General features: G+C 38.8%; 1 protein-coding gene across 2 annotated transcripts; it reads left to right on the forward strand.

Moving 5' to 3' along the window:
* The first annotated feature begins 538 nt into the window (after positions 1-538).
* Positions 539-65,291, forward strand: C6 (complement C6). 2 transcript variants are annotated; one of them, XM_030330637.1, is made up of 18 exons: positions 539-664; positions 6,126-6,287; positions 7,720-7,876; positions 9,300-9,444; positions 13,736-13,874; positions 20,500-20,638; positions 26,679-26,879; positions 32,784-33,024; positions 37,591-37,713; positions 44,026-44,192; positions 45,604-45,829; positions 46,730-46,901; positions 47,098-47,209; positions 49,725-49,857; positions 50,785-50,973; positions 56,571-56,661; positions 59,488-59,729; positions 64,741-65,291. In XM_030330637.1, exons 2-18 carry the CDS (start codon positions 6,145-6,147, stop codon positions 64,920-64,922), a joined length of 2,802 nt encoding a protein of 933 aa, XP_030186497.1. In that variant the 5' UTR covers positions 539-664; positions 6,126-6,144; the 3' UTR covers positions 64,923-65,291. The 2 variants fall into 2 exon arrangements, with proteins under 2 accessions (XP_030186497.1, XP_030186488.1); XM_030330628.1 differs by lacking the exon at positions 539-664 and adding an exon at positions 967-1,106.
* The last annotated feature ends 42,560 nt before the right edge of the window (positions 65,292-107,851 follow it).

Below are 107,851 nucleotides of genomic sequence, written 5' to 3' on the forward strand. Positions count from 1 at the left end.
AAAAATATGTGATGTCACTTACAAAATTATAAAGTTATATATGTACACATATTCCTGTGCATGTGTATACTTACAAAGAGAGAGGCACACACACATATACATATAGTATGACTGGGAGTATTTACTCCAAGTATTGGAGTAAATACTGGTTATTAAAAATGATTTTGTCTGGTTATTAAAAATGATTTTAATTTTCCTCTTCACATTTTTCCATATTTTCTAAATCTTCCTCAATAAATATTCTATAATCAGAAAAAAATAAGAATCAATACGTATTTTAATTATCTGGACACATTCCTAAAGGGAAGACAATTTTAAGCAATGTATTCTAAAGGGGTTTTCAAAAATGGAGTCAGAGATTTTTTTTCTGTTACAATATCCCTTGAGTGGGAAAATCACTGAAAATTCAGGACCCTGTGTAATATCTCACACAGAGTTTCAGTATTACTGCTGAAGTAATCATTTGCAAAGTCCAGAGTTTCCACAGTGTGTTTATTTTGACAACACGTTAGATCTCCGGGTTAGGACCTTATATTAGCTAGCAATAGGAGGGAGGAAGCTTGTTTGGATTATCATATAACCCCTTTTTGTTTTGAGAAAGTCCCTATTATTTTTTCAGCCATTTGCAGATAAGCTCTCTGGACACCACAGACTCTGTTTACAGGTGAGTGATATAATGATTTCATTTGTAATCTTAATATTTCAGAGTTATGGATCATGTTTCCAACAAACGTACCCTTTCATGCGTGAAAATACATAACTCAGATTATAGCCACTTATTTGCCTTTCTACCTAGCTTAAATCTCAAAAGAACTAAAAGATCATGTCTCTTAAAGAACTTCCAGAGAACTACCTTGTTGAGATCAAGTTTTTTCTATGAGTTACACTAGAGTTAAAAGTAAAGCAAACATACCCTTTAGTCAAAAGATGAGTCATACTCCTGGACACCCCAGCCTATCCTAGCAATGGTACATATCATTTTTTGAGCCTCTGGGGAATGCACAGAAGAACAAAATATGAAATAAAGAGATTCAAGAAATTTACAAGGAGATGGAAAGGAAGAACCTGCAGCTGGGGGCAAACTAGAACATCCTTTGAACTGTCGGGTAAGATATGCTGAACTGCCTTACAGATAGATCGTTCATGTGAGGCGTGTACATCAGAAGGTGGCAGGTCAGAATAAGATGGACTTCACTCTACACTAGAATTCTCTAAATGCTCACAAAGCTGTCTTCAATGGTTCAGTGGGATCACTGACTTTTAGAGTACAAGGGAGGTGGCAATTATAAGAAACTAGAGAATTGGTACTCTCCCACCATGGCACCACAGAAGATTTTTTTGTATTTTCCTCTATTCACTGAACACTCTTTTGTTCCATGTCTCTATGAAAATGGTATGGTAATGGGTAAAATGCCCACATATAATTTTAGATGTTTCAAAATGCCCAGAGATGTTGGAAATTCATAAATAAGGAAACATTTGATATTTTATGCTGGGCCATGGTAATAACAAAATTAGAGAAATAATAATCTTTATTTGAATGAAAATTAATCCTTTTAACATGAAACAATTTTTCCTCATAACAATAAAATGTTATCAAATGAGAATATACCAGTTAGTTCTTTTATTAGCATCTCCTCAAATCAGAAGCTTTGACATTACTGTCTTAATTTATAGCATTTTCCAAATTGCCTCAGAACAGTTATACCCAGAGAAGAGATCAGAATAATTTTATAAGGATTCTGTTCTTGTGGTTTTTGATATTAGTTGGAATAAAGTCCATCTTTGCCTTTCAAGCTTTTGGAAGTTGAAACAGATACTTTCTGCTGAGAACTGAGAACTGGTAGTCTCTTGTAATTCAACTTCCCCCAATCATCTACAGGTTAATTCAACAAAATGCTTTAAAATTTTGTTTTCTCTGCAATTGAAGGAACTTTTCTGGAAGAAAACCATTTCTTCAAAATGTATGAGAGAAGTAAATAAATAAACAACAACAACAAAACCCTCTTCTGTTTAGGCTTCCTTGTTGATGCAGTTCCTATATGAGAAGATCCCAGTTTGGGTATGAGAGGGTAGAGTGGTGGTCAGTCTAGTGGTTGGTAACAGGGAAACTTCACATTCTTTAGGAGTCTAAGCTCTCAAGGACCCTGAAGCCAGTGAAAAAATACCCAATCTGGAGTTTGGGTCTGATGTTTAAGACTCATTCTATTCTGTCTAATCATAAGCTAAATTCTGTCTGGACACTCTTTGTCCCAATGTCCTATGGTTCCGGGCTGCCCAGGAAAACTAAGAAAGATAGGTTACTAACCAGGGAACCAAAATCAGCAGGCAAGTGTAGCAACCTTTAATTTTTGCGATTCAAATAGCCTAGGGCAGTAGTCGCTTATAGATAAGTAGCAGCTTATCTATGAGTTACATTTAAAAAGCTTGGATGAAAAGCATAGGAAGAATGTTCAGTTTCTGTCTACCTTCCCCAGACAGTGATAATGTATTCTGTTCTTTGTGTCTCACTCAATGCTGAGCAGTACACAATGGATACTCAAATGTATGTCAATTCCATTTTAAATTGAAGGACATTCTGTCACGTGTCAATAGTTTTGGTTGCTTTTATGGTAGCTTTTTTCTCTGAGCTTGTAGGGGAGTTCAAAAATCTCACTGGTTTATTAAGAAGAAGTGCTCTAATATTTGAGCATATTGAAGAAATAATTATTACATCTGATCCCAAACTCTTAGTTTGAATGAAGATTTACAAAATGATGAACCCATTTTTTTTGGCCGAAGTATCCTCTTATCACAACTAAGAAATGTAAGATATTAAAATATATTAAAAATACATAAAAGTACATAAAAAATACATTAAAATATAATCAGAAACTTACCCTCTGAAACATTTGAGGTGGCCATATTTCAGTAGGGCAATGTGGCAATACTTATTAATATTTTAAATTTCACATGATTTGACTAAGTCACCTACTGCTAGGAACACACCCATTGGTCCCATGCATATACTACAAAAGTATATATATTAAGATACAATATGAAGGTGTTTATGGCAGTGTAGGTGTAAACTAAATGCGTAAAATTAGGATAATAGTTAAATCCAATGTAATACACCCATATTGGTATAAAACTATGCAACCATTAAAAAGATGAAGTAGATATGCATCTATCAATATAGAAAGATAGTCAAAGTGTATTATGAAGTGAAAACAGCAAAGTACAGAGTAATATACATCACATGTCCTATTTATGTGCATATATTTAAAGAACATGCATATGTATATGTGTAAGGTAATGTACAGAAGAATTTTCCTTCCATTGGATACCTATAAAAAGATAAAACAGTGATTATGTGTGGGGACTGATTCTGGCTACAGGTAAAAGAGAAATCTGGCCTTGTATTTTTCTTTCTTGCCTGTTTAAAAATTTCAAATATAAGCACGTGTTGTTTTTATTTTTTGAAAGTCAGCAGAAATTTTCTGGTTGATTATATTATAAACCATCTTAATTTTCTTTTTCATACATTTTGATACAATTTAAAATTTTTTTAATGTTTCTTTATATCAGAGGCAGAGAGAGAGAGAGAGAGAGAGAGAGAGAGAGAAAGAACGGGGGAGGAGCAGAGAGAGGGAGACACAGAATCTGAAGCAGGCTTCAGGCTCTGAGCTGTCAGCATAGAGCCCGACATGGGGCTTGAACTCTCAAACTGAGAGCTCATGACCTGAGCTGAAGTCAGACGCTTAACCGACTGAGCCACCCAGGCGCTTCACATTTTGATACAATTCAGAACTTAATAAATGTTATCAGATAAATAAGAGGTGGACTAACCAAATAAATTACAAGTGCTTTAAAAGAAATCTGAATCTCAAAAGGTGTAATTTTTTATTTCAGTGAACTGTTATAACAAACTAGAGGTAAAGCAGTTATGCTACAAACCATCACTCGTGAAAACAATGGAAGACAATTAGACAAGCTCATTTCTAAAATCTATCAAATATCCTTAATTTGACAGAAAATTTAAGAACAGTTATTACAAAATGGCTGTAATTACGGACTCACATTATTACATTCCTGTTTCATAAGAACCAATTTCTAAACTGTTTCCCAGACTCCATTAAAAAATATTTACTCATTATATGCTATGCTTGCTCTCATTCTTCTTAATGCTGAAATGAATAAAACAGACAAAAGAGATCAACCACCATGCTGTTTGCATTCTAAGGAAGAAGGAAAGGGGCACCTGGGTGGCTCAGTTGGTTAAGCAGCCAGCTGTTGATTTTGCCTCAGGTCATGATCTCACAGTTCATGAGTTCGAGCCCTCCATCGGGCACAGACAGAACTGAGCCTGCTTGAGATTCTCTCTCTCTCTCTCTTTCAGCCCCTCCTCTATTCACTCACCCTCTTTTTCTCTCAAAATAAATAAATAAACATTTTAAAAAAGAAGAAGGAAAAGGGGAAGAGGAGATATTTATTTAAACCTCAGTAATTTATGTATCAGGAGGGGATGTATAACAAAGAAAAACAAAGCAGTGAAGGAGGGTGGGAAACACTGGTGGAAAATTGCAATTTCAAATAAAATGTTCAGAGATCTGGTTTTATTTGTAGGATGAAAAGTAACTAAAGTCATATTTTTAATTTTTTTTTGAATATGAATAGCCTTATTTAATATCAAAACATATTTTTGGTCTTCACATGATCCTCACTTCTACTTAAGAGCCCCTAATTTTGAAAAATGCATAAACAATAGCTATAATTAAATTTGTTGCACTCTTAAATGTTATTACTAACTTGAAAAGCTAATTTTTATTGAGTGATGATTCCATGCCAAGGATTGTCCTAAGCACTTTACATGAATTTTCTTACTGAACTCTAGCAAAAACCTTATGAACAAGGGAGAGTATTATTGCTGTTTTACAGATGACGAAACTGAGACACAGAGAAATTAGGTGAATGCCATTTTACCTCTTTAAATGAAAGTTACAGCAGCATTTTCTATATATACTTAATCATGTTGCATGTTTTGTGAGAGATACTAAGATCAACACAGCTAGGGGCGCCTAGGTGATTCAGTCAGTTGGACGTCCAACTTCAGCTCAGGTCATGATCTCCCAGTTCACGGGTTCGAGCCCCGCATCAGGCTCTGTGCCAAGAGCTCAGAGCCTGGAGCCTGCTTGGGATTCTGTGTCTCCCTCTCTCTGCCCCTTCCTCGCTCGTGCTCTCTCTCTCTCTCAAAAATAAATAAACATTTTTTTTTTTCAAAAGAAAAAAAGATCAAATAACAACACTGGGAGCAGAAGTGGTTTTGCAAATTCCTTTCAATAGCTCACAGATCGTCAAGGCTCCACAGCACACAGAGGCGAACCACTGGTCAAAGTTTTCTCTGGCATTCAGTTACATCTGGAAAAACCCTCTTGTGGCCCGGGTGGTAGAGTTCAAAGCAACTAGATGTTCCAGTTACACAATCATTAATGTGATTAGAAGTTCAGTGAAAGGGTGCACCTCATCCAAGAATGAGGAGTCTTCGGCTCTTAGTTGCCATGTAGTCTCAACATTATTGTACCTCCTTAAGCCCCAGTTCATTATCCAGAAAATGAGGGGGTTTAACCTGGAGATTTCAAAGATCCATTTCAGCTCTAACTTCTGTGACTCCATAGGTAGAGACAGTTAAACATTGAACTCTCTTTAGCAGGTTTCTAGGATACCAAGAAATTAGAGCTTCCAGAAAAATGCTCCAAACTCCTCCCCCAATCCAGAAAAGTATGAAAACTTGCCACGTAATTGAGGGTACTGCCCACACAAAATTCCATTTTGGAATGAAGTGTAATACAAATGTATATACTGCAACACTTTGTCTTATAGCCTGTCACTAACAGCTCAGAGAAACTTACTAGTACTGGGAGTTGTAACTATGGGAATATCCACTCTAAAAATATAAGTAGGATCTTAAAAAAGAAAGTAGGATTCGTAGTCATGAGCACGGGGATTTATAGGTGTAAACTTGCGTTAAGGGGGGGCGGGGAGACGCAAATAATTTCTAAGATCATAGCTGAGTCTGTAACTGAGAGTGACTTGTAAAGTTTTAACCCCAACAACTGTTTGATATGTATTTTATTATTCCCCTTCAGGGCTTAGAGGTTTCAAGGCATGGCCAGACACTCCATCTTATATTTCATCCTCCTGAGTGCTCTGATTGACAAGTGCCAACCCTGTTTCTGTGATCATTACCCATGGAGTCAGTGGTCCAGCTGCTCAAAAACCTGTAATTCTGGAACCCAGAGCAGACAGAGGTGGGTGCGAGCTATGAAGATTGACTTTGTGCCATGGGAAACCTCACAGACAGACTTAGCAATATCAAAAGTGCCACACCAAGCAATGAGGAAGAAAAAAGTATATCTCAAAGTAAGAAATCATGGGATTCGATTTGGATGGAATTTGAGGTCTTTTCCACATACGGTTGAAAGGAAGTCTGCATTTGTTCTCTCCATAAAATCAAGGAGCTTCGAAGAAATTTAATTAAGAATGTGTGCAATATTTTCTGTTGACTATTTAACTTGCTAAGAATCTCTACTCAAGCCTTTTTTCAATCAGTGTATAGCTCCACTTGCCTACAGTTAGTGAGTTAATTATGGAGAATTTTCTACTCATTAAACTGAGTCTAACAGGACCTCAATTGAGCAGCGCTATTAGCTATTAGCTTGATTGTCAGCAAGTAGAAGAAGTCAGGAAAACCGTGTTTAATTGAAAACATTTAATAATTCAGTGTTCTCACCGATTCAGACTACTTAGCCCCCACAGTTTCTTTAAAACTGTTCAATGTTTCTGTTCCATGAAGATGCTCACATGACTAGGGAAGAAAGGTATATATTTAATGTGCTTTAATCATTATAGGTTTTTAGAGACCTATTTTACAAAACTCTTTTTACATGCGCAGTGTGAGTCTCATTAAAATCACCAACTGACTCCCCCAATAAATCATCCACTAAGTAGGTTAAAGCTTTAATAGTCCTTCACTCAAGAGTCCCTCAGTAGCTCTCCACTGGCTACCAAATAAAGCACAACAATACACCCGGCTCTTCTCCACCAGCACCACCCGGGCCCATCCACTAGCTCCCCCATGGATGCTTCCTGTTCTTCCACCTGTAATCTTGGCATGTGCCTTTCCCCCCGCATACCCTGCCCTTTGATGCCTGGAGGTGTCACATGAATTTTTCAAGATTTATCTCTCCTATTATTTTTCTCTTTGGATCTTTGGCCTCACAGCACTCTGACTCTGTCTCAATCATTATACTTATTACACTGTGTTGTCATAATGTAAGGAATTTGCAGAAACTTTCTTCTTTCTTTTCTTTCCTATCCAGTCCCTTCAGAGACTTCCATGAGGGCCAGCTTCATGGATGTGTTTCCTATGCAGTCACATAGGACCACACTTAGAAGGGCTCCATGCTTGGCTTAATGCGCTGCCGTCGCTGTCTCAAAATTCCTAATAATGTTTTAACAAGAGGCCCCTCATTTTCATTTTGCACTGGGCCCCAAAAATTATGTATCCAGTCCTGAATGCTGTTAAGTGGTAAGAACTGCACAGATGCCAACCTGCCTGACTTTCCAAAACAATTTCTTTCTTTTTATTCATCGTGGTCAATGCTCAGTGGTATTTTTCTTATGGGGATGGAACCACAGTGAATATACTCATTCTAAGCAGATCTTTTCTCACTATTACAGAAAAATAGTAGTTGATCAGTACTATCTGGATAACTTTTGTGACCAGCTTTGCACTAAGCTGGAGACTAGAGAATGTAACCTGCAACGTTGTCCTATCAACTGCCTCCTGGGAGATTATGGACCATGGTCAGCCTGTGACCCTTGTGTCGAAAAACAGGTAGGTGACCCATGGGCATCTTCAGGAAATCTGAATCACAATAAAAGATTTGGATGACCTGACAGGATCAACAATCACAGAAATGCTCAATTTCCTCAGTTTCTGAAAATACACCATTCCAGCTTCCATTGAGGGAAAATTCCATTTAGCAATCTTTCAAAGGAAATTCTACCCCCAGTATTGATATTGTTCTTATTGAGCTCTGGATTCCACTGCCTGTTCCCTCTGAGAGCTCAGAAAGCAAAAGCAGGTGCTAGAAAATGGGGATTTCAGTCCAAAATTTAAAATCAGACAAATGAGGGACATTAGATACACCCACGTGGCTCCATCGGTTAAGCATCTGACTCTTGATTTCAGTTCAGGTCATGATCCCAGGGTCATGGGATCAAGCCCCAAGTCAGGCTCTATGCTGAGCATGGAGACTGGAGCCTACTTAAGATTCTCTCTCTCTTTCTCACTCTCTCTCTCTCTCTCCCTGTCTTGCACATGAATTCTCTCTCTCTCTCTTAAAAAAAAAAATGAGAGACATTAATCAAAAGACTGACTCCTGGCCCTGCTTCTAATTTCCCTCTCCCCATGGGAAAGTCCCTCAATTTGTTTATTCTTTCCAGCTGCAGTATTTACTCACTTCAGCTCATTCCTGTAAGGGCATTGGCCCTCAGAAACCCCAATTAGAGTGGGTGCTCAGCAGTCACACATTTGGGAAGAAAAAGGAACTCATTTGTGGAGCACCCACTGTCTGAGGGAAACTGTTCTAGGCCCTTATATCATCTTGTTCACACATGAGAGTGTGCTTTCCTACCCATTTTACAGATGAGGAAGTTAGAGCTCATTAGGAAATAAGTAATTTTCCCAAGAATATGCCTCTGATGAGTAGAGACACTATATTTTGAAGCTGAATTTTTCTGACTTCAAAGTCAGTACTTTTTGATCTTGTCATGTGTCTATCATTCCCTGACTCCCTGTTTTATTACTCACCATTTAAAATCCTTTAAAATGTGGAGAATATGTCAACCTTGTTTTCCATGTTGACTTCCTTATGCAAAAAACAAAAACAAAGACAAAAACCCCAAATCCCTTCACATTGATCACTTCACACTACCTTTGAGATATAAAAATGCTGTTGTTACTCCTTGGAAGATTTACTGCATGTGAGACACTCAGTAAATATCTGTGCATTTGATTTTGATATAATTTATTCTCATATGGTTTCAGAGTTAGAAGTCTTAGAAATCTTTGGTCCTGCTTTCCCATTTTACAGTTTGGAAAACTGAGGCCCAGAGAGGTGATGACTTTCCTCAGGGCATGCAATAATGGAACTGGAAAATTCATTACTTAATTTAGAAAACATCACTAGAGGAAGAATATATATAGGCTTTGACCCTGACTCAGAGTTCCTCACCTTTCTCTCCTTTCCTTTCAGTTTAGGGTTAGATCCATCTTGCGCCCCAGTCAGTTTGGAGGACAACCATGTACTGAGCCCCTGGTGACTTTCCAACCATGCATTCCATCTAAGCTCTGCAAAATTGAAGAGGTTGACTGCAAGAATAAATTCCGCTGTGACAGTGGTAATGTACTATAAAAAAGGTTCAGTCTCCACTAAAAATGACTTGACTAAATAGTTTTTCCAGTTGACTACCAGTAAAAGCCATGATAGAGAAGTCTAACCATATTTTAAGTATGGCAAGACAGGGGAGTTATGGTACCAATTGCCAAGCTATTCATGTATGAAATAGCTTTCAAGTTATAATCACTTTGACCATTTCCATGATCCATTTACTCTTCAAGTTCTGATGCCCAGGTCCCTACACTGTGATAAAGCAGGATGAAGAGAGGAGGAGGAAAAGGAAGAGAAAGTAGATACTTGTAAAACTCAGCTATTAATAAGCACAAATCCATAATCAGAATAAGCAGCTGAAAAGAATTATAGATATAAAAGATCTTCAATATAGTTTATTAAGATAAGAATATTAAGATATATCAGGGGGATGACTACAGATGATGTGACAGATTTTCTTGGGTGGTCCATTGAAAGGCTCCAAAGGTAATTCCAAAAGGAAGACTGAAAATGATTTAAATAGTGGCAACACTCCCATCAAGTCCATTACTCATTCAGATATTTCAGTTTCATTAGATTAGATTTCAAATCTTGAATATATTATTTAATCATATGTATCCTCAATAATTAACAGCTCTTTAACACCACCATTTTGAACACTTTAAATCTGATTTCTGCAAACTTTTTCAGTTAAGGTCCAGACAGTAAATATTTTAGGCTTTTTGGCCGTACATTTTTTGTTGCAACTACTCAACTCTGACATTGTAGCATAAAGCTGCCACAGACCATATATAAACAAATGGTCATGGCTGTGTTCCAATCAAATTTTATTTACAAAAACAGGCAGCAGGTGAGTTTTAGCCCATCAGCCATAGTTCACTCACCTCTTATCTAAATAGTCAATTTGACATAAAAATTGGAATTCAGATGAATAAAATCCATATAATTTTTGTGTACTCTGGTACACAATGACAAGTAAAGTATTTATAACTTAAAGAGCAGATTTCAAATTCCATAGAAAATTGACCCAGACCTTAGATCTAACATTTTCCTCCTCTTGATCCTTGCTTACTGCCTTCAGCTTTGCTGGCCTCTTCAAAAGTTGGACAAGAATGATGGCATCAGGATTTTTCTTCTGTGCCATCCCCCCCCCCACACCCGCCAAAACCTGGGATATGAGGATGGCACATGGGTAGGAAGACACACTTCACAGCTACATGCATAAGGTCATGTCACTAGTTGACAAAAGAGGGAATATGGAAAAAATCTTGATGGCAATGACTGAGCAGAATACAGACTTAGGTATTAAATCCAGAATATTAAGATAAAGATTTAGAACTGAGGTGCAACTATTCGAAGCTTGAAGGGTAGTTTTGGAACAAATTACCAGAAAGAACTCCTTTCTTCCATGGATGTTAAATCTATGAAATTTACTACAAAAGGGCTTTGTTTAGGTCAAAATATTCACAAGTTTGAGAAGGCTTTAGATACATCCATGAGCCACCTATTCATAATAAGTGATTTCAGGAAAGCTAGTGGGGTAAGGACAGGTGATCAACAGTACACCCACAGCAAATGATAAAAATGGACTATTAACATGCACGTGCCATGTTTGGTAAGCTGCTCCTACCTGGAACTCTCTTAGTAACCCCTGAGCTGCTGTCCAGATGCCTTCACCAGGAATCCCTAGATCTTCCCATGATCCAGCCACTAAGTGGCTAATCCCTGGCACAGATGTGGTTGGCATCCATTTTGATTGGGTGGTGCCATGGCTTATTGGTTGTTAAATATTCCACCGAAGATTATATACCACTTTGCTCTTCTAAAACCATACGTTAATGCCACTCTCAAAGAGAATAAAAGATTAGATGGACCATTATTTGACTCAATAAGATGTTTGGCCTTCAATTAACAAAGAACTGTTTATTCTAAAGAGAGTTTCCCCATAAGAGACTCCTAAAAACTGAGAACAAACTGAGGGTTTATGGGGGGAGGGAGGGAGAGGTGGGTGGGTGATGGATACTGAGGAGGGCACCTGTTGGGATGAACACTGGGTGTTGTATGGAAACCAATTTGACAATAAATTTCATAATTAAAAAATGAAAATAAAAAAATAGCTAAATTAAAAAAATAATAAAAAATAAAAAAATACTTTTAATAAAAATAAACATTTAAATAAAAATAAATTAATTAAAAAAAATAAAGAGAGTTTCCCTCTTCCCTTTCTTCGCTCATGATTGCTGTTCAGAGTTCTCCAAGACTAAATATATGATTTCAATGCATACATGGATCTTTGAGAATTACCCATGAGGCTAATAATCCCCATGCACTATGCCAACTCCTCTGTCAAAATCCTAATTTTAAGCATAAACACTAGAGAATTTATAGCTCATTATGCATATAACATACCACTGCAGTAACACAAATCAGTTCAAGTAAATAGGAAAAATATGTACGGTTTCTAAATGATGCACAGCCCTAGGTGCAAGTTTATGTACACATGCATTGGCTAAAGCACACTGACTTCTGCAAATCCTGCACTATATCAAACTGCCCTTCACCTTTCCCATTCCTTTCCTGGTATGAGATATATTTATGGCTCACAGTATCTCTCCCATTGTGCTTCCTATCCCATTGAGTCTCTGTGGCCTGGAACCATTCTCAGCTGTGTACTATCAGATCTATATCGCTCACACCACCCACCCCTAAATATCACTCAAAAGATGTCCTCTTGCTTTCATCCCTACCCTTGCTAATAGCTCCTCTTCAGTATCCCCAGAAGAACCAAATGGATAGGTTTTCTTATATTCAAACAGATCTAGTACCCTACTCACAAAGCTAGGCTAATGAGAACTATATCCTGCAGGTATATCCCTACCTCTACCTGATAAAATGGGATTTCCTTCTCCTTTTACTGTAACCAAATCGAAAATTAGCTTTTGCTCAATTTCACTCAATTGCAAGTGCGAAGCTCAAAACTTTTAAAAAATGTAATATTTGGGTTTTGTTTCCTTTGGACAAAGCATCTATATTTCAAACTAAATTATACATTCTGTTCTGCCCTGAAAAAAGCAAACAAACAAAACACCAGAGATGTGCTATTTTAAAAACAGAGTATCTTTCAGGTTATATCTTGGGATTCACAGAAATTCAATTTTCTCAAAGTATTCAGTCTTGTGTGACTATGGTGCTCATAACAATAATTGTTTCTAATCATAGTTCAGATACAATGTAAAATGTTGAATAATCAAAGAAAGAGACTTAATTACTTTCATTTTTCTCTACCTTCTTAGTGAAGATTATTTACCGAAAGAGTTGAAACTAAGTGCTTTCTGGGTAACTCTCTAGTAATAAAAAAAATTAAATTCAACAGAATATCCAATTTCCCCAAAGCATTTCAGTTAGTCAAAATAGTCATGCATAGCTGCAGGAAGATGCTCGTCACAACTTAAAGTAATTAACCAGATCATCTTGAGGAAAACATTTAATTTAACCTTGTCATCAGTGAGACCTGTACATAGTTGTACAGACGCCAGAATCCCCGATTCTACGCCAAAGGCTAAGGGACAGGAGAGGGGCTGTCATTGTACATAAGGCATTTCAATTTCTGTAATATATACATATACATGGAGTCCAAGGATCCTTATGATATTCGGCAAATTTTAAAAGGAAGATAACTATCTAAGTACATGGGGTTTGTACTATTTTGTAAATTCACTCACTTAATCTGCTACCTAACACTGTAGTACCTAGGCATTTAACTTATTCAAAAACTGAGATATAATAAATTTTATGTTCTTGAACATAAGATTTAAAAAAAATCATGTAGCATGACTCTAATGTGTCTGGCTTCTCTCACTCAACGTAAAAATGTAGAGGTACAGTGATATTATCGTGTGTATATATTAAATTATAGGGGTTTTTTAAAAATAAAAACAGTGACCTTGATTTTGTTCTGAATCAAAACAGAAGTCTGGACTTACTGTTGATTTTCTCCTACAGAACATGATCTCTGCAGCAAGTTCACTGTAATGAGAATGGGATCCAGCACTACCTCCCTTATTTAAGACAATTAGCCCAATGGTGACTAAGTAATTCTAGGGTGACCCTGTAACCCTAAAAAAAAAAGGGAAAATAGCAGCTTAGCATCTATTTCCATATTTCCTAAATCTGTATCAAAAATAATGAAAACTTTCCCTCACAACTCTCCCTTGAAACTTAAAGCACTCACTCATTTAAGATCAATGGATATTTTCTCAAATAATCGTTTGTTGTTAATGTTGTTTGCTTTTCCTGACTAGGCCGCTGCATTGCCAACAGGTTACAGTGCAATGGAGAAAATGACTGTGGAGACAATTCGGATGAAAGGGATTGTGGAAGAGTAAAAGCACGGTGCCCACACAAGCAACCCATCCCCAGTGTACAGTTGATGGGCACTGGGTATGTAATGTCTTTTTATCATTTAAGGGAGTAAAGTCATCTCTGAATGAATGCTCTGGAAGTAGCAATGAAAACAATGAGAAACGAGAAACATGATTGTCCACCTTCTTCATCAACGTCTCATGACTCCTACCAGCCCTGTCTCCAATGCTTGGCTTCTGGCTCAGGCAGTATGTGGACATGGTCCTCACTCCTAGGGAGCAAAAGAATTTAGCATTTTCACAATTAGTCTGTACCAGGCAATGCCACAGGCTCTTCATCAACATTGTTTCCATTCTCATATATCCTTCAGACAGGTCTGGAGTGAATCAGGCAAACTGGTAGGATGCCAGCCATTCTAGAAAATACTAAGGTAGATTCCTGGGTCTAGGTCTTGAATAGGTGAGTAACCAATCAAAAATGCACAGTTTCCTCATCTGTATGTTGGATGACTACAAGCCGATTTGAAGTTCTGTCCTAAGAAGTACTAATTAGATAGGACACCTGGGTGGCTTAGTCAAGTGTCCAACTTCGGCTCAGGTCATGATCTCTCACATGTGAGTTCAAGACCCAAATCAGGCTCTGTGCTAACAGCTCAGAGTCTGGAGCCCGCTCTAGATTCTGTGTCTCATTCTCTCTCTGCCCCTCCCCTACTTGTGCTCTGTCTCTCTTTGTCTCTCAAAAATAAATAAAAAAAAAAAAAAGAAGAAGTCCTAATTAGAGTTGATTTAAGTGAGAGTGTGTCAATACCATCTTATCGATGTGCAGAAATGGTTTTCTTCTTTTCTTATCCCTGGAAGAAAACCTTAGCCAAAAACTCCCACTGATAATGGAGAAAGAGGGTATCAGAAAAGTATGCTTGTGACTGTCTTGAAACTCAAAACACTCAGGAAGGAAAACCAGTCTGCAAACGTGAGAGGCAAGCCCTGAGTCAATAATGGGAGACAAAGTCAGAAGGAAAGGAGTGAGGTAAACATAAAAAAAGAAAGGTGATTTATAAAAACAAACAAACAAACAAACAAACAAACAATGGTAAGAAAAGAGGGTAAGAGGTGAACTGAACATGGCTAAGGCGCCCAAACTTCCTCTCACATGAACTATGTGATGCACTGATAGGTCAGGACAGTTTAAAGGCAGAATCAAACCTGCATAGTCACCTGTCCTACTTGCTCACCTTACAAACTAGGAAACTGAGACTCAGGAAGGTGAGATAAAATGCCCAAGTCTACCAGCTAGTAAATGCTGACACAAGAATTAAAATCCAGATTTCAAAACCCAGGTTATTCCCACCATTACATTCTGATTTAGGACAGTATCCACCTTAGAAATGAGAACATACTGGAAGAAATGTCAGTAGACCGGGCAAACCTCCTTCCAGTCTTTGAATAGTACTCAGCAATTCTAACATTCCTATTTTAGGTCATGAGGACATTGGAGGCTTGGCAAGGAATTCTAAATCCATTGGACCGAGCCAATGTCTCAGAATACTTTGGGAAATATAAGACAATGAAAACAGAACTAAACCTTAGGTGGAAGTATAAGGAAAATCAGTAAAGATAATCTGTACTCTCTTTTTCCCATCAATTTTGGGCCAGAAAGCAAATAGTTTGCTATAGGCTTTTATTGCTTTGTATTAGACTCTTAAGTCTTCAGTTATGCAGCCAGACTTGTATAATATGAAACCTGGAGGCACCAAAGACAAACAGCAGTAGTTGCAAATACAACCTTATTTGAGTAGAATGAAAACCAGAAGCTAGTGAGCCAAATTCAAGGATAGAAGTAAAATGGGGAGCAACTACTAGCCTGGAAGTAAAGGGATCCAGGTTCTAGAGCTAGTTCTGCATTAACTCATTACATTGTAATGAAGTTATTGAATGTTTCTGGGTTGTTGTGTACATTGGATGACTACAAACTGGTTTGAGGTTCTGTCCTTAGAATTCCTAATTAGAGTTAATTTCAGTGAGAGTGTTTCAATAGCATTTTCTTATCAATGTATAAAAATGGTTTCCTTCTTTTCCTTTCCCTGGAAGAAAGCCTCAGCCAAAAACTCCCACTGATAATCACATTTTTTAATGTTCTGATTGATGAGGGGTGACATTACAAATTCACCTCTTGCTCAGTTGGTCTAGACTCTAGAGTTACAGATGGGGAGGACCACATGCTATGTGTACTTTGGCAAAAGGACCATGCGGCCCTCTGCCAACCAGAGCTGTTGTCCCAAGGTTTCTCAGAAATGAGCAAAACCTGCTGCTCGGGGACAGCCAGTCCTCTCCTCGCCTCTCCAGGGACTGAGAATTTTGAGAGCTGTTTACTGGAATCTCTTTCTAATCTGCTGGCCTTAGAATCTCTGCCCCCTCTCTAACACATTCCCACCCCAAAACAGTAGCCTCCTAGGTAGCCATACCTCTTCTTTTTATGTTTGTTTGTTTGTTTGTTTATTTATTTATTTATTTGAGAGAGACAGACAGATAGAGTGTGAGTGGGGGAGGGGCAGAGAGAGAGGAGGACACAGAATTCAAGCTCTGAGCTGTCAACACAGAGCCTGATATGGGGCTCAAACCCATGAACCACAAGATCATGACCTGAACCAAAGTTGAACGCTTAACTGACTGAGCCACCCAGGCACCCCAGCCATACTTCTTTTGAAGTAGCATCTCCCCAAGAAAGAATTTAACAAGACATATCAACATTCCTACATTGCCAGCAGCAGTCACCAGGTATTAAACCTGAAGCAAGAATCAGGCAATAACAGCATACTATTTGTTTTTTCTTAGCCTCAGTCTAGGTACAAATGCATACATACACACACACACACACACACACACACACACGTACACACATGCATATTTACATTATGTGTGTATATATAATTTTTAATTAAATTTTAAAAGTTACAAAATATGACACATAACGCCAAACTAGACAAAAACACTTTAAAAACTTAAAATATGAAAGAGTATGGTGTATTTGAAACACCAAAATATTTAAAGCCAAGTTAAATACCGCAGAAGGAGGAGAATGAATGAAAGTGAAAATTGCTACATAGTTGAATTAACTCCTAAAAGATTCCTCAGGATGGCCCTCATAGAACCACCTTCATCAAACTATCTTTGGGCTCTCTGCTGCCTTTATAGATTCCTCATGACCTGGAGCCATTTTTCTCAAGCCCTTTCTTGTTTGTGACAAATTCTTAAGTACATTGTATGAAACAGTATAAGGTCTGATACCATCTGTCTAAAGATAGTGTCAAATCCCACAGGTTAATGGCTTGGTCCCACAAGACCACCCCCCTCAGATGCTAATCATAAGTTCTAATTGTCACCTATGATTCTGACACCTAGGAGGTTTTCGGGACTCCCTCCTCTTTGATTAATTTGCTTAGAATGGCTCATGGAACTCAGTAAAACAATTTACTTACTATTGTTAAAAAACAAAATTCAACTGAGTAAGTGAAGATCTAATTGGCTTCATTCAATGATTCATGAATCAGACAGCATCCCGTCTAGCAGATAGAAAGGAGCTCTGAGGAGCTATACAAAATGGAAGACTTTTATGGGCAGAAGGAGATGGAGCAAGGAAGTTTTTGCAAAGAGTGGATCATTTCAGGCAAGGTCACTTTCCTATGAGGGAAGGCAGGGGTCAATCAGGCAGATTAGTTCACTAGTGCTGACCAGGTAATTCCACATTGCTGGTTTAAGGCCACATTCCTAGGAAGGTAGTTGAGAACTGCAATAAGATTAGGCATTCAGTCTTGGTTTGCTGACATGAAGCTTAGCCCAAGTGACTCCATTTTGTTGTTTCTTTTTTTTTAACACTGTTTACAAGTTTATGATAAAAACGATATGAAAAGCAATACAGATGAACCTCCAGTTGGAAGAGATGAGTAAGGCAAGGTATATGGGAAGAGGCATGGAGCTTCCATGCCCCCACCAGGGAGGCCACTCTCACAGCACTTCCATGTGTACCAACTGAGAAGCAATCTGAACCCCATACTTGTGAGATTTTTTATGTAGGCATGATCCATCATTGACTCCATTTCCAGCCCCTCTCCCCTCTCAAGAGGTGGGAGATAAGGCTGGATATTCCAAGCTTCTAAAATGGCTTGGTTTTTCTGGTGACCAGCCCCTACTCAGGAGCCTACCAAAAGTCACCTCATTACAACAAAGACACTCTTATCACCCAGGAAATTCTAGGGGATTTAGGAGCCCTGTGTCAGAAACTAGGATCAAAGACCAAATATTAGGGGGTGCCGGGGTGGCTCAGTTGGTTAAGCGTCCGACTTTGGCTCAGGTCATGATCTCACGGTCTGTGAGTTCAAGCCCTGCACCGGCTCTGTGCTGACAGCCCAGAGCCCGGGGCCTGCTTCAGATTCTGCATCTCTCTCTCTCTCTCTGTCCTTCCTCTGCTTGCACTCTGTCTCTCTCTCAAAAATAAATAAACATTTAAAAAAAAACCCGAAAACCAAATATTAGAACAAAAGATGCTCTCAGTGCTCTTATCACTTAGGAAGCCCCAGGAGCTAGGGGCACAGATCATTACATATATTTTTCTATTATCTCATCATATGTAATCCAGCATTATCAAACTTTTTGACACAAAACTTATTTTCACAGAATACATATTAATATCTATACGAATTTATAAATATATTAGCATCTTCTTTTGGTAGTTCTATTTAATTTTTTTTTCAATTCAAGTTAATTAACATACAGTGTGGCATTGGTTTCAGGAGTAGAACCCAGTGATGCATCTATTACATATGACACCCAGTGCTCATCCCAACAGGTGCCCTAATTAATGCCCATCACCCATTCCCCCCACCCCATAAACCCTCAATTTATTATCTGTATTTAAGAGTCTCTTCCGGTTTGCCTCCTCTGTTTTTATCTTATTTTTCCTTCCCTTCTCCTATGTTCATCTGTTTTGTTTCTTAAATTCCACATATGAGTGAAATAATATATTTGTCTTTCTCTGATTGACTTATATTGATTAGCATAATACACTCTAGTTCCATCCACATTGTTGCAAATGGCAGGATTTCATTCTTTTTGATCTCCAACTAATACTCCATTGTATATATATACCACATCTGCTTTATCCATTCATCAGTCGATGGACATTTCGGCTCTTTCCATAATTTGGCCATTGTTGATAGTGCTGCTAGAAATATTAGAGTGCATGTGCCCCTTTGAATCAGCATTTTTGTATCCTTTGGGTAAACACCTAGTAGTGCAATTGCTGGGTTGTAGGGCAGTTCTATTTTTAGTGTTTTGAGGACACTCCTTACTGTTTTCCACAGTGCCTACATGCATTTGTATTCTCACTAACAGTGCAAAAGGGTTCTCCTTTCTCCCCATCCTCACCAACATCTGTTGTTTCCTGAGTTGTTAATTTTAGCCACTCTGACAGGTGTGAAGTGTTATCTCATTGTGGTTTTGATTTGTATTTCTCTGATAATAAGTGATGTTGAGCATCTTTTCATGTGTCTGTTAACCATCTGGATGTCTTCTTTGGCAAAGTGTCTATTCATGTCTTCTACCCATTTCTTCACCAAATTATTTGCTTTTTTAATGTTGAGTTTGAAAAGTTCTTTATAGATTTTGGATACTAACACTTTATCTGATATATCATTTGCAAATATCTTCTCCCATTCTGTCAGTTGCCTTCAGTTTTACTGATTGTTTCCTTCACTGTGCAGAACTTTTTTATCTTGATGAGGTCTGAATAGTTAATTTTTGTTTTTAGGAAATCCAGTGGCATCTTAGAGAAGTTTTTCATCTACCACAAAACAATTTCTTAAATTTCTATAATTTACTAAATACTTGATTTGTGCTAATATCCTTGAGTTCCCTCATTTGTAAAATAGGAGAAATAATTATATCTATATCTACATCACATGATTATCACAACTATTAAATAAATATAATAGTGACATTAAATATAGATCAAATAGTGCATGACATGTCTACTATATACATACAGATATACATACATACATATAATAAATATATATGTATATTTACATATACTATATATATTTACATATACTATATATATGTATATATATGTAAGTATACATATATAGTAAATACATGTGTAAAATATACATATAGTAAATACATACATGGGAATAAATAAATGTAAGCATTTGTTGAATAAATTTTAAATATTATTACAGGTATTAAAAAACAATATTACAATTTCATTAAAATATTGTCATTAATGTTTAATTACTAGCTCTCTATAAGAATTCCTTTACTGTATCATACTGAAGGAAGTGAACTGAGAATGACATTAATTATGTAATAATTTATTTTACAATCTGCTTCCAAAGTTTGCACCGGTTTTATAAGTCATAAAATAAAATAAACCTAATTTTTTTTCATGCTAAAAGCCCAGAATAATTAAGTGAGTGGAATAGGGAGGAATCTAACTGAGCCAGAGGGGCTGAGTTTTGGCTTCCAGCAATTTCTGGATGCCTCACCATAAATGAAAAAAAAAAAAAAAAGGCGGGGGGGGGGCTTTTCTTCAAGTCATTTGTCATGAGTCAAAAATGTCTAAGAAAGGAATTTCTTTCATATAAGCACAGTAAATTTTAAAGATTGCTCTATATGTATTGAATTCTTGAAAATTACTTTGTTTCCAGGTTTCATTTTCTAGCAGGAGAGCCCAGAGGAGAAGTCCTTGATAACTCTTTCACTGGAGGAATATGTAAAGCTGTCAAAAGCAGTAGAGCAAGTAATCCATACCGTGTTCCAGCTAATTTGGAAAATGTCAACTTTGAGGTATGACAGCCTATCATGGCGGCACCCTAGTGCCGATGGTGATGATAAGCAAAATTTCCAGTGAAAAATTACTGATGAATGAAGGGACAGAATACAAAGGTAATGAACATTTTATATCACCTATTACGGTTGATTTTTAATCCTTCCACAACTCAATGAGGTCAGTGTTATTGTCATCAATTTACAGATGAGAAAACTAATGTAACTAATTTGCCCATAGGCAAACAGCCGGTAAGTAGTGGATTAGAGATTCAAGCCCAGGCTTCCCAAACTGCAGAGTCCATGCTTTCTCCAGTAAACATTTAGATGCACCATATCCCACACAGATAAATGGTTTGCTTTATTCAGAATTTCCTCCCACCAAAGCTACTTCTCTCAGGTAACCACAACACTCAGACATGTAAGAGTGCCTGTCTTCTTAAAATATCAAGATGAAGCTAAGTGTAACAAGGGTAGTTCGTATCTTTCTTCCTATTTTACTAGTTGATTTGCTTTTCTGTTTTCCTAAGTGTAATGAGTGATATGCTACATACTCGCAGAATCTAGCCCAGTGCCTTATACATAGGCTGTCTACATTTGTTGAACTAAACAGTCTATTTCTTAAAAAAAAAAAAAAAAAAAAGTGTAGGGGTGCCTGGGTGGCTCAGTTGGTTAAGTGTCCGACTCTTGGTTTTGGCTCAGGTAATGATCTCATGGCTTCATGAGTTCCAGCCCCACATTGGACTCTGTGCTGGCAGTGTGGAGACTGCTTGGGATTCTCTCCCTCTCTCTCTCTCTCTGCCCCTCCCCTACTTGTGCTCTCTCTGTCTCTCTCAAAATAAATAAATAAACTTTTAAAAAAGGAGAAAATTTTTTTCAATTCATTTATTTTGAGAGAGAGAGAGAGAGAGCATGCACATACGTGTGAGAGCAGAAGTGGGGGAGAGAGAGAGGGAGATTGGGAGTCTCAAGCAGGCTCCACACTGTCAGTACAGAACCCGATCAGGGGCTTGATCTCACAAACCATGAGATTATGACCTGAGCCGAAATCAACAGCCAGATGCTTAACCAACTGAACCATCCAGATACCCCATCAATAACCTATTGCTTTTAATTTAAAATAAGAGCAGAGGAAATATGTGATTTTAATGGTAACATCCATGCATACAAATTTGACATGTTTGAGAGAATTTCAGGGAGTCTAATGATTTCTGAGACTACTTTATGGATAGTGTGATTTCAGCAAAAGTCATTCAATTCTTCCTTTAGAAAACCTTTTACATATAACAAATACCAGTAGTTTTCCAATTTGATCAGCTTAATTTAAAGCCATCTAATATATATTAGTGGGCATAGGAAATGTCCTTGGGGACTAACTGCCAAATTCAAATACCTTTTGGGAGACTGACCCCAAAAAGTCCAATCTCTGCCTGCAGATAGAAGTGACATGGGTAACAAGTGACATGTGACCAGGTAAAGAAACTCCCCATTATCTCCCCACAGATCCAGAAGATGCTAATTCCGGGGGTCCACCACCACCAAGGGAGGTGGAAAAGGTCTTGCTGGTATGATAAATAGGAAGTCAGAATAGATACCGTTCCAAAGAAATAGTAATTCGGTCAATAATAACATTACTCTTAAGATGTATTGTATTGAGGGATGCTTGGGTGGCTCAGTCGGTTAAGCATCCAACTCTTGGATTTGGCTCAGGTCATGATCTCACAGTTTTGTGAGTTCAAGCCCTGCATCAGCCTCTGTACCTCTGTCCCTCTCCTCTCTGCACCTACCCTACTTGCGCTGTCTCTATCTCTCCTCAAAATAAATAAATAAACTTTAAAAAAATGTATTGTATTGAATAGGCTTTAGAGACAGAGCTAAAACCCAAACGTTTACATATAATACTGTTACACTGAACCTAAACAATCAATCCATATGGTTACTTTTAAAATACAGTGATCCCTCCCACCCAATACTTAGGTATTCTCAGCAAGCATCTATTTCATGCACTTTTACAAGTAACATGTTAAACTCAGCTCATGAGATGAGGGCAAATTTGTTATCTAAACTTTGCATACTTGATAGTTTTGAAGGTGTTTGCTTGTACTGTCTTACTCAATTCCCGTAACAACCTTCCCAGAAAAGTAAAAGATTGTTTATATCCATCTTACTAATAGGAGATCAAAGTTAGATAACTTTCTCAGAGTTATGCAACAAGTAAATGGCACGGCTCTTAGTGCAGTGCTGCTGAAGCTAGATGAGCCCTTGACCGTAACAGCAAGAAAGACATTAACAACTGTGCAATGCATGCCAGGTTTGAGTACCTTTCAAAACTACCATTTAAAAGGTATCACCTGTGAGGTTCATGAATGATGTACCAGAGCCAGCTCTTCCAGCTTAAAAGAGCCAATCCTTAAATTGTTGGGAACTTGGGAAGCCAATTGGTAAACATAGCCATGACTGAATATTAGATATATAATCTTACAATTAAATAAAAATATTAAAAGCATAGGTGATAATTACCCAAAATTTATCAGTTCTCCATTATTTTGTTACATTTTACCATCGATGCTCTTGAGGTTACTTACATCTATTGAATCTATGTTACAAAAATGCTATATAATAATTTGCTGCTGTGCATCTCTTTCCGAGTTTGAGTTAAGGGGCATCACACAGGCAGCTGGGATCAGCTATGATAGGAAAACAAAAGGCAAGTGCTGTAGTAAATCACAGGTTTTCCCCTTGCCAGAGAGCTGGTTTTTTTTTTTTTAATTTTTTTTGATCAACGTTTATTTATTTTTGTGACAGAGAGAGACAGAGCATGAACGGGGGAGGGGCAGAGAGAGAGGGAGACACAGAATCGGAAACAGGCTCCAGGCTCTGAGCCATCAGCCCAGAGCCTGACGCGGGGCTCGAACTCCCGGACCGCGAGATCGTGACCTGGCTGAAGTCGGACGCTTAACCGACTGCGCCACCCAGGCGCCCCGAGAGCTGGTTTTTAAACATTCACCAGCAGACGACTGGATCCACCCACATAACTTGGTAACCCAAGTCTGGATGGCTAGTTACATCGGGTAATACAGCCTGAAAATCCTCATCCAGAATAAAATAGACTCATTTCATTGTCAATGTAGATCTAAAACTTGTCGAACTTCAAGAAGCTACCTGAGTTGATCTCTAACTATATGTTGTTGAGTCTTAGGTACTATTCAACTGCTGACGAAGGTCATGGTGATATTTCTTCAAACAAAAGTTTGGGAATAACCAGAGTCAAGGTCACAAGAGAGTGGTGGACTTTTCACTGGTCCCTGTATTACTTCGTTCATGCTGTCAGCAGATAGCTGTGCAAATGTAAGCTGTATCTTATTGAGAACAATAGAGGAGGAGAAATTCAGCAGGCATCTGACTTCCCTTCTCCCATAGTATTGGAGTTCATGAAGACAGGTGAAACAACAGGTTGGCTGGTACACAAAGAGGCTCGTGAAAGGAAGGGAAGGGAAAGCTTTGACTAGGAAGTCAGAATAGAAGTCCATAGGAAGAATTCTTCCCCTCAGGGATCTCCCAGCTGCCAAGTGCAGAGCTCTGTCACCATAACATCCCTGCATCAGTCCGCAGAGTTGCACCACTTACTCAGGAATCCTCCTCTCTTTTTCTAGGCGGTGCTGTGTGCTAAGCATTTGCTGTCAACAGCAAACTGCAGAGTATGGTTACTGCTAGACTTTGATTCTTAACAATACACTGGCCTACCTAGACAGGCCCCTTGCTGCATCCCAAAGCCTAAAAATTTTCATAGCTCTGCAGTCCCTCAAATCCTCCCCAAATCCCATGTGAAATTCACAACTTCAGGTTCTGTCTCTGACCCTCGTAGCACAGGAAGTCAGTTGCCACTGGTCTCCATTCCTCCAGTCCCTCTTATCTCTTTCTGCTCCTCCTTACAAACCCATCTCCTTTCTTCAAACACAAAAGTAAGTGTCAACACACATAAATTCATAGGTCATCAGCCTACTGGATCCACAGTGAGGATGGATGGGCTCAGCGATGTATGTAATTATATGTAAATGAGGGGGTACCTGGGTGGCTCAGTCGGTTAAGCATTCGACTTCAGCTCAGGTCACGACCTCACGGTTTGTGAGTTTGAGCCCCGCATCAGGCTTTCTGCTATCAGCACAGAGCTTTCGATCCTCTGTCTCCCTCTCTCTCTGCCCCTCCTTCACTTGTTCTCTCTCTCTCTCGAAAATAAATAAATAAACTTTAAAAAATATCTTTAAAAAATAATAATGTGTAAATGAAGATTAAAACCTTGTTCCCAGAGTTTGGTTAACATCTCTTCCTGGGAAAATCTATCCTTTCAAAAGCCGCCTTGGCTTTGCAAGTTCCCTTTCATGGAAGAGCATCGCCATCCTCTCTCCCTCTCTCCCCCTGTCACCCCCACACCTACTTGGTCAACAATTTCTGTGAACTTACTTCCTAAATATCTTTCAAATGCCCTACTTTCTCTCCACCCAACCGCCACCCCATGGACCTGGCCATTATCCTGTCTCACTTGACTTCCTCTAACAGTTTTTTACAACTGCTCTCCTCGCCTCCACTTTAGTTAACTATAGTTAACCTGATCTCTGCAAAAACACAGATGTCACAGTAACACTCCCAATTTTTCATTCATTCCATTAATAGTTTTAAAGAACCTATTATATGCAAAATCTTGCCTTTACAAGTCAATTCAAATACTTTCTCAGGGCATTCAAGGCCCAGCCCCAGGTTTCCAGTTCAGTCTAATTTTTCAGCCCTGCTCACCCATGGGTAGATTTTCTCTGAGCTGCTGCCCAGGATATCTGAGCCCCCTCCCTTACATGCAAATATCTTTTCCTTTAAGCAGATACATCTTTTTGTGTATAAGAGCTAATTCATTTGACAATAAATTTCATATTTAAAAAAAAAAAAGAGCTAATTCATAAAACAAAATATTTGTAGTCTGAGTTTTTTTAGAGAAATGGTAAAGAAATGTCAGCAGCTATATTTAAATAGAATTGTATCGCTTCATTGCTAACTGAAGAGCTTCATTTTGGGGCCCTTTAAAGGCTAACTTGCATGCCCTGTAGTATCTGAAAGTCACATTGAACTTTTGTGTGAATCTTACTATTGAGCAAGATTCTTTTGCAACTGGGTTATTTTGTCTTTCCTCCACTAATTGTACAAGCTCTTTGATTGTGACATGTGGTTTGCCTCACAGTGCATTTTAATTTTGAATATTTTAAAACAAGAAATTTTTCCATTGCAAACCAGACAAGCATCTTTAACATAAAGTACTCTTCAATCAATTTATTTTGCAACTTTTTTTTTAAATTCATCCATCGTCCCTTTTTGCCAGCATAATCATAACAGGGATTTAACTTGTACTGGGAAAATACCCCGCTCCACTCCTACTTCAAGTCAAGTCCCACTGGCTTTTTTTTTTTTTTCCTCCTCTTTCCAGACCCAGTCAGTGAAGGATTATAACCCTCCACCATGCAGAACCAATCAAGTATTTGTCCTCTGTCCCATAGACATAGCCAGTAGAGTGCTGATGCCCAACATCTAAATAAGTCTAAGTGGGTGGGGATGCAACCATAGCAAGGAAGGACAGGATCTGTGCTCCCATCTGCTAGGCCTCAATTTTCTGGAAGATACCTTCAGTTAGATTGCAAAGAGGCTCAAAGTCACAGGCAGACCAGAAATAGCCCTCATTTTTTTTTTTATCATGCTGTTAAATATCATTTTAGGAGTTGTTTCCTTGACGAAGACTTTCCTGGTGTGGCCCCTCTGGGTTCAATGATTATTTAGGACAACCTCTTTTGGAGCACATCACTTCCCACACTGGATTAAGTGTCTGTGCTTGTTTGTCTCTCTAACTAAACTATTGACTCATGGAGGGCAGGAACTAATTTTTCTTTTATTTCTAGCAAAATGGGTTCTCAACAAATATTTATTGAATGCATAAAGGAATGAAGCATCATTGCCTGAGATCTTAACAAGTAGTTCTAATATTTCCTAAGTTTCATCCCATTTCATATGGATTTTTCTCCAGGTGCAAACTGAAGAAGATGATTTAGAAACCGATTTCTACAAGGACTTAGTTCCTCTTACAAAAAATGAAAATAAACAAGCTGCATTCCAGGGCGAAGAGAAAAAAAGCTTTCGTGTACCAATTTTTTATTCCTCAAAGAAAACTCAAAGCACCACCCATAATTCTGCCTTCAAACAAGCCATTCAAGCCTCCCACAAAAAGGTAATAAAAATGGTTCCCAATCTTTTTATTCTTTTCTGAAAGCTAACACTAAGTCCAGCAATCATGCAATGAGAAGGGGAGAGTTTTTGATATCAAATTGGCAAGATTTCGAACACAAATTTAAATAGATTTAGTTTGTTGATAAATCCCATTTCAAAAGTTATAGAAGTGATATGTATAATGTTGCATACATTTGGCTGTGTTTATGGTTGTGTTCTGTTTAAGTTTTCTTTGTCTTACTGTTTTAGGTGTATTTTTTATAAGCTACATGTAACAGAACTTTACTTTTTTAACATAATCTGACAATTAGAACTTTGCTAGGGAAATTCTGCCTTCTTTGATTTAACAAACTCACTGAAATACTTGATCATGTTTCTTCCATCTTTAATTTTTCGTACTCATTTTACTTTGTTGCTGTTTCCTATTTCTCTACTATGGCTGTCTTTGTCACATTTCTGGTTACCCCTTTTGGTCATTTTGGAAGTTCTACTAGAACATTTGGAAGTTCTCTCTTTTTTAGAGAGAGTGCAAATGAGGGAGGGACATAGAGAGGGGAACAGAGGATCCAAGGTGGGTTCTCTGCTAACAGCAGAGAGCCCGATGCAGGGCTCAAACCCACGAACTGTGAGATCATGACCTGAACTGAAGTTGGATGCTTAACCAACTGAGCCGCCCAGGTGCCCCTAAACTTTTAAAATTCTGCTTGTGATGACCTTTCTCTAGTTAACAAGCATAATTAAGCCTATGTTTTTTCTTTTATCACATGAAGTAATATCTACAGCCCCCAAAAGGTATTTTACTTCCCCACACCCCATTCCCACTATCTCCTTGAGAATGGGTCTACGTTCTGCTCCCCTACCAATATCATTACAGGCCTCCAAAACCTCAATTTTACTGAGGTAGTTCAAAACCTTTGTGTTCCAAGCTATTCGCTAGGATTGTTTTGTGTTCAGTTTTATATTACATACGATCATTTGTATTTTATCCTGACTCTTGTGTAGTCTATTTTAAAGATTCCTCACATAACACTTATAAATTCCAAGTTCATAGTCTGTATTTTATATCTGTGTAATATTTTATATATGTACATGTGTGTGTGTGTGTGTGTGTGTGTGTGTCTATACATTTACTCCCTAAGTCCTTATATATATAACTGGTTGTCTTTCTTTTATTTTCTCTGTCTGGAAATTTATAATTTTTATTGTTGTTGTTTATAATTTAGGTTGTATCTGAGTATTAGACTTCTTCCATTAATCTTGCCAGGAACTAACAAAGTTCTTTCAGTATGTAACGATATATCTTCATCCAGTAATCTTTCTTCCTCCCTTCCTTTTTCTTTTATTATTTGTATATTAAAACTCCTGGACATGTTTTCCAGCTCTTAAGCGATTTAGGAGATAGATTTCTATCAGACATTTTTAAACATTTACAAAATTCTTTTAAAATAGTATCTGTTCCTGGGGTGCCTGGGGTGGCCAAGTTGGTTAAATGTCTGACTCTTGATTTCAGCTTAGGTTGTGATCTCACGGTTCTTGAGTTCAAGCCCTGTGTCTGACTCTGCACTGACAATGCTGAGCCTGTTTGGGATTCTCTCTGCCCCTCCCCAACATGCTTGCTCTCTCTCTCTCTCTCTCAAAATAAATAAATGAACTTTAAAAAAAAAAAAAAGTCTCTGTTCCTCCCAAAACCACCACTCTCAGTGGTATTTGCTCCTTCCAAAGAGATGAATGGGAAGACGGAGCCCTGAATCATAGAGTGTGAAGGGGCGGTGAAAAGAGAAACCACAACTGGAACAAAGGGGAACGGCAGCTGGAGGGCATCATTTTATGGCTCCTCCTGCCCTTACCATAGTGCCTCTCACACATTTATTTATTCATCCATATATATATATAATATATATATATATTATATATATATATAATATATATATATTATATATATATATTATATATATATATATAATATATATATATATAATAGCCCCATTTATAGATAATTTTCCTAGGCTAATTTCATTTATCTTGAAAAGAACCCTAAGGGGGAATCAGAGTAGATATTTTCAAGAACACTTTACAGACGAGTACATGAAGTCCATGTATTTATTCTGAAGTCAAGAAATATTTATCAAATATCTACCATGTGCCAAGTACTACACTAAAACTCAAGAAGCTGAGTGGCTCCTGTGATGTCACAGTGAGTAAATGCCAGAGTCGGGCATTGAAATCAGCTTGTCTGATTTTTGCCCACTGTTTATATCCACTACATTATACCTCAAGCTATCTGCTTGTTCATTCATTCTGTTATTCATAATTTCAACAAACTATGAAAAGAGTAGAGTTCTGGTGATATGAACACATAAAAGAAAAAAAGAGGGAATAAAATGATTCCTTTTATAACATATCGTTAGTTCACTTTAGAATGGGCTATAGGTAGCATAGTGTCTCTCAAACTTACCAAATTATATTCTTTTTTCTTTTAAATTTTTTTATTTTAATTCCAGTTAACACAGTGTTATATTAGTTTTAGGTGTACAATATAGAGATTGAACAATTCCATACAACACCCGGTGCTCATCAGACAAGTGCACTCCTTAATCCCCATCCCTTTTAACCCATCCCCCCACTCACTTCCCCTCTGGTACCATCAGTTTGTTCTGTATAACTAAACGTCTGGTTTTTTCATTTGTCTCTCTCTTTTTCCCCCCTAGTTCATTTGTTTCGTTTCTTAAATTCCACATATGAGTGAAATCATCTGGTATTTGTCTTTCTCTGACTTACTTCACTTAGCATAATACTCTGGCTGTATCCGTGTGATTGTAAATGGCAAGATTTCATTCTTTCTTATGGCTGACTAATGCAAATTATATTCTTAAGGCAAGTTAGTATTGGGGCACCTGGGTGGCTCAGTTGGTTGAGCGTCCGACTTCAGCTCAGGTCATGATCTCACGGTTCGTGAGTTCAGGCCCTGCATCGGGTTCTGTGCTGACAGCTAGGAGCCTGGAGCCTGCTTCCGATTCTGTGTCTCCCTCTCTCTCTGCCTCTCCCCCACTTGTGTTCTGTCTCTCTCTGTCTCTCTCTGCCTCTCAAAAATAAAGAAAACTAATTTAAAAAATTTACAAAAAAGACAAGTTAGTATCAGAATTATTAGGAAGTAAAAATATATATCCCATGGCCCTTCTCTTAATATACTGATTCAGAATATCTGGGGTTGGGCATGTGATTCTGGTTTTCTTTTTTTAAGCCCCCAGCTCATTCTGATATAGCCAAGATTGGAAACAACTGCTTAAAAATATAGTCCAAAATGAGAAGGAAAATGGACATGTAGAAAGAGACATAGATATATACATCAGTCTCAACATTAAGATTTGCTTCACAGAATTGGTTTATAAATGTTTCAGCCATGCTAGAGAAAACTTGTAAAACCCTTATCTGTGGATTAACAGATGTTATTTGATCCTCTAAGAGTCTGCCCCAAATTGGGAACATTTTAGGCTATTCACAGTAGCAGGTGGAACTTTTGAAACTGCTAATATTCACCCATTTTTGACCTACAAAATTGTCAACTTCATCGGGTTCTACCCAGTATCTTTGATTAGATCACAACAGAATAAGGAAATTCTGGGTTAAGTAGAAAACGCTACTGATGGGGTGCCTGGGTGGCTCAGTCGGTTAAGCGTCCGACTTCGGCTCAGGTCATGGTCTCACGGTCCATGAGTTCGAGCCCCGCGTCGGGCTCTGTGCTGACAGTGCAGAGCCTGGAGCCTGTTTCGGATTCTGTGTCTCCCTCTCTCTCTCTGACCCTCCCCCACTCATGCTCTGTCTCTCTCTGTCTCAAAAATAAATAAACGTTAAAAAAGAAAAAAAAAAAAGAAAGAAAATGCTACTGCAACATTTCTTAGTCTTCAAATAGTGAAAACAAGGTACCACAAACTTGAAAATCAATCCACTCCTTCCAGTGGAGCTTAATGCTTTATTTATTCATTTCATCAATCACAGATCTAACTAAACATTTGTTAGGCAGATAATCTGTTTCAAAGTCAAAATACCAGGTGTCTCAGTAAGATTCGGTGCTTTTCTGAATTACTTTATGAAGTTGAACCCACAAAAAGATGGTAAAAATAAAGCAAGATCTCACAGAATGTTGAGACAGATCATACATTTTTTATTTTTTAAATATTTTTTAAAGTTTATTTATTTATTTTGAGAGAGATAGAGAGGCAGAGAGAGAGGGAGAAAGAGAGAGAATCCTAAACAGGCTCCATGTTGTCAGCACAGAGCCCGACACAGGGCTCGAACCCACGATCTGTGAGATCATGACCTGAGCCAAAACCAAGGGTTGGGACACTTAATGACTGAGCCATCCAAGCATCCCGATCATACATAGTTAATAACCTACTGTCATGTAATGGGTTAGCCTAAAATAGCCCCATTTTAACCATGATGCATTTGATAAATGCTTGGCTTATGCTGAGTTGAGTTACCAAAGTTTCACTTGTATGTTTATAATTTAGTTGGTAGAGGAACCTGGAAATTTTGAACCACCCATTCCAATGTCCATGTCTGAATAGGTATTTCAGATACTCTGGAAGTGAGTGCGCTTCTTACTAAAAGCATAATGTCCCTCCAACTTTCTAAAGGCATGGTTCTGTGACAAAATTCAAGTATTAAACTTAAAAATAGAATTGATGGACAATGAAAATGTAAGCCCCTCAAAGGGATGAACTTTGTCTACCTTGCCCATTTCTGTGTCCACAGCATCTGAGGTAGCTGAGCAATAAATGTGTTAAAAGGCAAAAAGGGAGGGTGAGGGGTGGAAAGGGGTAGGAGAGAAGCAAAGGGAAAGACAGAGGGAGGGGAGTGAATGGTGACTCTTCTTCAATACTTGTGATTATTTCTTTTCTTTTGTGTTAGCAGACATTTTATGCCATAATTATAGCACACAGGAAAACAGCGATTTAATAATTTACAGCTACGATAAAGTTCTTTTGCTGAAATATGCTCCTCTCTCTGCTCCTATGACTCAAATACTACAATTTGCTAAAATTGAGAAATAGATAAAAATTATATAATTTTTTTAAGAACAGCATACAGGGATACACTCATAAAACTCAGTGGATATGTAGAACAATAATTTAATGGAATGAGATTTGGGTATAATACCAACCACCAAATCATAGATTAACCCAACATAAAAAGAAATGAATAAAAAAACTCTCAAACAAATATTTCTGTTGATGGGTGGAAGAGAGAGAATATAAATAATTTTGTTTAATCTTAACCCTGAGTAATTTTGAATCACAGTGTCTTAGAGTTGAAAGGGGTGTGGTATGTCATCTGGTGGATAACTGTCATTTATAGACCAGGTGACATTTCACAGACAACTGGGGCCTAGAAAATGCAAATGCCAGTTAGTGACAAAGTTGTGACTTGAATCTCAATTGCTTAACTTCCAATTAAAAATATATGCAATCCTTTTTCGACGTGTTGCATCAGCAAGTCTTTCTAAATAAAAACTCAGTAGGGACACAGCTACGATTGACAAGCAGGAGTGAAAGATTTACTTTTCTGATAATTGATTGATCTCTTTTTGGTATGCCTTTGGTATGCCTATTGATCTCTTTTGATAAGCCTACCAAACCTATGCCTCAGTCACAGTTTACATGAATGAGATCATCTTATCTGTTCAGCACTTTGGACATCGCAGGAAAAAGTTGTGGAAAATAAAATGAAAATTATGTTTTTGTGTGTGAGATCATGCCATAGAGAGTTAAAGTTATCATGTTATGGTTGGAAGGCAGCTAGTGATAAATAGATGACATTTAAAGGCTTGACACTTCAAGCTTTTATTACGTTTAATCATCTTGTTTTCTTTCTTTTTTTTCCTCTTTTCTCCTGTTCCATTTAGGATTCTAGTTTTACTAGGGTCCATAAGGTGATAAAAGTCTCAAACTTCACAATGAAAACTAAAGATCTGCAGCTTTCGGATGTCTTTTTGAAAGCACTTAACCACCTGCCTCTAGAATACAACTTTGCTTTGTATAGTCGGATATTTGATGACTTCGGGACTCACTATTTCACCTCTGGCTCCCTGGGTGGCGTGTATGACCTCCTCTATCAGTTTAGCATCGAGGAACTGAAGAACTCAGGTAGACCTTCTGCCGGCCTCCCTTTTTTCTTAAACCTGATTCGACTGCGTGCAATTCATTTTTCTCTTATTCTATTAATTCTTCTTTATTAACTTTTAGACTCCACTGTACTTCCAAAATGATAAGAAGAACAACCAAAAGGTACACACTCAAATAAATAAATGTATAAAATTAGGACCCCCCCCCAAAAAAGAAAAAATATACTTAACCTCTCTCATTGGGCATTAGATTTGTCTCTGAGTTTCCTGACAGGTGGGAACATCATAAGCTACACAGTAGTGGTAACCTAAAAGAGAGATACATGCTATTACCTCAAGAAAAATGAGATTTGTCCTGAAACTAAACTCCAAAAGATAATTTACTTACAGCAATTTTATAGGAGATAATAATTTTATAGAACAATAATTATCGCAAATTTTCTAACAGTCTTTTTCTTTTAATAATGTTTTAAGTAAAAGCCAAGGGCATTAAGATAAAAGAACAATTAAGAACTTGACAAGGGACTAAATTAATGTGGGCTAGATATGCACCTACCAGTGGAAAAATTGAAACCAGATGAGAAGCACTTATTTCGAAGAAAGTTGGCAAATTTTTATTTTGGGATATAATCAGGGATATTTTTCTGCTTATATGTAAAATAACAATAAAAACCTTGGTTTATAGATAAACCTTGGTTTCTTAAATGTTAGCTTAAATTGCCACTATTAATTATTATTATAGCTTAAACACCATTGGATAAATTCATTTTCAGACTCCCTTGTGAAATGACACAGGGCCTTTGTGATGATTCTATCATGTGTCTCTTGAGAACATGGTTAGGAAACTGTAACCAGAACTCAACTGACCAATTACCCCATATAAATAAGAATTCTTGATCATGTAACTTTAATATAGAAAAAATCAGGAATTTATTTAAAAAGACATCAGGCCAACTCTGGGGCCAACAGAGTGTTAATCCCTTTGTTCTTACATCTCATGATGGCAAATACTAATGTTTAATGTGGCTGCCCTGAGTTATCCCAAACTTTAAGTGACCAGATATCCCTCATGATCTCCTTCCTAAGAGAGAAGAGGGCATAAATGTCTTTGAGAAGGACTTTCAGTAAGAGGATCTAAAAAAATTACTATCTGACAGAGTTACTGAAATCCAAAAGATTTATGCTGTGATGGGCTTTTCACATTGCCTGACCCTTATGTTTCATTTCGGTTATCCTTTCCACAGGAATGATGTTTGTATGATGAATTTGATATCTTCTCCCATGAGAACACCAGCAACATTAATGCTGAGCAAAAGTGCTTGAGGAAAATCTCTGGCCCTTGATTGGTTTCATCTCACCCCTGGGATGAAATTATTCTGGTCCCTTGCTGCTATAGCCCAGAAAATAATTTCTCATTTGATCAGCTGTACTTATCATGCATTCAAAGCAAAGCCTCTAAAGGCTCAGAGATCAGGTCAGTTAAAGAACTATGTGAATCTTTAATCAACCATCCAGCATTTTAATAGTTGAAGACCCCTGACCAAAATGAAGTGATGAGCTACACTTTCCTACTGAAACATTCTCACCTTCTGTGTCTTTCTCTATAAATAGAGGTAGAGGCTAACAAACAGGAACACATAATAAGGGAAAGAAAGGGAGTTTGAGATGTAGTAGGAAACTGGAGATATATGACCGTAAATACCTATGTACTCATATATAAACTATATATATATATATATGTATATATATATATACACACACACACACATATATATGTATACACACACACACATACACACACACACACACACATATGTGACATATATAGTACTTAAAGGGTATATATATGTATATTTGATTAAACATATTTCTATATTCTTATATGTAATATATATTCTTATATTCAATGAGTATATATTTCTCTGAGTAACAAAAATAATACCGATGCACAGTTTTAATTATGGCTAAGATGAAGCATGCCCAGACAGAAACAAATCTCAATAAAATGGAATTCCTTGGTGGGTATGCTCACCTGTTTTTGCCTGCTCTCTAAATGAATATATATTCTGGCCTCCTCCTCTCTTTTTCCATTTCTTTTCCCTTTGCATAGCCATAACATGAAACTAGAGTATAGGCTTGGTTTTTATTTGCTTTCTTCAGTAAGAATTGTATCCCTTGTCATTAATTTCAAAAGTATGACCTGAATATTTCATAGTACCTTCTCTCCCTCAAGAGGAGTAAAGCAAAATTAAATTGCTTTTTATTTGCATCCTTCATATATTCCTCTATTGTTCAATGTCCCATAGTCAATTTAAAACCTGAAGAAAAGTTGACATTGCTTCAGTGTGCTAGGTGAAAAAAAATTCAGAAATACAGTAAGAACATTAAAGAATTAAAATATCATAATATGCAAGATGGTAATTTAAACTCCTTTTGTTGAGAAGTCATTTCCTACTCTGAACTGGGAGGAAAACAATTACTGGCCCCACCATTTACCCGTATGACATTTTCAAGTAACACTGTTGACCTTTGCCCAGAATAGCTGAGGACATTTCTGAAATGCTTGTCCCTACGCAACATCAGAGGGACGCTTGGGTTTGAGAGGTCAAGTGCTACAGCATCCGGCAATTGGATAGAGGTCAGGCAGCAAGCTACAGGTTATACAGGGAAAGACAGGCTTATCCAGAAATTCACTGATAAAGCCTTCATATTTTAATCGCCGCATGACCAACAAATGCCATGGCTCATAAGAAGGATTCACCATTCGAATCTTCAAAGATTCTCCATTAGCCCTCAGAAAATGAAATTAAGTAAGTTGATAGTTAATTAATTATGTTATAGTTAATGAATTGGACACAGAAAATTTAATTTTCATTTATAAATAATAAAAACTTAATGAAAAAATTCAAAAAGGATAGGAGCTCTACAACATAAATGCATTAAATTCCTAACATGGTCTAACGATTAGACTGATCTACTTGTTAGAACAATACTACCAGGAGAAAATGACTCATATTTATTCAGCTTGACCAAAAAAGAAAAACAGACTTTTGGTTGTTTGTTTGTTTATTAGAGTTAAAGATGCAAGGTAAACATCAAGACTTCAAACTAAGAATTTTTCACTGCCAACTTATAACGCATCCCTTCAAATGTGTCAAACTATTGAAGAAACTATGAAGTGGGCAGACCCCATCCCCTTCCACCCCATCCCCGTCTACCTGGCCTCATTTCTCAGTCATCTGTGCCTTTAGGATTCAATTTCAGCATCGCACCTAAACTGTGCCTCAAGCTCTAAAAATATTCCTCTGCCGATTATGATCTACAACCCTGAACATCAGTATTTGATGAACTACTTTGCTTTAAGGTGCTTAAGAGCTGATCCTAACAGTTGTCTCTCTTGTGTGTTCATGTTTTGTGAGGCAATTTTTAACTAAACATCAAAAACCTGAATTCTTGTGTCAGCTATACTTTAGTTGAAATAAATTATGTTAAAAACAAAAACCAAAATCTGGAATCTAATTTTGGTATTTCAGGTAGCAGGTCAGGAGGCTTAGGAAGCTCTTCAGAAAGAGGAGACGTTGATTCTTTTCAAATTACCCCAGATGGGCAGCACCAACTCAGTCTACAAATAGCCAGACCTATTTCCCTGCACTGTGTCCCACTTGATCCCTGACACAGCATAGATTTTGAAGCCATTGAGAACATAGACAGGGATTGTGGTGGGAAAGTGTGACTCAGATGCCAAAATCTTCAACAAATGATGCTTGCAGGTTTGGTAAAAGACAAGAACAAAGAGGACTGAAGGTATGAGAACTGAACAGCCTGAGCCTCCAGGCATCAGGGTTTTGACAAGACTTTTAAACCTGGAGACTCATCCTATGGAGGCGCTGGGAAGCTAGGAAGATATCAACCCCCACTTCCCAAGGCTGGGGATGAGGCAGCTTTCACCTCCCTTGGAGACATCAGGAGAAACGTTGAGTACAGGCTGGAATGGTGATGAGGAGAGAGAGAGAATAGTCAGTGAGGACAGAGAAGAATTCATAGGTCAGGAAGTCAGAATTTCTGAGTTTTGGAGGTACAGGTGGAGTGAGCAGCTGACCCAGGGAGACAGGCATGAGAACAAGTGTTCAGCGAAGGAGAGATGACAAAAAAGATTTCCATTTTAGGTGACAATGGGGCAAAAAAGTGAGGTGGACTCAGGCCTCACAGAAACAGTTGTGGCCCAGAAAGAAGGCCTGACCGGGGCACCGCACAGAACGTGTGTTCATCTCTTGATCTTCAGGACTATACAGTGGCCGTGGCCAGTGGGACAGGTGATCTTTGAGGCTCACTGTGTGTAGGCAACAGGGAGAAGCCAACATGATCCCCATGGGATGGGCCACAGTCACCTTATATGTGCTTCTTAGGGCCAGGGTTGAAGGGAGAGACAGCAGGGACTCATAAACACTTCCTCTGTTCAGGATCATCCCAGGGCCTAAAAAGGACTGAATCTGTAGGTGAAGGTGTGAATTATTCGAGTTTATAGGAACTGGGGAAGGATTCGCAGTGGTGCATCCTCGTGATGTTTTGTTTGCACTCCATTTCCTAGGTTTAACAGAGGAAGAAATCCGAAACTGTGTCCGGATTGAAACAAAGAAACGCAGGTTCGGTTTTAAGAAAAAAAAAGTGGAACATCGGTGCACCACGAACAAGATGTCAGAGAAATATGAAGGTAAGAGCTCTCTCTCTTAGCGGTTTACTCCATGTGTCCTGCAGCTGCACTGCTGGGAGTACCATGCTATACTTTGAGGGCGCTATGTTTTTAAGTCTATTTATTGAAAGGGAGAGAGAAAGAGAGAGAGAGAGAGAATGAAAAAGGGAGAGGCAGAGAGACAGAGAGAGAGAATCCCAAGCAGTCTCCACACTGTCAGTGCAGAGCCCAATGTAGGGCTCGATCCCAAAAACTGTGAGATCATGGCCTGAGCTGAGATCAAGAGTCCCACGCTTAACCGACTGAACCACCCAGGTGCCCCTTGCTTGTGCAAATGTTTTTAACTTTCATTTATTTCATATATCTACCTCAAAGCCCTCTGTGTGGTAGGGGGAGGGTGCAAATAAAATATCATTAGCACTACTTAAAAGGGAAATAAAGTTTTCTTGATCTTTTTTAAAAAATTTTTTAATGTTTATTTTTGACAGAGGGAGAGACAGACCATGAGTGGGGGAGGGGCAGAGATAGAGGGAGACACAGAATCTGAAGCAGGCTCCAGGCTCTAAGCTGTAAGCACAGAGCCTGACGCAGGGCTTGAACTCACGGACCATGAGATCGTGACCCGAGCCGAAGTCGTGACCTGAGCCGAAGTCAACGCTCAACCGACTGAGCCACCCAGGCACCCCAAGTGTTCTTGATCTTATACTTAGGTTGTTTACTTTAACATTTATTGGTTCTTCCCATGGGCTGAACTCAGTATTAGGCATTGTGACGTAGAAATAATTCAGCCATTCCTATAAAGGAGCTTATAAAGTAACTATACATATAAACAACCATTAAAAATACAGAATGATAAGAGTCTAAGAGAGGTATGTAAATAAGGCTCCAGAAACCAAGCCAGAAACCTGAGTGTTGCTTTAATTTCTCCCTCTTTCTGGCCTTCACATCCAATAAGTAATCACTCTACATCCTTAATATTTTTCCCATTCACACCCATCCGTTCATTATTTCCAACCTGGATTTCCACAGAAGCCTCCTAACTGGTCCCCCTGCCTCTACTGTGGCCTTTCGCCAATGTATTCTACACATTTCTTGTGACAAGAAATTCTTCCAAGGCAAATCTTATCATGAAACTCTCATGCCTTAATCATGGTTTCATATAGCCTTAAAGATAAATTCCAGTCTCTCTCTCTCTGCCTAGCTGAACTATATAGTCTCCTAAATAAGTCATGCTCTCTCTTGTGCCTTGCCGTTATTTAGAGCTCCTTCCTCTGCGTAAAGTTCTCTTGTTGCCTGACTTGGCCTAACTGATTGCTATTCATTCTGCTAAGAACAAAGGGAAGCAAAATCACAGAAACTCCCAAAATATGAAGCTTATATTCTCTTGCGGAGACAAAGAACAAATAAAAATAAAATATTTACTATAATAATAAATAGGCAACTTTGAATATCAGATTATATAGATGGTCTACATGTACATGCCCATGTTAAACATAAGCAAAATGAGAAGGATTTGTTTGACAACTAGGCATTCATATTATAGCAAAAAAAAAAGGGGGGGGGGGGGAGAGAGCATGCAAAACAGACAAATAACCTAGCAATATAAACCAAAGAATGGATATAGAGTCTATACCAGTTTTTCATGCAACAAAATAATTTAATGAGATTGTGAATTCAGTAAATCAAGTGCTCAGAGACAAAAAGATTATAAGAATTAATTGAAAAGGCAGATCTCAAAGCTAAGGTACAAAGACAAACAAACATTGAGAAACATTACCATGATAGTTATAAATAAATTAGATACTGCAAGGACAAAATATAATTGTCTGAAAATAAAATCAGGAAAGTTAATCACATGTAGGAAAGATTTAAAATAATTCATAATAAATACAAAGGAAAAATAGACATTAATAGTTATTAAGAAAAATCTAATGGAAATGGAAGGACAAATATAATTTAATCAGTGGGAATTCATGTTCCTGAAATAGAGATCCCAAGAAATTAAACAGGAAGGCTGTTAAAAATAAAAAAAAAAACAACTATAAACAAACATATCCCTGAAATAAAGGAAGAAATTTGTTTTCATTATATGAGTCAGAAATACTGTTTAAATACACAACTTCAAGACAAATTCTAGTTAATTTGCTAATTACCAAGATTTTAAAAATGAATTTTTCAAGTACCTTGGCCGAAAGAGCAAATCTCCCACAGATCAACAAAACAACACAATCTGTCTGGCCTCAGACTTCCCCATAACTAAATTCAATGCTGTAAGACAATAATGTCCACAAATTTCTGAGAGAGGAAAAAATAATAATTTCATATATAAGGGTAACAGGAAGACATCTCAAAACGTGAGAGAATTCTGAGAATATGCATTCTTGAGTACTTGCTAAAACAAACAAACAAAAACAAAAAGGGAAAAAAAAACGCTTAATTTAAAAATCCATCCAACAAAGAGATGAGAAAATGTCAAAGATGGACCCACGGTTTTCAGCTTGTAGGAATAAGGTGAGGACACTGCCAAATCAGAGACTATTACAATGGGCTCCAAACTGGCTTATCAATTATCCATCACTGTCCACATGACACATTGCTAATACTCCTGAATTGTGCAAACTCCCCACATCAAGATCCTCTGTTTTGCTGCTCTTCCCCTACCTGAACCTTCAACTTGAACTCAAGTGGATGTCCATATGAACTGTCTCCAGAACATGGCACATCCACCCCTCATTCCAGGTCTTTGCCCATGCTGGGAGCACATTGCCCCCTACCGTGTCTTAGCTTTGCCTCAAAGTCCTTTCACCATACCCCCCTTCCCTAATTGCCTAAGATCACAGAATTCTTTCACTTCCCTGAAAACAGGAATCATTCATTGTTGGACCACTCAGTGACACTTAGCAAAACTGTTTTATTGGTCTTTTTGTTTACCTTTCTTTCCCTTTCCTCCCCTCCCTTCTTAACTTCTTTCCTTCCTTCTTTCCTTCCTTCCATTTCTCCTTTTCTTCCTTCCTTTTTTAATTTCTCTATAGTTCTGCTAGTATTTTTATGTACCTATTTTGTCTCCTCATAGAGAGTCTAAGTCCTTCAAATACAAAAGGCATATTGTGCATTTCTCTCAGTCTTTAGTGCATGGCATATAGCAGATTCTCCACAAATACGTGTTGATCGTGATGACAATTTGCCAAAAATCAAAGCACATTTGAGAGTTACGTACACATAGTGCCTGGGTGGCTCAGATGTTAAGCATCTGACTTCAGCTCAGGTCATGATCGATCTCATGGTTTGCGAGCTCAAGCCCTGCCTGCTTCGGGTAAACACAAGCCCTGCTTTGGGTGAGTCCCACTTCTCTCTCTCTCTCTCTCTTTCTTTCTTTCTCTTTGACGCTCACTCACTTGTTCTCTCTCTCTCTCTCTCTCAAAAAAAAAAAAAAACAGAGTAAAGCACACACAAAAACATAATTTGTCTATTCCAAAACCTGAGCTCATCTGATTAAATCACTGGACTCCAAACTTTTTGAATCTGTAATCATCTCATTAATTTTTTTTACTATATATCCCTAATATACTTACTAAAAGAATACTAACAAATTTTATATATTTATCTAAAAATATATTATGCACACAAAATATATACAAATGTAGAAAAGAGAAAATGTTAAAAGATAGCCTATATGAAATAAACAGAATGTATTTCATTGTCTCACTCACATCGAGTGATGAATGAATGTAATGATGAATCAATGTTTCATTAAAAACTCTTTGAAATTTTTGATATGTTTTGGGCAGCTTTGGTGTCACTCTCATATTGTAGCTTATGAGAAGCTTGTATAAGAAATATCTGTTCTGGGGCGCCTGGGTGGCGCAGTCGGTTGGGCGTCCGACTTCAGCCAGGTCACGATCTCGCGGTCCGTGAGTTCGAGCCCCGCGTCAGGCTCTGGGCTGATGGCTCAGAGCCTGGAGCCTGTTTCCGATTCTGTGTCTCCCTCTCTCTCTGCCCCTCCCCCGTTCATGCTCTGTCTCTCTGTGTCCCCAAAAAATAAATAAACGTTGAAAAAAAAAATTAAAAAAAAAAAAAAAAAGAAAGAAATATCTGTTCTTCCATGGAGTGCCTGGGTGGCTCAGTCTGTTAAGCGTCTGACTTCAGCTCATGTCATGATTTCACAGTTTGTGAGTTTAAGCCCCGCATTGGGCTCTGTGCTGACAGCTCAGAGCCTGGAGCCTTCTTCAGATTCTGTGTCTGCCCCTCTCTCTGCCCCTCCTCCACTCATGCTCTGTCTCCATCTCTCAAAAATGAATAAATGTTAAAAAAAAAAAAAAGTTTTTTTAAAGAAATATCTGTTCTTCCTTCTACTAATTGTTTTGTTTATGTTTGCAAGATTGGTATCATCTTCAATCTGCATTTTCCTCCTGGAATCTTTTTAAGCATTTTTTAATGTTCATTTATTTTTGAAGGAGAGGAAGACAGAGTGTGAGCAGGGGAGGGACAGGGAGAGGGGGGAGGCACAGAATCCTAACCAGGCTCCAGGCTTTTAGTTGTCAGCACGGAGCACAACACGGGGCTCAAACTCACAAACCACGAGATCATGACCTGAGCCTAAGTCAGAGACTTAACCGACTGAGTCACCCAGGTGCCCCTCTTCCTGGAATCTGTTTAAATCACTTGTTCGCTTATAACAGTTAGTTCTATTCAGACTAGTAGTAAACGGACTTAATGCTCACTCCTTCTTCAGGATGCTATGTTTATCATATTTAACACTTAACTAATGTCAATCCATTCATGAAATACATAGTATCAATCCAAATGTGAACTAGCTTGTCAGAGCTACTGTCAATCCGTATATAATATATTGGCAGATGCTAATTTCTCTCTATATTTATATGAAAAATAAATACAAAAATCTCTAAAATGTTCTTCTCATGTCCCTGTGTTATCTTATGCAACCTTTGAAAAGGATCATATTATTTTCTTCACAGAAAGAGTATTTCACCCATTGTTCTGATCATTCTAGACTCTTTTTTTAATTTATTTATTTTGAGAAAGACAGAGACAGTGCAAGTGGGGGAGGGGCAGAGAGAGAGGAGAGAGAGAATCCCAAGTAGGCTCCTGATGTGGGGCTTGAAACTAAGAAGCCGAAAGATCATGACCTGAGCCAAAACCAAGAGTCAGACACTTAGCTGACTGCCCCACCCAGGCACCCCTAGAATTTCTCAACAGTGGAAGCATAGCTAATCCTTACTGGTACTTCACAATAAACACCAAATTAATGCCATTAACTGTCACCCATATCACCGGCCTCCTTTTCATTTGCTTTTATTTCTCCCTACACCTTCCTATTCCTCAGATCCTACCCTTATTAGTTAAAGACCCCATTAGTTCACAGGACTTGTTTTTGAAAATTTGTGTAAAAGATCTGTGTTGTGTACATTAAATATCATTGCTTCTAAAGAAACACTGTGCCAGCTCTTAATTTGAGGTTTAACTTTTTCTTTCTCGTTGGTTAGTTGTGCTTTTGCACCTGTCTCTAAGCTTAAAAGCATTCTATCAACTTTTAATGTAATTGGAAGTCTCCTGATTGGATATCAGAAACCATGTGACTTATGTTATTCTGAAGGCCCAAGACATATGCTAATATAAGTCAAACGTGGGAGGTTTGGCATCAAAGGGCAGGGAGCAAAGTAGTCTGCACCTGGGCAGGTTAGTACATCGGCTTCCCACCCCTACCCCACTCCCAGTAACTCTATGTGTGTTCCAGGCTAAATTACTTCTAGCTTCAATGTCTGTGTTTATAACAATACCTACTTCTCAACATTGTTGTGAGAATTACTTAAGACAATATGTGCACAGTGCCTGCAATATACAAGTTGCTTCATAAATGGTAACGGCTAACATTGTTATCCTTTCTATTATTAAACTGCCTGTAGGGCTGAGGAGTGTTCTCTTGCTTTTCACTAGCTTTTTTTTTTTAAGTTTATTTATTTATTTGGGGGGGGAACGAGAGAGAGAGAGAGAGAGAGAGAGAGAGACAGAGACAGAGACAGAGAGAGAACGAGCAGGGGAGGGGCAGAGTTCAGAAAGGGAGAGAGAGAATCCCAAGCAGACTCTGCCTGGAGCCCAACGCAGGGCTCAAACTCACGAACGTGAGACCATGACCTGAGCCCAAACCAAGAGTCAGATGCTTAACTGACTGAACCACCCAGGTGCCCTCTCACCAGCTTATTTAGTGGGGCCGCATGACTACCATCTACTTCTGCTCCTGTGCAAATAGACTTTTCTTTAAAGTTTGAATCTGCAGTAAAATTAAATGAGTAATTTTCTCGAAACACCTTGCAGGCTCGGTTTTGCAGGGAGCAGAGAAATGCATCTCCCTGATTCGAGGTGGGAGAAGTGAGTACGCAGCCAAGTTGGTGTGGGAGAGAGGGAACTCCAGTCCTGACGAGAAGGTATTTGCTGAGTGGTTAGAATCTGTGAAGGAAAATCCTGCTGTGATCGACTTTGAGGTAAGAGTAAAAAATATTATGGGTAAGAAAGCTAAAGTAGTCCTCTAGCAAATCGTGCACCACACAATTCCTTTTCGATTTTCCTCGCAGATGATAAAGGAAATGTCTTTCTTTAGTATACGTGCACAATGTACTTTTTAAAAAACGTTAGATTACACGTCGATTGCTTTTGCTTTTGAAACGAGCATCCTCCAGTACAGTATTTAGAATTCCTAGCACATATAAAATACCAGGAAGGGGAATTTGGTGAATACAATTGTTCAAACTTGCCTTAAGTAGTGCCTTCAGCTCCCCGAGTATACAATCAATCTGCTTTGTGTACTTTTCTTGCAGCTTTTTATTCAATGAGCACTCCTAAGTCTTCACTTATAGCTCTGTGGGATAAATGGGATCTTAGATCCACTTGGCTTTCTGTTTCTATCACCGTGGATTACAATGACCTGTCCTATATTTGCTGTGATTACATGAAAAGGTGACTTTTATTATGTAGGGAATACTTTGCCCACATATCAGTCATATGCCATTTGGAACCAGTTTTGACTAAAACACAAGCACAGTTTTTAAAGCCCTCAAAGAAGCTGTTCTGCTCATTTCATTTAAATGGGGATAAAGGAGTTCTATCGTTATGAAAGTAAAATAATTAACCCGCAACGTGAAGATACTTTGAGCTCTATAGGCTGTGGTGGGAAAGTGAGATCTGGCCGCCAGGCTGGGCAGCTGTGAGTTATCCACTGCACAAGATTGTCATTCCTTTGAGGTTTTAAAATGTTAATAAAATGAGCTCTGATTTTGTGTTAGCTCCATTATTTGTTACTGTAATTCTTCCATTCATCCCATGGCCGAGTTCATTTTTCCTGCTCCATATTTTGTCATGGGGTTCTGCCAAGCGCCAATCCTGCCACTGGCAAACAAGAACACAGACAGCCTCTCCTCACCCTCTCTGGATTTTTCTGCTTGAATCAAACCTAATGAGGTTTCAACAGAGCATTCATGAGCTGCCCAACTCGCGGTCACCTCTCTCAGAGCCTTGATGCATGCAATTGGTGCTTCCTAAATAATGTGACGTAATGTGACAACACTGCCTGTGAGGCTTCCTTCATAATAGGATTCCAGGGAAAGTGAGCTCCAGAGACATCATATCAGGGACAAGAGAACCCAGAGAGCTTCTGCCTTCTAACCCTGCAGAGAGCTGCTCTACCCACTAGAGAAGGGAAAGAAAAGGATCCCCAACCTCACAGAGAGGGTTTTTCTCCGCTGGTTCAACAGGCAGATGTGCTATATTCTACAATAATCCCTTGAAGTGTAGGATTTTCCAGACCTTTCCTCTCAGTCCGTGAGAACTGAGCAGGGATGGCAACATGTGCCACAGGGATGTGATGAACTGGACCTCCTCTCTACCTTCTGCCCTTAGCTTGCTCCCATCACCGACTTGGTGAGAAACATCCCCTGTGCGGTGACAAGACGGAACAACCTCAGGAAAGCTTTTCGAGAATACGCAGCCAAGTTTGACCCTTGCCGGTGTGCTCCATGCCCTAATAATGGCCGCCCCACACTCTCAGGGACCGAATGTCTGTGTGTGTGCCAGAGCGGCACGTACGGAGAGAACTGTGAGAGACGCTCCCCGGATTATAAATCCAGTAAGTGTCGCATAACATACTGGGGGGTAGGCCCCTTTTCTCCTCCAAAAGGTATTCTGGGTTGGTCAAATAAAACCAAATGTCTATTAACAGTTTCCACCTTATCCAAACTCGCAAGGAAGGTAAGTTTGTAAAAAGTTAGAGTTTGACTTTTGTCAAACAGCCCTGGTATGACCAAGTCTTGGCTGTAACCACCAGCTATGTAACTTTGGGAAAGCCCCCTAGCCCCTCAATGCCCCAATCCATTCATCCATAAAATGGGGGCAATGCCAGCATGTACCTGAAGATTTTATACACGTACATATACATATATTGATATTTATATATTTATATTTATATTGCAGCTCAATGCCTATAATATAAAATAAAATAATAAACTATACTATAAAATAAAATATGTGATACTGCTGTTATAACAGTAGAATGTTATAACGTAGAGTGACAACGGCTTTGTAACAAGAGGTAAATTAAGCCAACAACCAAAGTTTTCATTCAGGACTAAGTTTGGCTATCTCTAATGCTCCTTAGCAAGGGGATGTGTCATGGGGGTGAGAATATATTCAATGACCTTTAAAAAAGTAATGTGATACATATTCTGTTCAGAAGAAGTTCATATGTATACATATCCGTATGCATATACATATGTGTGTGATACGGTGCTGATAGTTGAAAATGATTCATAATTGTTGCCATTTCATTCAGGCTATGGGAACAGGAAAGGGAAATCAGGCAAGGTGTCAGGCCCTCTCATAGGTAGTTTCCTTTCATCCTCATGATAACCCTGTGATATTCCTCAAAGAATCACACAGCTAAAAAGTGAGGAGACCGAGTTGGCCTGGCCTCACAGCCCCGGTTCTCTCAGCCTCGCCTGGATGGGTGGGTGGGTTGCCTGTGTTCCAGATGCCGTGGATGGGAATTGGAGCTGCTGGTCTCCCTGGAGCACGTGCGATGCTACTTATAAGAGATCGAGAACCCGGCAGTGCAACAACCCTGCCCCCCAGCAAGGAGGGAAACCCTGTGAGGGGGAAAGACGGCAAGAGGAACACTGCACATTTTCCATCATGGAGAACACGTAAGGCTGGGTGCCGGGGAAGGTGTATTTTCCTACTGCTAAGTAAAGAAATAAGCCGTGTTTTACCTATTCCAACACAGTGTATTAGCAAGGTATTCGTGGATCTGGCGTACCCATTTCTCTCCAATGCTTTCTTTATAAATATTCATGCACCTTCACATATACATATGCGCACATATTTATTTTTCCCTTTTAGTGGACAGCCATGTATCAGCGATGACGAAGAAGTGAAAGAAGTAGACCTCCCTGAGACAGAATCAGATTCTGGGTGTCCTCAGCCAGTGCCTCCAGAAAATGGATTTATCCGGGTAAGCATCCTGACCTCCACTTCAAGTTTGGAGTTCAAAAAATAGAACTTATGGGGCTCCTGGGTGGTTCAGTTGGTTAAGCATCTGACCGTTGATTTCATCACAGGTCACGATCTCATGGTTTGTGAGTTTGAGCCTCGCACTGGGCTCTCCACTCTCAGTGCAGAGCCCTTTTTGGATCCTCTGTCTCCCTCTCTCTCTGCCCGCCCCCCCACAACCCCGGCTTGCACTCTCTCTCACTCTCTCAAAAATGAATCATTTTTTGGCTTCCAATGATCCCCACTTTCTGGTATTTGTGCCCTTGTGTAATCCTCTCCCCTTGAGTGTGAGCTGGACCTAATGATTTATTTCTAATGAAAAGTTTATGGGGAAAGTGATGGAATGTCACTTCTAAGAGTCTGCTACAAAAGCCTGTGACTTCCTTCTTGTTTGTAGCCTTTCTTTGCATTTTTCTTTCATTCTTCCTCTGATGAAGCAGGCTGCTCTGTTGTGAGCTACCCTATTGAGAAGCCCATGTGGCCTGAGGTTGGCCTCTGGCTAATAACCAACAAGGAAATAAGACTTTCTCAACAACGCTTGAGAAACTGAATCCTGCCAACAACCATATGAGTGAACCCTTACCCAGACGGTCCTTCAGATGAGACCATAGCCACATTGACAGCTTGATTACATACTTATGAGAGACTCTGAAGCAGAAGGCCTAGCTAAATCATGCTCATATTCCTGACCCACAAAAGTTACAATGTATATTGTTTTAAGTCACTAAGATTGGAGGTAATTTTTACATAACAGTAAATAATTAATACAGTAAAAAAAAAAATGAATCATTTTTAAAAATTCCAAAAAATAGAACTTAAAAAGTATGTGTTTTCTTTTATGTAGGGTTATTGTTCTCAGTTTAATCATCTTCTGTTGACTTAAAAATGAATACTTAGAAACGCTCTACTACTCCTCCGTCTTAAATTCCCTGGAGAGGTCTTCATACTTGGTTGTTAGACCAAAGGACAGCAGTTTCCCTGGCACCACTAATTCCTAAACTCATGGTCCACTTATGTGAATAGAAAGTGGAATGTGACCACAATATATAGGTTCAGATGACCTGTAAGAAATGTACAAATAAGATCTAACTGTTTATTCCTGAATCTGAGGAGAGTAATTCTCTACCTAACACACGTTTTCAGAGAGACAAACTAGTCACAGGAGATGTGGAGTCTATAATGCCTTAGGTTAGAAACCTGTAGAATTCTTAAGCAGTCAATACAGTTTTAATGCCTTTTAATTTTATCTTTATTACTGAGCTACAATGTTTGTATGATTAAAAATAACTAAATATATTTTTCAGATAGGTCTGTGGCTTTAGATATAAATTAGAAACATGTAATATTTAAAATTGATCACAGAAGGCATGTTCCCTAATTAATTTTGACTTTAAAAAAAAATTGTTTTAGCTTTCTTCAACTCAGTAAAGCCTTTAAATTAATCTTTTTCCAAATGTATCATATTTATGATCAAAGATCAATAATCCTCAATTCTCCAATGCCAGCAAACAAATATCCACAGAGTATAGTCTGGGCTAATATACCTTCCGCGTTCGTTTGTCTTCTGTTGATTTTAAGTGGAGGAAATATTTGGGAGTGAGGCAATGTCAATTAGTCTTTAGAAAAGAGTGCACTGGAGGGCTTGTTGAAACACAGGTTGCTGGGTCTTGCGCCTAGAGTTTCTGATTCAATAGGTCTGGGGCAGGGCCCAAAACTGCCATATCTAACGAGTTCCCAGGAAGTGCTGATGCTGCTAGTTCCAGAACCACACTTTGGGAATGAATCTTTTAAAACAGGAGTCAGCAGACTAAGGCCCACAGCCGCAATTTGGCCTGCCATCTGTTTCCTGTTCTGTTTTTTTTCTCTTTTCTTTTTTTAAACAAAGTTTCATTGGAATACAACCACACTTGTTTATTTACATAGGTCTATAGTGGCAACAATGTCAGAGGTGAGTAGTTGCAACAAACAAAATAGGCTGCAATTGACTTTGGAGGCCCTTTATAAACAAAATTTGCTATTCCCTGGCCTAGAACATAATCCTCAAAATTCCATTTTGTCAGATCCAGATACCCACATACTTTTTGACTTATTTTTTCTAGCTGCTTACAAAAACTGTTAAAATGATCAACATTCTAATTTTAAAAATCACACAAAGGCTTTAAACAGTGATTCATTGTTCTAATGACTCTTTTTATAAAAGTAGATTGTATGTTTCCATTCCCAGGAATAAGTTCACCTTTTTTTCTGTTTTGCTCTTTATTACAGACCTCATCTCCACTGTCAGTAGTTTTTACTCAAAAGTAATACAATGCAAAGGAAAGGAGAAAACTTTGAGGGATGTCTAGAAGCAGAAATTGAGAGGACTGTCTCTGAGCAGATACAGGTGTTAAGGAATGGAAAGAATCCAGGATGACCTGAGGTGTTGAAAGGTATCATCCCTGGCATTGATAATGGGCTGGTTTCTATTTTAATTCTAGAATGAAAAGAAACTGTACGCAGTTGGGGAAGAAGTTGAAATTTTGTGCTTTTCTGGATTCATGGCTGTTGGATACCAGTACTTCAGATGCTTACCAGACAGGACCTGGAGGCAGGGAGATGTGGAATGCCACCGTGAGTACTGGCCAAACTTTTTGTGCGACTGCTCTGAAGAATAAACGTGCCCCATATAGCTAGAGCAAAATCACACACTGAGATCAGTATATCATACTATTTTTTTTAGTAGCTCTGGTGAAAAGGTTTAGTGAGCAGAAAATAGGATTCATCTGCTAACATTCTGTTCCAAAATATCTTCATATTTCACTTCTCATGCCCCTGTGTATTGGCCTCATAGACCCAGGACTACAAAGCATGCACTTGCAAAGAAATCCAGGAAGTCCTCTAACTACATCTAACCACAGGCATCTGCCTTGCCTGATGTACAAATTAATGCAAATGAATGAGTCCCAGGAAGATGATACTCCTCCTATTCTTTGTGCATCAGAAATGCGATTTTATGTGAAATGCAGTTTTCTCTTTGGCGCCCATCCACATCCTTTACTGAGGAAGAGCGGAGGAGTTTGTAAGCTCCACACATACCCATTTGTAAGCTACAGTAAAGTCAAAACAAAATTCACACAAGGCTCAAAAAGGGACCCCCAAAGGGTTATTAGGGAGAGTTGAAACCAATGTCAATCAGAACGTCTGCCTCTGTGCCATCCACAATGTGGTGACTTCCTCTTGGGAGGCCCTGCTAGGGAGAAGAAGGGGGGGAAATACTTTTTGAAAGGAGAAAGTCCCAATAATGCAATGAAAGTTGGAAGTTTCTGGAGCCACTTCCTTAGCAAGGGCACCTCAGATAGTTGAACGAACGGGAGCATCTCGGTGGAGGACTCTCTCGGGAAGCCTGGATCCTCCACCCACCCCAACCCCCAGTTTTCTGATCAAAACATGGCATTACAGCAGCACCAATGCAGTAAATCCCACTAAGATCACCTCTTGCTTACATTCGTTGAGTGTTCTGCTCCACTAAGCACATCTGACATGTTTCTCTGCCTGCAGGGACACAGTGCCTCAAGCCAGTTGTGCAGGAAGTTCTGACCATCTCGCCATTTCAGAGATTATATGCAATCGGTGAATCCATTGAGCTAACCTGTCCCAGAGGCTTTGCCGTTGCTGGGCCATCACAGTACACATGCAGTGGGGATTCCTGGACACCACCCATTTCAAACTCGCTCACCTGTGAAAAAGGTGAGTGTCACTCAGGATGCTAGCGTCTGCTGAGATGGTGCCCCCAAAACTGGTAGTAGCATAGCACCCACAGGGGTGCTATTTCTTGAGGATGTTTTGGGAGAAGAAAGCAGAAGTTTCCACTGACAGGCTAGGTTTTCTATTTCAGCCTGTGTCGTGATGAGATCAGGCAGCAGATAACAAGTTATTGGTCAAGCAGATATCTTCAAATTTTAGAAAGCAAGGTCGATTTTCTTTTCCAATACAATGTTTCAATATTTTGAGGGAATGCAAGCTCGGCCATCCAACAAAATCAGAATTAATGGTAAACTGAAAATTTGGCTAAAGTGGAGGGCCATAAAAAAGTAGTGCACTTGGGGCGCCTGGGTGGCGCAGTCGGTTAAGCGTCCGACTTCAGCCAGGTCACGGTCTCACGGTCCGTGAGTTCGAGCCCCGCGTCGGGCTCTGGGCTGATGGCTCAGAGCCTGGAGCCTGTTTCCGATTCTGTGTCTCCCTCTCTCTCTGCCCCTCCCCCGTTCATGCTCTGTCTCTCTCTGTCCCAAAAATAAATAAACGTTGAAAAAAAAAAAATTAAAAAAAAAAAAAAAGTAGTGCACACTACTTTTTAATTACCTAAGCATTTTATTTTAACTTAAAACACAAAAATGCATGATTATCCACCCATTTTCTGACATAGGACCAAGCTCTTATTTTCTTTTTATTTCTTTTTTATTTTTTTAATGTTTATTTATTCCTGAGAGAGCAAGAACAGAGCACAAGCACGGGAGGGGCAGGAGAGAGAGGGAGACACAGAATCTGAAGCAGGCTCTCCAGGCTCTGAGCTGTCAGCACAGAGCCCGACGCGGGGCTTGAACTCACCAACTGCAAGATCATGACCTAAGCCGAAGATGGACGCTTAACCAACTGAGCCACCCAGGCGCCCCCCAAGCTCTTATTTTCTAGTCTTCTGATTTCAGCTCCAAGACTTCTTCCTCAAATAAAACAAATACATGACTCACTACCTATGTTATTCCCTATCAGTTCCTCTAAAACCATGTTTAATTGCAGGTGGGGCACTTCTTTAAAAAACACCTCCGGTTAGGTTCCTTCCCCCAATTCTGATGTCACTGAGCTGGGGAGGGCCTAGTATTTGGCGTTTGTTTAAGATTTCTTCTAGCTAACAGAGAAGATTTCTTCTGCTAACAGAGCTAGCAGAGTTGAGAACTGTTGTTTTGAAGAGACATAAAACGTTAAAGTCACTTTTGAAACAAATTGACTACAGAATGATTTTAAATTTATGTATATACATAAATTTTATATATGAAATATATGTATTTAGTAATCTTTTACAGTAGTCACATCCCCAGTGAACTCAAAGCAAAATTTTTGCAAATCATTTTTAATTGTTCAAAATTCCCAACTTTTTATTTAAAAAGTTTATCACTTGATACAGTTCATTAACTTACACAATCACAATAACAACTGGCCTAAGTGGATCTGGAAACAAACAACACTGATAAGCCTGTAGCTGCAGAAGTGTCACGCTATGGAAGACAGTGTTGCCAAAGAGATTGCAAGAGGCCCTAGGTCTCTTGGTCTCTGGGCCAGAAGGAATCAGAGGACAGAACAGACACCGCGGATAGGTGGTGCAAGCAGGAAAGTTTATTAAAGCAAAAGGATACTCTTAGAGGAAGACCAGGTAGGCTCCAGGGAGCAAATGCCCCAAATTTCTTCTGTTTACAAGCTTTTATTATATTTTGAGTAATTAGGGGAGGAATATTCACTGAGGTAAGCAGCCTGCTTTTTTCAGGAATCCAGGTTCCACTCTTTTCCTTTCCTTTTTTGGATTGATCACAGCTATCATGGTGATTTTAGGGGCAAAGACCTTTCAGAACTGCAATGCAAATGATATTATAATGAGGGAAATGTCCGGGTGGCTGGGTGGCTCAGTCCGGTTAAGTGTAGACTTTCGGCCCAGGTCATGATCTCGCCTTCCAGGAGTTCTGAGCTGTCAGCACGGAGCCTGGAGCCTGCTTTGGATTCTTTGTCCAACCCCTCCCCCCACCTCTTTGCCCCTCGTGCTCTTTCTTGCTCTGTCTCTCAAAAATAAATAAATGTTAAAAAAAACTTTTTTAATATAATGAGGGAAATGTCTTCTGAGGATATAACAAAGCCTCACCTAGCTGTTGGTGGGGGATTTTCCTACTGCAACGAGTGGCCTCCCACCCCCGCTTTAATGCCTAAGGGGTGACTTTCTGCTTTGTCCCTCCTCATTATCTATCTAACTGCCTCCTCTACCAAGAGGAACCCATAAACTTGGAAGACAGGCAATTACCATGGAGGGACTGGGGAACCTAGCCTGGCAAGTCAGTTATTTGGAAGACAGTTGAGGACATCTACTAATTCATATGTTCCAAATTTTTCAATTGTTCAAATAATGTCTCATTTTTATTCAGAGGGTCCTTGAAGACATATATGAAATCAGCTATGATTAGGCCCATGTTGCTTACATAAAAGCAGAAGGTAGTGAGAGACTAAATTAAACCCGAGGTCAGGCAGTTTGAGTCAACAGGAATTGAGCTACAGTTGAACTCATTCCCCAAGCTCTTTGCCATGTGGCCTTCTTTATCCTCTTCTAGGCTATTATAATGAATGAAGAAAAGGGGGAAAGTTAACTTATTAAATAAACTTAAAATTATTGATAAAGAGATATCATGGGCGGCACCTAAGTGGCTCAGTCGGTGGAACCTCTGACTCTTGATTTCGGCTCAGGTCATGATCTCACAGTTGTGAGATCAAGCCCCACTTTGGCCTCTGGGCTCACAGCACAGATCCTACTTGGGATTCTCTCTCTCTCTCTCTCTGCTCCTCCCCTGTTTTGTCTCTCTCCCTCTCAAAATAAATAAGTAAACTTAAAAAAAAGAGAGAGATCATGGAAATTTGTGAGAACTTGAGGTTGATATTGTGGCTTGATTTCACTCAACTCCTGATCATATATATCAGAGGGAACCACAGGCTTCAGAAGGTTAAGATCCTCTGGGTATCTTCGGTAGCATCTTCTCCATACAGCACTGTCCACACATACACACACACACATACACGCCCATGACTCTGTGTTTGGAAAAGAAATTGAGATTATAATCTAATCTGAGAAAGAATGAAATGTTCTACATCTAGATAAAGTAAATAAATATCCTATCTTGTGTATTTTCTCTCCAACAACATTGGCAAAAAGATCAATGAGGGAAGTCAGAAAGAGAGAGAAAATCATCAATAAAACTGGGCACTCTTTCCTCTCAATGTGTGGAGAGCTGTGAGATAAAGAGGCTTTCAGGCCATCCCTGGTTGGGAAAAGGCTTTTAATTCTTTCAGTGTGAAAAAGGATTTTTGCTTCCTGAGGAATTGACATGGTAGGTGCCTCTACAATTACTTTTTCCTCCTCTCAGAAATTGACACCTCCACAAGTTCCCCTTGACCCCAGCACTCCAAAGATCACACACAGTGTCTCATTTCCATGTCATTCACAAACTGTTCCAGGTGCTGTAGGCAGCTGAGAGCCAGTTCTGACTTCAACCTGACACGCTGAGGGAGCAAAGACTCCTTGCCTGAGATCAGTGGCAACTTCAAATCAGTAATGACAAATACTAGGAAGCTGATTCTCTCTGGGAACAATGAATAGCTAGGGGTCCTTCCCTGACCTAAGTGTGGATTTATTTACAAAGGGCAAAGAGGTATAGCTCTACAACAAAGCAAAGAAAAACAATCCCATGTCAATGGAATGCTTCGTATCTGAGGCCTTACCAGCCACTATACATCTCCATGTTCATGAAGGTTAAGGGCCAAATTTCATCAGAGGTTCCTGTGAGAGAGTGATCATAGGAAACAGAAATAGCAGCAAGAAAGGAAAATATAATCTTTGTTTTTGCCTCTAACATAAACCTCCTTCCCTTACCAAACCTTCTGCCTTGTAGGCTAAAAGGAGTCACCATGAGGGGACACCTGGGTGGCTTAGTCGGTTAAGCATCCTACTCTTGATGCTGGCTCAGATTGTGGTCTCCACAATGGACCTGGACCCTGCTTGGGATTCTGTCTCTCTCTCTCTCTCTCTCTCTCTCTCTCAAAATAAATAAACATTAAAAAAAAGGAAAGCACCCTTGAGCTTGGGCTCCTGTTCTGCCATCTAATGTGGCAGGATATCTAGATATAGCTGCCTACTGCCATCCTTTGACAATTACTTGCTTCCAGAAGCCATTGTGGTTCTGTGGATGCCCGATCAGTTTCAGTCCTGGGAAGTCTGTTTCACACAACAGCTCACCTGTGGTTTCAATGATTCCTCGTAGAATAATAACAAATTTAAATCATTAGCACAGACTTCTCCACTGAGTTAAACCCAAATAGTCACATTTGTATGTATCTATTTTGATCTAGTTTGTTTGAGTGACTTAAAGACACCATAAATTTAACATATGCAGAGAGAAACTCTTGAGTCATTACCCCCCTCCCTAAAACTAAACGTCTTATAATATTTTCTATTACAGTTAAGGCACCAATGTCTATTATCTAATGCAAACTAAAAACCTAGAAACCATACTTTGCAGCTCTCATAACGTACCTACATTAGGCAATTTTATCCGTCTATCCTGATAAATATGTCACAAGTTTACCTACTTGTCTCCATTTCCAACTCAACATTTTGGTCCAAATTACCATCCTCTTTCACTTGCTCTACTATAATAACCTCATAGACTGTCTACCCATAGCCTTCTTGGCCACCATATCTCTTCAAATCCATTCTCCACATACAGAGGCCACAATTCATTTCTTTTTCAGAATCCGGGCCTGAGTTTGTCATACGACCCCTGACTTATACCACCAAAGACTTTTCATTTGTTTATAAAATAAAAGCAAACATCTTTCAAAAGCTCTATAAGACCCTGCACAGCCTGGTACACACTCACCTCTCTGGCCTCATCTTGTTCCATGCTCTTGTTTTTCTGCATTTCAACCACATTGGCCTTCTTTCAGTTCCAGGAAAATCACATGCTGTCTCTCTTTGTAGAACTTCCATGCCTGATGTTTCCTTTGCTGTGAACACATTCCCTTTCTTCTTTCCATTTTGCCATTCTGAACCTTCCTCACTACGTCAGTTTTCCTGATTATATGCTTTCTCTTTAATAATGCTAATAATATGAGCAATTCTATTTGTATTGGTGTGTTTGATTAATGTCACTCGGCCCTCACAAAACTATAAGCTCTGTGAGCATAGAATCTGGGTGAAATTTTAGTCAGTCCACTATTTCCAGAACATAACACAGTGCTGAGAATATTGTAGTTTCCCAGTCAATATTTGAAGAACAAATGAACAGAAACTTCACAAATTCCATTTTCTTCAGTTCTCTGTACTTAACAGCAATTTTAGGTTGGAAAATGACAGCTCATGAGAGCTAGAAAAGACCTTTAGGTGGAATATTTCATGACAACATATTTGGAAAAGGCAAAATGAATGCTCTAACTACAGATAAGTGAGAACTTTTGGCCACTGCCTTTCTACTAAATCCAAATGTATCGCTTGGAAGTCATGCTGTGCACTGTCCTTTACCCCTTTTCTTTTGTTTCAGATGTTTTGACAAAATTAAAGGGTCATTGTCAACCAGGACAAAAACAGTTGGGATCTGAATGCATTTGCATGTCTCCAGAAGAAGACTGTAGGTGAGAGATACTCTATGGACTGTATTTGGAAATTGGGAAAACCAGTCTCGTGTAACCAGTTTGATAGAGGAGCTGAGCTTCTTGAAGCACAAACACGAAACATATTAATTTTTCACATAACTGATACCCCCTGTGCTCTGTTGATTTCTTCCCCACTGGGTAGCAAGCTTTCTTAATTATCTCTCAGCCCCGTTCCCTAAGTTTGCATGGCATTTGTTTATCAAGACAGTTTTAGTTTTGTTTATGAAGACTTATTCCTGTCCATAATTGGTTTCAGACTCAATTATCTCAAAGCCTTCCTCTTCCCCCTAACCACAGGGCAAGGTTGTGACTCCAAAAACTTAGAATAGAGAAAGTGGTATGAACATGGACTTCATGCATATATATTCCCCTTTGTCAGTTTATTTTTCATGCTGGGGTAGAGAGCACGAAGGAAAAAAATGAAAAATCCTGTGACCGCCATGACTAGATAGCTATCTCCTCTTTGTTGTTATAACTGCCTTTTCTTTTCTTTTCTTTTCTTTTCTTTTTTTTTTAAAGTAATCTCTACTTCAATGTGGAGCTCTAACTCACAATCCCAAGATCAAGAGTTGCATTCTCCACTGACTTAGCCAGCCAGGTGCCCCTAACTGCCTTTCCTTTAAATGAATAAACTGAGGAGAGTTGAGGGTGCTGCTTTTTTTTTTTTTTTTTAATGTTTATTTATTTTGAGAGAGTGTCTGTGAAAGGGGGAAGGGCAGAGAGAGAGAGAGAGAAATTGAGGATCCAAAGCAGGCTCTGTGCTGACAGCAGAGAGCTGGATATGGGGCTTGAACCCACAAATTGTCAGATCATAACCTGAGCCAAAGTCAGATGCTTAGCCGACCGAGCCACACAAGTGCCCCAAGCATCCTTCTTAATTTAAGGGCTTTCAGTCAGATTTAATTCAAAACAGTGTTAGCTAAAGATAAAATTTTGTTTCTCTATCTCACAAAATAAATGCAGAGGTTGCCAACCTAGGGCTCGTATGGTAACTCTCGTTGCAGATAGGACCGAGGCTCCTTCCTGCTCTTGTTCCACCATCCTTAAATTGTGTCATGGTCCAAGATTGCTGTGCAGGAGTAGGAAGGAGAAGACCAAAAATGGACATTTTCTCTGTTTTTAAGGAGAATTCTCAAAAGACCCATCACTCACTTTCATCTCATTAACCTTTTCTTATTCGTATGGCCACACACACCTTTGACTGGATGCATAGACATTTTGAATAAAATTAGAGTTATATTACTGAGGAGAAGAAAGACTGAATGTTGGGAAGGGAAGCCAACAGACTGTGCCCAGTTGTTATCCTTCACCTTTAACACCAGTTAGCTCTCATGTTCCTCTGTGCTGCAGGTGAATAAACACTTATAGGGACTGATTGATTGATTGATTAACACTGTAGGGTCTTTTCCTGTATAATTCCACAAACATAATTCAACCCAGGGGTGGTCCTACCTACCCCCCCCTCCTCAATCCTCACCAGGGTGATCCATCATGTAGCTTCTTGCTGCTGGAGTCCCCTCATCCAACAGACAGCCTTCCGGGGAGTACCTGCAGCATTCATATTGCCCATTTAATGCAGAAGAAACTTCCTTCTTTGTCTTTCCAATACCAAGTCATGAGAATGCAGACTGTCCTCTGGAACTGTCTGAATTTCAGCTCTCCCCTACCTCTCTAGACTTTTTCTGTAGTCCTCTGTTCTCTTCTATACAACATTGAAGGTGTTTGTGGGACTGGCTAGCCCCACAGTTTAAGTTCTCTGAACACAGGGAGTGGCCTTTTTCTTCTCAGCTCTAGCACCTGGAGATAATTTTGCACACTGATGCCCTGATTGTTAACTCGAAGATTGACATCAGAGAAGAAACTCAAATTTAGAGTAAACCAGCCCTTGTCCTCGCAACAAAAGAAGGACTGTAGCTGCTGATTACCTCCTAGCAGCAAGACCTAACATCTACTTAGGGAGATTAAGCAAGTTACCCAAGGAATGATATCAAAACTGATATACTTAATCAAAGTATACAAACACACTTGCAAAGCTATGTAATGATAGAAGACTCTGGTGCTGCAAATTAATGAATGTTAGAGAATTCTGAAGAGGTCCAGACTACATGGGCTAGGTTGATCAGGGCTACCTTCAAAGTGTGGTCAGGAATTAAACTGGACACAGACAGGCATAGAAGAGAGACAATACAATGCTGACTGAGCAGGGCATCGGATGCCAGCAAAGGAAAGGTAATCTTATAATTTTAGAAAATGATCAATATAACTGCCAGGTAATATGGATTAAGAAGGAAAGGAAAATAATTCTAGAAAGGAAAGTTAGTTGGAGTCAAATTATGGAGGATCTTGATTACCAGAATTTAAGAATTCAGACTTTGATTTGAAGACAATTGGGAGTAACACCAAGATCAAGGTGAAATTCTAGTGGCTTAGTTGGCTAAGCATCCGACTTTGGCTCAGGTCATGATCTCATGGTTCGTGAGTTTGAGCTCTGTGTCGGGCTCTGTGCTGACAGCTGAGAGCCTGGAGCCTGCTTCAAATTCTGTGTCTCCCTCGCTCTCTGCCTTTCTCTTGTTCATGCTCTGTCTCTCTCAAAAATAAATAAACATTAAAAGAAAAAAAGATGAAATTCTAGAAAGATGAATCCCAGAGCACACAAGATGAAAGAAGAGAAGCTGGGGGCATGGGGCAGATGGGGAGGCGGGTTGTCAGAAAACTGGCTGGAAAGATTACATATTATATTGGCTACATGCCATCTCCTTTTTTCTAGTCTTCATATATAAATGCGCTCTTTCCTCTCTTGGGCAGCCATTATTCTGAAGATCTCTGTGTGTTTGATACAGACACCAACCATTACTTTACTTCACCTGCTTGTACGTTTTTGGCTCAGAAATGTTTAAATAATCAGCAACTCCATTTTCTACATATTGGTTCCTGCCAAGATGGTCCACAGTTAGAATGGGGTCTTGAAAGAGCAAAACTCTCAACCAACAGCACAAAGAAAGAATCCTGTGGCTATGACACCTGCTACGACTGGGAAAAGTGTTCGGGTAAGCCCTGGTGGTGACCACACACTGGAAATGCTCTCTCTTAGCCTTCATCTCAACTAGTTAATCTTATTTGCATTTATATACTCCCTCTCTCTCTCTCTCTCTCTCTCTCACACACACACACAACCTTTCCTTAATCAAAAATAATTCCTTTACACTGTTTTATAAAAAACATTTTATAAAAATTTTTTATTTAAATACAAAAATATAACCCACTCACTATTAGAAATAACTACCTTAGTAGTTTTAGTGTGAATCTTCCCAATTATTGTTCTATGCATATACAATCATATATGCATATACTACCCTTAAAAAAAAAAGTTTATGTATTTTGAGAGAGATGGAGAGCAAGCAGGGGAAGGACAGAGAGAGAAGGAGACAGAATCCCAAGCAGGCTCCGCACTGTCAGCAGAGTCTGCTTGGGTTTCTGTCTCCCTCTCTCTCAAAATTGTCTAAATTTTCCTCTGGCATTTGAGACTGGGTAGGGCTACATAGCTAGAGCCTAGAGCCTAGACTGAGTTCCTCATGGATACTAATTGCCAGAAACATCTTCTTCAAATTTTTTTAAGTCCTTCTGCTGCCAGCCTCCAAGGCTGGCAGTGTTAATCAGGCAGGACTCTCTGAGCCCAGTCAGGGTTTCTCATGGGTTTGGGCACTGTTTCTCCCAGGTGGAACATTCTCCAACCTTCTACTGCTTCCCTCTCACCATGCATGGGGTCAACCAGATGTTCCAAGGTGCTCTGGGACTCATGCCTGCAGTCATCCATGGCTCCGAGCTAGACTCTCATTCCCAGAAAGCAGGGTATTTGCCAGGACTGCTTGAGATTGGCCTGCTAAGTATGGTGCTAACACTCTAATTCAGAGTTACTGTAATTGTTTATATAGAGAAGCATCCCATAAAAAAAAATTCCCCAGGGCCTTATACACAGGGGTGGTCCTGATTATATTACTTTTTTTTTTTTAGGTATCATACTTCACATCTTATTTTCTATATTGCTGTTTTTCAATTAATATATCATGAAACTATTTTCATGTCATCATATATTATTCTGCTACATAATTTTCAATCTCTGCAAAAGTCCATGTGGACATTCTATAACTTATTTAATCTTCTGTTAAGCGTTTAGATTTTTCCCAATATTTTGCTATTATAAGCAGTGCTATAATAGACAAATTGATTACAGATAAATCTATAATCTTAGATTCTTCCTCAGGATATACCTTAGAAAATGAAATGTATTGGTAAATATTATTTTCACATATAAAGTCTTTGTTGGCACAGTGTATCAACTTGCTTTCCAGAAATGTTTCTACCATATTATATTCCTGTCTACAATGTATAAGAAAGACTGCCACCCATACCTTCACCGAAACTTTGAGTTATTACTTCTTTATCTTTCTGCCAACTTGATACTTAAGAAGGGGCATTACATTTCTATTTTCTGTAAGCGAATTGGCTATGGGCATTTTTGTTTGTGAATTGGAAGTGGAAACTTCACAGCAGTGAGTACATTTTCTCTAAGATGAAGTTTGACCCTGAAACAGTTCAGCTAAGCTTTATATAATACATAGATATGGGCCGAAGATCAGGATTTAGCAGAACTCAAGTATGCAGCTAGATTTCCTTTGTGACACATCCTCAAAGAACTATCTTAGATTGAGACATAAAGTATATAATGGAAACTTGTTGAATTGTTACATTAAATTTTTGCTAAAACCACTTTACCTTTGCAAAAATAAACACAAAAACTTCAATGTTCCCCTTGGCTCTTCAATTCAGTCCTGGAAAAGGAGAGAGGTCTTATTACCCAAATCCACTTCCTTCCTGATCCACTTAACTCTGATTATCAAGATCCAGCTCCCCTGGGAGGTGGCAGTATTGAATTCATGACAGAGGGTAGACACAGGTGGCATAGTCCATAGGCCACCTGAGGGTGGCCACTCGGGAGGTCAATGTCTGAGACTTCTGACCTTCGTGCCATATCTGAACAAGGCAAGTCCACATAAGAGACAGCATGCCAGGGTCTGATATATATATTGCCCAATTCTGATCAGTATTAAAATCACCTTGTGGCTAAATGCTACCATTCATTTTTAACTGCCAGACCAACACCATTACCCAGCTGACATTTCAGAAATAATGAGGTATTAGCGGATATGATTAGTGTTAGCTTCCGTCCTTCCATTTTTATCATGGAGAAAAATCTTCATGGAACTCCGTATTGCAATGATTTTTTTTGCTCTTTTTCCACAAATTATTCTTTTTAAATGTGTCTGAGTAACAAATAATCTCTGGCTTGCAATTTCATCAAAATCTGTCTTTACTATTGGCTCTCTGCTGTACAGATATCTAAATCCACAGCCACCAGGAGTCTACATTTGTCTAAAATAAGAACACTAAAAAGTTTGAATACTTAACCAATATTGCTCAAGTGACCAGAATGTCTTGGGGCAGTCAGACTAATACATGGACACTTTATAATAAGATATTTCAGTCATTTAAAATATTCTTTGATCCTACACACAATCAGAATACTGAAAGAATTCCCCACCCCCTAAAGATAAGGTCTGCCTGTGCCAGTCTTCTCTAATTGGTGAGCAAAAGTCAACGTCATAGAGAATTCTGTTCAGTTGCACTATAGAACAGAATCAATGTACAAACCTCAGCATTTATGAATAAAGAGAAAGCTAAAAATGTATTTTATACCCAACCCACATATGGCAAGTTGGGATATTATTAATTTTGAGTTGCATTGAATGTCACGTCGGTTAAACTGTTACTGATGACATTGTGTACTTTGCTACTCTTTTCTTTCTCTATCTACAATGAGATAGAAAAAGTTTAAAAATGGAACTTCAAAATAACATCAAGTTCCCATTTGAAAAGTTAGAACACAAATGGCTTCATAAGGAGTCTATTTCTATGCACATTGAATGTTTCGCCTAAATTTCAAAAATATCCACCATCAACTAATAGAAGGGGGAAATTTATTCAGCACACATCCATTTAGTATCCAAGATGCACAAGTCACTGTATATAATATGAGGAGGACTCTAAAGACAAACGAGCTTTGTACCTTCCAATTGTTCACAGTACTTGGAGGAGTAACTTTTCATGATAATTGGATGAATAACTTTGATGCGAGCCAGCATGATATAAGAACACGTAAGAGAGAGAGAGAAATCTTCTGGCCTGGAAGGGTTTCATAAATATGGTAGCATGAGAATTGAGTGTTGCAGGATGCATTAGTGTAGGTGGTGGGAAGGGCTTTATGGTGCTGGCAGTCTAAAAATGATCTTGCTGAGAGCATTTAAGCCACACCATACTAAAATAATAATGACCATGGCTTTTCCACAAGCCTGGGGAACTGACATCCTCTCCAAAGGTGGAGCAGTCTCCTGTCCTTCACTAAACCCTACTGTTTACAACAATCGGCAAGGCCCTCCACAATGAGACTCTTTTCTAACTGGTTGACACAGGGCTTACAAGGGAATGCATGCTTTTTCATGAAATGTTTTCTACCAAAGATAGGCTATCTATGTGCCTCTGCGTATCTCCCCACTCCCTTTCCCTATTTTCTCCCATTGGTTGAGACACATGGGAAAGAACTGATACCCACCTAAAAGAAGCTATTTCTGAATGACATCATTGCTGATTCTCAGCCTAACTCAGATATTTTGGCAGCATGAGTTACCCAAGATCTATCAAAATACTTCTTTTTGATTGCTTATACCTACACCCCAAATTCAGAATTGAAATCAATTGATGAAGCAGAATGAATTGAGCACCTCGTTAAGAGCTAAGTGAGACATCTAGATGAACAAGTGCTCAAACAAAGCACTTATAACTGTCTTGGGAGAAAGACATATATGAAAAGCTAATTAACAAGAAAGTGTAAAAATACCAAATATAGTACTAACAAATTTACACTATTGAAGTCTAGTTAAAACTTTAGTTAAAGTTCAGTTGTTGTGGGGGTAAGTGGGTATGAAATACTTCATGGAGGAGGTGAGTCTGTAGAAACTGGGCATGTAGGAGAGAGTAAAAAAGACCACATCACTGTAGCAAAAGAAGGGGATAGCATGGGCAAGAGGGCAAAAACTGGAACACTGTTAAAGTCTCATTTGGGAAGCAGAAAGAGAGTTACTCTAAGTGGAACTGAAAAAGCAGAAGAGACAATGTTGCAAAAGGATTTTGAGGGCAAACTGTAGAGGCTCTTGAACTTTAATTAAAACATGCATGTATAGAAATGAGCCTATATCCCCCCCTCTACTCAAAATTTATTTAATATTCTTGACTTTGGTGAGTTTATCCCAAGTGATCATTTTAAAACAATTTTCATGAATGAAAGATCTACATGAATTATGAAGTGACTGGGTGATTTTGAAACCAGGCCTCCTAAAAGAATCCCCAACCTGGAAATATTCTAGAAAGAAGTCAGTGGCTGTGGTATAGAGTTATGTTAAAGAATTAAGGCCTATTCGTGATTGAAAACCTGCCTCTACCACTTACTAATTGTGGAACCATGGGCTGATCAATTAAGCTCTCTGGGATTACTAACAAGCTCATTTGTAGAATTAGTTTGATAACATATAGTTCATATGTTTGAAAATTAAATGAAATAAAACATACAAAGCCCTTGGCTTCTTATGTGGTTTCATAGTACATTCTCAATAAAAGGTGGTACCAATGAGAAAATAACAGAGAAGACCGTCTGTAGATGTTGTAGAAATAGATTGACAGGATATAGTGACTGATTAGATGTGGTCAGTGAGTGAGAGCAAGGTGTCAGAGGTAGCCCAGCTCCTGAATCTTACTGGCTGACTCGTGGATTCTGTTCTCTCACATCCAGATCACTCCATTTGACCACAGTTGGGTCTTTTGGGCCATTGCCTTTGTTCTAGCTTTCTGATACATTGCCACCAAAGTGCCTGCTCCTCTGGGGACAAATTAGGTAAAATCAAACCCTGAAGTCCTGTGGTGAGTCACACTGTCTCCCTCTCATTTCAGCCGCCACTTCCGAATGTGTCTGCCTGTTGCCTCCCCAGTGCTTCAAGGGTGGAAACCAACTCTACTGCATCAAAATGGGATCATCGATGAATGAGAAAACAGTGAACATCTGTGACATAGGAGCTATAAGATGTGCCAACAGGAAAGTGGAAATACTGTATCCTGGGAGGTGTTCAGCCTAAAACAATCACTGAATAACAGATTTACTGTCCCAAAATAATCCCTACAAGAGAGCATTCTCCTACAAACAGCAGACTGGTGTGCCCAGAAGTTACTGACATAAATTCTTTTGTGTTACTTTCAAATAATTCTTCTCCATGACTCTCCTGCCTTAGTCTTTCCTATCCAGTCCCAGCCTATGATGTTTTCTGTAGCATACACCTCAGTAGTAACTTTCACATCGATCCAGTGAATTCTGTTCACACTGCACTAAAACGATGGGACTTCTGAGGACCTTATGAAGCCTGTAGTATTAAGCATCCTCACAAGTACAATTAAGAACAAAAACCATAATTGTCTTCAATTATTCAATAAACATAAACCTACAACAACTTGGAAAACACATTCTTAAAACCCAACTTTCCTTCATGCATTCATTCAACAAATAATTCTGAATGTCTACAATGTGCCATGGACTGTTTAGGATGATGGGGAATCGGCAGTGAATAAAAGAGACAAAATCCCTTGCCTTCATGAAGCTTACATTCATGTGGAGACAGGCAAACAAAAAAACAAAATAAACATATATATATAGTATGTTTGATGGTGATGGCGATAATTGCTATGGAAAAAATAATGTAAGGAAAGGTGAGTCCCATCATCTCATGCAAGGAGACACTCCATAGTAATAAGCATCACAGTAGGGATGATTGGGAACAAGAGGAAATTGCCTTGTTTAAAGTAGTTGAAAAACTCCTGGAGTTCCATACTCTTAGGAAAAAAGATTCTTCTTGCCTCAGCTAAAGTGCATTCCAAAGCTTTTAAATTGAAGTATGTGATGGATGGAAAATCATCAGAGAATTTTGAAGGAATAATTTTTTAAGTTAAATTATATCCAAATAGACATCCATTTCTCAGAGAAGTTAGGGTGTCATTTTATTGGGGAAGAGGAGTGTCTTTGGAACAGCAATTCTCAAATATTGGTCTCAGAATCACCTGGAGTACTTGCTAATACACACGCTTGCAACCCACCCCCAGTTTCTGGTTCAGTAAGTCTGGGGTGGGGCCAGAGAATTTCTAACAACTTTCCAGGTAGTACCACTAATGATCATCTGGAAGGTCACGTTTTGAAAACATTTAGTTTAGAAATGGAGTCATCCAACAGTTCATTCTGTTTGATTTACTAACTGATCTCCAAACCTTAGCCAGCCAATCTCCAAGCCCCTGAGTGGAAGGATATTTCCTCCCTCTAAAACTCAATGGGATTCCCACCTAGTGGAAGGGGGCCATGAGCCACAGCCACCTGCAGCACCCTCATTAGACCTTATACATTAAATGTCACTCCTCTTCCACGTCATTCATCATAAGACGTTGGCAACATCTAAAACATCTTGCGATATCAAACAGAAGTGTGAGGAAAGAATGACCCAGCAATTGCACTACTAGGTATTTATCCAAGGGATACAGGTATGCTGTTTCAAAGGGGCACCCAGATGTTTATAGCAGCACTATCGACAATAACCAAAGTATGGAAAGAGCCCGAACGTCCATCGATGGATGAATGGATAAAGAAGATGTGGTATATATACACAATGGAGTATTACTCAGCAATCAAAAAGAATGAAATCTTGCCAGTTGCAACTACGAGGATGGAACTAGAGGGTATTGCTAAGTGAAATTAGTCAGAGAATGACAAATATTCATACGACTTCACTCATATGAGTACTTTAAGACACAGAACAGATGAACATAAGGGAAGGGAAGCAAAAATAATATAAAAACAGGGAGGGGGGCAAAAAAGAGACTCTTAAATCTGGAGAACAAACAGAGGGTTGCTGGAGGGGTTGTGGGAGGGGGGACGGGCTAAATGGGTAAGGGGCATTAAGGAATCTACTCCTGAAATCATTGTTGCACTATATGCTAACTTAGATGTAAATTTAAAAAGTTAAATTTAATTTAATTAAAAAAAAAGAAGTATGAGGAAGGAAAAAAAAAACTAGGACAGAAAAAATTTTCCTAGTGTAACAGCAATTGAGTGGGAATTTTTCTCTCCCCACGAATCAGTAACCTATCTTCCCCAGTCACGCCACCCCCTCCCATCTCACAAAATTGGTGCAGGCCATCTCGTCAGCATCATGCCGTCAGAGCTCCCAAGAGTCCAAACTGAGGGCAAAGAGGTATTAAAACTCCCAGGTTCCAAGGAGAGCCACTACTGAATCAAGAGCATTTCCTCAGGACTGAGTTGGAGCTGCTCTCCCCAGCTCTCACACCTGTCCCACACCGTTCTGAGGGGAGAGGAGGACCTGGGACCAGGGGATCAGGGGAGGAGGGAGGGAGGCCATGGGAATCGGCAGCCTAGTGAATACAGTTTTCATAGAGAGAGTCCTACTCCTCCCCTGAGACCTTTTAGAACTTTTCCCCTCCTGAATGAGGAGGTGGAGGATGCAGAAAGTATCCACTGAAGCCAGGCATCCGAAGCCCTGCGAGAATCATTTGTAGGGTGTGGGGCACCAGCAGCAAGGACAGAGAGGCTGCCCCGCTGGTGGGATATTGTGAGTCTTAGAGCTGAAGCCTGTGAGCAGGTTGCAGGAGGACTCCCGGGGAGGTGTGGATCCTGATGAGGGCAGGTGTGGAAGGGATTCTCCCTTCCTGTGCATGAAACCACCTCCTGCCTAGAGAGTGCTGAAGGCAGGATGCTGATGAGAGTGCCCCTCACCATTTTGGGTGAGGAGGTGTTCTTTAGTGTTGTTTAGTGTTCCTTGGTTTGTGCGTTTCCACCTCTATCAGGACATGGCTGTCTTCATTGTCTTCCTTCGGTGCATGTCTGTCTGCCCAAATGTGTATTGTCTTATGAGCACAGCAGTCATGTAAGATTAGGCCCACTCTAATGATCTCATCTTAATTGGATTATAGCCGCAAAGACGCCATTTCTAAATATGGTCACATTTGCAGCGACCAGAGGTTCGGATTTCAACGTATCTTTTTTTTGCGGATACAATTCAACCCATAGCACCGTGACTGGGGAAAATAAAGTTTCCTGTTTACACCCTATAATATAATCAAGTGTTTATACCAGATATTATATTCATATTGCTTGATTAAAATCAGTCATGTTTGCTTTGAAGTATGTTACTCTTTTACTTATAACAATCTTCCCTTTTAATGGTGATTAGTTGTTCTTTTTACCACTTTAGTTACCTTTGTTTCAAAGGATTTTTTAAGTGCAATAAAGTTTGCATTAGGCTAATTTGCATACCATTTACCAGTAGAATTTTTCACACACATATTAATATTAATATAGCAATTTAGTAGAAAAAGTGTTAAGAGGTAGAGATTAAATTGTCATCATGAAGCAGAGAACAAAACTGAAACATATTAAATACCTGGAATTTGGATCTAGAATGTTCAACACTGTCCTAGAAGATTAAATAAATTCATGATCAAAGGTAAAGGCTTATCCTCTTAGGCTATTAGAGATGAATACTAAGCATTCATGCTTGTAGTTTCAGTAACTGGAAACAGTTCAGGCCCTTTTCTATATATATGGATTTTAATTTTTGTTGATTCTGCAAGAAATTGACAAAATAAATTGGACCCCAGTTTAATGAACTTTGTAAATTAACATGCTATCTCTCTCAGATGTCCTGAAAGCAAAATTCTAAGACTGTTATTTTTAAAACGCCATTCCTCTGGTGAGGTGACATTCAAGCTTAACTAAAGATTTCCTCTTTTTGACAGTCCTCAGTAAAGTTCACTAAATTTAAGAATATGTTACTGTTTTTTTCTCTTTCTATAAAAGCCTCCCACGATGAAAATTCCTTAGTTTTAAAGATTGAGCTCTTCTGTTCTTTCCAGAAGAACGCACCCACCAGCTAGACCTCATCCACATACCCTTGCTAAATTCTAATTCTGGATAAGAAGAATCTGACAGATAATGATGCTTCTGGTTGGTGTTGGGCACCAAATATCCTGAAGTTTGGTTTAACTGGATTCTAAATGGCTAGCTGTCTCTAAGGTCACCTTCATTCTTTTGGAATATGTTGTGTGCGGAATCAATGAGGTGTTGAGCTTCTAACCCCACAAATGGCCTGCAAAATTATAGTTGTATCCATGTCATTTTATGAAAGTGAGATGGGCCACTGCTACCCTATTAGTCTTCCTGACAACTTGTGGCCATACAGCTTCAGTGGCACTTGTCAAATGTCAGTTGGTACAGGTATGTGTCACTGATCAAAGGACTCCCATGGACAGATGCACTGAAAGTCATGCTTACAAAGCTTTATATAGAAAGATATTCATAACAACATTATTGGTAATAGCAAAAAATGACAGAGCCTAAATGTCAAATCATAAATTATGCCTTCCCCCCATATGATGGAACAGTAAGAGACCACAGACAAGTATGTTTTCTAAAAGACTTTAAAGGACATAATAAAAAGTGAGAAACCAGGCTACAGTGCTACACATGATTCCAGCTATGTAAATTGTGTATGTATAAATGTCTTTAAAAACAATCATTAGGAGAACAAACCTCTGGAATTTGCAGTTATTTTTATTGTCTTGTTTATATTTTTCTGAATTTTCTGGATTTTTTTATAATCAGCATGCATTTTTTTTTTTATAATTGGGTATGAACGTCATTCTAAAAATTTTCTCTTCTACTTAGGTGAAAAGATAGTTAATTCCATTTGGATGGACACATTGGTGGCAAATCGGCTTTGGAGTTTAAGCCAGTCCCACTGGTCTGGACTTGCCCACGTGAGACGGGTGAGTTTCAGCCAGACGTGTGAGCCTCACGTGCATGCATTCATTCATTCACAAGCATTTTCTCAGTACCTGCTAAGTCACAGGAGTTAGGCCCATAATCATGAAGAGATTTTGGAGGTACTCACAGTAGACTGGGAAGATTTTAAAGGTATATTTAAACCAGTATTATACAAAAGAGAAAGCAATGAGTTAGTTCTAAAAAACTACAGGTGTAGAAAACATCTTTAGGGAATAAAAAAAAAACTGGACACTTAATAAAATAAAGTCAAGCCTCACTTCTCACAGTTGGAGTCACTGAGTACCTACTTGAACTTGGGCAAACCTCCGAGACTCAGTTTCCATGGGAAAATGGGGACAATACCAGTCAACTCACTCTAGTTTATATACATATATACACGCACACACACACACATAAAGCAACTACCAAAGAGCCTAGAATGAAATGTGTATTCAACTACTTGGGTGATATAATAGTTATTATTATTAGTTAAAAATTATTATTATTAATAATAAAATATTATTATTAAACACCAATGGAAAAGAGTGGCTGGACTTCACCTTTTATTTCCTATCACATGAGGCATTTCTTCTATTGCCAGTCTTGCCATGAAGCCTGATTTATTAAGGAGCCATGGACTTACTTAGAGCGCTCAGAAAGCAGAAACAGCTGTCTGACTAGGCTGATGACAAGTGCATGTTCACAGTGCTCATGCGGGCATGACTCCCATAATCAGCACCAGAAATAAAGGTTTTAAGTTCTCTTCAGAATGAATCATGCTTCATGCCAAATCAATGGAGATGGCCTGCTGTTTGCAGCTGAAAACCTAACAATCTATGATATGAAAGCAATGTGAACAGAAGACCCAGGAATAGAAAGTGAAGAGGAAATTAGACTGGGTAGCTGGAAGTACACTCCAAGGATTACTTAGCTTGATCCACCCCCCTAGTATGCAGTGACATGGTAGATTTGGGAAAAGGTTACATTTTACCTAAAATGTGACCCTTACCATGATGGTAAAGCCACATCACAGTTCAAGGCCCTAAGACCAGAATTCGTTGTCTTTCATGAAGCTGTATTTGTAATACCACCAGAATATAGAGTACCACCCTAACTGAAGCATTTCCGTTTTGTTTATAACAACTGAAAACTGTTGCTTTGGTGCATGTCTCCCCTTCTATTGAAAGGGGCTCTACACACTGGTACATCTCTGCAGTTGTCAAAATTACCGCTCACCAGTGTTGCTGGCTCTCCATTTCTCAAGGACCTGGTAGGATCATGGCATTGGGGTACCATGTAATTGATTCTGACCAGTGAAATGTGACCAGAAGTACTTGTATAGCTTTTGGACAAAACATGTAATTGCTGGCATCCCCCCCCCCCCAGAACTCCCCTTTCCCTGTGACACATTTGAAATGGTGGCTGCTCCATCAGCCTGAGTCCCTGAGTCATTAACATGAGCAAAGTCTTCTATACTTCATCAAACTTCTATGGGTATGTGGCATGAGCAAAATATAAACCTATGTGAGGTTGAGGGAGGGGGGTATTTGTTACATCATTACCTAACCTACTTGTCTGACATTAACTGTAACAGATGACATGATGACATTAGAAGCTGATCTCTTTTTGTTTTCACTCCTACGTGGATCCTGAGAAACTTAACAGAAGACCATGGGGGAGGGGAAGGAAAGAAAAAAATGGTTAGAGAGGGAGGCAGCCCAAACATAAGAGACTCCTAAAAACTGAAAACAAACTGAGGATTTATGGGGGGTGGGAGGGAGGGGAGGGTGGGTGATGGGTATTGAGGAGGGCACCTGTTGGGATGAGCACTGGGTGTTGTATGGAAACCAATTTGACAATAAATTTCATAATAAAAAAAAAAAAGAAGCTGATCTCTTTCACTGCCCCTCTGCCCCCAAACTGCATTCCAGAACACTCAGTTTTCTATGGGGCCATAGATGTTAAATAGGAATTGCTATGGTTTCGACATGGCCTATGATTACTATTGTGCTTGGGGAAAAATACAGAAACAAACTAAAATTTGGAAAGGGGAGTGACTATATTTAGTTCTTAAATACATTCTTCATTGCATCCATCATTTTATAGAGAAATGTGTTAGTAGAAAAAGTTGCAAAGAAAATCTATTCTTACGTAGAGAGTTTACCTGCTAGGACTAAGGAGAAATGTAAGGAAATATAAAAATGGTGAACACTCTTATAGAAAATTTCTTAATATATTTGGGAAAATTTTTAGAATCTTAAAAATGTTAATTAGTTTTTTGAAACATTTACTATTTTAAAGTGCTTTTCAAAGTTAATTAAATCCACTTTATATTTCTTGATTACCAAATCATTCCTATTTTATTTCACATCAATTGCTTATCAAAACTGCATTCTAAATAATTTCAAGCATTTACTAAAGATGCAGATAAACAAAAAAAGGATCCTTCATTCCAATTTCCAAAGCTTGGATGTAACTTAAAATCTAACTAGTAGAGTGTAGCAGGTATTTATTGTCCCCCCCCCCCCCCCCCCCCAAAAAAAATCTATTCAGTCCCCTGCCAATGGCCAGTATTTCAGAAAAGGCTGGTTTCAGTCTCAACACCAGAACCAAAAAGTATACAACAATTTGTTTAAGTCAGTCAATGGGGTTCCATTTCCCAACTTGTGTGGTTTAGACATGTGCAGGTATTGCAAGGCTGATGAATGAGAGGTGAGGAGCATCTCATGCAGGGTTTCACAGAAGGAATTTCTCATTCTTCAGGAGTTCACAGGAAGAGATGGTCTCTTCTGAATGTTGCCAGGTCTGAACATGATGTCCAGAACTACTGTAGCCATCTTGCCACCATGAGTGGATTTCCATTTGTGGTCTAGGCCAACATGTGGAAGAGTTTCTAGTAGAGACCTAGAAAGAACCATTTGTGGACCCTTTGCGACATCACTGAGCCACTGAATTACCTAACTCAGGAGTGTCCATGCTTTTGGTCTTCTTGTTATAAAATAATAAATTTTCTTTACTGTTTAAGCTATTTTGTGATTTGGGTTCTCTGCTCCTTATAGCCAAACGTATCCTGATCCAGAAATTAATCATGTTCTTGAGGTTTGTACTTTTGTGATGTCGATAGATTGGTAGCATAGGTTTTTATTTCAAAATGATTAATACCCATTTGTTTGTTTGTTTGTTTTTAAAGGGAGTGTTTCCTCTCTTGGTTGAATATACTTATTGTGCATCTAACAAAGGAAAGATGAACCCTCAGAAATGGAACCTAGTAAGGCAACAATTTAAGTTCATAATGAATCTATTCATTATTTCTTGGAAAGCCAAAGTCATCTCTGAAGTTTCCCAAGTAACCAACAATTAATTGTAGACTCAGTGTCATGTTTAATTGTCTGAAGGGAAAGGGAGACCTAAAGCTTTCTAAGCCACTAGTAGGTGCCAGACTCATCATATAACTATTTTTACTTAGTCCTCACAGAAACTCTTAAGAGACATAGGTGTTGTTGGCCTCATTTAGAGATGAAGAAATTAAGGGGTGTCTGGGCAGGTGGCTTAAGGGTCGGTTAAGCATCCGACTTCGGCTCAGGTCATGGTCTCACGGTTCGTGAGTTCGAGCCCCGTGTCGGGCTCTGTGCTGACAGCTCAGTGCCTGGAGCCTGCTTCAGATTCTGTGTCTCCTTCTCTTTCTGCTCCTCCCTTGCTCACACTCTGTCTCTCTCTCAAAAATAAATAAAATTCATCTCAAAAATTAGAGATGAAGAAATTAAGGATCAGAAACCAGAGTTACTTGCCAAATTTCATACACCTCGTAAAAGGCAGGCAGAAGTAGGGGCGCCTGGGTGGCGCAGTCGGTTAAGCGTCCGACTTCAGCCAGGTCACGATCTCGCGGTCCGTGAGTTCGAGCCCCGCGTCGGGCTCTGGGCTGATGGCTCGGAGCCTGGAGCCTGTTTCCGATTCTGTATCTCCCTCTCTCTCTGCCCCTCCCCCATTCATGCTCTGTCTCTCTCTGTCCCAAAAATAAATAAACGTTGAAAAAAAAAAAATTTTAAAAAAAAAGGCAGGCAGAAGTCAAACCTGCCCAGACTAACTTAAGAACTCAGGAGCAGACTGAACTATATCAAGGCCAGATTTATTGATTTTTTAATTATACAGTGGTTACTGTTGTGATTATAAAGAAGGCTGCCCGGGTGCCTGGGTGGTTCAGTCGGTTAAACAGCCCACTTTGGCTCAGGCCATGATCTCACCATTCATGAGTTCGAGCCCCATGTAGGGCTCTGTGCTGACAGCTCAGAGCCTGGAGCCAGCTTTGGATTCTGTGTCTCTTGCTCTCTCTGCTGCTCCCCCACTCATGTTCTGCCTCTCAATACTGAATAAAAGTTTAAAAATTTATAAATAAATAAATAAATAAATAAATAAATAAAGATGGCTGCAAATCATCTGACATTCTTCCATTGAGATGTCAGTTCTAATTTCATACCCTTGAATTCTGGCAGGCTTCCAACCGCTGCCACTAACGAAGTAGAGCAAAAGCATGATGTGACTTCTGAGACTGTCCAAAAACAGGTCTTTATTCACAGAAACACTTGCTCTTAGTGCCCTGACCTGCTATGGTAGAAGTCAATGATGCTGAGGCCACTCCACTGTGAGGAAACCCAAGACACATGAAGAGTCCATGTGTAGGGACCCTGGGCAACAGAACAACTTAGCCCAGATGTTGAGACATCCCAGTCCAGACACCAGACATGTGAATGACGAATGTTGAACCTTCCCACTTGAGGCTTCAGACAGCACGAAACAGACGGAAACCGTCTCCCACTACAAATTCCTGATCCACAGAAGCCATAAGTAATACACCATGTTACACTATGAAGTTGAGACTAGTTTGTTATACAGCAATAGACAACTGAAATAGTTTTGCAAGAGAATGTCTTTATTCTCAGGAAATATACACTGAAGCATGTAGGAATAAAGTAACGACACTTCCTTCAGATAGTGGAGACGTCGTTGAAATAATAAAGGATCCCCTGGTAGTGATTCCCAAATCTGGGAGTCATCAAAATCATTTGGAAAGATTTTTTAAAATATTGAATCTCAGATATTGTAATAACATTGTATGGTGACGTAGGTATACTTGTGGTGAGCACGACATAATGTATAGAGGTGTTAAATTACTACATTGTGAACCTAAAACTAATATAACATTGTATGTCAACTGTTCTCAAATGTTTAAAAATTTTAATAAAATAAAATATTGATTCCCAAGTCCCACCCAGACCTACTAAACTAGAATCTTCAGAACTTAGATAATAGCACACACTCAATAAAAACCCAATCAGGAAAATTGTTTCAGACCTGAGCTGAGATAAGCAATTGAAATCAGGAATCATATACTGCCCACTCTGAGTCCTTGAACACAGGCCCTAGTCCTGACCCCATCCCTCACCCCTTTCCTTCTACCCACTTGAAGGCCTCTGTTCCCAGGCTTGTGCCCGTATGATCAGACCATATGGCTACCCATACCTTTTTCGAAAGGTTTGCTCCTTGAGACACCATGCCCAAGTCCTCCAGCTTGGTTGACTGTGCTTTAGCCATAAACTCAGGAATTGCAGAAATCCACACCCACTTGTTCAGTGAAGTGTTTCATTTCTACCCATTATCTCTAGACTGTTCCCTGTCTAAAATAGTGAGAAATGGAGGATAAACAAGGACAGAAAATGGCAGAAAGAAAAACGAGGGTACTGTGACAGACTGGTGTGAAAGAGCAAAGAATATGCCATGTTAAAGGGTAGGCGATTGATCCTACAATCCCAGAGATGGTGCCACGGTCACCTGTCACCAAAGTCACCTCAGGTAGTATCACTCAGAGTGTCTGTGAATTATTCACTGTGGTTTCCAAGGAGATAAGGAGCTCGAACCAGAGTGTAAATCAACCAATTGCCTCCTTCATCCATAAAGTCTCGCCACAACAACAAAAAAAGTAGGCTGAACTAAGCAGGGTAATTAGTGATAAAGTTCATACACATTCTGTCATAGGCTCCTTGTCCATCCGGAAATCAGTTCCCAGAAGGCATTTTAAGTATTCTTGACGTAGGGTGCTTGTCTAAATAACAACCACAGAAGCAGCAGTAATAATATACTTAACATTCACTAAGCATTTACTGTATGCTTAAGCATTGTGTCTAAAGGCTATGATAAGCTTTACTAATTATATCTACTAAAATTGATCACAATATACATGAAGAAAGGAGCTATGTTCAAAATTTTCTTGGTATACCTCAAAGTAACTGGCACAGAGCTATTTACACAAGTGATCAAAATATATTTAATTGTTTAAAGTAAAAGCATAAGAGAAATAAAGAAAATACTGGATTAGAAACATAAATATGGGAGTCATCTACCAAGGGCACAAAATCTATGTAAGTAACTAATTTCCCTAAGAGAATAAAGCCGATTTTCTTTTTTGAATTATTCATTCACTAATTCATTTCAGTATTTATTTATTCATCCAATTGAGAGCTTACTAAAAGCACTATTAGGGACAAACATGATTCTGATTCTCATGGAGCATAAATTATTATGGAAGAGACAAAAAATAAATTATTAATTACTAATAAATAAGTTATTACAGACTGCAGTGAGAACTAACTAAAGAGCTGGAAGAAGCTAGAGGACATGTGAAGTCTTAGGGAGAAAGTAGCAGGGGAGGCGCCTGGGTGGCTCCGTCGGTTGAATATTCGACTCTTGATTTTGGCCCAGGTCATGATCCCAGGGTTGTGCGGTCAAGCCCCGTGTCAGGCTCTACACTGAGCTTGGAGCCTAGTTGGGATTCTCACTCTCTCTGCCCCTCCCCCACTCATGCATGTGCGCATGTGTGTGTTTGTGTGTGTGTTCTCTCGAAAGAAAGAAAGAAAGAAAGAAAGAGAAACAAAGAAAGAAAGAAAGAAAGAAAGAAAGAAAGAAAGAAAGAAAGAAAGAAAGAAAAGCATTTAAAAAAGAAAGTAGCAGACAGTGCGAATAGCCCATGTAAAGACCCTGAGGTGAGAAAGAGTCTGGAGCTTCTCTGAAAAATAAAGCTAGTTTGCCTTTAGGCAGGTGGGAGGCCAATGTGCTGCTGAAAACAAAAGGAAAACCAAACAGGTTTAAAAATCATATATTGAGGCATAATAGGGCTGTAGCAGCAACAAGGACTAAGGCGGATAACATTTCAGAGAAGGAAACTTACAGAGGTGAGCTGAGGTTCTGCCTCTGCCCCTGGCGGCACCTGATCCTGGCCATCAGCTGGATAGAAGCCAAGAATCAGGGCTAGGCCCAGGCAGGGGCCACTGCTGGGGGAAGGAGAAACCAGTGGGCTCTTTAGGTTGTGCAGGACGCTGCTGATAAAACTAGAGAAGTGATTAGACTCAAGCACATAGCCACTTCCTCTCTCAAAGCATTGACTGGGCTTGTTGTAGAAAACAGAGACAGAAGTAGCAAGATTCAAGATATATTTTGGAGGTAGAATCATCAGGACTTGCTGATATTTTGAATGGAATTGAGCAGAGAAATATACAAAAGATGACCTTCAGGTTCTGATGAGCAAAACTGGGTAGAATGATCGGAGAATAGGTTAGGGAGTCAGGGGAAGTGTCACTGAAGTTAGAAGGTTTTCCTGAGATTACCAACTCATTAGGAGCAAAATGAGGACTAGAATGCAAGTCTCCTGATTCTTATCCCACTATACTCTACCATACCAAGTTAACTTTTCCTTTAGGAATTTTTGTCAATAGTATTACTTCTGTCTGTATTACACACACTTTGCACAGACATATTTTGTGTTTAGAAGCTCAGTTTTCAGGAGTAGTCAAGTATTAATTTTGAGGCTTTAAACACGGGTGACAAAATGCAGATGCCTTCAAAGCCAGCAAACAAAAGAGGGGTGAAGAGCAAGTTTTATGATCATACAGAATGGGAGGGAGGGCTCTTTTGATGTACCCACAGGGCTCATCACCCCTACAGGAATTCAAATTTGTTTTTAAAAATATTTTAATCACCTGCCAATTAGAACACATTTATATGCAGTGTTCCAACTCCTGCTAATTAGATGCAAATATGTTTGCTAATACCCATTAAAAAGAAACACCCCGCCCAAAATGGAGTCACTTCTCTTATGCTAATAACTTCCTTGTCCTATACCACTTCTGTCTACAAAGCCTCCCATTTTGTACAACGCTTTTATCTGTTAGATGGGATGCTGCCTGATTCATGAATCTTTGAACAAAGCCAATTAGATCTTTAAATTTACTTGTTGAATTTTTGTTCTTTAACACACCTTATTTTGCCTTTGAGTATAATCAAAAGATAAGTAAATCCTGTTCAAGGACTCTACTCTTGTTCAGCCACTTAGTGGAAATGGCAACATGTTTCTCATGGTACAAATATTTGTATGTAAAATAGAAGTCAAAATTTTATTCCATAAACAAGGAAAAAAAAGGCTAACAGAAGGCTATTCCTAAACCAATGGTGACAATATATTGTGATCCAGGGATTATGGTTAATCTAACATTTTACAACTAAAATCCAAATAAATTAATTGGATTATCTTGGCTGATACGTTTATTGTTCCCTTGAGATACGTGCCTCAACCTCATCACCTAAGGAACAGATAACAGAAAGAGGAAGAAAAGGATGATCACAAAATAGAAGCTGCCAGTGATGTACAAACACATGGGTATTCAACAAAAAATCAATGGGAAAAAAATGTGACATAAAAAGAACTATTCTGTACCTGTTTCCTAAAATTGCTTAATGCTTAAAGAAAATATTTATTTTGCTTATGTTTCAGTTGGGAAGCCATTCAACTTAAATGTTTCTTGCCAGTTTTGGAATTTATAAATGCATTAATATAGAAGCAAATTTGGCAGGATATCAGTATAGTGTGCTTTTGATAAAATGCCTGAATGTGTTTTATATGCTTAATTTTTGAAAATGTACTTAATGAAAGGATAAAAACCCAATCCATTATGTAACCCACAAAACAAAAAAGTAACAATGAAATCTCTTGAAAGCATATGACCCACAAGACAATCAAGGTTAACATCTCAGAATTTTTACTGTCATTTTTGCATTTGTGGTTTTCATAATATTTTATTTGTTTGTTTGTTTATTTACGGCTCTCAAGATATCTGTTGTGACTTAGTTAATTTATTTACTTCCCTACTTCCTAATAAAAGTGGACAGTTTGGTTGATCTATTTTTTCTACCATTTTGTTATAAACAATAGCTTTAATGAGACTGAATATGGCTGTTTCCTTCCATCCACTTACAAAAATATATGAATGAAAATCAAAAATATTCTTGTGCATGTAGAAAATCAATTACTGACTTTGCAACAGTTCATATGAAAATATCTGAGGGTTTTAGATGATGACAAGCTTAATGTGAGCAGACACTGTAATAATTACTCCATTTCTACTGTTACTATTGTTACCCTTGATAATAATAGTTCATTGTAATCAAGGTAGTATTATAAGATTACCCATTAAATTAAAAACTTGCTATAGCTCATAGTAATGATAAATTATTTGCATATATTTTTAAAGTTATGTTTGTGCTTAAAATGATCTTATCTGGCTATTCATGAACCAGAAAGAGAACCAAGTCTGGGTTAGGACCACAGACCTATATCGAGCTTCAGGATGGAACCAGAACAAACATCTAGATCAATTTTTAGGTGGCTGATTAGAAACATCTGCCACATACATTTTAGACAAATAGGGTCTAAATGAATTCAGAGATGAGCAGGGATTTCTTGCCATGAACAAAATCTTTCTTTAAAAAGCTCATCCCATGTAGAGAGACCAGCTACATTTGAGATCCCAAACTTAGGTTGAGCTAACCTGGTTTAGGAAGCAAACCTTTGATATTCTCCCAGCATAATAGGCCCATGTTACCAAAATAATGTCTCATTCCACAGTGCGGATTCCAGTATACTGGGTAAAGCCAACTGTTAAATACTAACACAGAGATATGTACATGGCAAAAGAGAAAGAGAAAACACATACAAATGCAAGCACCCATACACATAAAACCTACACAAGAGAAATTTTCAAATAAAAATTTCAAAGCACATGAGAAAAATAAATATCATAAAGCTCAAGAAATAGGAGGCATTACTCTAAAATAATGCCAAATATGAAAACATTCTTCTAAGGACTTTAAAATATCCATGAAGATGAGGAGGAAGAGGAAGCAGAGAAGGAGGAAAAGGAGGTGGAAGAGGAAGAGGAGGGTAGTAATATTAGTAACAACGTCAACAACAAAATAATAGCTGCTAAGATTGAGTACTTCTGTCACTATCTTAAAGTGGACAGATTCATTTACAACATATCAATGAGGAAAATAAAGGGGAAAATTCCTATTTTTACCTGGACCCCATTAATCCACTAAAAGTTCTGCTCAACTTCTCAACCTCTTGATTTTAGAATCATCAAATATCTCAGGAGGAAAAAAACAAAAACAAAAACAAAAACCAATGGTGCCAAATGCTGAACATTCTTCTGTGAACTTCCACTCTCTTCCCTGAGGCTTGCTCTCATGTCTATAAGGCAAAATCAATAAATAATTAGGTAGCAAAGACAGGAAGATGTGAATCAAGAGTAAATAGGGCCAAAGGAAAACTTATAAAATGAAAAATACAACACTGAAACAAAAAAAGATAGAATGAGCATCTAACTGAGGACAGAATCGGCAAATTGGAGAACAGTAGTTAAGAATTTACCTAGAACAACATGTAGAACATAACAAAAGATAAGAACTTAGAAAATATTATGTAAGGAGAATAGATGAGAAGCTCCAACATATACCTAATAATTGTTCCAAAATTAAAGAATAGGGAACACGGCTAATAATTTTCTTGAAATAAAGGAAGACAGGAATTATCAAAAAGGAAACTCACGGTACACAGCAGAACAAATCAAGAAAATAAGCCCACACCTATGAGTTTTACTGTGATAAGAGTGATATTTCCAGAGCGGCACACTGCTCTGAATGTCTCATGTGGGAACTCTGCTCTTGGCAATGACAACGGGGTTTTATCAGACTAAACCTCCAACTGAGAACAGCTAGTACATCTGGATAATTTGTTAAGAAAATGTGCATAAAAGCATCAGAGAACTACCAAATGGAATGAGGATCTATGGTGCCCAGATCCAGGCAGAGGAGACAGGCACCGAGAAGTGAGCTCCTCCTTTTGAGGTAATGGCCAACTCTGAAAATGGCAGCTGAAAGGTTGAGAAACTGTGCAAAACTTTACACCAATTAGTGAAGTTACCACAAGTTGAGTTTCAGGACCACACAAAAAGAGGAGCCCTGAAAAGTACCCCAGGCTTGTGATTGACCCTTTAAAGAGCTACACCCTAAGAATAATGCTGAATTAGACTGCATTATTTAGTCACTGCACGGTTAAGTGACTAAAGAGCAAAGGCAGAAAAAAATCTTGAATGTTGTTAAGAAAAAAAAAAAAGCCTTCAAAGGAGCAACAAGTAATCTTAGAGTTGACTCCTAAACAGAAATAATGGGAGCCAGTGATCTGACAATCATATTTTGAAAGGACAGAAAGAAAACATCTGCTTATATAGATTTCTACAGCAAAAATACCTTTTGAAAATGAAGGTGATATAAAAATATTTTCCAAGAAACACAAACTGAGAGGATTCAGCATTAGCAGACCTGAATTAAAAGAAAAACAAAAGTTGTTCTTTAGCTACAAAGAACATGATTGAGGTGGGAAGGCTAATGTGTGGGCAAATGAATATGGACTCCGTAATCATTTGTGTGAGGATTTAAATAAAGTATGAAGAAAACTTGGAAGGAAAAGACATGAAAACACCATTACATAATTTGAGAGGAGGATAAATGAAGTTAAAATGTTCTAAAACCCTTGCAGGGTCTAAAGAGAGGTAAAAGCATTAATATATATTATACTATAATAACTTAAGGATACAGACTGTAATCTCTAAATCGATACTGACTAAATAATACTAAAAATATATATATAACTAATAAAGTAATGGGGGTGCAATGATTAAAACGATAATGTGAGAAGTTAAAAGGAACAAAAAATCAAGAATAAAGACAACTAAACTAAAGACAACAACAAGATCAATTTTAAAGCCTATCATTAATTACATTAGATAAAAAATAACTATGTTGTGTCAGTTTGGGTCCTCCAGGAAGCAGGCACCAAGAAGAAATGAGAGGTACTGAAGATTTAGTGGCAAAAATAAAAGGGGAGAGGAAATTAGAGGATGCAGAGAGAATCTGCTCACAGTACTGATCTGACACCTGTGAAAAAATAACAGGAAGGAAGGAGAATGCAGAGGAAGATCCGCTGAGGAAGTCTCAGCCAAGCTGATATGGGCCCAGAGCAGACTGCCCATTCCATGAGTCACGTATCAGACAGAACAGGCATGGCTCTCGTACCCCTGTCACACTTACCCGTGGCTGGGAGCAGCCCAGGTAAAGGATGATCTTAGGCTAAATGCAGTGACCGAACCCAAAGTAGTTGGGGGCTATCTGCTAACTACATTCCTTCCAGCAGCTCCTAAAGACAGATTTGAGCAACGTACCCCTGAGATGCCGCAGTCCACCTTTCGTGGACTATATAGATCCACATTTCCATACATGGTCAAAGAGCAGCTTCTATGGGCCTCTTTTCCTGAGGTAAACATTGAAGGGGGACCAAGTGCAGCCTCTGTCATTACTGTGAATCTGGGACCACACCCGGTGCTAACTGCCTCCCTCCTTCACCATCCATTTCAATTCCCCTCCCCCTCAGCCATCATCTGAAGGCTTTAGTGCTTACCTCCTAATATCACCCATTCCTGAGAGGCCTGAGGCCCTGGCGATCAGACACTCCTCAACAGGTAAATGTATTAATGTATATTGTACTTCAATGACTTACGGATGGAGTTACTGTGTTTGTACACTCACAAATATAATGGGGTAAGGGAGTAAAAAATGGACCCACTTGGATCACTTGCATCCTACACATATTTCTCCTGCCCCCATCATATGAGACCACTCCCACCTAATCTATCTCGGATGCATCATTTTGAGATCTACAGTCTCAGTTCTGGATGTGCCATTTCTATCTTATGACTGACTTCCACTGGGCCCCTCTGGCTTTAGACACTGCAGATCTCACAGAACCCAGACCATAGTAGGAAATGAGGGATGTTCAGTCCCTTGGTACCCATGGTCAAGTCTTCTATCAGCACTCAGTAACTCTACAGGAGCTGTTTCTCAAAAAGTGTATAATTCTCACCAAAGGCCTGAATTATAATTCTTCCACTGGGGCTTGCAAATCCCATAATGAACAATTTTTTCACCCCAGACATTTCAAGGACATAGTGTTGGCTGGATCATATGGCCTGAGGGGCAAGAATGTCCGTGTCAAAATTGATAGGTTTCCATGTTACCGTATATGGGCTGAAGCACAATTCCTAGGTATCGAATACACTGGCTCCAGGAGGCAGGAAGACCGTCAGGCATTGCACAGCAATTTGTCTTTTACGTTGGATACTCTAACATATCCCTGACTACATCATCTACAAATTTTACTGAGGTGTCAGAACCCTGAATCCATATATTTCTCTCTCACCCTCTGGAGCACCAAGGTCTCTCGAGTGCCAGGTACCTCTTGCTAATCTTGGCCAAGTGGCATCACATCATCAGTGTAATGGATTAGTGTGGTGTTCTACCAAAATCCAGATGGTCCAGGTGGTCAAGATCTCTGAAGTTTGTTATGGCCGAAGATGGGAGAGTCAACATAGTTCTGAGGAAAACTTGGAATGAATTGTTGTCTACATGGATGCAAATTTTTTTATTTTATTGAGAATGGAAGAGAACACATACCAAATGAAGGGCCACACAGTATATACCAGAAACATTATTACTCTTCTCTCCCAGGGATACCATGTCTGGTTGGCAGCTGCAATTAGGACAGCTACTTGAATGAGAGTGAAGAAGTCTACATTCATAAGCATCCATCAGGTTTCTACAAGGGCCAGGCTGGCTAATTAGAGGGATATAATAGGAACCACTACCCATGGATTTTTTTAGATCTTTAAGTTTGACACTAATATCCACACCCCATTCCCCAGGATTGTTTTATATTTAATATCTTATCTGGGATTTAACATAGTTTCAGAGTCTCACATTTGTCCTTCCCCACCATTGTAGCTCTTAACCCACAGGCCAAAATCTCAATGTGAAGATTACTCCAGCTGCCAAGTGAGTCAACTCCAATTATACACTCAGTGACAAGGAAAAGACCTATTGTAGGGAGGGCTTTGGCTAGGACTCCAGTTATTACCCAGCACTTGTGTGTCTCTACTGTAACAGAGGACTCCAGTGAGGCTCCATGTTAACTCAGACCCTGTGTCCTATAATACTCAAAATATTTTGATGTTCTTATTTCCCCAGAATACAGTAATTCAAGTAAATTGCTGTCAGTACCATTGGGGAAGGACTAGAGGTTTTTTGTTTTTTCTTTTTTAAAGTTTATTTATTTATTTTTGAGAGAGAGAAAGAGCACAAGCAGGGAAGGGGCAGAGAGAGAGGAAAACAGAGAATCCAGAGCAAGCTCCAGGCTCTGAGCTCTCAGCACAGAGCCCAACACGGCGCTCAAACCCACGAACCATGAATTGCAAGATCGTGACCTGAGCCAAAGTCAGACGCTTAACCAACTGAGCCACCCAAGTGCCCCTAGAGGTATTTTTACAGTATATATTTGCTTTGACATTATAAGGTCCTTCCTTTCACCACCATCCTGTGAATTTGGATCTGAAAATTGGCACAGCAATGAAAAATCGGCTGAGCAAGGGATAATGATGACATTTTATTGGCCAACTGTCCCCAACCTCTTGTTCCTATATTCTTGTCCTCCTCTGAAGTTGGACGTAAAAAGCACTCTCATTGGCTGCCCTTCTCTGCCATAATTGGTGGTGTTAATGAATGGAGTGTCCCAGGTAATACAGTGGGTTTGCTGACCTCATATAATATATCCACTCCGAGACACTCACGTCCCTCAGCCTTTTTGTTTTCTTTACAAACCGCCTCAGCAACTCAAGCATCTCCATTTCATTAGCGTGGGCTACTACTTTCTCCAGGCTTCTAACAACCACCCCAGCAGTTAAATTGCCCCATTCCCTGGGATCCTTGCCAGGGTGTTAAATTCTACGTTTGAGAAAGCGCCCCTAAATCACTCAGTTCTTACTTCTGCCATCTTAACATTCCAACCACTAGATCAAATACCCTAAGGAATAACCCTTTAAAACTTAAAAAAAAATAAATAAATAACAGATACAAACTAAAATATTTACAACTAAAATGGTATGCTGTGACTTTCCTTAAATACCCAAACAAAAAAATGAGATAAAATGTGTGTGTGGAGAGTGCTAGATACAATTAGAATGCCAGAATGTTGATAAGAACTGAAGCTGGGGTTGCCTGGCTGGCTCAGTCAGTGGACTATGTGACTCTCGATCTCGGGGTTGCAAGTTTGAGCCCCACATTGAGTGTAGAGACTACTTAAAAATAAAATCTTTAAAAAAATAAATAAAAGGAAGAACTGAAGTTGATAGACTCACAAGGGTATGTGTGTGGTCCCTATTAAATTTCTCTTCTTTGTGTGTACATTTGAAAATTTCAATTAAAAGGTAAACAACAAAAAGAAATCAGAGAGCTTCAGATCTTTTATTCTCTTCTGGACTTTCAAAGTGACAATGGTTTTGGATTTTTTTATGGAAGGTAGAGAGGAATGTTTAAATGTAATGGGGTTGGACAATGTGAGAGAAAGAGAAAGCAAAAGAAGAGAAGAGGAGGAGGCAGAGAAAGAGGGGGCAAGAAGGAAAGAGGGAGTCTTACGTCTGATATGGCTGGTGGAGATCCAGACCTTAACTGTCACCTAAACACCATCCATCCAACATTTCCTTTTGGACAGAGCTGCAGTGTCTGGAAATCATGGGGCTTGGCCAGGCGCTGTGTGAGAGATCTCTTCTAAATCCCTTCGGTGGCTACATGGCCTTCGGTAGATGAGAGACTGGTGTTCTGAAATGCCCAACAGCCTCAAGCCTATTGCCTTCGAGGTACTGTGCCCCTGTTGAAGGTGTGGAATAACTCCCTCGCATAAGGGATTCCAATACACTTCAGGGTTGAGAACCACTGATAAAGATGTATGTAGGCCCTGCCCTTCACAGGGAGGCTGCATTGAATCATGATTAGGAGCAGGTTTCTTTCTTTTTTTTTTTTTTTGTAAGTCAGACAGGCTTGTGTTTGGATGTAGTCCTGCTGTTCTGGTCATGTAACTGCTCTGGGTCTCACTCTTCTTAGTTGTGAAATGGAAACAGCTATACCTACCTCATAAAGGTGTGAGGAGTGAATATAATATAATTCACTATTGTTTGGGAAGCATCTAGTGTGCTGCTTCCCAGACAAATGTCCTTGGAGGTAGATACTACTTTATAAAAGGTTTTTGAAGCCAAGAAAGCCTTCACATCCCAGAGAAATAAATCTCTAATTGTGAAACAGCATCACAGATGAGTAGGGGAGATCTTTTGGGATTTTCCTAGGAAGTCTCAGCTTATACAGGAGGAGACTCTCATCCACATGGTTGTGAGTCTGACATCCCCCTCTTACCACATCTGCCTGTATAAGATTACAGAAAGGGGCATTCATATATGTATGAGAAAATGCAAATCAAGATCACAATGAAAAACAAACAGACCTCATATTGTTAGGAAAAATTAAATCTGGCAATACTGATTATAAGGGAATAGCTGTCATTGGATCATCTATATGTTGCTGATGGGGTATAATTATGACACCAAGGGAAACACTGTGGAATCATATTGTATAGTTGGGCAGCCAGATACCCTTCTATCTAGCAATCCCACTTCTAAGTGTGTAACCAGGAGAAACTCTTGCACATTTTACCTGAGGACACGGGAAAGCTCATGTCATCTCTAGACTGCAATAGCAAAAAAAATTAGAAACATCCAGAATGCCAAAAAAAAAAAAAAATCATCCTATTGCATTGTAGAAAATTTGGATAATATGAGCAAAACTAAAGAAGAAAATATAATTACGTCATCTACAGTATTTTTCCTATATATATAAATACAACTTAATAGAATAATACTATACATATACTTTTATATTCTATCCATTTGAGTTCACATATGGGCTGATACTAAGCTGGAATGTTTACTCTAATGATTTCAGTTACTAAATTATGGAAATATCTCCATAGTAGTTAGAAATGGTTGCTGCCCCAAGCCTTCTATATACGCCTCCTGAATTTGCCTTGGCTTCCACATCTGGGGCCATTAGACTCCCTCACACTTCAGAAACTGGAGGAATATGTCTGACACTGCCAGAGGCTTCCAGAACTCTATACCAGCTTAGTGGTCTGCATCCAATTGTACATATTAGCACTTGTGTCATACCAGTTAAATTATTCTATTGTGCCACGACATTCATTTTTAAAATTATTATAATGTCTATGTTGTAAATATGCCATAATTTATTCAAATATCTCCTTCTTACTGAAAAATTGTGGTTTTAAATTTTTTTTTATTTTGTAAGTACCACTGTGATGAGAACTTGTTTTATTGCTTATTTATGAAATTATAACTAGGTCACACAAGGATGAATACCACTAAAGCCCTTGGTATATGCTGCCTAATCTTGGTAACTTTTTAAATATGGCATTGGGTTGACTTGAAAGAAATACACAAGAACCTCAAAGACCAAAAGGTCCTGAATATGTAAAAGCACTCTAGAATAAGGGTTTTCATGACAGCTTAAAGACAGAGGTACGGCGCTGAAATTAAAAGAAATTTCTCACGTATTGTTTCATTTGATACTCAAAACAACTCTGCAGAAGAGGTAGGACAGATTAGTAACTTGTCCAAAACCAGTCATTAATTTATATACATATATATATGCCTATGAACCCACATGCACTCCCCTTATCAATAGCTTTCAATTTTATATAATATTGTATATGCACATTAATTAATAAAAATCTTTTTTAAGTGGATGTTGCTGAAATTTTACTCTCATCTTTGTGCTTAACTTTGATATTACAAAAAAAGCCGCTAAGAGCTCATTCTGACTTTCACCAGATAATGGCTATATACTCCTAAAAATCTATTCCATATTCATAAACATACTCTAATGGCTGGTGAGTTTAAACAAAATGTCATGGATAATTTTCATCTCTAATATAATAATAAAAGTGATTGTATCTCTCCTACTCAGCTTATAGGAATTAAAAATTTCAGTGCCTTAAGAAAGGAAAATATGATAAATACGCTTCATGATCTTAGTAGAGTGGATATACATCCTCAGTTATTTTTTTTCACTTTGAGTAGAACTTTCATTTGAGATCATCCTTCCATTCTGCCTCAAAAACACAAACTGGCATCCTTTCCTAGACAAAGCCTATATTAACACTAAAAGTATTCCTTCTAGAAAATGGTATTTATTTGTTGTTTGAGGGGAATTTGATGCAGCCCTTGACAATTCTGCCATGACAACAAATTTGTTTCCATCCAGTTCTGTAGTGTCAATTTGCTTTCAAACATATCACCTCATGCACTCTCAGCATGTAGCATCTCTCTGTTATTTTAGACTTCAATCTGCTTCAGGCTCAGAGAACGCCGTGGTGTGTCTGTAATTCATGTTTATTTTTAGAGTTATGCGACTTTCATTAGAAATCACAAATCTATCTTAACCCAGTTTGTCTTGTTCTGACAAAAAAAAAAAAAAATGATCATGCCAGGACAGTTTCAATGAGCAGACTTTGAAAAATAATTGAAGGAACTTTCCTGGGGAGGTATGATGATGGTGGACTATATCTCTCTCTGTATCTCTGTATCTGTATCTGTATCTCTCATGCAAGATTAAAAGAACCCTTCAAGGTATTTGATTTATGCAACCAAACAATATCAAGTAAGCATTTCTTTAAAGATAGAGATTATAAAATGCTTCTGATAAATAAACCACAGCTCCATAAAGCAAAATGAAAAGATATTTGAAAGAAAGCCTGTTTGAAAAGAAAGGGATTAACATTCATTAAGTGCCCACCAGATTCCAAGTACTTTCTGCAACATTAAGTAGGTATCGTTACTATCCCCCATTTTAGAGTTGACAAAATTGACCAAATAAAGAGCAGAGCCAAGATGTGAATCCAAGTCTGTTTAAATTTCAAAACCATTGATTTTTGTAGTGCATGTTTTGAATGAGCGTATGATCAAGCTTTCAGTGGTAGGTTGCATTAGTGTTCCCAGTTCTTCACTGCTTCCTGCATACCCTTTGCCATGTAACTTTCTAAGGCCCTCTCACTGAAGGCAGAGTATCCCCCACATCCCAAGTCTAGTCTCAACCATGTGACTGGCTTTAGCCAATGGGATATTAATAGACATAATACAAGCAGGGGGTTGAAAGCATTTGCTTGATTGGGCTTGGCCTCTTTCACTCCACCAGCACCATGAGAAAGACTCACTGACCCAGGTAGGGGATGAGAAATCCCCAAAACAAATCTACCTAGCCTGGATCAGCTGAACCCAGCAAGCTGCAGGCACATGAGGAGTATAGCCAAAAATAGCGGAACTGCCCATTCACGCCCTGCCTAATTCAGCTACCCTTAGCCAATCCACAGATCTGTGCAAGTAAGTCCTGTTGCTTTAAACCACTGAGCTGTGGGATGATTTGTTACACAACAGTTTTGTGGCAATAGCTGACCAATCTACCCCCCCATAACCTGCCCCAGAATGGAGCAGAGACGGTTGTGTTTTTCTTTTTAATCCTACAGGTTGCAAAATGTACAAAGGATTGAATATTGCTTCCATACACAATGAAGGAAAAGCTTTTGGTCAATTAATCCTAGAAATATTCTGTAAGAGCTCTTGAAATATTAAAACGTCAGCCACAGTACACATTTAAGCAACATTTAAGTCCCAAGATCACCAGTTGGTTGACTTCACAGAATGTAATCACATTCCAGGAACAAAGGGGACATGCTTTTAAGAGACACGGGCAAGCCATCATTCTGCAAGAAGAGGACATATAAAAATTTCAATCTATAAAAATTACACTTTAAAATAACTGAAAGAGGGGCACCTGGGTGGCTCAGTCGGTTGGCTGAGCTTCTGACTTTGGCTCAGATAGTGATCTCACAGTTCATGGGTTCAAGCCCCACAGCAGGCTCTGTCCTGACAGCTCAGAGCCTGGAGCCTGCTTCGGATTCTGTCTCCCTCTCCTCTGCCCATCCCCCACTTATGCTCTGTCCCTCTCTCTCTCAAAAATAAATAAACATTAAAAAAATTTTTTAAATAAAATAACTGATAGATGTGAAAAAAACTGATAAAGTTTGATTGGTTTTTATCTTTTATTCCTACAATTTCATAGTCTCTCTCTTCCCCCAAAGCACTTACTTAATTGTCATTTACAGAAGAGAAAAAAAATGACAACATGAAAATAAACAGATCAGTTATAAGTGCATCTTCCCATTTTGCTTGTTATTGACCTTGTTCTAACACTCAGGACATGATTCTGTTTCACATATTCTTTACTATCTGCAGTCCACTCATTAGAATAAGACTTTTTTACTATATAACAAACTTATACCCTTGCTTTGAGACTCAGCTCCAATTCTGGTTCTTCAATAAAAAGTTCCATAAACTATTCTCTCTTTCTATCCTAATGACTTGCCACTAGACAAATGATCTCTGTCCCACGGTTCTCTCCTGGCAATTTACTTGCACTTTAAAAAAATAGCCCCTTGGGGTGCCTGAGTGGCTCAGTCAGTTGAACATCCGATTCTTGGTTTCAGTTCAGGTCATGGGCTCAGGTCATAATCTCATGGCTTCTTGGGTTCAAGCCCCACATCAAGCTCTGCATTGGTGGCACAGAGCCTGCTTGGGATTCTCTCTCTCTCCTCTCTCTCTGCCTCTCCCCACTCACGCTGTCTCTGTCTCTCTCAAAATAGATAAATAAACTTATTTATAGTTAAATAAATAAGTAATAAGTAACCCCTTAACACCTTCCAGTTGGATTTTGAGGTATTTTTGTGCATCTTGATCCATCTGCTAAGCAACAGGTCATCAACTGAACTGCATCCTAAGGTCAGAGGGGTAAGAATCAGTACAGAGGGCTGACAAATGGCAACTCTGGGGAGTGGAGATTCTAGCCAGCTGAAGAGCATCTGAAGAAAGAAAGCTGTACTCAGGTCCACCGACATTTTTCCAATAGGGAACATACGCTCAGAGGTGATAGATACTCCAGTTTTTAAGATTCTTATATAAAATTTCCCAACCTTGTATGAAATCCTCCTTTTTAAATCCTGCTATGACAGAGATTTCATTATTGTTCGCAATTACATACCTGCTGCACAGAAGCAGAATATAATCCCCCGCCCCACTGAGGAAGGGCTTGGCTACGTGACTTGCGTCAATCAGCAACGGTTGCGCTCCGTGTCTGACCAGAGCTTTCAATGCGTCACCGTAGCCTCTGACCCCAAAATGACAGATACATGGAGCAGACCCCAACCCTGACCTGCAACCTGAGGCGGAGCCAACCCAGCTGACCTACAGATCCATAAGCAGGAAACATAGATGTTTGTTGTTGCATGCCCCTGAGATTTCTGGGCTTGAATTTCATACAGCATTATTGTATCTGAAATTTGGATACAGCATTTGCCCACACATCTAAGGAAAAAATTAAAGCACAAGGCACTCTGATAACTAAGTTGGGCTCAGAGGCCTGTAGGTTTCAACCTTCATTACTGGGCGTTTTTTGAGGAGCATTTGCAGGGAGTGTATTTCCATTTAAATTTCCTGTCCCCTATCAGGACAACATCTAGTATTGTCCATCATAGAATAAAAACAAACAAACAAACAAACAAAAAACTAATTTCTTATTTGATAATAATCTCTTTTACATCAAAGCTCTTCTTTTTATTTATTTTTTAATGTTTATTTTTGAGAGACAAAGACAGAGCACAAGCAGCGGAGGGGCAGACAGAGAGGGAGACACAGAATCCAAAGTAGGCTCCAGGCTCTGAGCTGTCAGCACAGAGCCCAACGCGGGGCTGGAGCTCATGAACCGTAAGAACATGACCTGAGCCCAAGTCGGGTGCATAACCAACTGAGTCACCCAGGTGCCCCAAATCTCTTCTTTTTAAAAATAGAAACCTCTTGTCCAGATTATGGGGAGGTCAAGCTATAAAGCATGCTGAGTCATCACTAAAATACACTAACTCACATTTCCACATCCTATTCCATATATAAACCTTACAAAAGTAGACAGGACCCTTAAGAGGAAATTTGAAAACACTACTCCCGGCACTGACAACTCTTGAGTATTCTGCAACAGACGAGAGCAGTCTCACATAGCAACAAGTGGATAGTTCAAAATTAGGTGCATCCTTAAATATGGATAATTAAAGATGTTATGCACAGAGTTTATTTCTCTCAATATAGGTTTTGTTTGGCCGTCCTGGTTGGTGCAACGGTTCACCGATATCTGTGACAAGCTCTTCTTACAATGCTCTTTTGTCATCCCTAGGTGATATCGTTGGCCTCAAGACAAACATTAAGTCACCACCATACCCACGTTCCAACTCCCTGGGAGGAGAAAGAAAACAAAAGTCAGCCTCCTTTCCTTCTAAGGCATGACCAAGAAATGGTACATAGCACTGCTGACGCAAAATGAAAACCTTTCAGAATTTCCAAAAAAAAGAAAAAAAAAGGAAGAGTTTTATTCAAGCTCATGTGAGAGCAGCTGTCCAGGATATACAATCTGGAGGAAGGAAAGAATACTACAGGGGCACCTGGGTGGCTCAGCTGGTTAAGTATCCAACTTCAGCTCAGGTCATGATCTTACAGTTCATGAGTTCAAGCCCCACATCGGGCTCCTGCTCTGTGCTGACAGCTCAGAGTCTGGAGCCTGCTCCGTATTGTGTGTGTGTGTGTGTGTGTGTGTGTGTGTGTGTGTCTGCTCCTCCCCCACTCATGCTCTGTCTCTGTCTCTCAAAAATAAATAAATGTTAAATAAAAATAAATACTTCAGAGAAGTAAAGTTTAATACATGGTTGTGTATGTTTTTTTGTTACATCAAAAGTTACAAATCATCGTGATAAAGGACATTTCATAAAATTACAAGCTTTATCTTATGCTTTTAGTGTGGTCAAGGTTGTAGGCTTCAGAGTTGTGAGAACAGAATTTAGGGAGACTTTCACTCTTATCTTTAGTTTGAAATGTTCCTTTTAGGTTATTTGCTAATGAAGCAGAAAGTTTCGAATACTATAGAAGAGAATAGGTACTTAAGAGACAACTAAGAATGTCTGTAACACGAAGATAAAGAGGAAACATTTTGGCAAGTTTGTAAACCCTGATTCACTTTAGTCATTGCATGTGAGTTTACAAGTAAATCAGTGTCTATGCACTCTTCTTTAATAAAAACTACTTTGGGGTCACCTGGGTGGCTCAGCCGGTTGAGCGTCTGATTCTTGACATGGGCTCAGGTTATGATCTCATGGTTCATGGGTTTGAGCCCTGCGTCGGGCTCTGCACTGATAGTGGGCAACCTACTTGGGATTCTCTGTCTCTCCCTCTCTCTCTTTCTGTCTCTCTCTCTCTCTCTAATAAATAAATTCACATCTCAGAAAAATACCACTTTGCCCCCTTAATTCCATCAAGTAAATATTGAAGAAAGATATTTAAAGAAACAAATTTAAAACAAGACCATAATTTTAGACTGCCTGAAATGACCAAAGGATTTGATCTAGCCTTTTCCTTGATTAGCATATGATTAATATTGGGTTAACTTCATTTTGAAATGAAACGGTGTGAACTTCACAAATGATACTCAAGCAGATGATCTGTGTTTATTCACTAGGTGGTTAATGGTTACCTATTTATTGAGGTGCCATGGTGAGGCACTTCGCTAAGCACGGAAGACACGCGTGGATAGCAAAGCACACATGCTCCTCATCTTCATGGAGAGAAGACGGACATCAATCACACCATCACACAAATAGAAGCATGGTTACAAATGGATGAGAGTGCGATTAAAATTGATACAGAGTACCGGGCAGTACATTGGCCATGGGATATGGAGATAAACAAGTCCTTGGAGAACACAAAAAGCTTCTCCTTTCACACTCAAGCACCAGTTCTATTTCTCTTTGTGTATCTTTTGCTTTGAGGAGAGACCAAAGGGATTCCCCAAGAATATGCTACCCAGAAAGGTAGCGTATTAGCTAGCTTCCGGGCACCACAGTTACACCTCTTAGGAGTACTGTGTTGATACAGCAATTGATTTTTACTGTAGTCTAGTTTTCTACCAAAAAATCTGTGTAGGCTGTGTGAATAATAGAAAACAGCTCAGGGATGTGTTTGTCTCAAACCATACTCTCTACTTCTCCCACAGAAGTCTTATTGAGTTGCCAACATGATAATTGATCTCATTAGAAGCATCCCAACAGTGAGTGCTCAGCAGAAATTGAGGAGGTTGCTGGGAAATTGCCATTGCTGCACCAGAGCTGGGTCTAAATTAAAAGGAGCAGGTTTTCCCCGACAGGAGACTAAGGTACAAGATAAAGTTAACACCTCTGGATTATCTATTATTCAGGAGTTTTTAGAGAACTGTGGTTTCTATTTTCATTATACACACAATTCCTTAAATTTTTGTTATTAATATCTTATGACTATGGCTTTTCCAAAGCCCCTGCCTCCCGGGCTAATTGCCCCCTTTGTGCACTGCTGTGTCCTCCACGACATCCAGATGCTCCAGGAAAGCATTCTCTCAACTCTCATCTCTGCCTTTAAGCCCCCAGAAGCACCCTGAGCCTGTTCTACTCCTCAGTGTTCAGCAAAATAACACAATTTTTGAACACCCAATAATTCCACTCTCTAATACACAAGCATCTGCTGGTTTTAATAAGGAAAATAGCAAAGGGGATTATTCCTGAAGTCAGGCGATGTAAGTTGCTAAGTCTGTGGGAGACTTGGTCTCTTCAACAGTAAAGTGTAGTTAAGAATAGCTGGCCTCCTTTACCTTGCGGAGCTTTGATGAGATGAAGGATATGAAAACATTCTGAAGATGACAACAAACATGCTGTAAGCCAAAGGCGACAGAATCGGAATGTCCCCTGAACACACGGGATGTAGGATGTTTTGAAGACCCTGAAAATCTTGCTGTCTTCCTAACTTTACTCCTCCTTCACATCTCAATATAACTGTGTTTATCATGATACCAGAAATTTGCACTTCCACTGTTGTCCTTTTACATTGAGTCTTGGGTCTCCGGAAGTCCCTCTGACAATGCATAGATCTACCTGGTGTTGGTAACAAATGAACCTCAAGGGCAAAGAGTGAAGGGTATCAGATTATTCCATTTTGGTCTTGCCAAATGGATGGGATATCCTAGAGGATGAAATGCAACATGAGTACATTTGGACTGACTAGAGAAAATTCAAGCTTGAACTGAAACAGAACTATTTATGGACTTGGGTAGAACACAGGAGGATAGAAATTAAAACTGGTTCCAAAAAGGAAATGTGGAGACAAGTACTATAGATGAATTTCATCTGCTGAACTGCATGACTTAAATCTAGACAATAAAAACCAAGTGTGGCTCTAAAAACTAATTATCTTTCTTTCTGCATCCCTTTCATCGCATCCTCTATGAGCCTCAGTTTCCTTATTTGTGAAATGAGAGTAGTAATGCTCACCTTACAGCTTTGTTGAAGGATTGGATACTAAAATAATGAAAAGCAATATGATGCAGTGTCTGGAATATAATAGGTGCTCAGTAAATATTTTCCTCCCCTGTACTACCTGTGAAAATTTACAATATAACGTTTTTATTAGGGGTGCAGAAGGAATAATTAGCATAAAGGAGAGAAAACAACATTTAAATTCTCCTTTTGGTGGGATTTTTCCTCCCTTATTTGGGAATGAAAGGGCCTAGAAACTAGTTCATGTACATAGTTCATGTAACAAAGGAAAAAAAAAGAAAGAAGAGAAGACACAAGAGACACTAAAAGTTGCATAGAAATATTCAGAGTTAGAAGGTGATGAGGCATGCATCCATGAAAGAATACAGAACTTTCAGGGCTATGCTGGAAGGAAGGAAGTGGATACAGGAAGTCCATCCAACTGCCAGTGGAAGATTCCAGGTCATCAGACAAAAGGGATAAAGTGGTGTGTCCCATTTCAGTGTACTAGGAGAAACTGCAGCTCTTGTCCTGAACCCACCCTCAATATTTAGGAATTTTGAAAGGGCGAGAGAAATGCAAAACAAAACGAATACTGCAGAGAGAGAAAGTCCTAATTTTTCAAATAGGGGAGGAAAGTGGAACCTGAGAACTATAATTTAATACCCCCCAAAATGTTTCAGACAGATTAGTAAATATATAATTAATAAGCTGTTGGAAAAGAAAGATATGATTGCCAGGAATCTGAACACCCTTCTGAAGCTCTCTGAGTAGCCTTGATTGATATGATTCTCAGACTCATTAAGAGTACCATAAAGGGTATTTTTTCATTTTAACTGAGGACTTAGCAAAAACCTTCTCAATAGTGTAGTCAAGAGAGAGCATTGTGTGATAGATACACATGGAAAAATCTCTAGAATTAAAAAAGAAAAAGAAAAAAAGAAAAATCTCTAGATTTATGGAGGATCAGTGTTCAAATAGCTGGTTTCTCAGTGTCAATAAGGACAGAATAATCTAGGGTCAGCTGCAGATTTCAATCCCTGCTTGATCTTTCCTGCCCTGATATGTACCATCTCTAGAAACCGAGTCCCCAAATTCTCTCAATATTTAGGCTTGAACCAATTCCCTTTCCCAAGCCAATCTTGACAAAGCAAAATATACATCAAAAACCTCCCTAATCCAGAATAGGAGAGCTTGGAATTAAGTAAGAATTCTAGTGCTACTCCCCAGAGCTCAGTTCCTTGGTCACAATCTCTGGGGGAAAAAAATTATTTTACTCATTGTCTTAGTTCGGGCTGTTATAAAAAAGTACAAAAGACTGGGTGGCTTATAGACAGAAGAAATTTATTTCTCACAATTCTGGAAGCTGAGAAGTCCAACATCAAGGTGCCAGCATTGTCAGTTTCTGGTAAGGACCTTCTTCCAGGTTGCAGACTGCCAACTTCTTGTTGTGTCCTCCTGTGACAGAAATAGGGAGATAGAGCTCTCTCCGAGTCTCTTTGATAAGGGCGCTAATCCCATCCATAAGGGCTCCACCCTTGTGACCTAATTATCTTCCAAAGACAACACTTCCTAATACCATCACATTGGGGATTAGGATTTCAACAAATATATTTCGGGGAGACACAAATATTCAGTTCATAACACTGGCATTCCCATCCCTCAAGGTCTTCTTCAAAGCCATTTAGACCCAGATCTGATGAACCAGGAGCAAATCTTGGGCGCCTGGGAAGTAATTCTCAAATTTTAGTTCTAGGCCCATCCCCTCCATACAGATTACACTATAGATTTGTGTGATCCTAAGTGTGCATTAACTGTTATTTGACTTCGTTCCTTCTAGTAGCTGGGTTTTGCACATTTAATTGAAGTTGTAAAGTTCCTGAGTTCCTGATGTGCTCCTTTTGGGGAAGGACACACTCATTTGTCCTACCTAATGACAAGGATCTGTCTCCCCATATTATCATAGTGACGACTTGATCTATAATTGTCTACCATGTGAAATCCCTAGATCTAGAACCCTGCTCACCTTCCTGAGCAAGTGAAGCTTATTTTATTCATTTCTTTAAAAAGATTTATCCTTCATCTCAGTAAATATGCCAATAAACATGCCTCTGGTCCTCTGATATTCTCTCTCTATTGGCTGGCCCTGTGTTACCAATTCTAAATATTTCTATGGCTGATACCATCTAATTTACAGCCTCTGAACTAGTCAAAAACATGTATCTTTAAAATTTATTTATTTAACAAATATTTATTGAGCACCTAGTATATTCCTAGCACTATTCTAGAAACTAGAAGCAGAGAAATACAAACAAGTAAAAATCCCCTGCCCTCACTGAAAATAAGTATGTTTTATTTGAACTTTTTCTAAAATCTAGGAGGTAAAATCAATAAGTTAGAATACAAAGCAACCCAAATAAACTAGAACAATAAGCCAAAGCAAGTAAGACTAACTTTAGCAGAGTGATACAATTTTCAATTGGCTTTAAAGACTCCTTTGCTCAAATATAAGTTGGGGAAGATCTGGTGTGCCGGCAATTCAAGTGAAAAGATATGTGCATTAATCTGTGAGTTAATTAGAGCATACAAACCCAATATGGTAGAGCTATCTTTAAAAAAATCTGAATCTTAGGCTGAAGTAAGCACAGTTCAATGCACGCATTAGTATGGAATACTGTGATCAGTTATTGACAATATAGATGGCTTTTATTTTATTTTTTAATGTTTATTTCTTTGTTTTGAGAGAGAGAGAGAGAGAGAGAGAGAATCCCAACAGGCTCCCCACTGTCTTCGCAGAGCCCGATACGGGGCTTGATCCCACGAACCATGAGATCATGATCTGAGCCGAAATCAAGAGTCAGATGCTCAATTGACTGAGCCACCCAGGCGCCCCAATATAGAGGGCTTTTAAACACTAGAAAGTATTCATAGGAATGTGAGAAAGATGGCAAGAGACCTGGAAGTCGAATTATTGGAAGAACTATTAAGAGATCATTTAAAGACTTTTTTCTAGAAAAGAGAAAAGCTGTGAGGTACAGAATGGGTCTGGAAATCTTTCCAAATATTTGAAGTACTATCATATGGATGTGAGAATAGAATTTTCCTACTACAAAAGACAGAACTGCACTCAAACATAGACTTCCCAAAACCAAAGAAATTGGCACATAAGGCTGGCCTTTTTAACAATTTGAGCTGTGTCGAAATAGAATAGTCTGTGTAAAAGTGGTAGAGTCCCTGTCACTGAAAGTTTTCCAGCAAAGGCCAAGTTGGCACCTGCTAAGAACTGGAAGTGGGGTGAGGAGGAGGGCAGGGGCGTCTATAGTAGAGAACATATTACCCTGTAGCACTATCTAACATCTCCTCCAATTTTAAGGTTCTGTCATTCATCCATTTTACTCCACCATGTACCGAAGGAAAGAGAGATATTCTAAGGCATTAAAAAATAGACAAGCCTGATACCCCTCCTGCAGTGGAAAAAGCTGTACCTAAAACAGTGCAGTCAGTACAAATTGAGACAAAATGGTCCTTGTGAAAATTGTTAATTCAATCGCTAAAATAAAACTGTCTAAGTGTGCATATGGTACTCATTTAATAAATCTTAAAAGTGACACTTCCTGACAGGCAAGGGAAATATTTAAGTGCCAACTTCAGAACCACAAATCTGTCTAAGTACTATAACTTGTAAATGAGATATTTTGCCAATATATAATGTAAATTAGACATACACACATGCACTTTTTAAAATATTCTTTCATGGGGCGCCTGGGTGGCTCAGTCAGTTAAGTGTCTGACTCTTGATCTTGGCTCAAGTCGTGATCTCCTGGCTTGTGAGATCAACCCCACACAGTAGGCTCTGCACTGGCAGTACGGACCCTGCACGGGATTCTCTCTCCCTCTCTCTCTGCCCCTCCCCAACTTGCAGTCTCTCCCCCTCTCTCATAAATAAATAAATAAATAAATAAATAAATAAATAAATAAATAATATTTTTTCTTACAGTGTGTAAGTTTGCCTTTATAAGGCAACTGCTCATAGCTGATATTGTACGGTATTGTTGTTTTTAAGCATATTTCCTTTTCCTTAATACCATTGTTTTCCCCCACATCCATATTTTGTAAATAGGGGTAAATTTAATTAGTCTAATACAGCCCACATGTTGTTAAGTTATGGTAGGTAATAGCAGCTTTTGCTTCATGCTAACCTTAAAACCATATGCAATATAGTGATTGCTCGACCATTCAGATGACCAAAATATATTTGTCCTATACATCTGGTCTTCATCCAGGGTTCTTGGTTCATAGTTCCCAAAGTTCTCAGAATTCCCTAGGTGTTAAGAGTCATAAAGGTGACTTTTGCTATGTTAATGAGGTGACTTTTGAGAAGGCAGTTTGCCTGTAGAGCCAACCATGTGAGTAGAGGGTTGGAACTCTCAGTCCCACCTCCAAAACCTCCAAGGAGGGAAGAGGGGCTAGAGATTGAGTTCAATCACCAGTGAGCGACCATGACTGTGTAATGAAACATTTGCAGGGTTTGGAGAGCTTCTGGGTTGATGAACATATGGAGAGGCTGGGAGGATGGTGCGCCTGAAGAAGGCAAGGAAGCTCTGTGCTATTTTCCCATGCCTTGCCCTATGCATCTCTTCCGTCTGGCTGCCCCCGAGCCAAGTCCTTTTATAGAAACCAGTGATCTAGTAAGTAAATTGCTTCTCTGACTTCTGTGAGCCACTCTAGGAAACTGATGAAACCTGAGGATTTTGTGGAAACTTCTGGTCTATAGCCGATCTGTAGCCAATTGGTTGGAAGCACAGGTGATAACCTGGGCTTGCCACTGACATCTGAAGTTGGGGGTTGGGGGGAAAGTAGTGAGGTTTTGTAGGACTGAGCTCCTTACTTGTGAAATCTGATGCTATGTTTGGGTAGACAGTGTTAGAACTGAGTTGAATTCTTTGACTCTGCTAGTGTCTGAGAACTGCCTACTGGTGTGGGGAAGCTCCCCACCCTCCCACACAAACCCCCACATCAGAACAAGAGACCATATTTAGTATTTATTTCATTCCACCAAAAGCAAATATGTTCTAAATAGTACAAGTAAACTATGCAGATTTTATTGACTGTTCAGTTAGGATATGGAAAAGATTTACATCATTCTTCATACAGATCAAATTTTTGAAATCCCAATTAAAATGTAGAGATTAAAAGAAACTTAAGAAGCATATCAACTAATTGCAATGGATATATCATAATTGGTTCATACTAAAACAGATGAACTCAAAAAAACTCAAAACTCCTCAAAAAAAAGAGGAAATTGAACTCTGAATATTTGACAATATCAGGAAATTATTGTTATTTTTTAAGTATAATAGTGGTATTGTGCTAACTTTTTCTTCAAAGACTCTTGAACCCTTAGTTTTCAGAAAAACATTCTAAAATATTTGTGAATGAAATCATACACTGGGATTTGCTTCTAAACAATCTACAAATGGGGAAACAGAAGAGGATATAGAAGAAAGAGGTAATTCTGACTTGATAATTATTTAATCAGGTGACGAAAACATATATGAGTATTAATTATACAATCATCTCTATTTTTACAAATATCTGATATTTTCCATATTTTTTAAATAAAAACAAATCTTATTTAGACTTTTATTTTCTCTCTGCAAAGTCCCTCTTCAACCACCACCAGCCAATTTTTCCTGTTTTCCTACATTTTCTAACTCCTGTATTTTCTCAAGCAATTCAACTCTCAAACAGAAAAACAAAAGCCTTGAAACTAACCACGCCCAGCCCTTTAAAGAACACATTAAAGATTGTTAATTATGCTCAGAGTCTATCCCTTGAGATCTTGGGTTCATGCCAAAACATCTGTTTAATTATCTAGTCTAATTGCAGTTCTTCTTGTATATCATTACACTGGAATTTTTTAAAGAAAGAAAATGTATTACCATAAGTTTCATCATCTTAACAGCATTAAAATTCATGAGTGTGTGCGTGCACATGTGCACGCATGTACGCACAGGTTTATCTCTGCCTTTGTGTGTGCTCAAGAGGCACAAAAGCATAAATAACTGAAGGTTGAAATTAATGATTTTGAGAACTTCTAAAATAAATTAAATAATGAACAAATAATAATGGAGTAAACCTCACAGATTAGGACAATGTTATGAGGTATCATCTCCATTTGAACTTATCTTTTATACCCTAATTTTACCATTTTGACTCTATTTTTATACGCTATTCATGATTTACATAAAACCAACTGACAAACACAGATGGAAAATGTTATCTAACAAAGGAAATAAATGCCTATATCTGGCTCCCTCACAGACATCTAGTCGTATTTAGGTTTACCATGTACCCTTAAATGTTTGGAACATAATAGGATTTTTGTTCTGGCAGACACTCTGGACTGTCTATCTAAAAAATCCTCATAACTCCTTTCTTCCCTGTGTTCCTCTATTGAGAGGCATAGAAGCTAAAATACATGATTTCCCAGGCTCTGTTGCAGTGAAAAATGGCCATGTGACCAAATTGTTACCAAGAAAATGTGAATGGAATTCACTGTGAATGTCTTCTCTTCCCAAATTTAAAATATAAAGTCTTAAATGGAGAAAGGTTTGTACTTTTCTACCTTCTTCATTTCTGGAATGCCAACATGAGGTGCAGAAGTATAGCAAGGCCATCTTGCAACTAAGAGGTCAAAAACACATGATAAAGATAGTAAAGCAGTAAAAGAAAGAGCCTCGATCCAGAACAACACTGCTAAACCGCTGTTTTATCTCTGGCTTCCTTTCTTCAGATGGATTTTTATATAAGAACAACAAAACATTGTATATTTAAGCCACTGTCAAGAGTGTTTTCCAGGTTTCTGTTTGTTTGTTTGTTTGTTTGTTTGTTTGTTTGTTTGTTTTGCAAGGAAACATATTCCTAATTTACACACTAGTGTTCCTAGGAGCAAAACAGGTGGCAGCTGTTCACAATACAGAAACGACACAAATATATGTAAGAATGTGGGCAGACTTCTGCTTCTGGCAAAGATGATGAAGTGACAGGGACTGGATTTACCTTTCCACCTAAAACAAGTAAAAGAACAGACATAAGAAACAGTTTTCAGACCTGAGCACCTGTTAGTGCAGGACATTGATCTCTGAGAGAGGAGGAAAATCTGGGGTTAGTCCCAGGGATTGTCCAACGTTACTTCTGGAAAAAGTTTCTAAGCTCCAAAATAAGGTAGAGGAAACCAGGGAGATCCTGGAGGTCTGTCTGATGGAAGATATGGAGCTAAGAGTCCAGGCAGGGCAAAGTGGATAGAGTGAGTATGGCACTGGGAAGGAAGGAGCTGCAATGGAGAAAGCTCCGGAGATCTGCAGAGCATTCACCTCTGGTCTGCAGCCGAGTAGTGACTAAGGGTTACACGTGGGGAGAACTAAGACTAGGGAACAAACCATGCCAAAGGAACGGAAGTAATGACCCCAAAGCTCACACAGGCCCAGGAATAGCTTATATTTTCAGCCAGCCAGAGTGCAAAGCTTCATAACTCACCAGACAACAGAAGAATATCACCTGAGTGGTAGGGCCAAATTTGCCCTTCATTAAGGTTGTCTGGTCCTTATACCTTACAAGACATAAAAGAAACCGTGGAAAGGGTCAAACTGTTCCCCTGTAACTTAGCTGTGTCACAGAACAAAGCTTAAAAATATTCGACACCCAACAAAAAATAATTTACAATGTCTCACATCCAATGAAAAATATTCAAAGAAGCAGGAAAATATAACCAATAAGAGGAATAAAAAGAATCAATGAATAGAAACAGACTTAGAAGTTACATGCTTTAGGTGGTAAACCACAAAGAAAAGTTTATTTGCTTTTGTAAAGGTAATATACTACTAAGACACAGTGAAGATTTAAGGAATGCTATTTCATGAGATATAATACAGAACAGAAAAATGCTTAAGCAGTAATTAACATGTAGGTAATTAACAACTGAGTAATTAATAATTAGATTGATTATATCATCAGCATGATTATTTCATAGAGTTCAGGAAGAACACTTTCTCTTAAAATCAGAAACCATGCTCTTAAGACCACGATAAACTTAATGCTGCTGGAATGATTTGGTCTGGTTAGTCTATTTTTTAGTTAGGTCATAAAAACAACAAAAGCGAGAACAACCCAAAACAAAATAACAGATAGTAATAACTTAATGAAAAATCAGTGCAACATCTTCCCCTTGCATTTCCTTTTTCAACTAACCATTGTACAGAAGATAGAAACTTAGAGATTGCAACTTCATTGCTAAACATCTCCAATATTTATGCCTACTTTTCTGGTTTAGTAATTACAAAATGCTGACATGGGCTCTGGATTCATCTTCTTGGACTTCCATATTCTTCTCTGTGCACTATGGAAGGAGATGGAGAATTATATAACACTAGGGCCAGCCAGGAAGGTCAAGTTTTGTTTTTCAATCCTTGATCCAGTTTATGATCTTATGATTTGCCTCCTTTCCAACAAAAATCCCAGTTCATATTTGAGTGCTACTGGTAACCAGAAATTGTATTATTTGAAACTTACCTAATTTTTTACCACCACTTCTTGACTAAAATGTTTTTGAATAGTTTCATTTAATAAGTTTTTTAAAACTTATTGAACGTCTACCAACTAATGAAAGGTTAAAGAAGATGTGGGGTGTGTGGGTGCGTGTGTGTGGGGGTGGGAGTGGGGGTGTGTGTGTGTAATGGAATATTACTCAGCACTCAAAAAGAATGAAATCTTGCCATTTGCAATAATGTGGATGGAACTAGAGTGTATTATGCTAAGTGAAATAAGTCAGAGAAAGACAAATATCATATGATTTCACTCATACATGGAATTTAAGAAACAGAACAGATGAACATAGGGGAAGGGATAGAAAAATAAGATAAAAACATAGAGGGAGGCAAACCAAAAGAGATAAATACAGAGAACAAACTTAGGGCTGCTGGAGGGGAGGTTGGTGAGGGGATGGGCTAAATGGGTGCTGGGCATTAAGGAGAGCACTTGTTGGGATGAGCACTGGGTATTATATGTAATTGATGAATCACTAAATTCTACTCCTGAAACCAATACTATATTATATGTTAACTAACTTGAATTTAAATAAAATCTTGGAGGAAAAAAAAAGAAAAGAAAAGAAACCCAATTCCAATGCAGCTATGAGGGTCAGGGTCAGGAGGAACAGTTTTGATAGCACTACTTTATTTTTTTTAATTTTGAATATTAATTTTTAATAATGTATGATAGTTAACCAGTTTATAAAAGTTGATTTGTGATGATTGATTGATTTTCAATATGAAAATACGTTGGATAAAAATTGCATATAGAAAAGGCTAGGACCACTGGCCTATGTACTTTTTTTTTAATATGAAATTTATTGTCAAATTTGTTTCCATACAACACCCAGTGCTCATCCCAACAGGTGCCCTCCTAAATGCCCATCACCCACTTTCCCCTCTCCTCCACCCCCCATCAACCCTCAGTTTGTTCTCAGTATTTAAGAGTCTCTTATGGTTTGCCTCCCTCCCTCTCTATAACTTTTCCACCCCCATTCCTTCCCCCATGGTCTTCTGTTAAGTTTCGCAGGATCCACATATGAGTAAAAACATATGGTATCTGTCCTTCTCTGACTGACTTATTTCACTTAGCATAACACTCTCCAGTTCCATCCATGTTGCTACAAATGGCCAGATTTCATTCTTTCTCATTGCCAATTAGTATTCCATTGTATATATAAACCACATCTTCTCTATCCATTCGTCAGTTGATGGATATTTAGGCTCTTTCCATAACTTGGCTGTTGTTGAAAGTGCTGCTATAAACATTGGGGTACAAGTGCCCCTATGCATCAACACTCCTGTATCCCTTGGGTAAATTCCTAGCAGTGCTATTGCTGGGTCATAGGGTAGATCTATTTTTAATTTTCTGAGGAACCTCCACACTGTTTTCTAGAGTGGCTGCACCAGTTTGCATTCCCACCAACAGTGCAAGAGGGTTGCCATTTCTCCACATCCTCGCCAGCATCTATAGTCTCTTGACTTGTTCATTTTAGCCACTCTGACTGGTGTGAGGTGGTATCTGAGTGTGGTTTTGATTTGTATTTCTCTGATGAGGAGTGATGTTGATCATCTTTTCATGTTGATAGCACTACTTTAAAGGAAAAACAAAACTTTTATTGTTAAATAAAAGAATTAGTAAACAAACAAAAAACCTCATTGAACATGGGGGATTCTGAAAATCTCTAAGTGTAACACGAAAATATTCACATTTTTAAGGCACATCTAGAATCCGTTGAAATCACCAAAATCATGAGTTAGAAATACATTGTTAATCTTATAAAAGTAATCAAAACAGAGATGTGTTTCTTTCTTTAAAAAAAAAAAAGTAAAAGATTTTTCTTTCTAAATGTGAGACATTCAGCTGGAGGTAATAAAATTGTCTTTTAATCCTTAAAAATATAATACCAATGGCTGTTTCTTCTAAAAGTTGTTACTTAGGCAGTTATGTGGCCCAAGTAACTTATTATGAAAAGCTGAGAGAATGAAAGTATCCTACTTTCAATTATCTAGCAGCCATTAAAACTGAATTCTTCATTCAAAAAGATGTTCTCATAACATGACCTGAGCATACAAGAGGTAACTGACCATTAAAACCTAGACCTTCTAAAAGCTCTGGGAAAGGCTGAATGAACTCTAGGTCACAGAAAGCAAATTCCCTCAGATGCCAGGCTGCTAAGCAAGGTCTTCCAGAGGTAAAGGGCCCCCATTGATTCTCTCACTACTCAGTTTATGAAGTCAGTCTATGTTCCTCTCCTGGCACCTGTTGGTAACAAAGCTAGAAATGCCTACTATGAGAGGTATTTGGGAAACAATTTGCTAGAAAATTACTCGCCTGCAAGACCTTCAGTTATGTATCACTTGAGAATGAAACCATTTTATAAATCCATTTGACAGTTTCCTTCCCTATCTTCAATTCTTAACTCCTTCTGAATTCCTGAAAGGATGACTATAAAACCATATTTTCAGTTTAAAAATGCATCATGCTTAGTAAAACACAGAAAAGCAGCTGCTGTTTAAACATGCTTCAGATTAGCAATTCATGGCTAATATCTCTTAAGGATTATTAATCAAGAAGCATTAAATTAAGCTCAGTCATTATATTAGGCTGTGAGGTATAGTCACATGTCTTACCATGCTGTCCCCAGTGATGGCTGGCTTGCATTCAGTCCCTGGAAACTTCTCTGACCTCCTCCCTACATCACTAGCTGCTGCTATAAATTCAAGGTAGAAAGAAGTCTCCATGCTGGGTTTATGTGGTGCAGAATGTAAGAAATTCCCAATCCACAGAAGGCCCCAATTAAAAAAAAAAGTCACTTGTAAATTTGTTGTTTAGTAATTAAAAACATTGTACATTGTTTTGGTATTACCAAGAAAGTGAAAACAAAGTTGCTTCATGCACAAAATGATCCTTAGGTCAACTAATCTGATCCTTTCATTTTTTTGCAGTTGGGAACTCAAACTCAGTCTAGAGAGGCTGATTTTTTTCATAGTAATACAACCATAGTAATACAAACCAATACATAGTAATTTGATTCATAGTAGTTTGAATCAAAACTTAGACACACATGAAGTTTGTGAACTCCAAGTCTAGTCCAAGTCTAATGCTGTTTCTTCTTTTCCCTTTTATTTCATACATGAACACTTCTCTGGGGAAAAAAAAAGGAGAAAGAAAGAAAGAAAGAAAGAAAGAAAGAAAGAAAGAAAGAAAGAAAGAAAGAAAGAAAGAAAGAATGAACTTTGAATATATATTTTGTCATAAAGACATACGCAAACATTGTATATTTGCTCTGAAAACAATAACAGCCTAAATCTTGGTTTAAAAAAATAGAAAAAGCAAGAAAATGCTATTATGTTCACTATTCATGCTGAAGAAGTTAGAGGATCTGCTTTCTTCTACTTAGAGAAGGATAAAGAGAAAAAGATTTCTCTGCATTTATTTAGAGGACTCATCTCTACTTTCAAAGACCACCTCAAATGTTACCCCTGTCCTCTGTGCAAAGAATTCACAACTCATTCTTGTTCTTTGTTTACTCCTCAGTCATAACAATCTCTACTCTGCCTCATTGTTTCAGTTAGTTGTATCAGCAGACTGGCTTCTCCCCATGGACCATGAATTCCTTGAGGTTAACATGGCCTCTTTCATCATGGTCTGTCCGAGCAGCTCTATCATAGGGTTTCTTGCCTAAGAAGTAGTCAGTAAATGTGTTTCAAATGGAACTCAACTGAATTATGCTGAAAATTATCCTTTTATTATTACTGTTTACAACAAGTAGAAAAAGCAGAGTAAGAGAGACCAGAAAAGGGGGGTGGAGAGAAAATGACATGAGAGAATGG

Source organism: Lynx canadensis, chromosome A1 (assembly GCF_007474595.2).
Source record: "Lynx canadensis isolate LIC74 chromosome A1, mLynCan4.pri.v2, whole genome shotgun sequence".
NCBI classification, from domain to species: Eukaryota; Metazoa; Chordata; class Mammalia; order Carnivora; family Felidae; genus Lynx; species Lynx canadensis.

Bases quoted from the DNA above. Each gene is read 5' to 3' on its own strand.
- C6 (XM_030330637.1), top strand. From the start codon at position 6,145: ATGGCCAGACACTCCATCTTATATTTCATCCTCCTGAGTGCTCTGATT. The intron at 44,193-45,603 runs GTAAGAGTAAAA...TTCTGCCCTTAG, and splicing joins CTGCTGTGATCGACTTTGAG to CTTGCTCCCATCACCGACTT. The intron at 49,858-50,784 runs GTGAGTACTGGC...CTCTGCCTGCAG, and splicing joins GGGAGATGTGGAATGCCACC to GGACACAGTGCCTCAAGCCA.